Source organism: Alosa alosa, chromosome 22, assembly GCF_017589495.1.
Source record: "Alosa alosa isolate M-15738 ecotype Scorff River chromosome 22, AALO_Geno_1.1, whole genome shotgun sequence".
NCBI classification, from domain to species: Eukaryota; Metazoa; Chordata; class Actinopteri; order Clupeiformes; family Clupeidae; genus Alosa; species Alosa alosa.
The window spans coordinates 3,614,672-3,732,171 of NC_063210.1; the positions used below are offsets into that span (position 1 = coordinate 3,614,672).

The window sequence follows — 117,500 nt, forward strand, 5'->3', positions numbered from 1 at the left end:
CACACCGTTAGACTATCACGTGCTGTTGATGAAGTGCTCAAATGTGCAGCTATTTTGTGCCCCCAGCAGCCAGTGATAGAGACGTTCTTCGGATATGATGAAGAGGCGTCTCTGGACTCGGACGGCTCATCCATCTCCTACCACACTGACCGCACGCCCTGCACACCAGACGATGACCTGGAGGAGGTGAGGGGCGTCCACGTCAGGGGTGACCTGTCTGAGGGTCAGGGGTTGCCGGGGAACATGCGAGGGGAGGTCCACACAAACAAGCTGACATTTCAGACAGATATGTTCAGTGACATTTTCAGATCAAAACCCTCGATATCTATACCACCCCCTGGGGAGATATGGTCTGATATATTCTTAAAGCGTAGATATGTGTGTGTGTTTGTGTTTTTGTGTTTTGTGTGTGTGTGTGTGTGTGTGTGTGTGTGTGTGTGTGTGTGTGTGTGTGTGTGTGTGTGTGTGTGTGTGTGTATCACAGGGCATGATAAGAGAGGAGACAGAGCTGAGGTTTCGTCAGTTGACTATGGAGTACCAGGCGCTGCAGCGGGCCTATGCCCTTCTCCAGGAGCAGGTCGGGGGCACCTTTGATGCTGAGAAGGAAGTCAAGGTACAAACACACAGTACATCATTGTCCACACTGTCTGGAGCATTGTGCAAAATTAACAACACAACAGGGTAAAATACTGTCTTGTAAACTCTGCTTGCTCAGGCAATTAGCATTTTACCGTTATGAATCATGTCATCTTTATTATATCATAAAATGTGTGACAAGTGAAATCTAATAATCTGACTGTAATAAATGTCTGTAAAATGTATAATAATGAGCCTTCAATCAAAGCATCTGCTGTTGATAAGGATGTCAATCCATGAGTGCATTTATGCATAAGGTGGATCTGGGCCTGTACAATTATCTCATTCTCTCTGTTTATGTAATGAAAGACTGCCTACTTTCCTTTCAGACACGAGAACAAATGCAAACTGAACTCATCCGCTATCAAACCAGAGTCCAAGACCTTGAGTGTGTTTTAAGTCAGCAAGGCCAGGTAGGACATAACGCCAGCAACTTATGCCCCCGTGCCAGTAAGAAGTGCTCACTAACTATTGCAGCAGCAAGCTGATATGAATGTTTTTAAGTTGCATTAATCACTTTGCATGTGATATCCAAGAAAGTTTGATGCCATTGAAGAACTCCATTAAAATTGCAAAGTACTTAGAGTGCATTCCATACAGAGGACACTCACACTTTTTTATGCTAGGAATTAACAATTGTGTGACCAAACACCATCTGCTGCTTGGTATCAAATGGGCCCATGCGCTCATAGCTAGATTGCCTATTACGGGCCCCGATAGTCTCATTAGCTGCTCTGCCGATAATAGCGGAGCGTTAGAACTGCTGTACAGAAGTGCCGCCTTCCTCCCTCATCCTTATGCCGCCCTGCCCTGCCCAGAGTTGTAACCAAGGCGCTGAGAGCCTGGGCTCCACAGAATGAATTAGGCTCCTGCAGGAACTGTATGACATATCACATTTCATTTGAACTGCAGTGGGCAGAGGCCCTGCCTGCTCCAAATTGCTTTGGGAGGCGTCGGGCGCATCTTCGGGGAGACCAGAGAGTTCCCTTTGACTCAACGGGGGCAATTCTCGAAGAGACAATTGGCCTGCACAATGCTTAGCAGGGCATGAGCGGGAGAACACTGTCATTAACTCCGCAGGACCAACACTTACACTGCCATTGCTGACCCGACCCGCCATCCCGACCCGAGCGCTGAGTTGTAACTGGACCAATCCAGGCGTCCTGCCCGTGTATTTTCACACGGCTCCCACGCCCACCGCACACCCCTTGGCCCACGTCTGGGCCACCCCTGGGAGTTCCACTTCAAAGCCGTAGTGACCTATTTTGGGGCTCTGGAGTAGAGCTCTGCTCAGTCTTCTACTCTGTCTTTCCAGCTGCAGTCACTTGGCTGAGCCTGACGAACAGATGCCTGTGTGTTTTATATTCTTTGTTTTTGTTCTTTTGAAGGATATGAAATGGATTGAGGAGAAGCAGGCGCTGTATCAAAGAAATCAAGTCCTTGTCGAAAAGGTAAATTCTACAAGCGTGAGCACTGACACCTGCTTTCATTCAGTGAATACCATTTTGAAGTTTTGAGTGCTCTATTATTATTTCACAGATAAAGCAAATGGAATCAGAGGAGCATCGTTTGAAAAATGAGATTCAGGACATTAAAGACCAAAATGAACTTTTAGAGTTCCGTATTCTTGAACTTGAGGTAAGTGCTAGCTCTCAGTCATTTCTCTGTCTTCTTTCTTCAGAATTATTTGTAATAAATTGCCACTTTAAAAGCTTTCATGCCATACCCAGTTCAGTTTAACATTTAGTTAGAATTCTAAATGGACATCTCTTTATCATATGCTATCTGCCTCTGATGTCTCTGAAGAACGTGGCCGTGAGCATGGGAGCTATTCATTATGGATTAGATCTCTGGGCACTGCAGCAGAGTTGGTGACACAGCTTTGTTCACTCCACAGGAGAGAGAGAGGAGGTCTCCTGCCATAAACTTCCATAACATCTACTTCAGTGAGGGAGTGAGTCCACTGCAGGTCTACTGTGAGGCAGAGGGAGTCTCGGTAAGGACAGAGTCCCACATGACCATTAGCTGAGGGGAAATGAGCTGTACCAGTAACGCGTGTCTCTCTGAGAATTGTCTTCATGTACTTTGAGAGAAGTGGTAGTACTGTTGAGAGAAGTAGTGCTGTGCATAGTCCTTTTAGAATCATGAGCATGAACATACACGTTAAACCTCTGTTTTCACTCATGACCATCAAACTATTCTCCAGCTTTATTCAGTCAGAGTTGGTGTGGTATTCTGTGGTAACTGAAGTTGTGGTAACAAAGGTATCAAATTACGTGTGGTAACTTTAACGCTGAAAGTTGAGATAGAATTGTATTTGAAACATGTACTGTAGCCTCAGGCACTGGCAACAAATTGGGTCCTTTTCTGTACTGCAGGACATAGTCATTTCAGAGCTGATGAAAAAGCTGGATATTCTGGGGGATAACGCCGTAAGTGTATGTTGCTTTTCTTCTGTAAATGTGTGTGTTTGTCCAAGTCTGTGTCAGGTGACTACGTGTTGTGTTGTCTGCGTGTACAGAACTCTTGTGTACAGTATACATATATTGTGTTGTAGTCTTTTTCTTCACCTTTCACTAATATCTGTGTCCCTGTACACAGACCCTTTCCAATGAAGAGCAAGTGGTAGTCATTCATGCCAGGACTGTGCTCACTCTGGCAGAGAAGGTACATGCTTTTGACTAACATGCTTTTATGTCTAAGGTTCAGTACTCAATATCTGGTGTTTCATTGTTATTAAATGTATAACATTTCTTCATTCTGTTCTACTCAGTGGCTAGAGCAAATTGAGGTGACCAAATCAGCTTTAACACAGAAAATGCTGGACATTGAGAGTGAGAAGGTATTTTGCTGCAGTTTTGCACTGAGATTTCTAATGTTGTCTCCACCCCTTACACTGGGTGGGGAAATGCTCCAACAGCTCCATCTAGTGTTCATTAGAAGAATATTGGTAAAAGTTCATATGTCAGTACATGTCTCCTAATACTGTAATGTAGAGAGAAGGTTACTAATTACTAATTTAGAGAAGGTTACTAATTTAAGTGAAATGTTTTACCTTCATTAGTATCACCTTTCCTAAGATGCTTCATATCTGTTTCATATATGCATTATGCACAGTTTTAGGCAGTTTGGTTACATGTTATTTATACTTTAAAGTTTAACCATTTACAAAGTTCAAAAGCTAAATGTAACCATTTCTTTCCTGTTTCCCTCACAGGACCTCTTCAGCAAACAGAAAGGATATTTGGATGACGAGCTGGACTACAGAAAGCAGTCAGTGGACCAGGCCCATAAGGTGGGATTTGTTGGGATCCTGCCAGTACACCACGTCACACACACACCCACACACACACACACACACACACACACACACACACACACACACACAAACATACACACACACACATACACACACATACACACACACACATACACACACATACACACGCACACACACACACACACACACACACACACACATACACACACACACAAACACATACACACACACGCACACAGACACGCACACACACATACGCACACACATACACACACACACACAAACACACACACAAACACACTCACATACAAATTCATGTTGGGTTTGATATCCATCACTACTTCCACTTGCACCACTAATGTGAGGCGAGGTCCACCTGACTGCCCTCTGGCCCCACAGCGGATCCTGGAGCTGGAGGCCATGCTGTTCGACGCGCTGCAGCAGGAGGCCGGGGCCAAGGTGTCGGAGCTGCTGTCGGAGGAGGAGCGCAACGCGCTGCAGCGGGCAGTGGAGCAGTGGAGGAGACAGGTGCTGAGCGAACTCCGCGAGAGGGATGCACAGATACTCCGAGAGAGGATGGAGCTGGTGCACCACGCACAGCAGGTACACACACACACACACACACACACACACACACACACGGTCATATACGGTCATATCTTCACTTAAGAATATTAAAATGGATGTTTAAAAATAACACACGGTCATTAATTAGCAGGAGAGTGCATGGTGTAGTTACTGAGGTCCATTTATTTGTCTAAATCATGTTTATTACACACAGATACAAGCACATACTGCACACGTAGCCATGCAGGGAACAGAATATCATCAATAAAAGTTTGGTGAAAAATACCGATACTGCTACTTCATAGATTCTTCTTTCAGTGAGGCAGATAAATAAAAAACAGTTTGTAATGGATTAAAATCATGTTGCACTGACAGAATGAATGAGTAAGGATGATAAATGGCCCTTAAGCTAACAATGTTATTAGTGCTTGTTGGAGATGCTATTCTAGAACTATAATGACAGCCTGTTAGCTGGAGGGAATAGAACTATTTAGAGCAGGTTAAGATTGTTTACAGAGAGCAGATTAGATTTATCAGTTGCTTTGATCTAAAGCTTCTCAGGGGATATAGCAATTTTATTTTTGGTCACATGAATGAGTCACCTTAAATAAGGTTCTTTAGATAACATCTAAAACCTTAAAAGTAACCAGACAGTGATCATGGGGAATGTTTTGTGTGTTTAGTGAAGTGTTACAAGGAAGTTATCCAGTAACTTTTAAATTGCATCAGCTTGCATGAAAATGCAGTCCAAGTGAACTTTGCTGACTTCAACTGCCTTTCAAACGTTTCAGAGAATTAAGGAGCTGGAGGAGTGGATAGAAGCACAGAAACGACAGATAAAGGAATTAGAAGAAAAGGTAAATCCCCAGGATTATCGGCCATGGGCTAAATCGTAGTGGTGTGAAAATAATGTGCAAGTCAAGGTCAACCGTCAAGGAGACCTCAAGATGGAAAGTGTGTGTGTGTGTGTGTGTGTGTGTGTGTGTGTGTGTGTGTGTGTGTGTGTGTGTGCGTGTGTGCGTGTGTGTGTGCATGCAAGAGGGTTCTATGTACACAGTTTCACGAGAAAAAAAATTAACTGTGAGAAAATGCATCAGTTTTTGGGAACCATTTGGTATTTTAGAATAACATGATTCTGACAGCTATCCTCAGGCAAATACCCCAACCATCACAGAGCCGGTCTCTGAGGCTGGGTGAAAATCTAGTCGAAATTTACAAAAACCTTGCCAAGACTCTCATGTACCTGTCATGTTAGATCAGAGACCAGCTGAACCATGACAGTCCGTCTCATGCAGTGGTTGTGTTTTAGATGGTTTGTGTGTTTTTGGCTGTAACTCTCTTCAGTGTCAGAGTATGTAAATGCACTCTGCACTCTTAGAGTTTGTCAACTGATTACCCTCTTCACTTCCGTCTGACTTAAACAACTCTCTCTTCTCTTCTCTCTTCCTCCTTACCTCCTCTGTTCTTTTCATTTCCTGGCTCCATCTTCAGTTTTTATTTTTATTTTTGTTCTTCTCTTTAGCCTTCATTCTTTGGTCGTAGTTTCTCCGGCCAACCAGATCAGGTGGGTTTGAAGGCGCCCTCCAGCTCTTTCTTTAGGTTTACTCATATGTCAACAATTGCCCTTTCTCTCCAAAACAATGTGCAAATATTTATGGTAGTGTCCGCCATACAGATGTCAGGCATGTTGATAAAGCCAAACAGATGACCCCTCTCCCTGCAGTGTTCTCCCAGAGCCACTGGCCCACATGCACTCACAGTGCGGCTCTGACGTGATTGACAGGCAGATCATTGTCCTTATTGGCCGGGAGGCTTTAGGAGGTCATTTCATTTGTTTTCCTCCCTTATAATGCCTTATTACAGAGCCGGGGCACTCACAGAGACTAGAGTGTTTTCATTAAACAAGGGACACTCATGTCCATGGGAATGTGGGGTATCTTACTAAATAAACCAAGTCTGGAAATTCATGTAACTCTGCCTTTGATTGTCGTCCAGGTTATGACATATTGTAACGATACTTAAAAGATGTTCTAAAGGAAGAGGTCAGGAACATGGAATGCACTCATGACTGACTGTTCTGATGATGTTGTGTCTGTGGGCTATGACTGAGTTCCTCTCCTGTCATCTGCAGGTCTCCAGACAGCTTTGTCTGTTGGATGTGTCTGATGGAAGGACCACAGCTGAGAGCTTCACCCTGATGTGGAGTATGATGTTGTATGTTGTTGGACTAAGACCCAAACAGACACTGAGGACATGATACTGGTTACACGGAGAACTACAGCTACTGAACTATGGTGCTCATTAAGGGACAAAAGAGAAGGCCCCTTTTTTTAATTGGGAAGAGCTCTGTCTGTCCGGCGTGTCGGATTTGGTGCATGTGGAATTTAAGGACTCTTAAATTGAAGCACTCCCTCTTTCTCTTTCCCTGCTAAGCAGGTGGTGCTGGTGGCTGCTTCCCAGTGGAAGCCTGAGAAAACGGAGAGGTGTTACCATGGCAACCCTGCCCCCACTGTTTACATGATGTAATGAGGGCCCTATGACAGGCGCAGTGCACCTCAGGCACAGCCAATCTCCGAGGAGCTCGCTGCCACCAGCTCTTCTATTGCAACTACCGAGATGAAAACTCTTAAAAGCCAAACCATGGAACTGAACCTGTCCTTTGTTTTCTAATTTGAAGGGATGGAAAAAAAACATCTCTCAGAGGAGAAGCTGAAATCCTGAAAAGACAGTGTTTTTCTCTTTTTTTGTTTGTTCTGGTTTTCCCTTTCTCTAGTTTTTTAAAAACTCTGTATCTCTCTCTCTCTCTCTCAGTGGCTGGAGGGAATGAAGTAAAAGCTCCTTTGACCTTTCCTACAGTGTGTGTGTGTGTGCACAGGTGTGTTTACCTCAGATGCATGGTGCTGGCCAGACCGTGGCGAGAGATGTGCTGAAAGGTGTGCATAGGTGGAGCAGGGGTTGGGCTTCAGGTGGGGGGGTTCAACAGGTGAGCTGCTGTCTAGGTGCAGCTCCGACCTCAGGCTGTTAGGCTGTTCCGTCCTCCAGGCTGCAGGGAAGGCCATTCCTCTGCACAGGTGTTTATCACACAGCCTTTCTGGACACATCAACAGGACTATTCCACTGAACTCACAGCATGCTTTAACAGGGGACAAGGGAGAGCTCTGATGCCTGCCACATTAACAGGTAAGGGAATGTGCACATTCATATGTATACTGTAGCCTACCATCCACATGTTATTCATGCTGTGTATATCTCTGTCTTTATTTCTAAATGTTATTATATTATGATAAATTATATTATACTGTATATTATATATTATATTACATTATTAAATATTTAGTATGGAAAGTGCACCCATGTGCACCTATTTGTTAATTAATTGACAGTTATGATAATCAACAAGATATACCTTGTTCATTTACTGTCCTACAAGCCAGGTACGGTCATCTTGAAATTAATCTGTATTAGTCTGTAATGAGGCTGACATCATCAGCACATAAAGTGTGCACACAGTAGGGGGTGCTAAATCTCTAGGCACAGAGAAGGATATTCCACCACGGATATACTGTAATTCATCTATTGCAGATTGTCCTATATTCAACCCTTTACTGTCCTATATAACCTCTAATGACATTAGGGAGAGCAATACTGTTTTCATACGACATAACTTCTTACCAATCATATGCCATACTGACATGTTTCAGGAGGAAGGGAACATCTGCATCATCTCCCCGAGGCCTGACGCAACAGCAGGACTCTCCCTCTCCCTGTCAGCAGGTTAGTACTCTCCTCTCCTCAACATCTGAAGGGGAGATGTGAGCCACACTGTGTCTGATGTAGAACACAGACTTGGAGTGCAATCCTAAAGAGAGAGTGAAGAAATAGATTGAGTGTCTATATTTAAGCAGCCATTGAGAGGTACTCTCATCCCAGCTGGAGGCTGACCCATGTGATTTTAGAACAATAATGGCCAATTGATTAGTCCCATCTGTTAAGGACCCTCTTTGTCTTTAGTCCCCTTGTTGGCATATTTATGTGTCTCTTTCAGTTGTTTGTTTTTTCCTTGAACCTAATACTCTAATTAATATTCTAATTAATGCTTCGGGGCTTTTGCTCATTTATCTCATTTTTATTTATCAGATGTATTTTCTTTATGCTGGTTGCCAAATGAAATCCCTAATTCTTCCCTGGCTGTGCTGAAGTGTATGTCTGTCAGTGGCAGCCTCCGCTCGGTGAAATATAGGTCTGCACCAAAGGGCATTCTTGAGCACTTCCCAGCGTCTCTGACAGTGGGCCCCTGCAGCGAGGCAGAGTCCTCTGCTAATCGGAGACAAAAAACAACACAGAGCTCAGATCTGGGGCTTTGGAGAGAGCTCATCTAGCCCAAGAAAACCTTGTTTCCCTCAGTGGCTCAGTGCTGCTGTGGAGCTATGCATCTCCAGTCTTAAAGAGAGTTTAAGCACTAGCAAGTGTGATGATGCCAAAACAGTTTAATTAATTAAAAATCAAATTGTGAAATTTAAATCGGTGAATATCTCTCAATCATATATTATCAGCATTTTTCTACTTTGATTTAACTGATCAAAATACTAATTATAGTAATTTACTAAATATGTCTCAGTGGCATATGGCATTGTGATGATGATTTTAAACTGCTTCAAGCTGGCTTTTCCTTCAAAGATTTTGACGATTTATATACCAGTATCCCATTGCACTTAATTACATTGGAATGATATATTGGAATGCTGATGAATGGCATTATAACATGCTGTCATACCAAAGAAGGTTGTGTCCCCAGAGGAAATGGCCAAATTGCATTAATCCCTTAGTTACTATAAAACTACAAAAACTATAAAGTATGATTTTAAAAGTCCAAACAGGACATCTGGCCTTGACTAGACCCCTGATTGGACACAGATCTCACTATCAGCTTGAATTGGATGATTATGATTCCCAGTGGTGATGTTTTAGTGTTCTTGGATTTTGGATGCTAGGTCATTCAGAGCAACATGACCTTGCCACACACACACACACACACAAATAGTTTTAGCCTGTAATGTAGACACTCACACACTGAGTTATGGGCATTTATTTTGCATCCAGAGAAGGAAACTTCAATCAATGCAGCTCATTACAGCGTCTCACCAGGCCACTCTGTCTGTCAAACCATGTTTAGACACACACTACAAACAGCCCCTTAAGGAGCATTTGAGCAGAATTACAGCACCAATAGCTCTGTCATCGTGTCAATGAGTTGGGACAGATTCATAGCACATCTAAATATGTTTTATGTTTCGTAACTCCCTTCTGAGCTAGAGTACACATGCAACATGCGTACACTTTATGCCCTGGTATTATGTTTCACTCCGGATTGCACACTTTGCCAAACATGACACCTTAACAATCTTTCTGTGCAAAAACCATAAATGTGACATGTTGATTGAAAGCAGACAGTATACTTTCTTTATGTCTCACATTTAAAATCACGTATGTATTTTGAGAGCCAAAAGGCATTTTTCTGGCATGTACATTATTCATGCTGAGTTATGTGTTACCCTTGTGGGTGTGTAAATCCTTATGTGCGGGCTGTTAATCCGAGCTGATCACAGTCTGCCGGGGCTCCTGGGCAGGGATGGGTGTGATTTGTTTGGAGTGATCTGCCCTCCTGGGATCATCTCTCCCCTGGGGGTCGTGGCCATATGGTGCCCAAGCACCCTGCTCCCTGGATTCCTGCGTCCCAGTCCAGATGGGCTCTCAAACAGAGAGCTGCCCATGATTGTCTTGCTCTGCACCTGCAAACAATGCTGTGCGTGGAACGTCCTCCTATGGTCTGCTTTGGCAGTTCGAGCGGTTTATCTTGCTGACTTGTGACTTCAGCACAGTGACTGGTAGTACAGTGGCATGCATGAAATAATGAAAAAAAACCTTAAATAACATTTTTATCTTAGACTTTATCTGTTAGAATGGTCTTAAATAAATGAAGGGCTCAACTTCCCTAAATAGTTTTAGCCTGTAATGTAGATACTGTAGTGTTTGGAGACTCTGTACTGCTGCTACATACTGGTCACTTTGGAGTGGACACATGTATCTGTGTAGTAGGTACCTGTACATGTGTGGTCTTGGAGTAGACACATGTATGTGTAGTAGGTACTGTACCTGTACATGTGTGGTCTTGGAGTAGACACATGAATGTGTGTGGGTACCTGTAGATGTGTGGTCTTGGAGTGGACACATGTATGTGTGTGGGTACCTGTAGATGCGTGGTCTTGGAGTGGACACATGTGTGTGTGGGTACCTGTACATGTGTGGTCTTTCCCGTGTCTTCTCAGACGTGTAACTCTCTGTCTCTCCTGTGCTGCTCCAGGGCTGAGGTCCTCTGCTGTGGTGTCCTTCTGACTGCCAGGTGTTCTGACCCTCTCAGTACCACACTTCGTCTCTGCAGCCTCTCCACCACCTCTCCTCACGACACTCACTGATGACTGGACGCGTCCACCCTCCTCCTTAGGCATCGTTACCTGTCCGTGCAGTGTCCACCTCGTCTCAAACACACAGCTGGCACACTCTGTAAGAGGATTGCTTCTGACATGCCATCCCCAAATATGTCTCAGTCCATTTAGATGTGGTAATCAGTTGAGATGTGACCATTTTTGATCAGTGTGCTGGTGATGTTTTGGCCTGAGCTGCAACGATGTCTTTGTGTTTGTTCTATGCAGACACATATCTGTAAATGCCTTAATTTCAATGATGATTTTCTTTTTATGGAGCCTTATGTTGATTAGGAATATGTTTTAACTGTCCACCACATTTATTTTGCATTGACTGAAATAAAGCAACTGGGTTTTCTCTATAAAGATTTTCTTGTGGAAGGAATAAACCTGACACTTTATGTCAAAGTGCTATGTGTGTGTAACTGCCTTTGTTTGTGTGTGTGTGTGAGTGTGTGTGTGTGTCTGTTTGTGTGTGTGTGTGTGTGTGTGTGTGTGTGTGTGTGTGCGACCATGTGTGTATCTGTGTGTGTGTTTTGCAATAGTGGCAACTCCAACAGGATGCCACATTCAAGATGTCACATGCAAGTCCAGCAAAGCTCACCCATATTGTCATTTGTAGATTGTAATCTGAATGTCATTTGTATTTAGATTACAGATTACTATTTATTTTGTGTCCATAAGCATAAAGATAGCCTTAGCACAAGCTATACAGAGCATCAAAGTTTACAAACATTGTTGGCTGTCGGTTTACCCGGTCCCCACAACATCTGCCAGCCTGTGTGTGTGTGTGTGTGTGTGTGTGTGTGTGTCTGCAATTAACATGTGACAACTTGAGACATACTGAGCCATAACACATATAAAAACTAAACAACAAAGGTTTATCAGACAAAGTATTTTTCATTCCAAAATGATTATCTGACTTAGGTAGTCTACAATTAAGGGAAACTTTTCTCTTGTTCAATTTGACTCTTTCTTCATATGCATTTTATACAAGATCCCCTGCTGTTTATGAGTATCAGTGTGTGGAAAATTGCTCTTATGTCTTTGGCACTATAAAGCAAGATACAGTTTTGATGTGTAAAACTGATATTAATAAACAATGATTTCACAGTTTAATAAAGTAATATATTTCACAGTTTAGCTTTCTACAGTATAGTGTGTAAATACTGTTGGTGCACTCAGACTTACTGAAACTGATATGATGTGTTCATTCATGGAAGCATGAACATCATCCTGCTTCAGGCAAATGGCAATTCTTCTAGTGACGTTTCATGTGTGACCTGAATTTCTCACAACTTAACACACACGTTCCTGCCAGGCTTTCTGGGCTATTCCATTTGTTTTCGTTCCCATTAGGTATTTGGGATTCCGGAGAGTAATAAAGGACTGCATAAGTAGTGGGGACTTTTAAAATCCCCTTTTCTAGACCCACAATCACTTTCATTAGTAGGGAATGTATATGTGAATACTCATAACTCAGCCTCTTTAGATATTCTGTTCCTGACTGGCGGTCACTGAACGAATGTCTTTCAGCACCCCTCCCCTTTGGACAGCTCCTATCCTGTCTTCACTTTCTGCGGAGCCCACCCATTGTACTTTTGAGGCAACACGGTGCAAGGATTTATCAACCTAGGCTTGGCTGTGGATAAGAAGCTGACATTATATGCTAATTTAGATTCGTTTTTATATTTTCTTCACAATGGCAGAAAGGAGACTTCTTCCAAAGGATGATGATGAGGGTTCTCTATTTTCCAAACTTGGGACGGACAGTCCAAAACCACGAGTGAAATTCGGGGGCATGTTTTGTAATGTCGAGGGAGCATACGAGAATAAAACATTGAACTTTGAATCGTTCAGTCCAAATACTGCGCGAAAGCTTGCGAGAGGTCGGGGGGACTGCTTCTCTGATACCTTCAGTGACACAGGGAGCGTCAGGAGCGACTTCTCCAGCGTCAGTCACACTCAAAATCGACCTCAACCTGCGGCCAGCTCTCAAAGTCAATCTATAGTGTATTCCACCGGATCCAAACGTCTTAACGTACGACGTGAGGTAGACCATACTTTTGTTATATTATATAGAAAAATATGTATACAAATGTGTTAACATTATGTTCTCGTTACACATACAAGTATGGCTAAATTCTACGATATGGCTTGGGAAATGTGGTTCTGTAAGAGCTTTATAATTTGTTTTCCTGTGATAACACTAAAGAAATTAATTAGGCCTACATATTAATTTCTAAGATCATTAGCTTGGAAAACTGTAGGCTAAATGTAAATTAAATGTGATCAACAAAATGTAAGTGATCAACTGGCTACTTTATCTTCTAAAGTTAGTCAGTGCTGCCTTTAGGTACACAAATCAAGAAATCATGAATCACCTTGTTTAGAATAAATTCAGGCGCTTTGTGACACTTTCTGTTGATTTCACGACCCCCATACATGCCCAGTGACAGAACTCCAAAAATGTAATCAGGGTTGTAGCCTAGCCTACTGTTAAATGCATATGAGTTGTTTAGAATCTGCCAAGGGCCCTGGTAGTGTGTTTGGTGTGGCCCTGACGTGGCCGAAAGGGTCCCCTTAAGAGGCCTGTCGCTCCCCTAGTAGCCTGTAGGATGCGTCTGGAATATTAAACAGACAGATGGTTTGCGAGGAACTATATTGTTTAGGGAGACGGCTCCGTAGCGCTACGGTGGCCTCCTTGATTGTAACGCAATAATATCAAACATCTTCTTTCCGATATCCAACGATCCCTTAATCACACTCATATTCCGCATTGCTTATAGCATACACTGCAGTACTCTGGTGAGTGAGCCGCCCTGATTTTACATTTGATTCTCGCGTGTCTTCCTAACTCGGCAATCAAAGCTCCTCCCGAACCGGCCGGCATGTCCTTCCAAGGCAAGAAGAACATCCCTCGTCTAACGGTAAGCAGCCATTGTCGCCGCAAAAAGTGTTGTAGTTAATAAATTCAATGCAACATCGGCGATAAACCGTAACGCACTCGCGGAAATACGTGTTTTTATCCTAATTTTACTGATTTTTGAGACATCCTACATCGCGCAACAGCCTGCTGTGACTCGAGGAATAGACATAACCTATGTTATGGTACAGAAACACAGAATGTATCTCAACGATGATGAGCTTGGTCCAGTACACTAACATTAGACTGACATTTAGTTTGCATAGCATAGACTATTCATTTTTATTCGTGTTTGACAGCAGGCTGTAGCTTTACAAAGCACCCACGGTTGCAATCTTAACAGTGGCCATTGTTTAATCACAAATATTTCATGGGTACTTCATTTTCATGGATAGGCTAACCTACTTCATGTTATGTCATTGTGGTCTCTGTTATGGCGAAATCTTCAGACCGCTCCCTGTTTTCTGGCAGTGCCATCATGGCTTTAACGCCAGTGGTGAATAGCCTGTGACAAAGGAGAAATCTCAAGCGAAGCACGGCTGCAGAGACTAGCCCCCGATAGCCTAGGGTACTATAGGTAACCATTCAACCGTTAAGATATTTCAAGCCAGACGTTTCGTCTGGCATCCCTACCCTACTCAAGCAGTGTAGTGAGGTTTCCCCGTCGTTACTCCGTAGTCATCCGTGCCGACCACTGTAGTGCGCTAATTCAGGGAAGGCAGCGTATTAACACGGACAAGAGGAATCCGATTCCTTTCCACACAATTTAGCACAGTGGCCTGCCTGCTACTGTACCGAGATGACCCACATTTCTGTTCTGAAAAGGGGATTCAAATGTCTTTGTCCTCTTGACATGAGTACAGTCTAAGCAAAACATTTTAAAGGTAGCCTATTTGAAGTAGGCATTATAGCCTACTATAAAAATTCATTGGCTGAGATTATTTTAAACCCCTTGAATGTGTTCTATAATGATGTCCCATCATGCCTCCATCGCCTGTTCGCTCTATCTGAGTTTCTGACGGGGCGTGTTTACAACACCCGTGGTGTCTCAGCTTGCTGTGAATATGTCACTTTAGATTACACTACATGACATGTTATGCTGTATGTAGCGTTTAATCTAAATGCCTGACTGGAACTATAGTCTCAAGATTATTTTGAACATAGTAGAATCCTAGCCTCCATTCGCTAAACCTCGCCACCCACATTTTTGATGGTTTAAGTGTTTTATGTTTGTTAACTTTATTTAGACCGTCGTACACGCAGCATTTCACAAGTGCAGTATCATTTCTTCATGGCTGACCGATTAAACGACCCCCTCGGCAGCCAGCATGGCTCTGTGCCAGAGGATAGAAAGTGGAAACGGGTGGCGCTTAGGGTGGATATGTGGGTGTTGCTGCTGATGCGGGGAAATCATCAGCCACGGCTGAGCTACTACCCGCGAGTCATCTATTGTCATCAAATAGCGAAACAGACAGCATGGGGGACATGACCTATAGTAGACTGTGTGCCGACGTTACCTACTCGAAGTCAAAACTAAAACGAGCGTACAGCAAAAATATAAATTAAACTGGAAAAATATTCACCCTCTAAAGGAGCTGCTATCTATACTGGTTATGAAAAGCCAGCATCAGGCCTATTCTGCTTAGACCTACTGGTGGTAAAGGTTTGTTCTTTGTTGGCTATTGCTTAGCAAACCACTTCTGCTCAGTCCATCAGCATATTCATGAGGATTTGCATACCTTAGTAGTTCCTATTGTGTACGATTTCTCTAGTTGATTCTTATTAAAAACCCTTTAAACAAGATAGTCCTTGTTGGGCTCTCCAAAGTTTTAGATGCACTATAGGTCTTTTTTTACAATTTGTTGTTTGCTCACTTGTCTTTCAGAGTGATCGCCTCATAATCAAAGGAGGCAAAATAGTCAATGATGACCAGTCCTTCTACGCAGACGTTTACATTGAGGATGGGGTCATCAAGTAAGTTAAATCTATTTCTTGTGACCACAGGCTCATGTCTAGTGTGAAAATAAAGCAGGTTGCAGTTTTAACATATCCTAAGGGTATACATCTACTACTGCTTGGCCTTGGCCTCAGCAGCATCCAATAGCAGAGGCATATTTAATTCAAGTTTATTTATATAGTGCATTTGCATACACAAGGCAACTCAATTTTACCTACATTTAAAGTGAGATTTAGAGTGAGACTGAATATGATATTTTGGGGAATGGACCCTTGTAGTCAACAATGCAAGCAATGACTGTTCAGTTCACACACAGATTCTGCAAATGGTTGTTTGTGATAGTCTGAGGGTCAAGCCACTGCTGTCACTGGTATGCATCTTCTAATCCGTCTCCACTGCCCCTGCTTCTCCTCTTCACAGGCAGATTGGGGAGAACCTCATTGTGCCCGGTGGGGTGAAGACTGTGGATGCCTACGGTCACATCGTAATCCCAGGTGGCATCGATGTGAACACCAGTCTGCAGGCCGCTCACCTGGGCATGAACCCCGCCGATGACTTCTACCATGGCACTCGTGCTGCGCTGGCCGGGGGCACCACCATGATCAGTACGTCCACTTTACCAGTCCAGCCCCCGCTGTGCTGACCAGAGGATACGAGGGATGTGGGGGTGATGGGGGTGGGCTTGATGAAAGAGGATGAGAGGCTGAAAGGGAGGAGGATGTGGGTGGAATGGAGGACAGAAAAGAGGATGAGAGGGAAGAGGAGAGCAAGCGAGGGATGTGGATGGCGGCTAGGGGGGATGTCATTTGTCGTCCCCGTGCCAGGCAGAGAGTTGGTGAAGCGGCAGCATGGGGCTTCAGTAGTGGCTGTCTGCTGCAGTCACGTCAGTTGAAACAAGGTCACGCCGCCGTGCTGTCACACACACTCTCTCCTCTCAGACATACGGCCCTGCACACACGCGCGCGCTCACTCGCTCTCTTCCAGCAAGCAGCCCCGGCACTCGCGCTGTCAGCAGGGGGGTCAGACTCCGGCTCAATTTGGGGGGGAAGTGTGGGGGCTTTTGCTGTTTTCTCTGAAAATAACCTTTTCAGCTGCAGTAGCACAGATGCTTTTAATGAGTTGGTTCATGGGTTCACTCACTCCATTTGATCCATGAGGGTGTTTTCAGATTTACACACAACTGAAAGCCAGAGAGCTTCAGGGGAAAAGGGAAACGCAGAAGGACAAACTCATTAGTGGAAGCCTGGCTTCCCAGTACCATTAATACTACTGTAGTTGTAAGAGATTTCAAGGGCAAAGAAATATATCAGGTGGAGGAGAGAGTAGCTCCATAGTGTCTATGCTGACTTTGCTTAACTGAATGATAGATAAATGATTCATCTTGATGTTATAAAACATTATTTGATGCATTGAACGTCTTAATATAGCAACATCCACTGGTTAAGTGGGTCACACTGTAGTGTGTAGAGACACTTTTTCCAAGGAAGTACCACAATCTTTCTGTGTGTTTTTTCAAAGGGTTGGTACAATAGCGCGCTTGTGCTCCATTTATAACCGTATGCCCAGGGAGGAAGTAAAAGCACCAGTTAGAAAATGAGATGTCATGCTAATTTAGCGACTGCTGTCTAAGGGCTAGTTTTGCTTTACCAAACTCCAGGAGCTGTCCTCTCCACAGTGTTTAAAGGCATTTGAGGTGACACCAAAATTCAAAGCTTGCTGTGTTGTGTGTCCCCCTCTTCAACCCTCCACCCCCCACCTCCTCCTCCCCTCCCCTCCCCTCCTCTCCCCTCGTCTCCTCCTGCAGTCGACCATGTTCTGCCAGAGCCAGGCTCCAGCCTGTTGGCGGCGTATGACCAGTGGAGGGACATCGCTGACAGGAGGAGCTGCTGCGACTACTCGCTGCACATGGACATCACCCGCTGGCACGAGGGCCTGGCGGAGGAAGTGGAGGCTCTGGTCAAGGACAAAGGTGCCCCAAAACATCCACCCACACATCCGTCTCTCAGGGCATGCTGTCCTAGGAAGTGTCACAGTGATGAGTTCATGGTAGAAAAGATAGGCAGAGAGAAAGTTATATAATGAAGTCCCCCGCTGAAATGCACGGCATGGAGCCAATGCTGCTGTTATGCTGCTGTTATTAATGTGATGTGGTTATGTTTAGTTGTGCATATGCACCTCTGTGTCTCAGTATTTCTCAACATTACAGCACTAACACGATGACAGTGTGTTGACAAAATGAGATTTTAGATCAGTTTTCCAAAGCAGCGTTGATTTGTTAATGATTATTTAAAGCTGTCTCGCCTGGACAAATGACAAACACTAAACACAACAATGTTTCTTTCCTGAGGAACACTGACTTGAGCTGCCAAAGTAGTTTGTGTGCTTTGTGTGTTTGTAGTCCTGGGTGGTGGAATGGTAATCATCATTTTGGTGTGCTTTGTTTACAACTACTCATCTAGATAGTTCTAGTTCACACACACACACACACACACACACACATACGCTTACAGGAAAATTACATGCCATGTGTGAATCACTTAAGTGGCATTCAAATCTGACCCCAACAAAGTGGCAACACCATATTTTATTCTAACATGCTACACATTGGCTGTCTTATGCAGGAGTCAACTCATTCCTCGTGTTCATGGCATATAAGGACAAGTACCAGAGCTCAGATAGCCAGGTAAGCTGCGCTGACATTGTGCATTATGTCATACCATTACACTGCATTAAGCGACTAACATATTAAAGGATTTAGCTTTAGCTTAATACTAGGATGTGTGTGGCTGAGTTTCAACTGTATGTTTAGCACCTGTGATGCATACAAATTGCTTGTTGTCGATTGTGTAATGTCTTCACCAAAGCTGACTTGTGGCCTGTAATTTGGAGAAGTGCTGCTTAGCTTTGTAAGGACCCTGTAATTGAGGAGGAATGGTTGCCTTGCATCCAGAGATCAACACTGTGAGCTGTAATTAGCAGTATTCTGTTCTCTGTCTCTGCAGATCTATGAAGTGTTTGGGGTTCTGAGAGACATGGGGGCCATTGCCCAAGTGCATGCAGAAAATGGTGACATCGTAGAGGAGGTGAGCTGCTCTATAAACTGTGGTGATGTTTTCAGCATGCAAGATTACAGCTTTTGGTTAATCCTACAATCATGAACCTAAAATCATGCCATTTCAATTTGCTCCCTTTCTCTCTGTGTGTGTGTGTGTGTGTGTGTGTGTGTGTGTGTGTGTGTGTGTGTGTGTGTGTGTGTGTGTGTGTGTGTGTGTTTTTTGTTTTCTATGTTTAGGAGCAAAAGAGGATTCTAGAGCTGGGTATTACTGGTCCTGAAGGACATGTGCTGAGTCATCCTGAGGAGGTAGACACCATTTTCTTTTAGTAGCTTTCATCTTCACACAAACCTTTTTCTCTATGCACTGCCTTAACTCATTTTTCTTTTCTCAGATTTATTCTGTACTGTGTAGTTATTGTCTAACAAATATGTATTATTTGACACATGCATGCTTTGACCATTTGAAGTCATACAACACAAAGACATCTTATGAGTCATCTAACAAGAGTCTATATCCACCAGGTGGAGACAGAGGCTGTGTATCGTGCCATCACTATTGCGAAACAGGCCAACTGCCCTCTTTATATCACCAAAGTAATGAGCAGGCAAGCTGCCGATGTCATCGCCAAGGCCAGGAAGAAGGGTAAGGCCCACTTACTGTATGCTACACTGTACTTTTCCACTCACACCATGACATCATGAAGGACCAGAAAGGAGTCTTTCTTTTAGAGCTCTAAACACCAAGTCATTTTGACAGCTGTAAGGAGCTTTTAAAAAGGCACATTTTGCTTGTTAGCGTCATGTTGTGTTGATTCCAAAGCCTTACTTCCATCCATGTAGTACTTCTCACATTTATGTTATTATTTCATTAGCACATATTCATATTGCCCAGGGGAGTCATTAGTGGTCACATACATGTACCATATAATGAAGCTTAATGTAATTCCCTTTACTGGGTTCACAAAGTGCATTATACGTGTACGTATATGACTTATGTTGTATAACATTTTCAGAGATGACAGTTTTATAGCTCTCCCCACCCAGTTGACGTCTCCTTACTCTCTCCACCCATTTGACATTTTCTTTCCTTCTCCATCCACTTGGACCTCAGGCATGGTTGTGTATGGAGAGCCAATCACTGCCAGCCTGGGCATGGATGGTTCCCATTACTGGAGTAAGAACTGGGCCAAAGCGGCTGCCTTCGTCATGTCCCCACCCCTCAGCCAAGACCCCAGCACCCCCGACTACCTCAACTCCCTGCTGGCCTGGTGAGAGACTGGAGAGAGCCTTTTGCTAAACCACTCTTCATACATCAATCAGCCTCTTGCTCTTGCTCCTCGAGCTCTTGTACAGTTGCACTTACGCAGATGAGTCATGGAATGAGAGACGAGATGCCGAACTGATGTCCAGGGGTGTTGTTGATTCAGCATAGCAAACTGTTGAGAAAAACAGATAGATGAACAGATAGCCTCTGGTTTCCCTAACTCAGCCTTGATGTTTGTGTCCGGTAGTGGAGACCTTCAAGTGACTGGCAGTGCCCACAGCACCTTCTCCACAGCGCAGAAGGCTGTCGGAAAGGACAACTTCACCCTCATCCCAGAGGGGACAAATGGCATCGAGGAGCGCATGTCAATCATTTGGGACAAGGCAGTAGTAAGCACACATTATAGAGAGTCTCAGATGTGTGACGTGCTTGATGGTTTCTAACTGCTTATTGTTTTCATCTGACTTCTAGAGATGTATCATAATTTACATAACTGACCTCTTCAGTATCAAATTCTTCAAGTATTCAGTGTATTGTGCAGTATTCAGTGTAAATGCTGTTTAGTGATAGCTGCTAAGCTATTGGTCTGAAATCCTCTTTAAAACATAATATGATCTCTTGGTGCTCAGCCTGTTACTAGACCTTCAGAGGGTGCTTATGTTCTTTAAAGGCCACCGGTAAAATGGACGAGAATGAGTTTGTGGCTGTGACCAGCACCAATGCTGCAAAGCTCTTCAACATCTACCCTCGCAAAGGCCGAATAGCTGTGGGCTCCGATGCTGACCTGGTCATCTGGAACACCAAGGAGACCAAGACATTTTCTGCAACCACACATAACCTGGTGAGTTGAAATTGCACAGCTATTGACGCACACAGACACACACACACACACACACACACACACACACACACACACACACGCACACACACACATACACACATGCACACACACACACACACACATACTGTACACACATACACACATGCATATGCCCGCTATTCTCTCTTTGGGAACCTTTGGACTGCTCACCTTCATCCTTAACTAGAGCTCCGGTTTGCAAAGGCCTTTGGGTAAAGTCTACATTTGTGTGTGTATGTGTGTGTGTGTGTGTGTGTGTGTATGACTGCTGCAGACGGTCGAGCTGAACATCTTTGAGGGCATGGAGTGTCGCGGCTACCCCGTTGTGGTCATCAGCCAGGGCAGGATTGTCCTGGAGGGCGGCCAGCTCAATGTGATAGAGGGCTCCGGCCGCTTCGTCCCCAGGAAGGCCTTCCCAGACTTCGTCTACAAGCGGATCAAGGCCCGCAGCAGGGTAAGATAGCCAGACGGTCTGAGTCACTCTTCCGACACAGTAAACACTAGCAGACACGGCTGCCAGGCATGACACTGACTCTATTGCTCAACCACAGCTCAAAGTAGGGGAGAAAACTGAATGTTTTCACATGGCTATTTTTAGCTCAGGAAGTCTGAGAACTGAGTGTTGCTCATGACTTGGACAATGTTGGACTGTTGAACAAAACAGTATTAAAGATTTACTTGGGACATCAACTCAATAACACTTTTATTCAGGAAAGATAACCAACGAAAGGATACAACTAAAACTGAGCATTTTATTGTATCTTGTTTGATAATACTTGTTGTTTTTATTTAAGCATTTGTTGAGAAAGTCTTAATGTACGGAGCTAACATGGGAGAGAGAAACAAGAGAGTGGGATGAGTGTGAGAACTGAAGTGTCTTTCAGATGGCCGACGCACGTGGAGTTCCACGAGGAAATTATGACGGACCGGTCCATGATGTCATCAGTGTCACAAAGTCTGTACCGTCCACTCCCACCACCAGAGGGCCTCAGTGTCCAGGGAAGACAGTGATGGCAGCAGGCAGAAACCTCCACCAATCAGGATTCACCTTATCTGGTGAGTGACCTCTTTTGCCCTCTCTCTCTGCGCAGATCTTTGACTTTCTCTGGAGATTATAAGTGAGAGAAATAAAGGGCTAAACTCCTGTAATTAGATGCCTGGAAATGTTTTCTCTATTTGGACTTCATATCATTTGTTGTGTAGCCTTTGCCCACTTGTCCTCTCTTCCCTCTACCACTGCCTCCCCACCCCCTTTACCACATAATTGGACACGCTTGCCATGTCAGGCATTCCGTTTATATTACAGACTGTACTGTACGGCCTTCAGTTACAATGGCTGAGCATCAAAGCAAACTCACTAGATCTCTGAGATGCCTCTTAGTTTCAGTCACAGTCATGTATTTATCACAAAAGACATTTTAGTCGTATGGCAATGGCAAAAGCTAAGTTCTTTTAGCTAGCTAGTCTACAGCCTGTTAAGAAGTGGATCGATACCGCAGCATCCAAACTATGCACTCAACAGTCTGCACTGTCTGGGTTTTTTGTCTCCATTTATGTTGAAATGTTGAGTGTTCCTCGAGTTTTCCTGTACTTGGAGAAATTACTTTATCATTGATTAAGTCCCTTGTCTCTTGTCTCTCTCTCTCTCTCTCTCTCTGTCAAAAGGAAATCAGATGGATGATCACATTCCAAGGCGCACAGCACAGAGGATCGTAGCGCCACCTGGTGGCCGATCCAACATCACTTCCCTGTCGTGAGTCCTACGACCACAGTGACCACATGCAAAGTGTAGCAACTCCATCAACCTCAATATCCCAGAAGCAACACTTTCATGCAATTTTACAATAATTCATAACCATATCAACCATAGTGGTATCTCATGTAAGACAGTGCACACCAACTGGCAGAGTTAACTGTAGCTTACCCATGCGAATCCCCATTCATGTAGCCCATAGTTAGTCTGTGAATAGCCTCTGCTTTCTCCCACCACTGAGTCCCAGTTCTTTGGTTCCTCAGTGTAAACAATAATAGAATAGCATGCACCTTATTCTGGTGACCAGTCAGCTGTAGCATAGATCTTTGGTTTCATTCTCTCCATCAGTAGTCAGATATCATAGTCTGCCATTTTCCTCTGGACTCATTCTAGTGCAGTGTGAGTGCGTCTGTCCCCCTAGTCATTCTCCACCAGGCCGGTCCATAAACGAGTGTCTGCATCGTGGACACATTTGGAAAAGGAAACCATACAAGCTGCCAGAATTAATCTCAATAACAGTTATAGTCAGATTTGTCTACGTATTTAACAAAATGGTAGAAATTTAGCAAAGGTCGGAAAAAATGGATGTAGATCAATGGCTGTAGTCTTGTAGTTTTGCTTCGATGATTTCAGTCGTTTGAAATGTTGCAAACATAGGGATGCCTGTAAGATTCTGTTGTGATTGGATAAACATCATCATTTCTCATGCGTAAGATGACCACCTCACCTTTTTTAAAAGATAATCATATGGTGCTCTAAGAAAATTTCTAGTAATACGGGACTGAAAAACAAAACAAAACAAAACAACAAAGAATCACTTTTTAATCCTGACTCTAATTTGTAGTTATTTCATGCAGTGTTTTGTCTTTGTAAACCTCCTGTTTGTATTTTTACAAGGCCTGATTTAAAACAACGGACATTTTGTAACCCAAGTACTTGAACAATGTTACCTTGACCTGTTCTGCCTCAACTATGCCATTTGAAAGGTTGTATGTGATTGTCAACAACTTTGATTTTAATGAGAACCTCTCAAAAGATCCTTTTTTGTACCTTTTTTGTGTCGCCAGTGTGTAAATATATCGTATGTTCTTTATTGTGCATGGTAGGCATGTCTTCAATAAAATATGTCGAGAAACTGCTGTCTGTCATGTGATATCAGCTGATGCCAAATCATGTAGGCCTCCATATCACCGCAATGAGCTCACATGAGGGAGTCGGGAGACACAAGGAAGAAAGTTCCTTTTGTAATATACAGTATGGCCTGTAGAAAGACAGAAGTATACTTCAGGGACTCTTCTGTCACAATGTTTCTCTTAGGTCAGAGTTGGACTACGGCTTGTGGTCCATGTTTGTAGTAGAATCACCATGTTGACCTGTGGTCAGTGTGCAGTCCTTGTTGTGCGCCGCTCCCTTCAGTGTGACAGGGTCAGAATGGTTCTCAGCAGCCTTGACTCCCAGCCTTGACCAGCATCTGAGGCTTGACAGCAGCTGGTTGGCAAACCACTGACCTTCATTAAAATTGACTTGGGACATCAACTCATACTTCCAATAAGAATGTCTAGCCCTCATGTCATTGTGAAGTCAGAATAAGGAGTTAGAATCCAAGAGATGACATGCAGCTAGACAAAAAGCAGGCATGTTTGGGAGAAGAGACATTACATTCATATGCCTTTATCTTTACACTGGCAAAGAGAAAGGATAAGTGCCTACTCCGTTGTACTAAAGACAGCGAATGACGACGTGACACAGGATAGTGCAAGTTTCCTGCAGGGAGTCTTGGTTCTCATGGCCAAGGGGAATGGCAGAAGTTGAAAGGTTAAAAACATGTTTGGGTGCCAGAGCTCCACAGCCCTGCGGGCCAGAGAGTCAGTTCAACACAACATTCCAGGGCAGACCATGTGACCCAGCGCGGCGTCCCACGGATGACTGGTGGCAACAGGTGGCGTGTCATCGCAGGATTACAGCCGGCCCAGGCACCAGGTTTCATTTCTCCTCTTCTCTTAGCATGGAAAAACACTAAAAGACTTTCCAACATTTTGTCTAAAAAGTCTTTATTTCTATTACATCCAAAAATGTTAAACATCTATACAACACTCTCAAGGCTATATACCCATGAAAGAGACTTAAGAAATGGACAGCAGCATGTTTTGTTTATGCAAAAGTGCAAAATGCAACAACATATGTAATTCTAGTCTCATGCAAAGCCATGAATGTTAAATTATTTCCACTGCAGAAAAGTAATGGGCCTAGACAGTTCCAGACTGTGTTTATACTACATTTTCCTCTGTACATCTCATATGTACATAGTATACCATGCATGTGGCATGCTCAATGATTATATATGATATACAATATCATCAGCAATGCTATTATACATCAACACAACACACATCCCCGCCTTTCAAAAAGGATGGTGGCATCTCTTACCTCAGGTTATGAAGGGGAATAATATCAAACCAAACACGAAACCACTGGTGATATTCAGATCTGCTTTTGTGGTGAACTCTCACTAAGCCCAATATCATGTGGGTGAGGACACTATTCAGCTATCTGGAATATGGCACATACCAAACTGCTACATTCCAGTTGTCTTAGCTCTATTTTCTCAGAACATTCTTTGAGGCAGTGTGATGATAGAACAACTACATCTTTCTAATGTCCCTCTGTACAAATGTAATTTCTCTTAAGGGACACCACCCCCTTTTGAATGTCTGAAGTTCTACTCATCCTCTCATTTTAAAGGAAAAGCCACAATTAAATGTCTACTAAAGGACATGTCTAAAGTTCACACTAATGGTTAGTTTGACTTACTGTACAACATAGTACAGAAGCACTAGTGCATCTTAGTACAGAGACTTCAGAAAGACTGCCACTTAGAACAGTCTACGGAGGTACTAGTGCAGCTTAGTACAGACTGCAAAAACACTAGTGCAGCTTAGAACAGTCTACTGAGGTACTAGTGCAGCTTAGTACAGACTGCAAAAACACTAGTGCAGCTTAGAACAGACTACAAAAGCACTAGTGCAGCTTAGTCAGTGATGACTGTGACTTTTCCAGTGGAGAGGCGCAGTGGGTGGCGCTTGCAGGTGTTGGAGAAGTATGGGAACACCATCTCAGTGAACTTGTGCTTGAACCTGTACAGAAGCGCGTTGTCACTGGGGTCAGAGAAGGTGACCCGCCCCCTCTCGTAGTCCACCTGCACACGCACCCGCTGCGGCTTCTTCTTGGGCGCCAGGGGTGTGTTGGACGCGGTGCGGGCGCGGTACTCACCGCCCAACAAGCAGATGGTCCACATGCCGCGCTCGGGGCTGGGCGGGAACCACTCCTTGCGCTGGACGGTGTCCAAGACGACACCGAGGGCCCACTCAGAGCAGTCGCCCACCTCCACATCCCACCAGTGGCAGCCGGAGATGATGCCCTCAGAGCCCAGCACGCACTCGTAGAAGCTGAAGCGCTCCGGGTTGTCGGGCAGCTGCTGATCCTCCTCTGTGTAGCGGACAGTGAGGAGGTCGTCGGATACTGACAGACAAATGTCTGCTGTGTTGGGGTCAAGGGTCACAGGATCTTCAAGGGGAGAAGGAGAAAGCATGAGTAAACATCCAGGCTAGCATACATATTCAGCCATATTACTTAGATGGACTTGGCCAATTTCTAGGAGATTTACACGTACAGAAGTAAACTGGCTATGCATCATGAATTACATTCTGTACCCAAATTATGTTGAGAAAAGGAACAAAATATTCATGATATATCAACTCACTGTACTGAGCGATACTTTGCATCTTATCCCAGACTCTGTACTTAAGGCACCCCACGTGACTGGCAACATCAATCAGCGATTCTGATAGTTCTGGTGGATCAGGCACGGTGCACTGAGTTCTAAGAGAATAGAACCTCAAATGAGTGGAACCCAGAAGTAAAAATCACCCCATATTCATATGTAGAGGGAACTCACTAACCTTTCAGTTATCTTCTTATAGTTCTGAAACACAGCAAAAAAGAAGTTTGTTTGTTGTTTGTTTCAGATGGGAGTGAGTATGCAACGGTTTAGGTACCTGAACACGTCAGCCTTACCTTTAGAAACAGTATGTCGTCAGTTTCCATGGCCTCCTCTGCTGTGCTGATGGCGTCCATCAGAGAGGCGATCTCTCCGGACAGTCTGTCCAGTCGGTGTTTCATCTTGCGGGTCTTCTGTTCCTCCTCGTCTTTGAGTGCGGCTATCGCAGCGGCCTCTTCATCACGCAGGAAGTGGTGGAGCTTCTCAAACTCCACCCTCATCAGCCTCTCTGTGTGCTCGGACTGTTTCTGCCAGAAAGTAGACATTGTCCTCGGTGACTTGTATGTCACATGGTTTTATGTGGCTGGGCTGCAATGTTCAAAGTAATCTGGCACTAAATTGCCGGAATCTTGTTTGCTTTATTTTGCAGAAGACGTAATTATTTGCACAGAATTGCAGAGGCCTTACTAATTAGTTAGGGTTTCAGTGTAAGCACACAGAATGTAATTAGCCCTACTTTGATGTGGTCTGTTGTGTCGTCACAGGTCTGCTTGGCAGTGTTCAGAGTCTGCAGCTTCTCTTGCAAGGGCCTCAGTGTAGATCTCAGTTCTCTCTGGGGATAAAGAGTCAGGCACAGATAGAAGGCCAAAGACACTCTTACAATATTTGCTGCCTAACATGTCCAGCACAAAGATTACTCATTATTTTGTTGTCAATGTTTTCTCTCTCACACACACACACACACACACATGCATACACACACACACCTTACAGTCTTCCACGGCCTCCTCTGTGGAGCAGGTGAGATGATCCTCGTGCTCCTCTCTCACACACTCCTCACACACCAGCTCCTCGTCCTCGGTGCAGTAGAGCCCTGTCCTCTGGCCGTGCTCCGCGCACACCTCCCAGGGCTTGTCCCCCGCCGCGTCCTCCTCTCCCCCAGGCCCCCCCCCCAGGGGCCGCGGCCGCCTCAGCTGGCCCTGGAACAGCGTGTCCTGCAGGAGCTTGAGCACGCTGCTGAGCAGCTCCTTGCCAAAGCACTCGGTGCAGCCCAACTGCTCCTGCCCCAGCTCGCCCTGGCACAGCGACAGGCAGGCCTGGCACAGGCTGTGCCCGCAGGGGAGCAGCAGCGGCTCGGGACCCTGGCAGACCGGGCAGATGGGCGCGGGTTCTGCTTCGGCTTCTGCTGAGGGCTGAGGGGGCCCCTCTGGCGGTGGCGATGCCATGTGTGCGGGGGGCTTCTGGTCAATTTCCCCAACTTAGCTCGCTGCTGGGTGTCCGCTGCCCTTAACTGATCGTTTGGTCTGTCTGTTTCGGTATGTCTTCCTGTTCAATGTGTTGTGTGTGTGTGTGTGTGCACCCTGCAGAAGCTTACACAATCACCAGCACCTCAGGACCACCCCGCCCCTGCTGCATGGGTGATGGGCTATTTATATGCGTTATTTTTAGCCTTCTGACAGACTGTTTGTGTTTAAGTGTGCATGGCTTAGGTGGGGGTGGTAACTGAGCAGATGCATGCTTACCACAGGGTTTGTTTTTGGGCAGATATTGCTGGGTCATGTTGAAGATTGTGGGCAACAGATACGTAGATGCTGAGTCACAAAGCACAAGAAATGTGTAGCAATACCTTCCCCATTCTGGGATGTAAAATGAACCTCATGTTTTAAGAGATGAGAGCACTGTGGTGTTTAACAATCATCGGGTCATAGAATAAATGATGGTAGTGAAGAAAAATAGACATGACCACGGTTTCTAAAATGCCTAAAATGTTTTATAAGATTCAGGATGTCATTGGTTTATTGGTGAAACATTTTTAAACTCACAGTACAAAAGTTATAAAATAATAAAAAAAAACATTGCACTGTCTTCACAGTCTAAGTATTTCCCTGATGAATGAGATAGAGAAGAGGAATGTGCATGTAATGTGCATAAATATACATTAAAGTAGAATGTACAAGTGCAAGTACTATGAGCAAATGTTTAGAGTCCGACACTAGTCGGAGACACTAATTCAGCAGGAAGACAGAAAAAACAGAGCAGAAAGTCAATGTGTTTGCCAGGTTCAGCAAAAATACTGTGCCACACACTGGGGTCAGGGTGATGGCGGGGGACTCTGGCATAAAGTGGACTGAGGGTCCAGTGGCTCCAGCAGCAGGTGCAGCCCCCCCTCCGCCCTCATGATGAGTTTGTAGACACGCCGCACTGGTGGCCCCCCCAGGCTCACTCGGAACCTGCGCAGGGTCAACGCCACCACAACGCGCATCTCTGCCATGGCAAAATTCTGCCCTATGCAGTTCCTGTGATAACAGTGAAGACAGCAGATTTACAGGTACATACATCACCATTTTGATAAAGGCTTGTGAATGTCCTGTAAAATGCATTCACAGCATAATCTTTGCCAACCAAACCTCCAAACCTAACCACCTAACCTACACTGTAAAACCAACCAGTCAAACTAACTCGACATAATGATTTAATACAACTTATTGCAGTTGCACTAAAATACCAATATAAGCTCAATGTACTGCTATCTGCTACTGTCCATTGTTCAGTTGTGAGAAATATAAGATATGTTTACAAAATGTTCCATAGTTTTATGTATAGTGAACTTTACTGAATTGATACTTTTGACTTAATTGTCAAATATTTTGAGACACAGAACTGTTGCTAGCTTGAGACTCCACACTGTTGGTAAAGGATACCTTGGACCAGCCGAGAAAGGGATGAATGCGTAAGGTGAACGGCCTTTAGAATTGTCTGGATCAAAGCGCATCGGGTTGTACACCTGCAGGGCAGAGAAACAAGACTCACGGTTTTAATGCATTGGACTGGACGCTGGGGAAAATAGAAACATGTGAGTGGATGGGTGTGTGTTTTTGCAGTGCCACTCCCTCACCTCTGGATCTGGCCACACCACTGGGTTGTGATGGGTCCCATAAATGCTCACCAGACATATGTTGCCTGAAATGTCTCACACACACACACACACACACACACACACACACACACACACACACACACACACACACACACACACACACACACACACGCCCATCAGCCCACAATCCAAAACTCTAACTCATCACACAAACAGCAGTTTAGTGTTTTGACCCCCGTTGGTCCTCCCTGTCTTACCCGTGGGGATGGTGCACTCCCCTGGCACAGTCTTGTCCACTGAGTACTTGCGGGACAGGGCTGGCACCGGGGGGTGGAGGCGCAGGCTCTCCTTGATGCACATGGTGGTGAAAGGCATGTTGGTCAGGTCATCCCTGCAGAAACACCCAGCCAGACATTCACACCAGCATTACAGCACTGCCATAGCCATTTATTATTTTCAGTATTGTCTTATAATTTAAAGGTTGTATCAGCAATTTCAGGCCCAAAAAAGGCCCAAACATAAATGAACACATTCATCTGATCGTTCCTAACGATCCGCTAGCTGCCTGCCCCATGTAGGCAACCTACTGTAGGCTCCGAGATCTGTACACAATAACAATTGCTAGCAACAAGGGTTGGCAAAATAAAGTGTTTCAACCAATAACCAACGAGATGCGCATATAGGAGAGTTTTAATTGCACGGGAGGGAGGGGTTTGAACATCAACAGAAGTGACGTATCCCCGCTATCGCTGATACAACCTTTAAGTAAACATATTGAAACTAAGTATACAGTATACTAGTAAAAATAAAGTACAAAGAGAGACCACTTGTTTCCTGATCATGCACAACTAAATAACATGGAACCAGAATGAAGTCTGACCACAGGATGTCGTCTTCATCCCGGTCCTTCAATAAGGTGTTGATCTCCTCACGGCAGCGTTCCTGGTACTCAGGGTGAGAGGCCAGATTGTACAAAACCCAGGAGATCCCACTGGCTGTGGTGTCATGGCCTGCACAAGGTGGCAGAGGGAGACATTGTGGAGAAGGAGAGACAATGATGGAGTTAGAAAAGGAGTATGAATATTGAAACAAAAGAGAAATAAAGTAAAGTCATCTTGGAACTGACAAAGACTCTCACCTTCAAACATGAAGGTGTCGGCCTCCGCTTTTATCTCATCATCTGACAGACCATTGCCATCATCATCCTAAACAAGCATTTCAATTGTAATGTTATTCACTGTAGTTTCCCATTTTTATCTATTTTTATGAAAATATGCAACAGCTACAAAGGCATGCAAAGATAGGAGTCAAATTCAATGCTGATTTTATGCAAACTCAAACTGCATCAAGCATTAATGCACACAAGTGCCACGCAGTGCCACCCAGTGTAGAAGTCCTGACACAGACCCTGGAAAGAAGCAGCACATCGATGAAGTCAGTGACTTTCTTCCTGCCTGCGTTTTCATTGGCCTGGATCTCTGGCGCCCCCTGCTGTTCCAGCTCCGAGCGGCGCAGCTGGACGACGCTGGCGGTGTAGCTGTGCACCACATCGCAGGCTTTCCTGAAGCGCTTACCCTCAGAGGAGCGCCAGTAGAGCCAGTCCCAGTGGTGCGGCGGGTAGCGCTGCCTCTTCACCACCAGCTCGCTCAGCTCGTAGATGGCTGAGATATACTCACTGGGCTCTCTGGGATGAACAACAAAAACAACTTACTGGGGCTTATCTGATCAGTGCCCACTTATCTCATGACAGCTTCTTCAAGAATGTTGGTCACACTGTGTTTTTAAAATGCTTGGTTGCAAAGCCTTTTCTTATGGATAGTTTTTAAATAGTTGTAATAGTAGTAATAGTATAAATAGTATAATTAGTAGTAATAGTATAATAATAATATTGTAATAGTTGTAATAGTAGTAATAGTATAAGTATAAGTAATAATATAATAGTATAAGTAATAGTTATAAATACAGTATAAGTAAAAAATAAGTATAATAATAACATAGCAAACTAAGGGGCAGATACATTTCCAGAGTGTCAAGAATACTGAAATACTGTACGTGGGAAGATTATGGATCGGCCTGCAAACATGTTTGGCCTCAGACTGAAAACTGTCAAATATGCATTCTTTTACCTGCATGAGGGAAAATGTGTAAATGTACGGGCATGTGTGAAACCTTACTCCTGACAGTGGCTGTCATAACTGAAGGTACATTTCAGCAAGCTGTCCAGAGTCATGAGACTGATCTGCTCGAACATCTCCAGGCAGTTCTCTCCTTTAGTCACAAGGCGGCGCCATTTTGCCTATATTTTCACACAGAAAAAGCCAACCACACATGCAAAAGAACAGGCAGGGAGGCCAAAAGAAGAGAAAGTAAAACAAAACAAGAAAGGGAATGTCAGTGAGACAAAAATACCTCCTAGTACATTTTAAAGGGTCTTTGAAAAACCTATATACATACATGTATGGATTCTGTTAGGATGAGGGATAACTATAAACTAAGAAGGGCACAACGATTATCTGGCTGTCAAAGTGTATTCACTTTGTGAAAAAAAACATACGCTTTGTTAAACATAACAATCATTATAATTTACACCTATCTGAAATGTAATGTCAGCAAAGCCCACAAGTGTTTGTTTCTTTACTGGCTTCTATGGCAATAACATAGTAGAACATCATGTAGAAACATGATGATGTTGAAAAGCAGAACTGTTTTTTTTTACAGGAGATGACCATCCTAACAGGAAGTGGTTTGTTGACAGCATACATTTAGCTGCACTCTGACCATGGGTGCTCTTATCAGGTTGTCTTGTGTGAGAAATCTACACGCACTTACAGCCATGCCCTTTGTGTTTCCTGTTGCTCTGTTGATCTGTGCCAGTTCCTCCCACCCTCTTATCAGGCTATCATCTGCTGACTAATAATCAGCTAACATTGAGCTAACAAGCTAACGTTGAATCCCTAAGACACAATCAGATTTCCCCCTCAATATGGCAAGAAAAGGAACATGAAATGTGCATGCATGGGTGTGTGCATGCACAAAACAGACTTCTGAATAAACGCAAATTGTTGCACATCATATCTAAATGCAGGGTCCCACAGACCAAACAGCAAAACTGCCAACAACACCCTGTGGGTTCGGCATAGCATAAACTGCAATGAAATACTTTGTTCAATGTACTGCATCATTTCCAAATTGCTTGGTGGCTTGATGACAAACGCTGAACACAGGTGCTGTTTACACCCAGTATTTTGAAAGCTTCATCAAATACCACTTTGTGGGCAGGTCATACAAGGCTGTGTGTGTGTGTGTGTGTGTGTGTGTGTGTGTGTGTGTGTGTGTGTGTTTGCATGCGTGCGTGCGTGCGTGTGTGTGTGTGCGAGTGTGCGGGTGCAGATGTCTACAGCAGTTCAGATGGCGTGCGTGATAGGCTTGTTACGACGTGCCACTGACTCACGTGCATAATGTTAGTAGACTGGTTGAAGATGATAACATAGTTCTTCAGGATGTCAAAGTGAAACGCTGGAGTTAGAAGCCGTCTGTGGCGTGACCAACGCTCACCGTTACTCAGGAGTAGGCCTTGTCCTGATATGGCAAACACAAAATGAATGTGAGGTTTGTCTGTGTGTGTGTGTGTGTGTGTGTGTGTGTGTGTGTGTGTGTGTGTGTGTGTGTACATTCATACGAAGTGACACAATGTTTTATAGTTACCAAGCCATGGTCTCATAAGCCCATAGAATAATTCATCCTTGATAGTTATGGAAGCTGCATATGGGCATGTGTGCACCCACCCATACAAAGATACACAAAGGGAGATAGAGAAAGAGAGAGAGGGAGAGAGAGAGAGATCTTGTTTTATTTATGCATAGTCACTAGTTAACCATAGGCTTCACCTTAGATGAGGTCTCTAGGAGATTCTGAGGACATGAGAACTATTGTAGTCTCACCAGAGGCCAGTAGCAGGGGTTTGATGTAGTCAGGGTGGAAGACGCGCACCAGGTTGTAGAAAGGGCCCAGGAACCAGGCGCAGGAGTGCTGGTAGGTCCTCACTAGCTCATCCACTTCCCGCAAACCCTCTTCTGAACTCTTCATCTGAGCACCAGTACAAATGCAAGATGGAGAGATAAAGAGAGACAGAGAAAGAGAGAGAAAGAATGTGATGATGAGATTTACTGAAAGGGTGCAGGGTAAACCACCTCAGATCACTTGCATTGCACATAGAAACTCAACTATCATAGAAACGTGCCACACTTGGACATTTAGTTTAAAATCCTTTCAACTTCCTAATCACAACACATTTAGGTCTATGGGACACAGTTAGGTCTATGGGACACAGTTAGGTCTATTGGACTCTGGTGTTTCTTGCAGACATTCCCTTCTACATTTACATAAATTAATTTAGCAGACACTTGTATCCAAAGCAACTTACATAATCAATTACATTACAAGGGCCATTGTCCCCGGAGCAACTCGGGGTTAAGTGCTTTGCTCAAGGGTATAACAGTGGACGCCGGGAATGCTAGCCAAACTCCTTAGCCACTACACTACCACCGCCAAACCCTTCTAGGCTTGTCCACACGCTGGTATCCAAATGGCTGAGGTTTGATGAGCTGACATATTCTTTTTCGGTATGGCAAGAACTCCGGATTTGTTGTCACACATACTTACTGCCTAGAAACATGTCCTTGATCCATGGAATTACCTCCTACAGTATAATCTCCTCCATAATATAAACTGTATAGGCTACTAATAATAATTCTGAGATATTGTTATGGGTGAGCTACTGGACAGCACATTTCAATTTCACAAGAGTTTCGGGTACAGGCTTGCGTCACATCCTCTGGAATTAAACCTAACCCTTTATCAACCAGAAACAGTTCCTCAACCGTGAGGACGATGACACAAGCAGTCATTGTAATTTAATTGCCTTTGGCTTGATGTAGACTAATGTGCTCATCCAAACTAGAAATTAGTCAAACCATTACTGAATGTTTTACTTCAGAGAATGTCAATATATTTTCCATTTAATCAATTCCATTCCACAATATGGAAAAAGAATATCTCATCAATGTACAACATGGTTGCTACACACTGTAGGTCCATAATGTAGAAAGACACTACAGTGGTCAAGCGGGTGTGAAGTCCAAAACATTGCAGTACAATTCTATCTCCATACTTCCTGACTTGGCCACATAATTTGCATATATAAAGCATGAGCAAATATAAAGTAATCTTGGTGAATGTTCTGTGGAACCTAAACAACTAAAATTGTCATTTAATAATTTACTAACATTTGTCATTTAATCATTTACTAACATTTAATAAGAAGTTGTGACATTGGGTGGGTGAACCCGTGAGTCAAAAAGTACACTTAGTCCAGACCCAATTTCCTGTTACAACATAGATGTAGATTACCGTTGAGCTATTTTACTGTCACAATTTCCTCCAGGGACACAATCTATTCTGCTGTAACACCATATGGTCTGAGTGGCACAAATCCTGCCAACATTTCCCCAGATTCATCAGATTTCACATCAGACTGTGTCAGTTACTGATAGAGAGAAATTGTATTTGATTCTGCTTTGGAGAGCTTAAAGCATTTTGCAATCTAACTAGAATACTCTACAATTCCATCAACTTCTCTGCTTGAGGTGTAGAGGTGACTTACAATGCCCAGGTGACCGAGAAGCCAGTTGCGCATTGGGGGCAGAGCAAAACAGCGCAGTCCGCTGCGTCTCCTTGACACCAGGACAATTTTAACGAAGATGATGAGTACTAGAGCCAGGCCGATCAGCTGTAACACACCCCACACGAAGCTGCCTGAAGCAAGGAGAGAGAACAGGTGCGCAAACACGCCGCCCGTCACCACTGCCATCCTGTAACAGACTAGAATCACAACACAACAAGCAAGGTTAGAAAAGATGAATGCACATGGTGCTCTTTGAGTAGGCCACAGAGAAATTACCATAAAAGGAATGTTAAATGCAGATAGTGATGCATGAGTATTTCATCTGATCATATGGGTTTTAATTGAAAAGAGAATACAGAAATATGTACCATGGAAAGAGAACAAGCCACGCACTTTCTCTAACTGTTGTAATGAAAGAAATATAGAAGTATATATAGAAGTCCAAAATCGATTGACATGTTACAAGCAAATTCCCTGTATCTTATTAACACTGTACTATCTGATGACAACAATTTTTGCTCACTGATTTTTACCTCTCATTTGCAATGCTTGTAAAGTGCACCAACGTCTTGTATGGACTGAGTAGGCCTATGCCAACTTAGTGCCAATTTGCATTGGAACTATAGGCCCTTTCGTAGCCTACTGTAGGAACTTTTTGCAGTTCCTAGAACACACAATTCCTAGAACTCCTTTTTGGAGCTGGGGATTAAAGAGTTCCTTTGACCATAGATCTGATCATAGTAACCATGACTGATCTGCATGCCAAGGAAGAAGGGCCATTTTTAAAAATCTCTGTAAAACTAATTCAGTTTCTGTTTAAATTTCCTTTTATGAAACCTGCATGAGAAGGCTGCAGAGACTGATTATTTGTCACGCAACAAACGCCTTCTAGACAGATTAGAAGAACTGTTGCTGAGTCTGCTGATTCTTTTTTTTGTTATGCTTCCTGATACCATGAGCTTGTAGTTTGTCAATAAACGTTAGCAATGCTGTCTATTTCATTACTTTATGTTCATGTAATAATTGGGCTACTAAATGTGTTAAGCGTCTCAGAGTTCATTGTGTGCGAACGCAAACACAAAAACGCCTTAAGAACTGTATAGTTCTAGCCTCTCCAATTATAGCAGAACTGGTACAACCAGCTGCAGTATGTCAGTAACTTTAAGTAAGTAACTTTACATTTACATTCTAACGTTGTCATAACAATTATATGCCACAGCCAGCAATGAATGATACATTATGCAAAGCCCAGAAGTAAATGGGTTTCATCACCTGGTGTCAACGATGCGCTGTCTGGTCACAATCCTAACTCGACGGAGTCCAGCCGCATTTTCACAGGTTATAAACAACTAAGTCTACTTCCTCTTTAGAAAAGACACGCCGCTTAACAGACTCACCAAGGACAAGATGTATATGGCATCAGCGGGGAAGGAAATTTAGAAATAGGCCTATGAATTGCCTGACCATTGTCATTAATCAGACAAGATCCCCAACATATTCCCGATTAAGTTAACCAAACTAGAAAATGTGTTAGAATAGTAAAAGTGCTTGCCCGGTTTTCAGGAGCGCGTATACTACTCACAAGTCAAGATCTTACTCGCAAAGCAAAGACGACATACACTCGGGTTTCATATTGTAGTCGTGATCTTGTGAAAATCGTGTTCGTATGCATGCAAAGTCTGGAAAGAGTACATTAAAAAAATAGATATAGGGTAGACTGAGTACAGTTGGGACATGTGTAGACTACAGTTGAGACGCCATGCTATCTTGCGTTCGGAGCAAGCCCAAGTTGTTATTTTTGCTATGCACATGCGTATTAGTGTTCTGATCATGGAAACAAGTATCCCCATAGACATAATAGACTATTGTCTATGGGTATCCCCAATCCAAAGATATCGGCAAACGTTTTTTTACGACGTTCAAACTTACAAACGTTAGTCTGTGCACTTAAAATTGGCATATTGTATAGCATTGTCATGTAAGGTCCTTGCAAAATCTATAGAAATGTGCGAGGTGGTCAGCGGGGTACAGTTGAGACACACTTTGTACAGTTTTATTACTTGAACATTCCATTTGTACTGTTTTCCATATCTGTTCCTGTGTCACATATTTAGTTCATGTGTTATTCATTTTAACCAATGCTAATTGAAATTAAATGAATGAATTTGAATGAAAAACACTTTGCAAGTGCTAAAAATGGGTCTCTCAACTGTACCAGGTACTGTCTCACTGTACTCAATATGGGTACAGTTGAGACACAGTCGAGACACTGCACCTTACGTTTATGAGCTAATTGTGGAAAATAAACTACTTATGGGTATTATTGATTGATAATATTTTACTCTACAAGCTAAGGAAACGGCATGTGAAATGTCATGTGGAAAATTACTTCTTGTCAATATCTATTTTTTGTTTGATTTTGTGTGAGCAAAAAGTGACTCAAATGTATCACAAAGAAAATCAGAGCTTTTAAAGCAACACCAAAGAGTTTTTTCTACCTTAAAATAATGTTTCCAAAATCGTTTCAGTGGTTCATCAACTCGTAACAGGGTGAACGGCACTTCTGCATTCGCTTCGCGGCCCTCTATCGGCTATAACCGCACTATGTAAGTTTGCCAGATCGGGTAGCGGATCTGTAGTTCGATGGAATGACACATAAGAAACTACAAATGTGACTTGCATCTGATGTCGCAATACATCGTACTTTCATAAAATCATGCCACATATTCTACCTTGTCTGTGGACATTGTTATTTCCAAAGCCAGTGCTGGATAAACAAATAGTGCGTGCGACAGAGGAAAAGTTCTTTGGTGTTGCTTTAAAGGTTGGCCTTGCTGTGCAATCCTATGCCTGTCAGTCTTATGGGGATATTCCTTGCATAAGTAGGCTAGAGTACTGGCTACCAAATGACCCTGTCAAAAGTTCTTCTTTGAGTTGCATTTCCTGTTAACAAACATGGCCTAAAGAGACAAGCATGTGTGCAAAAAACGACAAACACACGTGCGCGGCGCGTAGGCTACGCGTTAATTACAAAAACGTAGCATGAGCAATTATTACTTACACCGTCATCTTTTAGAAAATACGGTTAACGTTTTTGTAATGTAAACTCAAACATTTTAATAAGCCCTTCAAAACTGAATTTATAGCTTTGTAGTTAATAAATCACTCTGGATTGAGTCAGCGAACTACATCTCCCATCAGCGCCCCCCTGTAACCAACGCAAGGGTTAAAATGTTTGGGAAAGAATCTGTGGAATTTCTTTCCTGTGAAATTTGGCCAGACAGTCGTAGAGCGAGCGAACGAGAGCGAAAGAGCTCACAAGCAGTAGTGTTGTGATGGAGGCGTTTAGAAATGTCCTGCTATGATGGAGTTTGGAGTGTTCAGTGGAATTAAAACGTTGAGGAGAACGTTGGTAACTAAGTTGTAAACTAAGGATCTCTTTTTGCCACTCCCCAGAGAAAACACACACATATTCGGGGGGATTCAGTTATGGCTGAACCCCTTCTAAAGCGGACTTTCTCGAGGTTGCGGGGCAAAGAGAAATTCCGTCGGAAAACAGACCCAAAGCTCGCTGGTAAGTGTTACGTTTCTCCTCTATAGAATTTGTAGTTTAGTATTCACCAGTTTTGTGGTTTAGTATTTTGCGATTGCCGTAGAGATCCTTGCGGAAAGATGTGCGCGTAATCCTTGTGTTTATTCGTGAGTGCAATAGAAACTTTTCAAATGACATTTTTTTGTTTTCAATGAGTGCAACATGTAGTCTACGTGAAATGCAAGAATCGTATTTTAAGGCGAAGACTAGCCTATAGGTATTCTATAGATAATTAATCATAGTCGTGTTGGCTGATTTATGTTAACCTACATGTGACCCTAACCTCTTTGCCATGTCGGTATGTTGTGTAGATTAGCCTATTCCCTCATGGGGCATGCCATAATATTGATGTAATTTGGAATTTTATAATTGAGTAAACTCAGTGCGTGCGACCCTCAATTTCGTAGGAGAGTCCCTGGTGCTTAAACATTTCCTTTTGTTCCATTTGGTCGAGAAGGCATGCTGTTTACATTCTTCCTACACAAGTTAATGTTATTGAAATGTGGGCAATAACACTTAGCTAAAGAAGACGGTGTGGAAAAAAAACCTGAACAAACTCAACAGTGGAACGACCATTGCCAATAGCCCACCACTTCAGTAACACGTTCGCAAAATTGTGAGTTACATAATTCCATTCAGCAGCCATATCACGGGCCCCGGTACGTTCCTCCGGAGCTTGCCAGATACCACCATAACAAAGTGAATCCGTATTGAGGAATTGTGTCCACGCTCATTCCTTCCCACATTAGGCCACCGTGGCCTTGTCTGTAAAGTGTGTGTGTGTGTGTGTGTGTAACAGTCTTTTCCTAGTGAAATTCCTGTCTGTCAGTCCTCATGAATAAGCGACCGTGTGCCATGTACCCTACCCATGTGCCATGTCTTGGACGTGTAGTGAATAACGGCTTTATAAGTTGTTGGATTTGATTACACCAGAGGAGGGTGGGTTGTGTTTGGGACAGACTGTCAGAGAAAGGATTGCTTGTTGAGTTAGTGAGGCAATGACAAACGTTTGCAGGGTAGACCTACTGCTGACTTTTGTACTCAAATGGATAATTCAGCAGTTTGAAGATGACAAATGCCATGTCTCAATAAATCTCAAGTTCTCCAATGTAGACCTATACAGATCCTACAACAGAAACAGATCCTACAACAGAAACTCCGTTTCAATTTTCAGTTTTCAGGCCCTCAACTGGGGTTTGTGACCTATGCCTCCAGAGGGAGTTGGAAACAATAGATCTTCAGATTTGTGACTGCTATGCCAATAACAGATCTCTAACATAAGCTTCTCCTCGTCATTTCAATAACACCACTTTTCACATCACATTCACACCATAGTGTCAGTGAATGGTAAATACATGAGTTGTAGTGTAGACTCTCACTCCTTCTCAAGTCTTTCTTGCTTAATGTTTTCACCATGCCTTGTCCATAGACTTCAGCATACTCTTGCCTGGTCTCTCTCATTCCACTCGTTTTCTCTTGCGCCCTGTTTCTCTCACCCCTTCTCTCACTCTCCCGCCCCCTCCTTGACTGCTTGTTATGTCTAAAATAGGGAAAGCAGCAGCACACACACTGGATTGTGTGGACATTTGGAGTGTAGTTGGAACTTATATACACACTTTGCGCCACTTAGACTTGGAACTGTGTGTGTGTGTGTGTGTGTTCTTGTCTATTGGGCTGTTGGGTTCATGATGCCCCTTATAGAATATGAGAATGCATAGAGAGAGAGGGAAAGAGACTACAGCTGTGGCAATACAGTCCAGCTGCAGGTCATGGCTGTTAAGGAAGCTCTCTCTCTCTCTCTCTCTCTCTCTCTCTCTCTCTCTCTCTCTCTCTCTGCTCTCTGTCTGTCTGTCTGTCTCTCTCTCTCTCTCTCTCTCTCTCTGTCTGTCTGTCTGTCTCTCTCTCTCTCTCTCTCTCTCTCTCTCTTTCTTTCTCTTTTCTTTCTCTCTTTCTCTCTCTCTCTCTTTCTCTCTCTCTCTCTCTCTCTCTCATTTCCCTCTCTCTACTGTGTGTGTGTGTCTTTTTAAGTGCTTGATGTAACGTTTGCTTAGCTTTGTAGCCCATGTGTTTGTGTGGCTGTGTGCCCTTGTGTGATCCTTTGCTCACCAGTGACTGTCAAAAGAGTTCTTTATCTGTGCTCTCTGTCCATCTGCAGACCACATGAGGATCGGAAAACAGATCTCTCTCTCTCTCTCTCTCTCTCTCTCTCTCTCTCTCTCTCTCTCTCTCTCTCTCCTTTTCCCTCTCTCTCTCTCTCTCCTTTCCCTCTCTCTCTCTCCTTTCCCTCTCTTTATTGACTACCATTTCTTATCTGTCATAGAAAATCTTGCCAAAAATGGAGGATGTCGTTCCAAAGTCCAAATGCACTGGAAGAGGTGAAATACAGCAAATATGTGCAGTCTGGCCTCTGTGCGGTCACTTCATTATGTTGCTGGCCAGAATAAAATGCTTATGTAATGTAGGAACTGTAATGGTGCAACACAACATGTTGCATCTCTTCCTGTCACTGTTGGGTTATTTATATGTTTTGAATCCCATATGTGTTTTTTTACAACTTCCACTTCCTCAGCTTCCTTGTGCCGCTGCTTCCGTAGTGCATGTCATTTGCTTTTTTAATCAAGGAAGTCAAGGACGTTAAAAAGACAACACAAAAGAAAATAACAGCAGCAGTGTAAAAATGTCCATCATAGTTGAAGTAAAGGCTAACATATGACACATATAACCGACAGATCTCAGAATCTTTGGGGGGGGCGCATGTTGAGATGATGGCACGTGGTTAGGGTATCATATAATGTTTAAAAATGTGGCAAAAAGCAGTTGTGATCATGTCGGTTACTGAAGAGCTTATTAGCCAGGACTTGGCATTCTAGAATAGGCCAAAGGGGAAGAGAACAGGGGCGAAAGAGTTGTTTAGAGGGGAGTTTCCTCTCCAACACTGACAGTAACGAGGGCCGCTTTCCTCAATCGGCACTCTGATCATACGCAAGAGGGTTACTGTAATTTAGGAGAGGGGGGGGATCCCAAGAAATTGCTTGTGTATTTGTGTGTGTATGAGAGAGTGAGAGGGAGAAAAAGAAAGAAAGGAAGAAAGAGAAGAGAGACAGAGAGAAGGAGACAGAGAGAGAAAAAGAGAGAGAGAGAGCAAAAGAGAGGGAGAGAGATGGCTCGGTCCCCTGAGGACAGGCCCTGCTGCGTTTCCTGTGTGTGTTCATCTCCTCTCTTGTGTTTAGATACCACTGCCAAAGCCCAGCGCCTCCATTTTGTAGCCTGACTGGATGGGAACAGGAGGCAGAGCTCTCTGCCCTGAGAGATGACTTAGAACGCCACTTGAATATATTCACAAGGACACGCATTGTGGTCAGAATGGTGCATTCTGGGAAAGCCAAGTATCTCAAGAGAGTGGCATTTAGAAAAGTTTACTTGGACCACAAATCTGCCCCGAGCTCTTAAAGCAGGCTTATTTATTTTCTCCTTTTATTGTCATTTCATTAGATATCTGAGAGCAATTTTTCTTTTCGGGGCAGGAATGGAAAAAACCTTCAGGGGGAGAGGGATGGGTTGGGGGTTGGGGGCTACTTAAATTTGGAAAACGGTTGAGTTTCCTGGAACGGTTGTGGTGATCATTTTCTTATTGAGCACAGAAAAGAGTTGGGGTAGATGGCAGCGTGAACTGCGAGTGCAACTGAAGATGTTGGTATGTGCTTTGGCAGGATGTCCCAAATTATGAAGGAGGTGGGGGTAGGAGGGAACGTTTTTGGGGGAGAGAGCTAATGGTTTCTCACAGCATACATTGTGAGAGAACTTTTCCACTCGTTTCTTTCTCTCACTCGCTCACTCTCTCTCTCACACACGCACACTCTCTCCCCCTCTCTTTCTCTATTAATGCCAGGCAACTGGGATTCATTTATATAGCCACGTCGAGGTTCTAGAAAAGGCAAATTTTCAGTGACACCAACCCTACTCCTTAAAAGAAACCGAAAATGACGAGACCATTCTCCACAGTGTCAAGGAACTAAAGAATTTTGATTTAAACTTTGCATTTTACTCAAGCCACACTAGCCAACTCTTTCAGATCCCAAAATCATTATTCACTTTCATGTGTGTGTGAAAAAGGAGCTCTTCCTGAAAGACACACACCTTTTCATGTAATGAGTAAAGTCAAGATGAATGTTTTAAGATTAAGAAGGACCCAGCAACTTTAGGGAGACTAGTGTTCTATAGCAATTAGATAAGCTCACAGTCATGTTGGTTTTGGATTAGGTTATCTCTTTGGAGCCTACTCAGAAATAGTAAACCCTCTGCTCCAATGTACAGCCCATATTGCTCTGTCTGTGTAAAAGAGGGTGATGTGTTGGCTATAATTGAAGAGATCATATTATGTGAAGATAAAAAAAAAATCTGAAGGATGTGGTTTAGCCTCCCTGGAGGGATGGCTGTAAATCTTGTCCAGGGGCAGGCAGTCCCATGCAGCAGCAGAACACATTGTGTCATTGTCTCTCAAGCCAAGAGAGACGAGGAGCCACACAGCGTGAGCAGCTTCTGGAACATGCTGCTTTCCCTTCAAAGAAAAACAGAGGCGAGCATGCTGTAAAACGTGCCTCCGTGCTCCTAAGGGTTCGCTCTCAGTATCTGATTACTTCATCGCTGTTTTGGTGAACAGTTTGTGAAGTTCTTGTGTTCTCCCCTGACATAGTGCCGTATCTGTCAGCACTCATCCGCTATCTGCTCACAGCATTACTCACTCTTAGCCTTTTCAAATCCATTGCTTGGCTGTATGTGAAGATCAAAGACAGAAGGGTTTTAGACATAAACAGCGTGGTGGTCACCGTTTCACTGGTTTTCACAGTCTGTGTACGGTACATTCACTGCTAGTTAGTCTTTTTATTTTCTTTTTTGTGATCTGTTAGTCTTTGTTGACCATTAATGTAGGTCTGGAATAAGAGCTTTCGAGGGGGCATTACACAGCAGTCCTTACACATTGGCTATGAAGTAGTGCCGTCAAGTCATGATGTGGACAGGCTAGACAATCGTGTGTGTGTGTGTGTGTGTGTGTGGAGTGGCCTACGTGAATGAGTCTAAGAGGTGGAGGGTGAGGCCATGGCACTGCAGATGAGAGCGAGCTTTGTGTTCAAGTGTGTGTATTTTTGGGCACAGTGATGAATGGTGAAAGGGCTGAAGTGTGTGTGTGTGTTCCACGATGTGGACAGGTTTGCAAACAGTTGTGTGTGTGTGTGTTTGTGTGTGTGTGTCTGTGTGTGTGTCCAGCTGTGAGTAGGCTAAAAGTACAAACTGGCTATTGACAGTAGCCCTACAAGTGTCAGACAGCTGGATGTTGTTCTCTCTCTCTCTCTCTCTCTCTCTCTCTCTCTCTCTCTCTCTCTCTCTCTTTTTTCCCTTCTTTCTTTCCCTTCTCTCTCTATCCCCCTCTCCCCCTCCTGCTCACATTTAGGTATCCCTCCCAGCTGAGCCAAGACATGTAAGCTGTGAGCTGTGTATGAATAGGCTGGATATAGGGACAGTCCTCCCCCTGGTTCGTATAAATATACCTGTCTCTCTTTCCCTGTGTCTTTTCTAGTCTCCTCCACCCATGGCTCATTATCTCTCTTCCTTCAATACCCATCTAGCAGTCTTGTCTTCCACCTTTTTCTTTTTCTGTCCTCCATTCCGTGCTGTTTTTACTCTCTCCTCCTCTGTCTTTCTCTGCCCTCTCTTTTTCTGTCTTCTACTGTCCTTCATTTCTGTTCTTCCTTCTCTCTTTCTCTCCTCTGCCCCCCTTGGCCTTGCTCTCTCTCTCCTCTCTGTCTCTCTCTGTCTCTCTCTCTCTCTCTCTCTCTCTCCCCTCCTCTCTCTATCTCTCTCTCTCTCTCCCCTCCTCTCTCTCCCTCTCTCTCTCGTCTCCTGTCTTGGCTGTGGTGGAAGTACAGGAAGTCATCCGCAGTCCCCCTGTACAGTCTGTTACGCTCTGCTTTCCGCTGTGGCAGTGTGCCCTTGTGGGCGGGAGTCAGGGGCTTTGTGTGTGTGTGTGTGTGTGTGTGTGTAGCCTTGTGTGCTCTGGGTTATTCTGTTCCAGGTCGCTAACAACCCCCAACCCGCCTTTGCTCTCGACAACTTCCGGCATGAGCTCTTCGGCACTTTCTGCTGTCATACTGGGGTTGTCGCTGTTCATCATTTAGCAGCGCAAGATGGTGTCATGATTGTGTGTGTGCGATAAACAGTTTCACATATTCATGCTCTCAACCGCATCTATCTCATTTGGCAGAAGAATGCGCCTCACAGTGAATATTCGTGCTTACTCTTGTAAATGCATGAGGTCAACAAACATGCAGGAATGCTTGTGCGTAATGCACGCACATACACAAGCGCTGAGACAGACAGACAGACAGACAGACAGACAGACAGACAGACAGACAGACAGACAGACAGACAGACAGACAGACAGACAGACAGACAGACAGACAGACAGACAGACAGACAGACAGACAGACAGACAGACAGACAGGCAGACAGACAGACAGAAACAGACAGACAGATGCACTCAAGCACACTGAGAGCAGGACAGACAGAGGGCCTATTCATGACTGTGGTGGTCGGGACAGAGCCTCATGCATTCTATGCGTCACGAGTCACTCACAGAGGGGAGAGGGGGAGAGACCACCAGATGTGCAGGATGTCGAGAGAGAGAGAGAGAGAGAGAGAGAGAGAAGGGGGTGAGCAGGACGTTTTGAAAGTAGACGGCTAAATAGTTTAGCCCCCCACCCTCTCTTCCTTTCTGTGCTCCTGCATCTTTTTTTCCTCTGTTTGTTTGTTTACATGTTCTTGTGGAGGGTTTAGCTTTAGAACGCTGTGTTTGGAGAACAAGTCTGTGTTTCCAGATCGGTGGAGGGCGACAGCCTTTAACAGAAACACATGGCTTTATCATCAGACTAATGGCTCTTTTATTAGAAATTCAGCGTGATGGATTGAGTTCATTTCTCTGCCCCGACTTGAACCGCACATTCTGTCAGGCCCGGGATGGCGCTCATTCCTTCCTAAACCAAATATTTTCACACCAAATAAGGGCTGTAGTCAGCCCTAGCGGCGGCAGTAATTGATGTCCCCTTTCTCCCCTCCAATTTCAGATGTCCAAGGGAAGACTCATCTGGACCAGAGTTCTTCATCATCGTCAGTGCTGACCTTTGTCGGTGCCGAAGTAGACAGCACGCTCGCCGAAGACTTTACCAGACGGACTCAGATCACTGTGGCAAAGAAGCAGAACTGGGCGAAGCAGGCGTCCACGTCCAGGGACCAGCCCCGAGTGGAGGCCACTCAAGCCCTGGTGCACAGAGCTCAGGAATGGGAGAGCTCCTCAGGAAAGACCCAGGCTTCGAAGCCGGCCTGGAGCCAAAGGACTTTGAGCGAAGATGGCGCTGAGGGCAGGTGTTTGGACTTCGAGTGGGAGGCCGTGCCCTCAAGCCCCCTGTGGGACTCGATCGACGCCGCTCTGCCTGACCTGGCTCCCCCTCCTGCGGCAGCAGGATACGCAGAGGTCAGCGCCTCGTCCTCCTCCTCCTCTTCTTCTTCCAGCACAGTTCGGCTGGCCGGCCAAGGGGCCTACCTCCAGAACCTGGAGAGGAGCAGCCGGGCCTGGGTGCTGTCCACAGGAAAGACCCAGGCTTCGGAGGAGGCCTCGCGTCTGCTCTCCGGCGGCCTGACGGATAGGAAGCAGACGGCTGACGGGGAGCACAACATTTGGTACAACCCCATCCCCGAGGAGGAGGACGCGCGGGTGGAGGACAGCGGTGGCGAGTACGGCGACCCCTGGAGGAGGAGAGGGGAGAGGGGGGCGGATGACCACAGCAAACCAGGGGCCACGGGGAACAGTGCTGGCAGCAGCAGAGGGGCCCAGGGGGCAGCGTCCAGCACAAACCCCAGAGACATGGCTGCTGAGGTGGCCTGCAGCAGCAGTAGCAGCAGCAGCAGAAAGGACAGTCCAGGTATAGTCAGGCACCACACCACACGCCCCAGTCCTGAGGCAGTCACCCCACACCACCCCACATGCCCCAGCCCTGAGGCAATCACACCGCCCCACATGCCCCAGTCCTGAGGCAGTCACCCCACCCCACATGCCCCAGTCCCAATTCATTCCTGCAACACTAGCATTAGCAGTATATTAATATTTGAGCACTGCTCAGGTGATCACATAAGAGTATAAAGGGTTGGGATATGTGCAGGGATGGGCAAAAATAATCAAAATGCACTTTAAAATAAAATATCAAATACCTAATTTTAAGTGTCAAATTAAACTACAAAATACAGTAGCTATGCTATATATCAAAATAAAATACTGTATTTTTGTTTTACTAAAAATACTCTTTAAGGAAGCATGAACTCACTTTGCAAACCTTCCATATCTGTCTATTTAATCTATTCCTTCATCATTACACTGGCTCTGATTACGTGGACAATGTTTGAGAGCAACAGCTTTTCTCTGTGCACGAGACATGCCATAAATCTGCCAACCGATCAGCAATGCTGTCCAGTCTGTTACATCTCATAGCCTAAATACTGTATCAGAGATGTACTCAAAGTTACAACCGAACTTATCAAGTGGTACAAACTATCCACCGGACCAATTGAGAGCCACTGTGTTTCTTTAGGCGATACATGGGGCAACTTTTTGAGCAATTTATGTTGCAAGGCAACCACAGAACCGGTTTTTACTGATGAGTAAAGTTCTTCAGAAAAATAAGTTGCTCAATATCAAAGGGAATGTGCCAGAACAACAATACTGAAAAAAAGTGTGGGTGAGCATGTAATCATGTGGTTGAATGAGTGGGTTGGTTTGAGAGGGAGTGTATTTTGTGTGTGTGTAAGCAACCTACAGTACACGTTATTCGTCTTGCACTGGATCATCTTCACAAATCTCAATGGGCCTCATTCACCAACCGTTCTTACGAAGAAATTTGTTCTTAAAACCCACTTACACAGTTTTTTCGAAGATTATGGTATTCAGCAATGTTTTCTTGTTCTCAGGTTAGAACAGAATCTATGAACACTCAAGAGCACTCTTACACACATTTGAGAACTGACTTGTTAGTGCAAAATCAATGGTTATTGCATTTTCATCATGTCTGCAGGTGCAAAATATAATACAATTACAACTATATATTTTATCGTTTATGATATTTTTGAATAAAAATATTATAATTTTTCTTTTAATAAAATTAATTCCACTATTTTACAAAGCGTTAAGGTATTTTGAAATAAATAAACACAACAAATAACACTTTTTCACTTTTTATACTATCTACTAAATATAATGACTATTTACTTTTCAATTCCTAAAGCAGTGCTTTCTCTTCAAAACATGTCATGTACGGTAATCAAATTGTCTTGCTCATGTAGTGTATAATATAAGGTAGAAATGAAAGCTGGTGCCTCAGCCTCAATTTGTGTGCACACGGCCCTGCCGTATCATGCCCTTTTATGGGGATTGACAGGGCGTTTACCTATGCTAATTAAGAACAATTGGCACACCCCGTCAACTTAAGCAGAAAATGGTATTCATCATGATAAGAACCAAACTGCGAAAAATTCTGAGGTTTAAGAACACCTTTGTGAATCTGCTTTTTTCGTAGTTTTCTTAGGAAGATATTGGTGAATGAGGCCCTTTATTCTGAACACAACTCTGGAAAAATTACTAAGTCAGCCCCAGTCAGAAGCTACATTTATTGTTTTGCACTTTCATGGTGTAATCAGTATTGGTTTTACCAAAAAATATTTACAAAAATACACACCTATAAAGCATTTTGATACAAAATGTTCTTCCACCCAATAAAATACAACACGGGAAGTGTCCTGTCTTTGCTGACTCTCTGTCTCTGTGTCCAGATATGTCGCAGCAGAGGGTGCAGCAGTCTGATTTCCAGGCCGTGGCTGGAGCCTCAGGCAGCGGCAGTGCTGGTGGAGGTGCGACCTCCTCGGACAATCCAGCTCCGGCCTCCAAGAAGTCCAGTGCCTCGGGCGGGACGGGCAGCAGCATGATGGAGCGGATCAAGTCCCCGGGCACGGTCCGGCGCCTGTCCATGAAGATGCGCAAGCTGCCCGAGCTGCGCCGCAAGCTCAGCCTGCGCTCCTCGCGCTCTCAGCGCCATGCCAACGGGCAGGGCGGCAGCAGCGCCAACGACGACGCCTCGCCGCCCAACGCCCGCAAGGAGTCGTCCAACAACGTGATCAGCCGCTACCACCTGGACAGCAGCGCCCCACCGGCCCGACCGCGCCGACGGGCCTCGAGGGCGCGCTCCGCCGACAAGGGTGGCTACCTCAGCGATGGGGACTCCCCCGAGCTCCTGCCCAAGCAGGGCGGCGCCGCCTCGTCCACTACCGCCGGGTCTCAGGGCGCCGGCTCGGTGGCCCCTCCTCCCCCTTTGCACCAGACCGGCCAGGAGGCCCCGGGCTCGGCCTCTGCGGTGCCCTTGGCGGACACCGGCTCCTTCCGCATGTACAGCCTGGCGGACCAGCCGCGCTGTGGCCAGCGCATGTCGGGCCTCCTCACCGTCCACCTGCTGGGCGTGGAGGAGCTGACGCGGGCCCCGGCGCGGGCCGACGCGGGCAAGGAGGTGTTCTGCGCCATCCAGGTGGACGGCGTGACGCGCGCGCGCACCTCACTGCTCACGTGCCGTGGCGCCACGCTGCCCCTCAACCACACCTTCAACCTGGAGCTGGAGCGGGCGCGCCTGCTCAAACTGGTGGTCCTCACACCCGTCACGGCCACCACAGGACAGCCCGCTAACGGCTCGGTGGCGCCCACGCGTAACCGCGTCTGCTGCCTTGGGGCCGTGGCCATCCCACCACTGTTCAGAGGTGAGTCAACATGGGGAGGATGAGGGAGAGCACACGTACACTGGTCTACAGTGGTTTACACTGGTATACACTGGTTTAAATCAGATCTGTTTCCAAATAATATTTTAATTGATATCATTTACTTTAAAGAGAACAAAGCTTTTTTTTTTTCCCAAAGCCACCCACAAATGAGTCGATGAAAAACAAAAGTACGTTTGCTGCGTTTACAGGAATAAACATTAAGTGCTGCAAGTCTGCGACTCAAGAGATCAAAGGGCCACTTCTGGAGAGGATTTACTGTTCTCTCTTCCTCACTTCTCCCTCCTGAATCATCTGCTTCCTCTGCTCTCTCTATCTCCACATCTCAACCTCAATCTGTCTCCCCACTTCCCTCTGTGTACTCCTTTCTTTCAATTCTCCTCTCTCTCTCTCTCTCTCTCTCTCTCTCTCTCTCTCTGTCTCCCCCAACTCTCTTTGCTGCTGTCATCCCTGCCCATCCATCTTTCTACCTTTACTTTACATTTCACACACTCTTCTTTTTTTCTCCCTCTCTCCACTCATCCCCCCCCTTCACCCCTTCTTTCTCCGGCCGTAGGCTCGCGCAGTCAGCAGCTGTGTGTGCGTCTGGAGCCGCGGGGGCTGCTCTACGCGAAGCTGACCCTGCTGGAGCAGTGGGAGGCCCCGCCGCCGCGCCTCAGTGAGCTGCCCCCTCCCAGCGTCTTCGGCGTGGAGCTGCGCCACCTGGTGGACAAGGAGGGCTCGGCGCTCCAGGTGCCCCTGCTCATCCAGAAGAGCGTGGCAGAGATCGAGAAGCGCGGCCTGAAGGTAAGAGGGAGGGAGGGCGCTTTCGCTCTCTCTCTCTCTCTCTCTCTCGGCACAGCTGCCTGCGCACGTTTTTTGATCAGGCACGACGTGGAACTATTTATGGAGTGGAAAACTCAATGGAAGGGAGTCCGGCGAGTTTCAGTGGAAAAATACAGCTTGAGGGATCGGGGGGTTTGGCGTTCTGGTGGCAAAATTCTTCTCAGCCGAAGGCATTTGTTATTATGGTTGGAAGTTGTCAACATCACACAATTCTTTCTTGGTGTCTGCTGTGTATTAACAAGTGCAAATCTGTGTGTGCGTCTGTGTGTGTGTGTCTGTCTGTGTGTGTGTGCAGGTAGTGGGCCTGTACCGACTCTGTGGTTCGGCCGCAGTGAAGAAGGAGCTGAGGGATGCGTTTGAGAGGGACAGTACAGCGGTCACCCTCAACGAGGACCTGTACCCAGACATCAATGTCATTACCGGTTCGTACCACAATACCCCTGGCAGCACTTTCCAGAGCTCTTATCTCCCTTTCTGTGGTATATCTTACTGTTGCGAAAGGAAGTCACATCGTGTGAACTTGCCAGATAGGCAGCTATGTCTGTTATGGATCTGACCTTAGACTGTAGAACAGACCTTGCCCTAAACAAACCTGGCCCTGGTCAATGACAAATCAGTACCACAGAGTTTAACTGCTGTCAGGCCCAGAGCAATGCCAAAATCAGTACCACAGAGTTTAACTGCTGTCAGGCCCAAAGCAATGCCAAATCAGTACCACAGAGTTTAACTGCTGTCAGGCCCAGAGCAATGCCAAATTGTACCACAGAGTGAAGCTGCTGAGTCTGGTTTTGATGGTGGAGGTTTGCCAGTGAGGGTCTAACTGACTCATATAGAGGAGCCTTCCACCCCAAGGCAATGCTGCCAAGCAGGATGACGAAGACAACCAGCTATATTGAACGCTTGTGACAGCATTTACCACAGCCCAAGTGATTTAGGGAAAATGAGGAGGAAAACAAGATTAGCTGGATTGGTCAGGGGCTCTGGTGGAGAATGCACGCTATGTTCAATAGGTCAGTCTGCCTCAGTCCATCTCAATCAGCCTAGCTGCTTCTGCTGTGTGATTTGGCGCAGGCATCCTGAAGGACTACCTGCGGGAGCTGCCATCGCCGCTCATCACGAGGACCCTGTACGAGGTGGTTCTGGAGGCCATGTCCTTGAGGCCAGCCTGCCGGACCGACGCGGACACCCAGCGCAGCCAGAGCACCGTGTCCCTCCTCCAGTGCCTCCCCGAGCCCGAGAAGGTACCTCTCCTCTCTCCTTTCTTCTCTTCTCCCTCTCTTCTTCTTGTTTTCCACCGCCATCCTTTGTACTTGTCGTTCGCCGATAGTTGATGTAGGCTGGCAGTGCTGGCGTTGACTGCTCTGAGGTAAAGGGAACAGGCCCGGCTCCAGAGCAGCCTGGGTTGGGAGCTCTCTCTCTCTCTCTCTCTCTCTCTCTCTCTCTCTCCTCTCTCTGTTCATTCTCTCCTCATCTCTTTTGCCTGAGTCAACAGGCATGACAGAAAAACGAGCCTCCGCTGTCTGCTCGCCTGAGTGCGTAAACACGGATCGTGTCAACACACGTGAGGCCGAGTGCGTTTCATTGTGTTTTGACAGCATTATGCAAGAATGCTTGAGAAAGTGGGGACAGAGAGAGAGCGAGAGAGAGAGCGAGAGAGAGAAAGGGGCCGGAGGAGTGGTGGACGGACGGACAGAGAGATGGAGGAGGAGGAGGTGGGGGAGGGGGGTCCAGAGCCCAGCCGCAACGAAGCCCAGAACATTCTCCCTTTCACTGGCACTGAGCCACGGAACGGAATGTTACAGACCTCTCTCTCTCTCTCTCTTTCTCTCTTTCCCTCTCCATCGTTCACTCTCTCGTTTGGTAATCATATGTTTGTTTATCCCCCCTTTTTGAATCCAGAGGGCTTAGCCTTGTGTTTCCCGGCCTATTCCAAAACAAACAGACTTTAATAATGTGAACCTCTCCTCTTAATGCCGTGTGTTTTCAATGTTCCTTTTTTTCAATGCCAACATCAACCCCCCGGCCCAATTCCCCAACTTTAAAAAGAAAAGTGTGGGCAGTTTGTTGAAACAATGACTCTCTCTCTCTCTCTCTCTCTCTCTCTCTCTCTCTCTTTGTATTTCTCTTTCCCTCCATTGGCCAAGGGATTTTCCCCATCCCTCTCCGAGCATGGATAGCGGAAAAGAGACACTCAGTGGTGTTTACGTTTGAGAGGACATTTCTCACCAACTGTTTGATTCCCGACTGCTGAGTGTTGAGAGGCCCTCTTTCTCCCTGTGTTTGGTGCGTCTCTCTGACCACCCGCTCTCCCCTGCAGGCCACACTAACCCTGCTGCTGGACCACCTGAGCCTGGTGGCCTCCTTCTGCGACAGCAACCGCATGACGTGCCAGAACCTGGCCGTGTGCTTCGGCCCCGTGCTCCTCACGCCCACGCAGGAGTCCTGGATCCCCAGCGTGCCGGGAGCACTCGCTCCTGCAGCCAGTCGCTACCAAGACAGCACAGCCTGGACCGCTGGGCGGAGCTTCCACAGCGAGGACATCGCCAGTGCCGTGGACTTCAAGCGCCATATCGAAGTCCTGCATTACCTGCTGCAGCTGTGGCCCAGTGAGTGTGTGTGTGTGGGTGTGTGTGTGTGTGTGTGGGGGGGGCGTATGTGTGGCTATGGGTGGGTGTGTTTGTGTTAGACGGGTGGGGTGCATACTTGTGTATGTGTGTGCATTCACCCACGTCATTGGTCAGCGTGTGGGTTAAGTCACTGTTTCAGTTCTGTGTTTGTGTGTGTGTGTGGGTGGGAGAGCAGTGAGTTAGTGTTGTCTGTGTGAAGGGTCTGTGTGTGAATTAAAGGGGTGGGGTGGACGTAGCTCTGGCCAACTGTGGACACACTATACATCTCCACTCTGCTCTTTGATGCGTCTACAATGTGTGTGTACTTTGGCAGACACACATACAGCCATTCACTTCCCCTGGTCATTATTGTGGCCAAGGGAGGACAAATATGATAATTTGTGTGTATGTCTGCATATGTGAGTGAAGGTCCATTCATCTGAGAGATCAAGAGTACACACACACAGACACACACACACACACACACACATCTATCAGCTGATGGTAATTAATCATAATTAGGAAGACCTGACTTAGTAAATGAAGCGCTGGGGCCACCGAGCCCAAGAGTCAGAGTTTGCTTTCTTCAGCTGTGGCTTTTCACAAAGCGTGTGTGTGTGTCTGTGTGTCTGTGTCTGTGTCTGTGTGTGTGTCTGTGTGTGTGTGTGTGTGTGTGTGTGTGTGTGTGTACATGTAAGTGTGATTCAGTGTCTAAAAGACTTTCTTCATGTCTGTTCCTCCCCAGTTCCCACAGGCAGAGTCCCAGAATCCCCCTCTCCTACTCCCGTCACCACAGAGCCCCCCCCCCTCCCCCCCCCCTGCCCCCCACACCGTATCCCACAATGCCTTGCAGCGGCGAGGCCAGCGGCTGCCCCTGCGCCTGGACATGCCCCAGGAGGTGGTGGTCTCACGCCGCGGGCGTGGCCGCCTTGAGAGCCCGCCCTGCAACCGGTACGCCGGCGACTGGAGCCTCTGTGGCCGGGACTTCCTGTCAGGCGGCGAAGCGGACTACGACGAGGTGGCGGGCAGCGACAGTGACGAGGAGGACGAGGAGGACGACGACCTCGGACAGACGCAGCAGCAGCAGCAGCCATCGACGAAGGAGAGCTGGCAGCCGTCACCCGCCGGCCTCTATGTGGACGACTTTGCGCTGGACTTTGACGCGCCGTTTACCTGCAGGCTGAGCCTGAAGGACTTTGACACGCTCATCTCAGACCTAGAGAGAGAGCTGGCCAAACAGATCAACATCTGTCTCTAGGACCAAGACCGAGCTGGGACCGGATGGAGGGATAGAGAGAGAAGAGTGGAGGAGAGGAGAGGTGAAGAGATTGGAAAAAAGCTGTCAGGTTCAGAGGAAGGTGACACAAATGACTAAAGAATGACGACGAGCAGCCTCCGCTGCTTCAGAGATGATGACGACATGTATTTAATAATTCCTGGAGCTCTGTTGAGGCTCTCTGCTGTGTAGCAGCTCCGTGTGCCAAAAGCTGGTCGTCGTCTGCGAGCGATGACAAGACCCAGACAAAAAAATAAAATCGTGTTCATTTATTGTAAACGTTCAACATATCACTTGACAGACTGCTAATCTTAAACTAAGCTATTGACAATCAGTGTTTTTGAGAATTTATACTCTAATATTTTAGAATAATCTAATTCTGTCATTGTGGTGTCTGTGTGGTGTGTCGTTAAGTGGAAAAGAAAATGAATGTTTAATGATATTGCCCAATATTTGTGCCAAAGTTCCTTATTTATTATTTGTATTAAATTATGGCGTTCAGGCTGATTTAGTATGACATTGCCCAAAATGTGTTGACAGTGTCGGTCAGATTTTTTGATGACCGTCATAATTTTGCACAATGAGAGAAGCATGTCAGTAACCACAATTTCCCATGTTCATCCAAAGATCTTTCGATGAAAAAGCACAAGTTAGAAAAATGGACACGTACTCAAGTATCCCAAGCCTACAGTCACAAGTTCTCACATACTTTTGAACACGTGGTGGTTTTGACTTTGAGGAAAAATGCTCTTACATGGACCTCACTGACCAAAGACTTGTGTGTTGCACTTCCTTTTTGGTAGTTGAAGAGACTTAGTATTAGTGCAGCATGTGTTGCTGTTGTCATGTTTGCTGTCATCAGCAGTATTTGTTTTGATATTTTTCCCACGGTACAATACTCAGCTAACTGTGATTTATTGAAGCCACAGAAGGAATGACAAGGCCATATTTTAGAGCATTGCTCCTTATGCAATAATGACACCATATTTTTTGACATTTTGTATTCTATTTTGTTTAGTTATATAAACAATATTATTTTGTATTGCACATTTACAGCAAGCACTTATATTTTATGCCATATAACCAAGTGTTCAAGTACACCATTCTTGTTATGAATTTGTACTGTAACATACCATTCAGTGTTATAAACCAAAAGAAGAAGACAATAAAGCACAGTATTATATTTCCAATCGATTGTTTGTTAATGTTTTTACTGCTGCTGTTTTCGTAGAGCAAGAAGCGTAAATATACTTGGTCTCTGATGACCTCTGCTGGCCATGCTGTGGAATGTGGTGAGTCTGGGAAGTGTGTACACTATACATTCCCATAACCTTCCTCCATGTCCATGCCACCATGGGGGTCATCCCACACATAGCACTGTCCCTAACAGAAACCGCAGTTTGGATGCCGTGTCAAGCCTTACCCCTAGTCTAGATTTGCATTATCTAGATGATTTGCATTATCTAGATGATTGCATTATCAATGAGCTAGAATTCTGATTATATATACACATGAAGTACTACAAATGTTTCAATTTATTTTCAATCTCAATGTGTTCTAGTACCAGCAGGTGGCATGATACACCCATGTGAGATTGAGTCATCTCACACAAAGATGTCTGTGTAATTTAGCTTTTACTGATTCACTTACTTCTTAATATGATGAGTGTAATGTACCTATTCATTAGATGAATTAAGTCAGTAGCTCTTATAGAGTACTTAATTGAGTTAAATTGATCATGACATAGTTCATATAAATCTTCCATTACACATACTGAACATCAGATGCTAGCATATAAGATGGGCTGAACGATTTGGAGCAAAGTCAAGCTTCAGTTCAATATTCCAAATTTAGTTTTGAGTCGGGCCATCTCTGGTAGGCATGCCTGGTGCAGAAGAAACACTGCACTCCTGTTAGGTGAGCTGCACTGTCTTTCACACAAGGAGATTGACATGATGAATATGAAAATCATAGATGTGACCAGATTAACCATTAGCTAATTGCGTTCGTTAAAATTGTGATTTCCATTAAAATACTATGAATTGTGCAGCCTTAGTACTCCGCATCATACAGTATATTGCGGTAAATCTGCACCATTTTCATGAAGTGATGTGTTCAGATGAAATCCCCTGTGGGGAGATGCGAGTCTGCAGTCTTGTGGTGCTGGAGACTAGTACATGCAGTGCAATGATGGAGCTGTCATACTGCCATGTCACCTGTCTTCTCCCATCAGTGCCGTTTCCATGGAAACGCTATATTTATCAAGAGAAACAGGATCACACTAGAGGGACTCCAAGAGGAGGAGGAGGCTCAGTACACAGGGCCAGCCAACAGGCTCTATCAGAGCAGGTACAGGCAAGGTGTGATGGACCAGGTTATATTAGGCTGGAGTGTGTGTGAGGGGGGCGCTTTTTTGGAAGCTGAAACTGATAAGCGAATGCAAGGCATGGCTATTCTTAATCTGGCAAAGGATTTCTCAATTTCTTTCTCTTTCTCAGTTCAGCCTGTTTAACTGCAGTTAGAAGTCCATTAACCAGGGTGATTATGCTCAATGAAATAAACGTGGTGACGTAGTACAGTAGATCTTTTGACACACTTCTGGGAGCCAGTTTGGGTTTTGAGATTTCGGTAAAGTCTATGTAGCCTTCTGGTAGAGACTGGGAAAGGGTGGAATTGTGTTGATTTCTGGCAAAATACCAGAAAGAGATTAAATCGGTGTGGAGAAAATTATTCAGAAGTGTATGTGACCGACAGACATTTCCCAACAGACATTTTGTTTGAAAAGCTTTTATCATACACACTTCATTGCGCTAAGATGTTAGTGATCAATACTGACCAGAAGATGCACAGATGGACTGTCCTGACCGTGTGTGTGTGATATGATCTGATCTGATTTATCACTGTGGTCCAAAATGTAAAATCTTATTTTTGCAGCCGATTTATTGTTGATTGTTATTTCTTTCTTGTATTCACATGGTGGTGTTGGAGCGGGTTAGGTTGCCTCACTTGACTGTTCCAGACTAGTCTGTCATTCCTGGGTTGTGGTCTGTGTAGTCCCAGCAGATGGCAGTGCTGATTCTACTGCAGCTGAACTCGGCTGGAGATGGAAGTCATGTAATATCTGTCCAGTTTCATTCCACAGATATGGCCTCACGCATTTAGTTTCACTGTTGTCGCTAATTGCATTACATAATGACTGTAACCTGAATCTGAACTTCAAAGCATTGCAGAGAACTGGGGAAAGGCGTTGTGGTAGATGAGGGAAACATTGAGTGGATAACTCTTCAAAAGGATCGGCCGTCGACAATGTCGGTTCTGTTTTGGGACGGACGGGCCGAGCGAGGAGTGGGCTCCCTCCCTATCCCCTTCCTGTCTCCTCTGGCCCAGGCTCTGTCTCTCTAATGGCTCCTGTCACCACGCGCCTCTGCTTTCCTGCACTTTTGTCTGCAGCATCTCTGCAGTTCACTCTTCTGTCACTCCCTTCCCTTTTACACACTCACACACACACGCACACACACGCACACACACACACACACACACACACACACACACACACACACACACACACACACACACTACATTTATTGTGTGTGCATCAGTTTGTGCCAATGTGTCAATGAGTTTAGTATCAGCACTGTGTGAGGTATGTGAACACTCTGATACAATATATATGACAATAAAAATGACAACTGTTGCATTATACTTTGAATGGAACAAGAGTTTCATTGAGGCCAAACATTGCCTTACAGTCTACAGTCTATCTTTCTCTTTCTCAGTGTGTGTGTGTGTGTGTGTGTGTGCGTGCATCTTTAAAATGATGAATAGCTTGTAGACTCAGATTATCTTTCTGTGGAGCCACAAATGGTGACCAGTGCTGATAGGTCATACAAACCGACATTCACCCTCACCCACACACAGACACACCCACACCCTCCATACCCCAGACCCCTTGGCACATCCTGATACTAATTAATTAATTAACATCTATTCATCCGTTAGTTTTCTCGTCTGAGACTGAATCCTCTTTGGATGTCAACACAGTGTGCACATCAGTAGAATGCACATCAGGTGATAAAGTAAATAAAGACATCCTCCTGATCATATCAGACCAAAGATGGTACCCAGAACACACTGTTGATTTCTTCATTGTCTTCTGTAGAAATCACATTTTTGTGTTTTACCCAGTGAATTCTCCAGAGCATCAGAGCATTGTATAGACTTCAGAGTACAACCTATCTGCTGACTTGAGTGATGCTAAGTAAATCTGTGGATATACACAAAAACCAACAAACAAACAAACAAGCACACACAAACATACAGTACACACACACACAGACACACACACGTACACACACGTACACACACACATCACACACACATCACACAGACACACACACACGCCTTGTGAAAAGCCACAGCTAAAGAAAGCAAACTCTGACGCAGTTCTTGGGCTCGGTGGCCCCAGCGCTTCATTTACTAAGTCAGGTCTTCATAATTATGATTAATTACCATCAGCTGATGTAGTGTGTGTGTGTGTGTGTGTGTGCATGTGGTGGGATGGTGGTGGGTGGGGGTATGCATTGCGTGTCCCAGTTCTGTCAGCAGAAGACTTGTGGTGTGTTGGGCTCCGCGCTGCTGGGGGACGGAGAGTCATGAGTGAGTCTGCAGATGCTTTCACCTGACCTCGTGGGTGGACAGAGGGAGGGGGGGGGGGGTGGCCAGCCCGGGCCTGGGCTCAGAGTGTCCCTCAGGGGGTCCTCTTCGCGGTGCACAGCTCCATGGTGGAACCTGTGTCCACTGAAGGGTCTCCTATGGGGAAAACCTTCATCTCAGAGGTCATCTTCTCCATGGGGCTCAGCTGTGTCACAGGACACATGTCCACCTGGCGTAATCCTCATACACACACCTTCAAATGAAACTATCATGTCACCTTGGGAAGTGATGACATCAGACACTCTATTTAAGGAAAGCATATAGACAACAGGGTGTCTGTTTCTACTCATGCTGTTTGTATTTGTAATCCTTACTCAGTATTTGGGTTTACAAAGACAGTTTTTTGTCATTCCGATTAAACTATTCCAACTGAACATTTCGTGCCATCTGTTTACATGGGGTACGCTCTATTCCGATCAGGTGCTTACAGGTGCTTTAGAACCTTTGATCTGAATAGCCGTCGCTGCTTTGCTTTTGCTTGAGAAGCTGCAGCGGGTAATCCGATTGGCCGTATACATGGCTGTTCAATTGGAATAAGAAGGAAATACACCACCTCTTTCATTGGGGGCCAAGCAGCGAAGCTGCGAGGCAACCCATAGTGATTCTATGTGTTCTTATTATTATTATAACGAAACGCTCATTTGCCATTGAACCATACAGTAAAAAGTTGGGAAATTTGGCACATTGATTCGGTATAGTCATATGATTAATTTAACTAAGTTTCATGTCAAGTGCTCTAGCGCCCCCAATGTGTCAGATTTTGCATTACATCTATGCGCTTAAAGTTTCAACCATACAAATTGAGGTATACTTGGAATCCTTGGATGAGGCCGAACTCAACGCACCCCATGACGTCAATTTCCGCCACGTTGGATCTTCCGCCATATTGGATTTAATCAAAAACACTTAAAAGGAATCAAAGGTCATAAAGTTTGTCCAATTTTGACGAAACTTGTCGCAGATGATCGTCAGACCATGACTCACAAACGCATTGCTTTTTGGAGCCATATTCAAAACCTGTCGCCTGTCATGACCAATCAAGTCAACAGGAAGTGAAGAAATATTTCAGTAAAGCTTTAACGTATCAAAACCAAACTCAGTACATGGGCTCAGGACCCAATAAGGAGGAGGCTCAATAAATTTGATGACTTTTGACCTATAGGTGGTGCTATAATTAGCAAAATTACATTTTGGCCTGTAACAGGTAATGTGTTTGAAATTAAAACTTGCTATTGGTGTCTGTTAATGTTAATGTTAATGTACTAGTGGTGTCTGTCGGAGGCCCTAAGGATGACAGATGTGATTTTGTGACATCAACATAATTGATCTGGCCGCCATATTTGATTTAATCAATGTAACATAAAAGTTTTCACAGGTCACAAAGTTCATCCGATTTTCATGAAACTTGGCACAGATGATCTTCAGACCATGACTCACAAAAGCATTGCTTTTTGGAGCCATATTGATAACCCGTCGCCCCTGGTAACCAATCAAATTTGGTGGCGAAGCCGCAAAACAGGAAGTGAAGTGATATCTCAGCAAAGCTTTCGCGTATCAACACCAAACTCAGTACATGGTCTCAGGACCCAATTAGGAAGAAGCTCAATAAATTTGATGACCTTTGACCACTATGTGGCACTATTATCACAGAAAGGGGGCTCATATTTCAGCAATGCTTTCACGTATTGAAACCAAACTTAGTATTCGGACTTGGGACCTAACACAAGATTAGGTCATATCTCAGCAATGCTTTGACGTATCAAAACCAAACTTGGTTCATGGACTTGTGACCACATCCTGAGGATGCACAATCAATTTTGCGACCTTTGACCACTAGGGGTGCTATAATTTGCAACACTTTCTCGTATCGACACCAAACTTGGTACATGAACTCGGGACACATCCCGAAGACGCTCAATATATTTAGTGACCTTTGAACACTAGGGGCGCTATAATTATCAACACTTTCTCGTATCGACACCAAACTTGGTATGTGGACTCGTGACTACAACCTGAGGACGCACACTACATTTGGTGATGTTTGAGGTATGCGTATGTGTGGGGGGCTATTGGGGTGTGTAGGAGAGGAGGTTTATCTGTGTATATGTGTGTGTGTGGGATGGGGGGTTAATTGGGTGTGTGTATAATGTAACAACATTGGGTTGCCATGACAACTCCTGCTCAACTGCTTGGCCCCCACATTGCTGCTTGCAGCTATATTTCTGATTAAAATTCTAATCGGATCAGTATTTTTATTCCGATCAAGGTGTTTAAATGTGTCCTTTTTATTCCGATTGAGCTATTATTCCATTTTAATCGGAATGAAAGTGTCATTGTAAACCCACCTAGTGTCACCTTGGATAAGAGGTATAAAATGTAGGTATTATGAAGTATAATTATTGTAATTCATAAATAAAATATGCTTATATTGTCAAACTTTAAAAATTCTAAAATAAGTCTAAAATAAGCCTGTCTCTAATGCATGTTTGGTACCATATCATCTTTCTTTCCTGCTTTCTCTCTCTTCCTGTGTGTGTGTGTGTGTGTGTGTGTGTGTGTGTGTGTGTGTGTGTGTGTGTGTGTGTGTGTGTGTGTGTGTGTGTGTCCGTGTCCAAGTTTAATCATATAGCAGTGAAGTGAATGTTCACTCGACTGCTCACTCAGAGGGGAAACGTTTCCATAGGAACCCCTCGAGCTTTCTCACCAATATACATCACAGCAGGAGAGAACGAGACTGTGAAAATGACTCTCAGGTCAGTGAAGGCACCTACAGTGTGTGTGTGTGTGTGTGTGTGTGTGTGTGTGTGTGTCAGGGTTGTGCAAAAGTCGAATTGCAATTCTGCTTCCTGTTTGATACCTCAATTAAAATGCAAGTGAAATTCAAGAATTGAATTGGAATTTAAGAGCCAGTTTCAATTCAATTTTGGAATTTTGCACAAGCCTGGTGTGTGTCTGTGTGTGTGTGTGTGTGTGTGTGTGTGTGTGTGTGTGTGTGTGTGTGTGTGTGTCTGTGTTTGTGTCTGTGTTTGTGTGTGTATACAGTATATGTGTGTGTGCTCATGTGTTAGCCAGCTGATTTCAGTGGCTGGAACCTTCCTGAAGGCAGTCTGATGTGGAAATGTTCTCGTCCCCATAAAGGACCTATAATCATGTTAAGTGCAGCTGAACGTGCTGTGAGAACAAGTGTCGCTGTCAGCCCTCTCTAGTACCCACGCAGGGGCGCAGAAAGGAACTGGAGAGATATGCCGGAGAACAGCAAATGGCTCATAAAATTACAAAATAATACTGTGGCATTTGGAAGTGGTATGGGATGTATGGGATGTGTACTGTGGTTAGCAAGGCTAACTAGAGGTAAATGTAGCATGACACATTGTACTACCACATAGGAAAATTGCAGATATGTATCTTGGTTAAGAATTTAGATAGACATCACCTGTGTGTGTGTGTGTGTGTGTGTGTGTGTGTGTGTGTGTGTGTGTGTTTTGTTGTTTTGTTTTTGATTTCGACATGCTGAAGCATGGATATTTTTTGTTGAAACGAGCTCACTCCATGAGAGAATGGATGTGGGAAATAAAACCACGCACAGGTCATTTCATAATCAGGCTTTAATGGAATAATTTAACAAATTACATAAAAAGCCCAGTACATTTTCTCCTTCTCTTTTCTACTGAGTTCATTTTTTTCTTTCTCCAGTGTCATTACATCTGGGTAGGAAGACTTCTACAGAGGTCAGAGTTTAACCAATCATCCCTTTAAGAGAAATACCTGTTGGAACACAAGTGTCTGTGCTGAGGCAAAAATCACTCCCCCTTAACCGGGACACATTTTTCCTTTTGGTCTAATCCAATGGTTTTATGTTCAATTTTACAAAACATTTGTAAGTACTGATCCTACGTCTCTGTGATTTCAGTGGATAATAAAAATCACTAGTTACAAAAATATATGTGCTGATTTAGTGTAAATATTTGTTCTCATCTAGGTTTGTAGGTATGTGAGATGAACTATTTTGGGGGGGTCATGCCTAAACCTTTCCCTCCTCCTAGCAGAATGAGACAGGACGTGCAGCAACACAAGCAGCAGAGTCGCTGATGAGGCCAGAGTTACTCTATAGAGCTCAGGGCACCACACACATATATGGGCTCATTCCAATACACATATGCGTACCGCCACACACACACACTCACACAGACACATACACACACACACACAAACACACACAGACACACACAGAGACACACACATAAACACACACACACACACACACACACATATACTGTACTCACTCACAGTATCACAGCCTTCCTAGAAGGCAGTATGCCCCAGCTGATTCTGATTCTTTCATTTTCTGCCACATCAGTTGTTGTTTGAACCAATTCACCCTTTCAGCATCACTATCATACTAGTGATGCCTTAACCTCAGCATCACTGTCATACTGGTGATGCCTTAACCTCAGCATCACTATCACACTGGTGATGCCTTAAAGGGGTGGTTCAGGATTTTGGACATAGGACCTCATTTCCAAGTAAGCAAGTGTGATATTTATCAGTGGAGACCGTTTTCAACACGTTTCATCCAGTCCTTCTAATTGCAGAGTTAAGCAGGTGCTAGGCTAGCGCCAAGTCAACGGTATGTGCTAGCCTGCCACTAAAGACAGTCTTACCCACTCCAAAGTACACCCGAGGCAAATAAATTATAGCGCCAGACTATCGATGTAAATGTCTGTATTGACAGTGTTATTTCTAACGTTATTCTATCCTTGCATTTCAACGATCGCATTACATTTTGAGGGACTAGTTTCTTAGCAGCGGCGGAATTATACTTGCTCCGGTTAGTAGTACTGCGCCGAAAAGTAAACAATAAAGCGCACTCCAATGGGGATACCTAGTAGTAGCCTTGGTAATATCAGTCCGCCGCTGAGTTGCAAAATGACTACTAACTTTAGGGACCAAAGTATAACTATTGCAACGCGATGCAAGGGTAGTTGTATTTCTTACACTATTCTATCAACACAGACATTTACATCGATTGTCTGGAATTTGCCTCAGGTGTACTTTGGAGTGGGTAAGACTGTCTTTAGTGGCAGGCTAGCACATACCATTGACTTGCGCTAGCCTAGCACCTGCGAACTCTGCAATTAGAAGGACTGGATGAAACGTGCTGAAAACGGTCTCCACTGATAATTATCACACTTGCTTACTTGGAAATAAGGTCTTATGTCCAAAATCCTGAACCACCCCTTTAACCTCAGCCTCTCTCATGCACTCTCATGAAGCATCCTGGCCATCTACTACAGTACACTATGGTGAAAGCCACGTCACTTTTCTAACAACAGACACACAGCGGGTGAGCATGCAGAATGAACAAATAGCTCCGTTCAGAGAGATGATTAACCAATTCAACACTTCACTGACTTGGGATCACTGAGTGGTTGTAGATGGGTTTGAAGGGAACTTTGGCTTCACATAGTGCACCCGACTGCATCTCTGAAATGCTTATCCCAGTCCAACTTTACAGTAAGACTCCCATAATTAGCCTGGGATCAAAACATTGTGAATATCTGTGTGTGTGTGTGTTTTGTGTGTGTGTGTGTGTGTGTGTGTGTGTGTGTGTGTGTGTGTGTGTGTGTGTGTGTGTGTGTGTGTGTGTGTGTGCATTTCTTTAATTGTGTGTAGTGTGCAGATGGGGATTAGGGATTGGGGGGAGGGGTTGTTATGTTATTTATTGCTTTCTTTATTTATTATTATTGCTTGTTATTTTGTCTGTGCAAAGGGGCTCAAGTTAAGACATGATAAGACATGGTATGACACAACACTGACATTTAGTTGCGCGCGCACACACACACACACACACACACACACACACACACACACACACACACACAAGCACACTGTAGGCTCTGTATACATAAGCACACTGTAGGCTCTGTGCTGAATGAATTAAAGATCTGTTGTAAAGTTGTATTACTAAATAAGTGCCGTTCATACAGAGGTGCTGGAACTGGGCTGAATTCATTATTTTGCTTTTCTAAACAAAAAATGTGTCATTGTGTAATGGCAGAAAGCTGTTGCATGAATATTGATTAAGTAATTGTCAAAATGAGATGGCTTTATCTCTGGCTTAAAGGAAAATTCCGGTTTTTAGCACTTTAAGGAACTTTTCTGGTTTTGTTTTGGATGAACTAGAGTGGTGGACACCGACATTTTGACGATAGGTCCTGTCTCGACTTTTCTGACTAGTTTTTTAATCGCCTTTGACTTCTCAGGGTGGCTGGCAATGGGCATACTGTAGTAGGCTACTCAAACATGTCCTAAAACAATCCTTAACGTTCGTTTTCAAAACTGTGCAACTCACCGAGTGGTTAGTGGTGTTCCTTGATGTTCCAAAACAAGTAGCGTGCGAAAATACAGTTTCTTTAAAATGTTTTATTTGGCATTTTGTAAAATCCCATTGATTTCTGTTGGAAGACTCATTGCACGTTGATAGCTGCGCCACCGTCTATGCTTCAGGTTCAAATATTCAGCGCGGTTGTGAATAGTTCCACAATAGCAAATAAGACGGCTGGAAATCATACATTGCGCCGATATTTGCTTTTAATAATCAACGAACATGTTTGAGTAGCCTACTACAGTATGCCCATTGCCAGCCACCCAGAAGTCAAAGGCGATTCAAAACGAGTCGGAAAAGTCGAGACAGGACCAATCGTCAAAATTTCGGTGTCCACCACTCTAGTTCATCCAAAACAAACCAGAAAAGGGCCTTAAAGTGCTAAAAACCGGAATTTTCCTTTAATTAAAGGCCACTTGGTTTGCTCTGAACACTTCGGGGATACCACAGACGAAGCTGCACTGATATCATTCAAATAAAGACTATCTGTCCCCTGTTATGGAAACTAGACATTGGGCCTTGATCATCAGTTAAACATAGACCTCTTTAAACATTAAAGATAGCATCAGGCTCTTATGGTTGTAGTTATATTGGTCTTCTCCATTCCACATTTCCTTTATGATAATGCAACATTAATGTTTTTTTTAGTTAAAGAATCTGTACTATGCATTTGCGCCACAGAATTATTGAGACCTATGGTCTCGCAGTATTTCATCCTGTTTCAACTCCCTGATTACTCTGTGCATAGATTCAATGGACGACTCAAACTACAAAAAGACCAGACCAGAGTCTAGAACACAAACGAAGCATTCGAAAGGGCGAAAATAACAATCTGGTAAAAAAAAAAAAGGCAAGCCTGAAAAACACTTTTGTCTGTAGTGTTGATCAGGACTGAGTCAGCCTCTAAATTCAGATGCAAATATGGATTGGAGGAGGGCCACTGTGCATGGGGCTACAGATGGCCGCCTATTTTCTTTAGAGTCCTCACTGCGCCTAAAACCAGTGGCCGATATCAATGATATAACCTATCCACGGTGCAAAGAAAGCAGGCTCCCCATGTGATCATGTAAATAGTATTGAGAGTATTGATCTTGAAATGAATGATGCCATGCGAGAGCACTTATGTCACAGGAGAAGACGGAACGCTTTAGGCTTGTCTGGTTAAGCTCTAATAATTATCACGACCCACTGAGATGATACCATGCTGTAAGAATCTAAATGTACATGAGCTACTGTGGTTTATAAATAAATGTGTATACTTCACCACAACAATCAAGAAAGGTGTTGAGGTTGAGCGAGGTTTGAAAAGGTCAGTTAATCCTCATCTGAGAGCGTCAAATGTAATCCTGCAGAGCCAGATTCATTCTGTATCTCTCTGCCTCTGGTGAAATAGCACAGCTGCCCCAGAACTTTCACTTAAATGTCGGCGGGAAGGATTTGACATTTCAGTTTTTCAATCAAAATCTGAAAACAGAAATTAAGTGTGGTGATTCAGTAAGATTAAATTGTTCTCTCATGGAGTTGGGGGTAGGATTTAAACCTTGTCTTATTAGCTAAGGATTCCACCACTCTGTACTCCCACTGTTTCACATTTTCAGCCAACTCCAGACATGTTCTTCCCATCTATAATACACCTCATCAAATGTATCCTCCACATCCTCATGCTGTAGTTTACTGGCACTTTTTTAAAAAAAGTTTTAAAACAAGTGCCATTTGTTTTAAGTTCATAAAATCAATACTATGCAATGCATATGCAAGTGTGATGATAATACCTAGGTTATCTGAAAAACTGATAGGGTGTTGTTAAAGTCTAGTGGCTATTAGCAAAGTTATTTAAAAAGATGCTTGTGCAATATTTCCTTGTGCAAATGTTATGAAATGTTGTAGGATATGACTCAATGAAATTAGAATTCAGCATTAATGGTCCCTCTGCTGTCTCTGTCTTGTTTTTTAGGGTTTTTCGTTTTAGTGAACGTTCTGCACCTTTTCCTGCGTAATGAGATCCCGCGCTCGGGCGCTCATGCTCACACGCTCACACACGCCTCATCTCACACACCTCTGCTGGAGGGCAGGCTTTTTAGTAAAGGGGATTTTTCATGTGTCACTGATCTCAGGAGTTTATGTGTGTGAGAGTGTGTGACGCGCATTATCAGAGTATGTGACTATTTGCATGTGTGTGTGTGTCGGTGTGTCTGTGTGTCGCAATGTGGTGTGTGTGTGTGATGCAATGTGTTTTGTGTCTGAGTCTGTGTATGTGTCTATGCGTCCAGCATTTCCCAACTCTAGAACACCTTAAGCTCACTAAATATGCTAGTCATTTGTGCTAGTTATTTGAACTGATCTTTTTTTTTACAAAAAAAAAAACATTTTTAAATGTTTTTTTAAAAATACTAATGCACACGAAACATAACTTATCTATGTGATATATTTACATAACCTAGAGACGTTCTTGTATGTGTCGAAACTACCTTCATGGAAAAAAACAGAGGAAATATTCAAGTTTTCCTTGCAGGATTATTAGTGTCCTTCAGGCCCCCTCGTCCCCTGGTGCATCATAGTGTCGGCTATTCTCTCCTGTCCTCTCCCGTTAGTCCCCACAGTCCACTGTGTCCTGTGTGTGTTCTCCTACTCACCATGACAACCTGCCCTTCTCTTTTTCCAGTGTATCTGTCACACACTCTGTGCTTGTCCAACTCCCCTCTATGGCACTTTGCATTGTTCTGCATGTTTTGTTTTGTTTTGTTTTGTTTTGTTTTGTTTTGTTTTTGGACTCGCGAGACAAACGCCACACAGACGGACTCTAGGAGCGGGGCCATCGTCAGGGTGTCCTAGCGTCGTCAGGGTGTCATATCTCCGACTCGCGGCGGTACGACCTCTGTTCGTGGGGCCGCGGCGTCTGCAGGCGGCTGGTCCGGTCAGGGCTGATGCCGGGCAGCGCGTTCCCCGCCGCCCACCGCCCGGCTCCTCTCCTGCTCCTCCTCATCCTCCTCCTCTCGGCTGAGGAAGGCCAGCTCATTCTCGTAGCAGAAGGCGTTGGCGGCCGGCACCAGGTACTTGCTCTCCACCATGTCCTTGGCGCTGCAGCGCGGCGTGCTGGGCACCTCGTAGGTCTTGTGGAAGTGCGAATAGTCCACCTTGTACTGGTTCTTCTCCTCGAAGAGCACCGGCTCGAAGCGGTGGCCCCACAGGATCTCGCTGGCCAGGTAGGAGCTGCGAGCTTGTGCCGTCATGGCCGTGGCCTCCACCATGCCCTCCAGGATGACCACGATCTCGAAGTCGGCGGTCTCCAGGTCCTGCTTGCCGACGCCGTACAGCGGGCTCTCCTCGTCGATCTCGTGCAGGATGGTGAGCGGCGACACCAGGAAGATGCGGTCCAGGCCCTTGTCAAAGCCCACGTTGATGTCCAGCTGGTCCAGCGGGATGTACTCGCCCTCCTCGGTGACGCGTGGCTTGATGAGCTGGGCGCGCACGTGCGCCTCCACGATGTGGCTCTTGCGCAGGTTGCCCACGCGCCACATGAGGCAGAGCTTGCCGTCGCGCATGGCCACCACGGCATTGTGGGAGAAGAGCAGCGTCTGGGCGCGCTTCTTGGGCCGCGCCATCTTGGCCATGATGGCGCCGATCATGAAGCAGTCGATGATGCTGCCCACGATGCTCTGGAAGACCACCAGGAAGACGGCGACCGGACACTCCTCGGTCACGCAGCGGAAGCCATAGCCGATGGTGGTCTGCGTCTCGATGGAGAAAAGGAACGCCGCCACGAAGCCGTTGACCTGCAGCACGCACGGCGTGAAGTTGTCGTCCCCGGCCGGGTTGTCCAGGTCCCCGTGGAAGAGGGCGATGGCCCAGAAGGCCAGTCCGAAGGCCAGCCAGCTCACCACGAACACCAGCGTGAAGACCACCAGCATGTAGCGCCACCGGATGTCCACGCAGGTGGTGAAGATGTCGGCCAGGTAGCGCTGCGACTTCTCGTCCATGTTGGTGAACTGCACGTTGCACTGGCCGTTCTTCTTGACGAAGCGGTTGCGGCTTTTCCGCCGGGCGGTGGATCTTGCCGCTGCGGCTGCTCATGCCGCCACCGCCACTGCGGCATTGTGGTCAGATTTGAGGCCATCCTCCTCAGAGGAGACGATGCTATAACGGCTGATCCTCCCCACACTCATCCTCCCTCTCTCTCTCTCTCTCTCTCTCTCTCTTTCTCTCTTTCTCTTGCTCCTCTCTCGCAGTCAGTCACAGTGATGTTCTCTTCCAACCTCTCAGCGGGCTCTTCAACTTTTTTTTTGCCGTCACTTCAATTGACAGTCTCTCTCTCCCACACATTCAAAAACAGTCTCTTACTCTGTTTTTCTCTCTGTCTCACTGCTCCCTTTCTCTCTCTCTCTGTCAGTGTCTCTCCTCTGTACGTCAGTCAGGCTGCAGGTCACCCTGTTCTTGGCGTGCGGTGTGGCGCGGTGCGGTGCGGTGCCGACCCCCCACACTACCGTCCTCAGGGCTCCATGCCAGTCCCAGTGTGAGGGGCTCTCCGGAGAGGGGAAGGGGGAGCTGGTCTGTCCAGGAGCCTGCGGGAGATGAGAGAACAGACACCAACACCAGCATCAGACTCTTAAGACTGACAATTAGCCTTCAATTGGCCAGTCATCCTTCTCATTAGCATGCTGACACATTTTAAAAGGAGAGCATTTTCAACAGCAACAGCAACAGAAACAGAAGAGATATAATTCTGTGGAAATAAATTCAAATAAAGTTTTAGTCTTAGTGTGTGCATACATGTGTGTGTGCACACATGTGTGTGTGTGTGTGTGTGTGTGTGTGTGTGTGTGTGTGTGTGTGTGTGTGTGTGTGTGTGTGTGTGTTGGATCCCTTGGTCTTGTTTGGGAAACTGCATAATTGATGATGGACTCACTGGCTTCTACAAGGCACAGTACAAAACAAGAGTGTAAGCGGTATCAGATGACATGCATACACACCCATACACACCCACACACATACTCATACAAGGAGTCTCAAAGCTACACAGTTCGAGGCGCTCAGAGCTTGTTTATTACAGAAAATGTATATCTCCATGGTACTTAAACAGAATGATACTGCTTAGATATTAAGTGAGAGGAAAGTTGAATACAAACATGCACAAATACATTTCTTTTAGGGAGTTTAGGGAGCCATTGCTGGAATAAGATTTTTTCCAGCATGTTGACCTATCTGTGCATCTGTGCGTGTGTGTGTGTGTGTGTGTGTGTGTGTGTGTGTGTGTGTGTGTGTGTGTGTGTATGTGTGTGGGTGTGTGTCTGTCTGTCTGTATGTTTGTGTGTGTGTGTGTGTGTGTGCGTGTGTGTGTGTGCGTGTGTGTGTGTGTTTGCCTGTGGGGTCCTAAGAGAATACCTCTATAGTGCAACATCAGCCCTGGGAGCAGATGGCCCAGGGGGAGCCGAGGGGAGTTAGAGGGGAGCTATGGGCACAGAGAGAGAGAACTAACAGAGACTCAAAGAGATGGATGAAAAGCTACAAAGGCCTCGAACCACCAGAATGTGCTGGGGTGTGTGTGTGTGTGTGTGTGTGTGTGTGTGTGTGTGTGTGTGTGTGTGTGTGTGTGTGTGTGTGTGTGTGTGTGTGTGTGTGTGTGTGTGTGTGTGTGTGTGTGTGTGTGTGTGTGTGTGTGTGTGTGTTTGTGAATGTGTGTGTAGGTGTTGTTGGCAGGTCTGCCCTAAAAACCATGACATGTAGCCAGCCTTTTTCATCTTAATTTGTCTGACCTCCTTCTCATGAAACTGCCATCTTATTAATCACACAACAACCTGCAGTATGGCTGCACCCCCTGAGAACACGCAGAGACATTTACCAAGCGGCATGCTAACTTCATCATGCCTGTCAGCATTATTTAGAGAAGCTATAACACACCTTTGGGTCATGATGCTGCAGAGATAAAGGGATTATCAGCCAGCTCTACAACAGTGGTTTCAACAGTCAGGTCCCACACCAGTCAAGTTTTTCTAGAATATTCTCTGCTACCTTCAAAATGATTCATTTGGATCTACCATATCTAGGTTAATTAGATGGTGCAATCAAATATAAACTATTTAATGGAGAATTCTGTTTCCTTGGTAAGTAATATACCTGACTCAGAGGGTTCAACAGGGTTGTCTACTCAAGGTTTGCCACGGTGGAAACCTGGTGATGGTGAGCAGCAGCTTGCGTTCAATTTTTAATCATCTTGTCGGTGGTTGTTTCGGTCGTTTAATCTGATGCACTGTTTGTCATTTAAATGATGTATAACAGTGTTGATGTCCCTGGTTTAAAAATTAACCAATGCAAAATCAGTGGCCGTCCTCATTCTGACTGTGTGTATAAAACACAAACACATACACACAAACACACACATGCATACATACATACATACATACATACATACATACACTCTCTCTGTCTCTCTCTATAGTTTCTGGCTATTTACTATAAATCATGTAAACACAAGCAGGCTATTTAGAAAAAGAAAGGATGCTTTGATCATGGTCATGGTCACGTGTGTGTGTGTGTGTGTGTGTGTGTGTGTGTGTGTGTGTGTGTGTGTGTGTGTGTGTGTGTGTGTGTGTGTGTGCGCGTGTGCGTGTGCATGTGCGTCCTGTCCATATCACCTAGTGTTGCGTCTCTCCATATCATACTATCATGTGCGGCATCAAGTGTCACATGAATACTTGAAGTGAAAGTGACCGCTCCCACCCCACCTCCACCCTCAGCCTTCTCCTGAGACTCCAGACTGATGACCTCAGCCTGCGGAGACAACAGAGAGGGTCGGTGTGTCCCTGACCTGAGGCCGGGTCAATTATCTCTCACCAGGAGCCTAGGCAACCTGATCTGCTCAACAAAAACGGGGATTTTCTCAACAACTCATTTCTCTGTTGCCTGTTTTTCTTTTCTTTCTCATGTAGTCTGTTTATGATGTATTCTTCTCCATACCCTCTGCTACTCAACCAGGTCTGCGTGATCCGTACACGAGGAGCCAATTACCTAACGATCTGCAGACAGCCTGCAGAACACTCGTATTCATGTATTTATAAAGACGCCCCCCAGACAGAGACAGACACAGACACAGACGTGGACACAGGTTGCTGACAATCACATGGCTCACAGCTGCTGGGGTGTGCTCAGTAATGCGATGCAGTGTCCACGAGAGAATACCATGCAAATGTGTGTGTGTATGTGCGTGTGTGTGTGTGTGTGTGTGTGTGTGTGTGTGTGTGTGTGTGTGTGTGTGTGTGTGTATGAGAGAGAGAGAGAGAGAGTGTGTGTAAGAGAGAGAGAGAGAGAGAGAGACAGAAAGAAAGAAAGTGAGTGTATGTATCTATGTCAGTGATTAGATCTAACAGTCAGCTAGCAGTTTCCATCAGTAAGATATTTCAAACAATGTTTTTGGGATAATTTCCCTTACACATACATTCCATGTATCCACCAATTAATATATCTGCTGCACATTTGTGTTTACATTGTATTTGTTTCTATCAAGGATTGGCTGAGATGTTTCCTATTCATCCACTAGGGGGCCACACTGAGCTAGAGATGTCTAAAACAGGTAAAGTGAACAAAACAACCTGTTCTCACATGAATACCCACAAACGCACATAATCAGAGACATTAAGGTTGACAAACAGAACTCTGAGCGCTGGCATGCGACGTGATCGTGATCCAGCGCTCCTGTTCTCACTCTCACTCATCTTCATCTTTCATCTCTCCAGATGCTGACGTTCTCTCCCGTCTCTCTCCAACAGCTGAATCACCAAGCAGATGGAGCGTTTAACACCTTCACTCAACTTAAAGACCACTGCCATTTTTGTCTTTTGTAACAGAAAGTGAAGGAAGAGAGGGGGCGGGCAAGAGAAGGTCTGTGTTTCTGTGTATGTACTTGAGTGTGTGTTTGTGTGTGTGCCTGTGTCTGTGTCTGTTTGTGTGTATATGTGTGTCTGTGCCTGGGTAACTGTGTATGTACTTGAGTGTGTGTTTGTGTGTGTGCCTGTGTCTGTGTCTGTTTGTGTGTATATGTGTGTCTGTGCCTGGGTAACTGTGTATGTGCTTGAGTGTGTGTTTGTGTATGTGCCTGTGTCTGTGACTGTTTGTGTGTATATGTGTGTCTGTGCCTGGGTAACTGTGTATGTACTTGAGTGTGTGTTTGTGTGTGTGCCTGTGTCTGTGACTGTTTGTGTGTATATGTGTGTCTGTGCCTGGGTAACTGTGTATGTGCTTGTGCTTGCACATGCATGTTGTTGTGTGTGTGGTTGTAGTCAATGACATTAGAGACATTGGTCAAGGTTATATGAGTGGCATTAGTCCAGGGGTATGACACATCCCTGCATTGCCATTTTCTGAACATTCTTACATGAATGTGCACCACACACACCACACTGGGGTGGGCAATACTGGACACTCTCTACCTCTACCTCTATGTAAAGTTAACCAAGTTAACTATGTTAGTTAACTTTGTGGTGGTGTTTAAAATCTTCACACAAATCATCACCTGCTCTCTGCATCATGTAATATAGTCAGTCATCTCTGATAATACCTTTTGGTCTGTTGAAATAGATAATATAGTCAGTCATCTCTGATAATACCTTTTGGTCTGTTGAAATAGATAATCAATGGTATTGCTCTGTAGACATGTAGTGTTAATTGCTGGCATAAGCAAAATCTCCAGTTAGTCACCTACAAGCCACAGTGGGAGAGTAATATTCTCCGAGCTGTGGAATAATCGAGTTTTAATCAACGAGCTTCACGTTAATTAGATTCCGTCCGGTTCTGTTGCAGGTGCAGGGGTCGGTTTTCACCCTGAGAGAGTGTGTCTGTGGTTACGGAGCGCAGCTGAGACCTCCAGGCAGTTTTATTCCAGGCGACATTTCTAGCTATGCTGCTGCTCACCTGCTCTCTCCAATTACCCGTTGTGAAATTAGCAAAGGACCTATGGGGAACGATTAAATCCATTCTCTCATAGCCACTGAGCAACTTGTTGCATAGCTTTGTGGTGTGAGCAGACTGCTGAGTTTATATGGAAGCAATGATTAAAAAAGGGGTTGAAAGTTTGAGGGTTGTGCTTACCTTGCTTTTTCTCCCTCGTCTCTCTGTCCCTCCGTGGTGGTGAATGAGTGTGTGTGTGTGTGTGTGTGTGTGTGTGTGTGTGTGTGTGTGTGTGTGTGTGTGAGTGTGTGTGTGCGTGCACACACACTCTCTGCTCAGCCAAACTGAAGCATTCCCTCAGTTTTAGATTCCTAAAGACAGAGGAGCTGGATCCAGACGCTCCGAACAAACACACATTTGTCCTCTGACCCTCTTCATCCTGTAGTTTGTCTCCTCTTCCTCCTCTTCCACACGCTCGTGCTGTGGCGTTCTTCTGGAAAATGACGAAAAACCCCCCGATGTGTCCTCGGCACCCAGAAAATGTAAAAATATTTTCCAGATATATCCCTCAGGAAAAGCAAATCTCAAAAGACACAAAAAAGTTAGGTTCCACCAGGACTGTGTGAAAGTGTGTATCTAAGTGTGTGCGTGTGCATGTGTGTGTGTTCACAGGCGTTTGTCCATAGAGAGTGTGCCGTGGTGGTATGGATGGATCTTCATCGTAAGCATCCTCTTCCTCACTGGTGGAATTCCATGGCGTGGGATGGCTGTGCGGGTGAAGTCTGATCCACACTCATCCTAAAGCACTGGCTCATCCCTCGCTTCTGCCCTCCTCCTCTCTCACACTGTTCATCTTTGCAATCTGATCCAACACTGCTGCAGTTTTCTCTCTGTCTGCCTCTCTCTCACTCACTCCCTTCCTCCCTCCCCCCCTCTCTCTCCCTCTCTCTCTCTCCCTCTGTTTCTCTCTCCTCTGATTGTGTCATAGAAACTGCCATTTGTGGTCAGTGTATGTTCGATGCTCAGTCCACCCTCTCTCTCTCTTCCCTCCCACAAGACATGTTTGCTTCAGCCACTTGATGCTTTCAAGCCAAGTCCCAGTGACTGCACACACAGAGAATGAACAAATGAATAACCGTCATCAAATAAATAAGCACTTGCCATTCCATCACAAGTTCCCCTTACTGTAATACCACCTGTTTGGACAGTCAGTGGTCGGTGAGGTAATACTATACTTCCTCCTAACAGGATCAACTGAAGTCTCCTGGCAATCCATTGATTTCTCTACCATCTCTATTTTCCCTCTACAAGCTTTGACTCATTCAGTAATAAAACTTTTCCACAAAGGGTGTGTGTGTGTGTGTGTGTGTGTGTGTGTGTGTGTGTGTGTGTGTGTGTGTGTGTGTGTGTGTGTGTGTGTGCAAAAAGATGAGTCAAGTCAAAGAGAGAGGACAGAACAAGTAAATGGGAATAAAAAAATGAGAGATGAAAGAAGAATGAAAAGGGTGATGAGCGATTAAGAGAGAAAGAGAGGGAGAGAGAGAGAGAGAGAGAAAGAGAGGGAGGGAGAGATGAGGGCGGCACAGCGAGAGAAACAGGGGGAGCGTGAGCTGAGCTGTAGGGGCTGTCTGGCTGAAGCCCAGTCTGCAGCATGCAGTCTCCTGTGAGTCACCCCACCAAACCAGATCAGTTCCTTGAAAGAGCCTAAACCATTTTTACACAGGAGAGCAGTGCCCGAGCGTGGGCACGTCTGTTTGAATCGACCCTGAACTGAGCGACTGAGTGACCCCCTCTTCCCCAGCCTGGACACACTGACCCTCCGTTATCTAAAGCCCAGGAGAGGACACTGTCTCTATCTGGGAATAGGGACAACCTGAGTTCAGGTCTGAGGATGCAACGTTGGTGTGGGGACCCACTCATTGTAACCATGGTGATTGGCGAGCGTCTCATCACAGACAGAGGGTCTCCATGGTGATGCCGAGCTGAAGATGGTTCAGCACTTTCCTTGAGAGAGGGAGAGAGAGAGAGAGAGAGGAAGAGAAAGAGAGAGGGAGGGGACAGGAAGAGAGAGACAGCCAGAGAGGAAAAGAAAGAACAAATGGGAGAGAGAGAGAGAGAGAGAGAGAGGAGGGAGAGATTCCAGATTTAAATTCCTCATTTATTCTCAGGGATGCCATGATTAACAGTAATTACAGAGCCTGAGCTGGCAAGCAGACGTCTCTCTCCTCATCTTCATCTCTCTCTTCCACCACATCTCTCATTCTCTCTGCTGGGATCATCACTGTTGAGAAGATCTGTTTGACTTGACGTGTGTGTGTGTGTGTGTGTGTGTGTGTGTGTGTGTGTGTGTGTGTGTGTGTGTGTGTGTGTGTGTGAATGTGGAATGTTCACAGACCAATTTGTCCCTATTTAACAATGTCATCTACAAAAACTGTATTAATTAATGGAAATACCAGAAAATAGTCATTTTGTACAGCATTAGAATAATATCTTCATAAATACTGTGATATTGCTTATACTTACTGTAAGTATCACACTACATGTGGTCAGTGTACAGTCAGTGTGCTCTTGCCTTTCTGTCTATAACCAACAGGGGGAGCATTTCAGATGTCAAGCAATTATCAATATTGAATGAATATAATTATTTTTATTTTAGAACGTGTTCAGAAATTCAGCTGGTATATAGAATGTTCACTACATCCTCATGACTCCCTGACTTTAGAGATAACTATGACCCACTGCACATTCCTTCTGAGAAGAGAGGAGCTGGTCAATGGCCACTACACAACACATGTACACTCCTCTTTACAGGGCTAACCTGTGAGAGCTCTGTTGAGCAGATGAGTGTGTCTGAGTCTTGTTTACTTGCCCTTTCTCAACCCATCTCACATTCCTTCCCCAGCCATGATGGAGAAGAGAAGAGGAGAGGAGAGGAGAGGAGGAGAGAGAGGAGGAGAGAGGAGGAGAGGAAGACCATGTGAGGGAAACTTCTACTGTGTCTATTGTGTGAGAGTTGAGCTGAGCTCTGAACCCATTTCAACCCTCTCTCTCTCTCTCTCCCTCGCTCTCTTTTTCTCTCTCGTTCTCTAGCTGTCAGCCCGCCCTCCATAGCGCCCCCACCCCCATGCACCCCCCATCCCCCACACACACACACACACTTTTTTTTTGCCGATGCTATTTTAAGACCGGCACCGTCTCAGAAGTCAGCCTGTTTCAGCGTTTCAAACTAATTTCATTTCATAACAATGATGATATATGGCATACGATAGTCCTCTAGTGTCCACCTATATGTCTGCACGACACATTTTAATAAATCAGTGTCCCAGCGTGTGGATGTGCTCAAATGAGTCTGTCCGAAGTGCCCTTCAGTGCTAATGTTGGATTTATAGCACCATAATGAAATGATGTAACTGTAACATTCCCTACTAAGCTCGCCCTCGTCCTTCTGAATTGTATCCCGTCTTTTTGCACTGCACTGGAAACAGACGAGTGTGATTTGGTAATGACTGATCTCACATAATGATCATCCGATTAATAGTCGAAGTCACTAACTTCAGCATGCACACGCACACGCATGCACGCACACACACTCACACACACACACACACACACACATACACAGAGTGCTGCTGGAGTGTTTGCTCAGAAAGCATTACGGTCCAGACTCCCTCGGTCATTAGCTCTGAGCCGCCTGCTCTCCTCTCCTCTCCTCTGCTCTTCTCTTCTCTCCTCTCCTCTGCTCTTCTCTCCTCTCCTCTCCTCTCCTCTCGGCCCCGCTCTGCTCTCTCATCTCCTTCACCTGACAGCCGTGTGGAGCCGGAGCTCTGAGCTGCCCAGCAGGGGCCCCAGACAAGGACAGTCAGTAATCACCGCACTTCACAGACTTCATCACAGTCAGTAATCACCGCACTTCACAGACTTCAGCACCAGGGGCGCCTGCAGGAATTAATGCTATGGTACGCACACCCATCAACCCCGCGCGCAAAAAATAATAATAATCACGCGTGGATAATATTTGTCCGTTTCCCCGGGTTTAGCCCCGTACATCCACATGCAATAATACAACAACAACATCTACAATGACCTATTCATTTGGACAACTTGATACAGCCCTATACAGGTTACCTTGTTTTGTTCTAGCGTACTGTGAAGTCTGGCTTTGAACAGCTGTAATGCAGTCTAACGTTCTGACAAGCACACCAATTCCCTACCTTGTTCTTGCCCATCTGGAATAACTCCTTTAGCTTTTGAGTTAGTGAATTAGCTCAACATTGTGTGCTGATAATAACCATATATAGATAGCCGAGTAAAATAAAATAACAAGTAGCTTAGTTGCATGCCTGCGTGTGTATTCTGTCTCCTGCTCAAACAAAATGTGTGCGCGTTAATTTTGATTACGTGTTCACTAAGTTATGTAATAGAAAATTGTAAATAGCCTGATGGCATGCAGCTAATGGGATACTGTGCATAGTTGGGAAGGTATGGTGGGCCAATTTGGTGTGAATACACATTACACACACACAAGGGAAATTTTCTCTCGTTTTTGAGTAGCCTGATGGTACGCACAGTGCGTACGGACGTACACCTGCGCGCCTGTTCAGCACAGTCAGTAATCATCGCACTTCACAGACTTCAGCACAGTCAGTAATCACCGCACATCACAGACTTCAGCACAGTCAGTAATCACCGCGCATCACAGACTTCAGCACAGTCAGTAATCCCCGCGCATCACAGACTTCAGCACACTTAGCAGAGGATGGAAACTACTACAGAGTACTGACCCCTCCAAGCTTAATGAAACTCATCCCAGTGTCTACTGGAATATGTCAGTAATATCTGTCTCTGTTCTTCATATACACAAGGATACACACTAAGCAATGATAATTTGTGAGGTTACATACAATATATACAGTGCAAACAGACACAGGAATATGTGCTGTATGTCTGCGTAGTAATAATATATACAGTGCAAACAGACACAGGAATATGTGCTGTATATCTGCGTAATAATAATATATACAGTGCAAACAGACACAGGAATATGTACTGTACAATATGTCTGTGTCTGTGCAATAATAATATATACAGTGCAAACAGACACAGGAATATGTACTGTACAGTATGTCTGCGTAATAATAATATATACAGTGCAAACAGACACAGGAATATGTACTGTACAGTATGTCTGCGTAATAATAATATATACAGTGCAAACAGACACAGGAATATGTGCTGTATATCTGCGTGACTTGGTGGAAAAGTCATGGAGGAAATTGTATAGTTGTCATATGGGAACCAGCAGGACAGGCCATTTCTTTGAGGAGGATATATTTGTGTCGGTGCTCTATGCCTCCCCCTCACCCTTTACTCTGGGGTTCACTTGTGTCCCCCTGTGACTTGGGTTGGCCCGCAGGGCCCCTGCCTTGTAATGAGAATGTGATGTGTGTAGTTGTGTTGCGCTGGTTGAGATGGTGCAGTGTTGCATTGTATCATTTTGTATTGTGTTGAGCTTCTACCTCTCACTGGGTGTCTCTTTTCTGTTCTGTCAGGGTGCCATCAGATCTGCCAAGCGTCTGTCACTCCCTGTATATGTGTGTGCATGCGTGTGTGTGTGTGTGTGTGTGTGTGTGTGTGTGTGTGTGTGTGTCTATCATTTCAACATCGTGGGTGTGAAACTATAGGCCTCAGCTCTTGTGTCCAATCTCTTTACCCCCAACAGCTTTCCACCTCTCTTCTCTCTCTTGCCCCTCTCACACTTCCTCTTTCCGTCTCTACTAAATCAAACGTTGGACTTATTTATTTCAGTGTCTTTATAATACCCATAGTGTCAGAAAGTGTTTTTTTCACCTGTAACTTCAAGAATAATAGGCCATAGAATCAGAGCACAAACAAACACATGTTGATATATTTTGGGCCTGGATTTGTGTGGAAAAACAGTGTTTTTTCAAATAATCAACTGTTATTTTAAACCCAAAATAAACATTAACACCAAGCTTGCCTGAATATGCCTATGTTTGCCTTATGTACCCACACAACCACCTCCACTCTATAGATTTAAGAAAATTGCTGTATACACCAGACCTGTATAATAAGATATGCCATGGTATTCAGTCAACATGGTCCTGACTGCTTTTGAATGAATGTGCTTTGGGTTGGGTTGTTGGGTTGCTTGTATTTTTAGCCGATGAGGGTGGTGGTTTAACATGGCACGCTCCCTGCTCACCTCCAAGGTTTATGCCTGATTTGATTGGACGGCTCCCATGGTTATAACTGGTATACGATTGGACGGTTCATGCAGAGTTCCCAGCAGGCCTTTCGGAGGGGCACTGTCATTTAGCCAGTCCCAAAGTACCCTGGGAGATTTGGAGAGAAAAACGCTACTCTCTGTTCTTTCTCCTCACCTGTGTGTATATGTGGTTGCTATACCTATAATGCCAGCTTATTTTTAGACCTTGGAAATAGATCTTTACCTGATATGCATTCTTTCTCAGATGATACAATGACATATTTGTGCTTGCACATGGATGAAAAATGGCATGTCTTGCGAGGGATGTGTGAGTGTGTGTGATACAGGAACAGAGAGAGTGTGTGTGTGAGGAGAGGGGGTAGAGAGACAGTGTGTGTGTGTGAGTGTGTGTGGAGAGGGGGTAGAGAGACATTGTGTGCGTGCCGCGCACGCGTTTAGAGTTATTTGTAGCAGGTCTGGTCTCTCTGGGAACTCTCTCCATCTGTCAGCTAAGCCCAGTCCTTCAGTTGACCCAATTCTAATGAGAGAGAGAAATAGAGATTAGAAATAGAACTATTGCTCTTGTGCTACTGGAGATCCAGTGAGCCACCTGTGGCTTTGTTTTGGGTGCACTCTCAATGTGAGTGTGTTGTCAGCCAAGGTGCAGCAGAAAACAAAGGCAACGAGGGAGCATGACAGAACTGGTCTCCTCACGGTCCTGGCCTTGTGATGGAAGGTCACCACTGGTCTCAGCAACTCACATGTTCCCTAGCATATGGCTCCCACACCAGCATATGGTTGTCTGACAAAAGCTCATAGTCCTCCAGGCCTTTCTGGAACATATGAGAGAGAGAGAGAGAGAGAGAGAGAGAGAATGAGAATGAGGACTTGAAGGTGTGATGAATGGGGTGGGAAACTAAAAAGGGAAAGATCCTGGAGGCTTGACCTCTTTTGGGTCATGTGCTCTATATCTGTATGGTGGCTCTGTATGTGACATGTGTCAGCTATACGTGTGTGTGTGTGTGTGTGTGTGTGTGTGTGTGTGTGTGTGTGTGTGTGTGTGTGTGTGTGTGTGTGTGTGTGTGTGTGTGTGTGTGTGTGTGTGTGTGTGTGTCTGTGCGTGCGTAGGTCAGGAGGCCATAGCTGTGCTGTTGCGTCAGCTGTATTACTGTGAAAGCGGACCTCTAATGCTGCTTCCGTTCGCCTCTCCAAACCCAAATCCAAATATTCCCCCCTTTGTGATGGGATTTACCCCCTTCCACAAGTACTCAGCACATTTATACACACACACACATACACACTCTCTTTTCACTCACTTTCACACACACACACACACACACACAATTGCGTGCATGCACACGCATACACACGCAATACCACCCATTCTGACTTCTGTGCTCAACCCAATACCTCTGTGCCAACACCGAGCTCTTATCTAACACTGCCTCTAGCACTTAGCCATGGTGACCATTTCCAGTCACCCATAGTAACCTTCAAAGCCTGAGAGGACATTTAATTTAAGACCTAAAAAGTTACATTAAAAGTTACAATAAGGAGATATTTTAATGACTTATCTTCTTTTAGCTACACATTATTCCTATCAAAGGGACATCAAACCCCACAGGTACCCACACACAACCTCCACCATACACGCGCACGAACGCACGCACGCATGCACACACACACACACACACACTTCAGTGTCTGAGCCAGCTTGTTAATACACACTTTGTAGGTAGACTGTGTAAATGAAGAGCACATGAGGAGTGTTTGGACGAGGACACAGGTTGATGCTAGATAATTAATGGACACTCAGTGTCTGTGGGAGTACAGGTGTGTATGTGTGTGTGTGTGTGTGTGTGTGTGTGTGTGTGTGTGTGTTACTGAGTGTGTGTGGGTGTGTGTTGGTGGCTAAAAGAGCCGGGAGAGAGGCCTACTTTAACATGTAAAAACGGATGACAACGACCTGAAACAGTCAAGACTTGTGTTAGTGTATGTGTTAGTCTGTGTGTGACTGAGAGCATTGCACCTGCTTTTTCTCGAGGGACTACTGAGGTGGTGTACAGGTGTATGGAGAACAGGATAAACACACACCTGAGAAACAAGAATAACATCTGCACATTTATTCCACTAACTTTACCTGAGGAGCAAAACCATGTGTGTGTGCTGGACACCGGGGCCTACAAGGTAGAGGTCTGCACTCCTGCGGGACCTGCAGGGCACGACGCAGAAGAGTGTGTCGCCAGACAGGTCTTGAAAGCTACAGATGTGGGTGCAGGAGAAACAGATGATTCACTTCATTCCCGCAAATTAAATAACAAATAGAAATGATCAAAGTAGTGTATTTAATTATAGTTGAGCAGGATATTGTGTTAGGCAGCATTAAAAAAACATGGTTTAAGCAGCCTAACTTGTGGACATTGTCGTTTAGGCCTACATGGGTTTAATTCTTTCCTGCTCTTTTGTTATCAAAAGCATAACAGAGGAAGAGAACACCACTAGGCTACTTCAGATGTTAATGCCTTTCTAAAGAATGGATGCCAAATAGTATAGCTGTGTCACAGTAGCCTACATTCAGAATCAAGAAACTCAAAACATACATCTAGTAGTCTTTTCCAGTGGTGTGTGTCCTTTTGTGCTCCTTTTGTGAGACAGAAGGCAAAACTGAATATCCCTCCTGCATGTCCTGTAGGCTTTTGCGGGCGGGAGCGGGACTTAATGTTACAGATGCGGACGGGAGCGGGACTTACATCTTTTCTCAGTCGCTTTGGTGCTTTTTTCAGATTTTCAGGACATGTATCAGTTGCTTTCATACAATTCTCTGCTCTTTAACATTATCATTTGCTTATGTCATGTCAGTCAAAATTAACTATACTTATGAATGCTGAATAGTCGTTCCCAATAAAACTAATAGTCTTCATTTCATTGCTTGAGTCATTACATACAAAATTGTTGAACTAGTTATCAAATTCAGTCACAATGCTGTAGAATTGCAAAGAGCATACAGTAAAAAGTACGTATTCAGTGTCTTGTACTCACTTACTCACCTAACTACAGCAATGTGTAACTTTACTGTAGTTTTCAAATGGCTGTACAAGTACTGTATAGTGCTGTCTTGAGCATGTTCAGGTAGTGTCACCGAGTTCTGACCTTTTTTTGCATTGGAAAACACTGAGAGAACTGTCATAATGAAAACATGACAAAGCCATTTGACTATCTTGTTCATAAACGATGGTGTCAAGACTTCTCATTTTGATGACACTGACAGTTTCATTGACATGAATACCTGCTTTTGAGGAATGGACTATCCATTTTGAGCAAGTGACGTGCTTTTGCAGGTCATCCACTAGGTTTTGCAGTTTGCACTAATTGTTTTGAGAATTGCACTAACTGCTGTGCAAATGTTAATAGTGATGTGAGAAAAGCACCAAAGCGACTGAGAAAAACTGTAATGTTACAGCTTTAAAAGAGCTGTCCTATCAAACCATATACCAGATTTGTTTGTGTCCATACACATGCTGCCTCCTGTGATAAGTATTTCATGTAAAAGTAAGTATTTCATGCATAAGTATTGCACTTTTATTCACTCTCACTCTAATATTTAAACAGTCAAATTATAACTAAACATTTTGCCTCCAACAACTGCTTTTTTTTGGCAAGATATTGTAAAGATCAGGATCTTGATCAAATGTTAATTCTGTGACAAATCTACAAATTAGCCATTTTACTGTATAACATGTAGTTTTAAATATGGGGCGTGTCACCATGAAATTTATAGTCAAGAACTAGGAGTAGTCAACCGACCAAGTTCAGTACAGCTAGAAAGCTATTCACAGATTTAAAGTTCAGACTCAGAAAAGAAACCTTGTTAAAATACAAATTATGCATCTCTCCAAACACAGAATGATAGACAACAAGCTATAAACAAGCAAGCCCTCCTAAGAACTGGGCAATGCTAACAGAATAAACATCTAAAATCAGCCAGTGTGGCATCAATACAGCCAGTGTGCACTGAAGTACTTCTATTCAAATGCCGTTTTGTAAGGCATGTGATGTGAAGATAGATAGATAGATAGATAGATAGATAGATAGATAGATAGATAGATAGATAGATAGATAGATAGATAGATCGATAGAAGAAACAAGACTAATATGAAGATATCAAGGGTATAACAGTTTTTACAACTGTCAGACACATTTCTGAAATTTGGCCCTCTTTGCCAAAACTCTATACACAAAAAAACAAAACATCTTACAGCTCTTGCAGAAGCACACACATCATTCAAATCTATGTAAACTGTAATAAAATGGTATTTTTGCATCTTAACACACAAACAATAAATAAATAAATAGCTCTTTCCACCCTAACTGTAAACAGATGTGCTACACATAACACACTAGAGTCTTTGGGATTTTCATTCATAGCATGTTATAAGACAAGATATACATACTGTGTTGTAACAAGAATACAAATGTAATAGGCTATAGTGGGATTTTTTTACTACCAAAGTGCAAGTTTAGCATGAGCATTCTGGTCACAGGTAATTGATAAATGTGTGTATGTATTTCAGTGCTGTGTTTAGCAAATAACACAAAAGGCTTTTAGTTTTGAATAATGAGTCTAAAGTAGATAATTATGTTTACAGTTGTAGTAGTTGTACACAAATGTGAGTTTTAAACATTGGGCCCTAATTTAAATGGCTGGCAAAGTGCAAAGTCTATCAACAGGCAGAGTTCTCTTGTCGCACCAGAACTAGAGCTGTCGTGTGGAATGTGGAAGCATTTGGCTGACTCATCAATGTAAGTTCTTGCCCATGGTGTTTATTTAGTCATCAAATCAGCATTAGTTAGACTTAACACTTTGCACTTTGCCCATCTTTCAAATTAGGGCCCATAGTGTAAAGCAGACAGGTGCAAACCCAGTCAATAGATATACAGTAGGCTAAATGGGTTAGTGGTTTCAGCAATTACCAGTTCAAGTTTTTGTCATGCCTTGTCATGCCAGTTGTAAGAACATTTGTAAAAGAGGTTCTTACAGCTTATTACATTTTGAATACTAAATGATCTGCTGTATGTGTGTGTACAAAAACCCATCTAAAGTAACCACAGTCCAAAGGGCTTTAAGATCAGTCTAAACCTCCATTAGGTAAGCAAGCAATCTGCTGAGAGGGGTCACAAACTATGTGAGTGTGTGTGTCTGAGAGAGAGAGAGAAACAGAGAGAGGGAGAGAGAGAGAGCACTGTGAGGAGGTATTGGGTGTAGGAGTTTAATCCTGTAACTCAGTCCTGATCACCAGTCTATTGTGTCTTAATTGGAGTCTCCTCCTGTGTGTGTGTGTGTGTGCGTGTGTGTGCCTGTATGCGACTGCATTGTTCCCCACACCCTTCACTGGGATGGTGACAGTTTCAGGTCCTCCCCAAAGGGTCACGACAGTAACACACACCATGTCTAGTCCCCAAGAGGTAGAGTGAGCCTTCTCTGAGCACAGCAACATTCCATCCTAAAATCACACACACTACCATTATGGTAACCTTTTACCCCTTTTACTGCATTTAAGGGCATTCAAAAGATTACCTCATTAGCCTATACTTTATATAAGATTTCAAAACTTAGGAAATGGTTTCATTTAAAGTACTAAAATGCTAAAACTGAAATATAGCACTGAATGGTTGAGTGATAACACATAATACACTATCTTGGTATTTACTAACAAACACTCACTAAATTGTAGGCCTAGTTGTCAAAAACCAAAGGCGGCTGCATGGTGCATGCAACTGTAAATAAAGAAATGGTCAGACCTTTAGCACATGGCAACACAAACTAGTCTTACTGGACCAATTCTGTGTTTCACTCATACTGTGTACATGGATCACTGTCCTTTAATGAACACAAGAACGTCAAGAGCACACATAATGGTTATCAGTTAATGCTGCAATCAACTACTGACACAGAGGAAGCTAGGTAGACATTTCAATCTAGCCAAGTTTAGACTACTACTATGCTCTGGTATTTTGGCCATTTGCTGTACAAATTAAAGATACAGTCTGATCCTGGCAAATTCTGTTGATACTTCAGCTCAACAGACAATCAAATTGCCTTCCATGCTCTTGAAGCAATGGGTTGCTAAGCCGCTGGGGAGGGTGGTTTGGACTGAGCAACTTTGTTTGTCACTTACCCAGCCCAGACTGAGTGTGAACACCAGCACACACATAGAATGGAGCTTGCTAGAGGGCCATGAGGAGCAATTTCAGCAGCAGCTCCAGCACACAGTAAGCTTAATGCTCACTGATTTTGCATCAACAGTGCTAAACAGGGGCATCTGCTTAAAACTCAGTCAATGAGGAATACATATCACCAAGAAAAGTGATAAATAGCCCAGAATATCCAACCGTACTCACACCACCACAACCTCCACAGGCTAAAACCTCCTCTAAATACCATGCTATTGCTGTCCTGAGCGATTCTCAATTCCCTGCTGTAATCCTCCAACTCTGCTGAAGAACTTTAACGAGGAACACAGTGTAGCTGTTTTACTTCCCAGAGGATGGGGTCAGATTTGAACTCTGCAATGCAGGACCACGGGCAAATGATGTCCTATCTGTGCTGGCCTCTTTTCCTCTTCAACAAGTTCTCTGCTTGTATCAGCAGAGATGCTAATGACCTTTGCCCTCTCTCTTCTAGACTTAATAGAACCTTACTCGGTCATCCATATAGCAAATCAAAGTTATGTATTAGTTATTGATATCTAAATGTTAACTCCTTTTTGCCTACTTTGCTAGCTGAAACACAGAAAGTAGAAACGGTGAATTGTTGGAGGTGAATTGTATGTGGAAAGCCTTGCTAGTATCAGCTCTCACCATTCGGAACTCTCTACAAGCTATCCTTAGATGTGTGCATGTCATGAATCATTAAAGTCACAGCACCTGCTGGACTAAGTAATATGCAAAACATTGTTCAGGAACTGGAAAACTGCTTTACTTAGATAGAAGGTTTTGAGTCATGTTTTCTTGTCAAAAATAAAACTATGGTAATAACCCTTGCCTTAATATTATGTTACAGCATCCATTTGCTTAACCTTTCCTCTCATTTGAACACCGGTCAGACATTATTAAACCTGTTTCTCTTGGAATGGTTCACTGTGAGCCTGATGGTCTCTGAAGACGAGACCAGCTTCTAGGTGGAGAAGAGTATCAGCTCAGTGGATGTTTGTTCCCTCCAGTGAAGTTGCTTGAAAAACTAAGCAGGTCCTTTTGAAAGTAAAACTTGTAAAATATGTAAGGACAATAAAACTTCATGGTTTAAAAATGGGAAAATATAAGCTATTTTCCACAGTGAAAACAGTTGACAGACTTCACATGAATGTCCTTACGGTACTCTTGAGAATTGAGTTTGGGATAGTATGTTATTTATTTATTCTTCAGAGGCGCTAAATGTAATTAAGGCTACATGGCATTTTTTAAGTCTGTGTTAGTGTTTTTAACTGGATTTTAGCTGAGGTCTGAAATAAAATATAGTCATGATTATATTAGCGTTGGCACTAGATTTTAGGCCTATGGGTTAACAGTTACCTTAGCTGTGCAGGAATTCTGGGTTGAGGACAGGCATATCCCGTGTGGAGTTCAGTATTCAGGTCCAGTTCTTTATTTTAGGCTTATCTTGCAGGCACAGATACACACAGCGCTGCATTTAGACCCCATTATAGTTGGGAACACACACACACTCACACTCTCTCCCTCTCTCACACACACACACACACACACACATATATATATATATATATATATATACACTGGTTTGTCTCCAGACACCATTCCTCTTTGGGCTTGTTGAGGGGTGCATTGTACCATGAAGGAGGGTATGATGGGGAAATATATTTATGTTCGGAACATTATTGCACTGTTCCATAACAGTTTTTCCACTGTAGTTTAAGGTTGTGTGTGTGTGTGAGAGAGTGTGTTAAGAGATTGACAGGCTGTGGTCACTGATCCCCCGTGCGCTCAGCAGGTGAAGTGGTTTCTAATTAGACTAATTGGAGATGGAAGAAAACGATCGTCAGCGGAGGGAGGAGGTCGCGGTCACTCTGTCCATCTCTCTGTGTGATATTTGTTCTCCTCGGCGCTCCCCTTTGGCCTCGCTTTCTCTCCCTTGTCATTCCGCTCATCACACGTATTGTGATCACGTCCCTCGCCTCCATCACGAGCATCATCCTCAGCTACAGCAGCCGCCATCACCATAATCATCATCATCGGCCTCTTCCTCTCCTTACCCCAGGCAACCTGCTCACGCCTCCACTTGATCCGGCCGATTCGCTTTCATTGTGTCTATCTGTCAGTGTCGGTCTCATCCCTGCTCCTGTCACTGACCCCCTTGTGCTCTCTCCTCTCCGCTTTTCCCTCCCTCTCTCCCTTTCGCTTCCTCTCGCTGTCTTTTTTTTCTCTCTCTCCATCCACTCGTTCTTTGTCTCTTCCTCTCTCTGCCTCTCACTGAGCTCATGGTCGCTCTCCCCTGAGATGCACTTGATAGGCTAATAGACGGTGTGGCTGATGGATAGCGAGTGCAGATGGGGGGAGATGAGAGGGTGGAGTGGGCCATTATTGTTTCCCATTTGTCTCGAATTGTGGCTGGGTGTATACAAAGACACACACACATATACATAAAAGCACAGGCAAACACCAAAAATGTGTGTATGTAATTGTATTCATGAAGCAATGTATGCATGCGTGCAGACAAAAACTGTCCACACAGAAAAACTGAAAGTACTTACACACACACACGTGCACACACACACACAAACAAGTGTCCAAAATGTCACAACACACTCGTTACCTCAGTGTCATGATGTATCTGTCTGGGATAAAGTGAGAGCCTGTCAGTAACATTGGCCCATCAGACGGACACCAAGGAGAGATTGTCCTTTCCATGGGTGGCTTTCTTCAGAGTTCTCTAAAAGTCAAGTATGTCTTCCCAAACCTAAACTTTACATATGGCATAGTAACCCAAATCAATTAACAGTTGATATCAACAGTACTACTGTACTGACTGGGTGGCTTTATAGTCAGAAAGCGCTTTTATATATACGTGTAAGACCGGAGGTTCTGCAGATGTTAAACGGTGGGGCCGTATATCTGAACGACATAACTGGTCATATGGAAGTCCGAATTTAGCTGGCTGTTTTACTACTCCCCCCCTAGTAACTAATAACTAAGCGTAAAACATGCAGTTAAAATTCACACCTAGTGAGAGGGCGTGTCGGTGACGTTTCTTTCGCGTCCATGGAAATCTGACTTAAATGCCAGTGTTATGATGGAATGGCATAGTGCTGTCCAGAAAATCTCCGACCTGGAAAGATGCAGACATCACGGAACTACTGTTTGTTCCAAGCTCCTTACGTAAATGCAATAGACACATGGGATGCTTTTGGAAAAATAAACCATGAAAAAACGAACCACTTCACTGTTATGTTAGTATTTTGTTTGTTGCTTAAAAACGTTGTATATGATGGCCTTGAAGTCTTGAGTTAACCTACTGAATTGGCTGGTAGGCTACCATACCTAGGTAGCATTCTGACGTTGGCCCAACGTTAAATTTGGTTGGCTAGGTTGGGCTGACCTATGCAACGTATGCCCAACGTTGGGCCAACGTTGGTGGAGTTGGCTGTTTGGCTGACCTATGCAACGTATGCCCAACGTTGGGCCAACGCTATGGAGTTGGCTGTGTTTGGCTGACCTATACAACGCGGTGCCCAACGTTGGGCCAATGTTGATACAGTTTTGGCTATTTTTACAACGACCCATACCAACGTTGATACAGTTAGCTATTTTTGGCCAATACAACGATGCCCAACATATAATAATAATAATAATGATTAGTTTTATTTGTATAGCACCTTCCATACACAGAATGCAGCTCAAAGTGCTTTACATTTGGAACATTTAACACAATAATATAAATAATTAAATAAGAATAATAATAAAAATACAATTTCCTTCGTCCTTCAGCCATTCCTCTTCATTGCTGTGGCTGTTTATAATCCAATCAGCAACATATCAGAAAACATGTATGACTTGTGATAGAGTAGCAACGGCTTTGCTAACAAATGCTTAGGCCTTGATGTGGACTCTAAGCATCAGCCTTAGTATGTTCTTAGTATTTGTTGTGATTACATGAATTTATATACAGACGCTTAAGGAACACAACGACCGAAGATTCAATTTGTCTGTTGTGTTGTATCTAAATGCAATTTAACAATAGACCATATCAAAATCTTAAAATTTGGGGTAAGGTTGGTAAAGCCTATTCAAGTTTAAGTTTGCATATGTAATGTTGGTCTATGGTCATGCTTAATGAACAACGTCAACACAAATACAATTGTTATACTATGTAAAGCAGGGGTCTCAAATGAGCTGGGGGCCACTTCTGCCATCGCCATCTGATTGGAGGGCCATGTCAGTGTTAAAGAATAATACAAAAAAGAATGGCTATTTCTAATAGTACACAAAACTTTTTTTAAAATCTTTTAGACACCTGTGCTAGCAACCTTAGCTTATAGATAAAATAATGATAAAATAAATATTCATACAAATGATAAAACAAACAAAAAGCATAAAAACAGGTATGTGTGTGTTTCACACCAGATAAAAAATATTTTCCTCTCATAACTTATTTAAAACAAACTTTAGGTGGCAGGGTTAAGAAAACAACACCATTGATTTTGACATCAAAATTTCAAAAGGCTTGAAAGTGGTCAGAGATAAAGTCCTACTGTAAATGTAAAAATCTTTGAGTATAAACAAAAGTTTATGAAGGAGGAAAATTTACCCATTTAATTTGCCACTGGATGGCAAGCACCTCTATCCTATACACCTTTCAGTATACTGGATGTTGCACATATTTGAGCAGGTTTACTTTCTTGTTTGTCATATTAGGAAACAGTAGGCCTAAGATGTAAACCAACAATAGTAAACTATTAGTATAACCACAAACCGCTATTATAGGCCTACAATAAAGTAGCCTGGTCAAATCAGTTCCTATCGTGGGTGACTTTGTAGTTCTTCAGAGCCTATTTTTACTACCCCTGCTCTCTGTATCACGTCCATTACGGACACTATCATCATGATTACCACTGCCAACTCCAGGTATATTGGGCAGAGGGTCGAAATAAGCAAGGTAGCCTATGCCTGGACACCGTCGGATACACGCAAAGACGCACCTCCATCACTTACGCACCTTGACTACCACTGTCAATAGACGATCGATCATAAATCTCCAAAATGCAGATATTCTCCTTCAGAATCAGAATGAATAGGTGAATAACATAGCCTACCCAAGACTTTATCAAACGTGAACGTTTTTTCAACATTTGGTGTAGGCCTATTTCTGCTTCAACTTATGCAAAACTATGACCTGCATCGCCAAGGCGTCATTACAAACAAATGCACGTCTTGTCTTTCTCGCGTGTAATAAGTATTTCCTGAAAACTTTGTACAGCGAATTTGGGCTTGAATCGAGCTCTGGATGTCTAGCAGTGGATGAGAATGGGATTTGTCACTGTAATTACATTATTATCTATCGCGGGCCGGTAGTTTGAGACCCTGTCTATTTTAATAGCAATGTTGCAAGAGCAGGCTGTTTGAGAACCGGTAGATAACATTTAGCCCATGGCTAAAATGCAATTAAAAAATTTTGGAACTTTGTTCATGGACCTGTTTTAAAGAAGAGCATTCCAGATTTAATTAAAATGGTTATAATAAAACCTTATAATTAAAAACACACCGGTTGGGCCAACGTTGGGCCACCGAACATCAGCATGGACCAACGTTTAATTAAAATGGTTATAATAACCAAATGGTTAATAACGTTGGGCCACCGTCAGGCCAACGCACAACCCACTGACCTCCAACGGCCAGAATGCTACCTGGGTAAAGTTTGTGTATGCTCTCTCCAACGCAAACCAGATTTGAGGTTCCATAGCCAAGTAATTCTGCTACATAACGTTGAAAACAGATAAATGTGTTTATTCGAAGCACACATACAAATACTGTAGGTCAATTTCAAGTGCGCACTTACGTGACTAATTTAAGTATTAGCCTACGCCAGTAGCGTGCGGTGACCATACATTTTGGTAGGGCAGAAAGTCCCATTTTGGGCTACATTAAAATGACATATTTTACAGGACTTTGCGGTATGCTTAAATCATGTCACAGTCAGAATTGTAGATCAGTAACCCATCAGTTAAGTTTGCACCGTTCTCATCACGTTAAACCACACTGTAAAAAATAATAAGTAATGGTTACTTGAAAAAAGGGTGGAAACTCGTTGCCTTAAATAAGTTAAGTAAACAAAACTTTTCTCTTTCAAGTTATGTTTACTTGATGTCTACAAGTAATGCTTACTTAGAAGAAGTTATCCTTACTTAAGACTTTAAAGTTCTGGTTACTTACTTCCAACTAGTAAAGTTTACTTCATGCCCTCAAGTAAAGCTTACTTGAAACAAAGTTGTATTTACTACTGTTAAATGAGTTACCCTTACTTTGAGTTGTAAAGGGTACTTTATGTTGGTTAGTAAAGTTTACTTGCAGAATATACACAAATAGTTGGCACTATTAGATTAGATAACTTTATTGTCATTTTGCAGAGTACAAGTACAAAGACAACAAAATGCAGTTTGCATCTAACTAGAAGTGCAAAAAAAAGCAGAAAAAATGCAATGTGATATACAAAGACAGGTGGTGCATAGACAGGATAGGAAATATGTAAACAGTAGTATACAGTTGGTTTACAGAAGGTGGTTTAGAGTAATATAAATTAGGTATAAATATGTGCAGTGTATTAGCAGAATAAATATGGATATATTTGGTATGAACCATATAGACATATATGTACAGTATACAGCTATGTGCAGTGTGGTAACAGTACTGTAGTGCAGAAACAGTAACATTATAACAGTAGTAAGAATACGTGTATGTGCAGGATGAATAGTATGAAGAGCAGTAGAAAATGGAATGGCTATATGTGTAATTACAGTATGTACATTTGTAACTAAATAGAACACTATGGGTGGGATAGGGTAGTGCAATTGTCCACGGGTGGGTGTCCCCCGTCAAGGTTTCGTGGTCATGGTGGACACCTCAACAGGCACAGGCAAGGAGGCATCGGGCGGGGCTTAGTTGGTTGGTTGTCACCGGGATGCACAGCTAGAGTTCAGTAGGGTGACAGCCGCAGGGAAGGAGCTTCCTCTGAACCTGCTGGTTTGGGGTGCAGAGAGATCTGTAACGCCCCCAGAGGGGAGTGGGGTGAACAGTCTGTGGTTGAGGTGAGAACAGTCTTTGATGATGATGCGCCACTTACGCAAGCATCACTTGCCCTGGATGGCCTTGATGGTGGGGAGTGAGGAACCAGTGATGCGTTGGCCAGTTTTCACCACCCTCTGCAGTTTTTTTCGGTCGTATTCTGGTGTAACCTCCATGTTTCAATCAGTAGTGTTTGAGCAACTGACCTCTGACTTCACATCCAAACAAGCACAACTTACATGTCCAGTTCATTGCTCTGCATTTTCAGTTTTCCAACTGCAAAAAGAAAAAGAGGGCAAAATTATTATCAATATGCATCTATTGGCCATGTTTAACTAAAACAGCTGATTAAGTTTATCACATTAAATGTTAATTTAAATTATTTCTCCAGAGACCTAATTAATACTGTTAAGCTAAAAATATTATGATTTGGCAACTTCATTTTCTATTGCTTCAGGCCTAGTACATTTATCACAATAGAATTTAAAATGTCAATCATACGTTGGAATTATATGATGCCATTTTGCACCTCAATAACGCACATTCGCTCAAATTCCACACACTGCAACCTAAGTCCTCTTGCTAAATCACAACGAAAGATTTTAGATAAAAGACCATGGCTTTCTCAGTCAGTAAGGTTATGAGTCCAATTATCCTAATTGTTTTATCAATACAGTAGGAATATCGACGTAAACCATACACAGTTTAATCTTTACACGCTTTTGAATCAACTTAGCATGCTAGCAAGCATTTCTCATGAGAAATGGCTAACATTAGAACTAAACTTCATTAAGAGAGCTCATGAAGACAACTGCTATTGGCAAATTTATACAGCCTAGTTTTAGACCCCAGGCTTCACCACTTCCTCATAACTTCGATAACAAAAATATCAAAGGGCTTGAATACCTAGAATATTTGTTTTCTGCTCAGCATGGTCTGAGGCAGTGTTAACAAAGATCTTTGGTGTTAACTCGCATAGCTGCTATCAGTTAGCTGCAAACTGTTAGCAGCTAGCGATATATCGCCACTTAGCAAGTTGAACTTAACATTACCCCAGTTGTTAATGAAACCGAATGTACAGTTTTGCACAAATGCTGTTAGTTCAACCTATACTGTAAACATTTGACACATTAATACATACTGTAAACTTACCGACAGAGCAAGTCACTGGTGAAGCTGTTACACTCCCATCCCAAAAAGTCAGCCACACCGTTACACTGCCGACCGCTGGCTGTGGAATCCAGAATGCTCCCTCTGCAACTGTGCGGCGCAGTGCACTGCGTGAGTCCAGTTTACTCAGGTCTGAGTTGTGAAGCTTACTCGTGTCTCTCAAGTTTTAGACATCATTGTTGCAAGTTCGGCACATTACTAATGTTACTCTAGTAAGAACACTAGGTCAGCCTATAGTAAGTAAAGTATACTTGTGTTACTGCAGTAAGATGTAGTGTTATTTTTTACAGTGCAGCGAAGCATAGCAACGTTGTTGCTATGGGTAAACAAAACTATTTTTTTGTGTGTTCTGTCTGGCCTGCTAACTATCTAATATTTTTAAGTAGTTGGGTTTTATAACTGCAACTCAAGACAGTTGGGTGTAATGGATAATTGTCTGACCACTCGCTGTAGAAACTAGGCTATATTGATAGCTCATTCTGAATGCAGCAGCCTATGCCATGCCTTTGAACACCGTTGCCTTCTCGTTTTTGCGCTGTCAAAAGATGCTATTAAATCCACTAGAAGCTAGCTACTAAACCAAGGAAGACACCACACTCTAAAAAATGTTGGGTTAAAAATAACCCAAATATAACCCAGCCGCTGGTTAACTATTGGACCAACACCACATTGAGTTATCCTAACCCAATGGTCTGGGTACATTATTAAACCCAGCAGATTGGGTATGATTCTAACCCAAAACACTGGGTTATATCAACACAACGTTAGTTAAATTGGCACAATAGACTGGGTAAAGGTAACCAATGTGCTGGGTTATAACTATATAAATGTTGAGTAAAATTCACACAGTATATTGGGTATAGATTCAACCCAAACCACTGGGTTATATCAACAGAACTGCTAGTTAAAATAACCAGTTGTCGGGTTTTCTAAACCAAGTATTTGGGTTGCATTGAGAGAAAATGGGCAACAAATAGCCATGCAATGAAATAAAACAGTTCGACATAATTATTTATTTGACAGTTTACTTTATTTTTGAATGGATAGCCTACTCTAAAAGCAGCATCAGCATGTGATAAGTTACTTCCATGAAGACAGCTAGATTCCACGGTCCATTTGGGGGTCAGCCCTGTCAATCAAAGAAAGAAAAAGAGTAAATTAATCACTGCAGAACTTTAGATCAAGACTTTCACGAACCATGATCAGTGAATGATGTTGACAAACATTAAAAATTCGGAGACAAAATATTAGCGCAACACACTCGGAAACCATGACCACCTCATGGAGTTGTTTAACAGCAGACTGACAAACATACGTTCAGTAATATTAACGTTAGTGGCAGTGATAGTTCTCATGTTAACACATTCAGTTAGTTAAATTCAAGTTGTCTGTAACGTTAATGTTACCACCAAAAACCACCCAGTAAGTTACATGGCTATAATATGAAGCTACCCTGAATGAATTAATATGTTGTTTGGCATGATGATTACCGCATCGAGAGACTACTTCGACTGTATACATTAGCTGACACACATGCTGCACTAACACGAAGCATTTGTTAGAGTTAGAAGCTAGCATACCAACCGCCTGCTAACGCTAACCTAGCCAGCTGTTGGTATGCTAATTTTAGTTCTTTGTAAAAGTTTGTTTTGTTTCTGTTCAGCAGTTCATACCCAGTCAACACAGAACTATGTTTTTAAGAGTCTGTCTTTGTGTAGATTTAACATTAACATGAGCAGTAATTGTAAGACTGTAAATTAATGTTAGTTAACGTTAGCTGGCTTCAATGTCACAATTCTTAACCTGCTTAGGCTGAACGAAATTGGCAGGCAGAATATCCATTCATATCAATGAAGGTATCTCTGGGTGTAGGCTACTTTTTAAAATCCGCCTGAATAATAATAATAAAAAAGTTAAAAGCAGATACATACCTTCCAAAATCGCCTGATTTCCACTGCATGTTGAAAGCTGCTGGACTGCATGGACAGTTGAAAGAATAACGATTTCCCCCGAACTCTCAAATAACTATGCAGCTGTGTTAAAGTTACCCTGGTGCTGAGTAGTGTGCTCACGCCAGGTGGGGAGAGGAGGGGCTTGTCCTAAACTATCAACCCAACAAGCTGGGTTACAGAAAATAACCCAACATGAGTAAAAACAACCCCACACAATGACCCAACAGTTTCAACTCAGCGTTTGGGTTGAGAAAATAACCCAGCATTTTTTAGAGTGCAGGGTTAGCTAACGTATCTTCTAATTTCAACCTCTCAAATAGTTTTTTTAAACAGAAACTCAACACGGTTAACAGGTGCAACACTACTCGCCATTTCTGCATCTTGAAATGAAACGATAGGCCTAATTTATAACTGGCGGAATAATTTGAGTAGGCTAGTTCTAGAATATGACCATGGGGCAGACTACTTTACGACCATACAGGCGCCTTTTAGCCGATTGCAATCCTTATTGAAGCCGCCAGGGTTATGCGATAATTTATTGAGGAATGCGATTGTCGAGGTGCCCTGCCCCAACATTGCATGACAGATTAAACTCAACGAGAATCGCCACCATCATCCAAAAGTTGATGTCAATAGACCAAAAATAGTTGGAAAGCCTACAGAAACTATAGATAATTAATGTGACAATCACATTATTAAAAGTAGACTTGGAGCAATGATTTACTGAGGAACTATTTTTTGTGGAGGATGCTTCAGGTAGTTCGCTGCCCCACCTGCCCATATGGACCGCACGCTCCTGGCCTACGCACAATAGATTTTTTGGTAACACTCCATAATAAGGTGCCATAATAAATAGCAAACTAGTAATTACCTAACTCTTTGTTAATATTTGTTCATTGTTACTAACATATCTATTTGGCACAAGTTAATAGTTTTTTCATCATTAATTAAATATTAGTTGTTTGCATAAAATCTGTATGTTAATGTTTTAGCAAATCTATTAACTAATATTGTATTAAAGGAATTATCCGGAGTAAAATGCACTTTAGATCAATTTACGGATGATTGGGAGTACATACGTTGAGTTGACATCAAAATCATGTCATTCGGATGTGTTTTGAGAAAGTTTGATTTTACTGTTTTTTTTGTAAGTGACCCGGGCATGTCATTTCGCCACTACAAAACGCTATTTTTATACCTCTTCTACAGTTCCAAACAACATTACACTTACATGGTAGTGAGTCCCTAAAGCCAAACCGAAAGTCCGCGCTCTGGAAATTCACAATTTCGTCGCGGTTTTTTTTTTTTTTTTTTAAACATAGTCCAGTCCATACAACTTCATTTCAATTTCAAAAGAAATACTGGACTATGTTTTTTTTTTTTTAAAAATTGTGATATTCCAGAGTGTGTTACTCCACACTTGGCAGTCGACTCCTACTGAATTTCCCCTAAAGATGGCAGCAAAGATGGTAACATTTCCAGAAAGGTACTGGCTTGATGAAATTCATTCTGGACTCTCTATCCGACCACATAAAGACCTCGGGATACTTCGGTTTGGCTTTAGGGACCCTCTACTCACTACCACGTAAGTGTAATGTTGTTTGGAACTGTAGAAGAGGTATAAAAATAGCGTTTTGTAGCGGCGAAATGACATGCCCGGGTCACTTCCAGGATAACGAGTTTTGACTAAAAACGGTAAAATCGCAAAACACATCCGAATTACATGATTTTGATGTCAACTCAACATATGTACTCCCAATCATCCGTAAATTGATCTAAAGTGCATTTTACTCTGGATAATTCCTTTAAGAACCCAATTGGAAACTGAGAGGGGAAAATAAAGTTATTAAAAGGAGGCACTTCCAAATAAAAACAGATGAATGCATTTTAACTGGTCTTCTCTCCCACATTGCCATCCATAAATATCATTTCCAAGACCCCTCCCAGGGAAACCCCAGGACCCTCATACCACATATCCACATCCGACGCTTCCTCACACAAACATATGGGCCGCCTTTAAAAAATCATGAACGACAACGTGATGGAGTCCAAGTAGGGTGCCAGCCTTGGCTCGCTATTCATGAGAGAAAATGAAGTGCAAGTTTCCTCTCTCCTTTCCTTTAAAAGAAGTGCAGAGTGAACCTTTCACCCCGCTAGATTTAATTTGAATTTACTAAGAACACCTGGCAAAGCCTCTGCTGAGTACTCTTCAGAACAGGACTGTTGGAAGCCCCTCTGTGGTAATGACTACGACTGGCATCTGCTATGGCTGATGTTATTTTATAAAGATTCTTACTGGACAACGTATTGTTGGTATTTCCTGTGACGTCGGTATAAGTTCTAAAAGGAGTCTAGGTGTTCCCAGTACAGCAGGATACACTAGGAGATATATGGTCAGAATGACTAAGCCATGGACTACACCCACCTCATGTCTTATGTGCTCAATATCTAATTACTACCTGTGATGCTGAGGGTGAAATCACAGTGGGTTTTGTGTGAGGATGTGTGCTGTCAATTCTGCTTATGGTCAGTGTGTGTGTGTGTGTGTGTGTGTGTGTGTGTGTGTGTTAGTGTGTCCTGCTGAGAGTAGCCAAGTAACAGGGTAGAGTTGAAGGTCTGATTTTTTTAAGAGCCTGTGTGTGTGTGTGTGTGTGAGAGAGAGAGAGAGAGAAAGAGAGAGAGAGGGAGAGAGAGAGCCCCTGTGTGTATGCCCTCATTGTCCTTGTCTGTGCAGATTAAGATGGCTGACCTTTCATAGGAGTGCTGATAGTGCTGTGTCATCCATCCATACTTCTAACCACTTTGTCTCGCTTAATCAGGACCTATACCAACTATTTCACAATCTTTGATTTTTCTTTTCCCATAATCGCCCTTCTACTGTCGGGGGTAATTGTGCGCTTAATCCTATCACCACTCCACCTGGCGCGCCGCTCAGTGAGACTGAACGGAAGATGAGTTGAAAGACATGCCCCAAACTTGCCTGCTCGCTCCCCATTCACTCTGACACTTTCACTAAGATACTCATCAGTTGTCTACAGCATAGTCAGACACAGACCCCACTTCAACATCTCTGATCTCCTTTTAAGATTCCTTTCTGCACAATCAAACACCTCATTACCATGCTAAATTTCCTTGAACACTTAATGGAACTCATTGGACACACATTAGCACATCTCAGCACACTCAAACCCAAATTTCAGCATGTATCATACAAACATGTGCTTGTTTTAATATAAGATTAATAACATTTGATTAGATTTAAGATAAAAAAAAACTATTTGGTATTGTTTTTAGAATAAAGAGACTTACCTAGCGCTCTCTTGTAAGATCATTTTAACTTAATTTAATAAAAGTTTGACTCTTTTTAAGGAGTCTTATCAAGACAAATTTTCTAAATGCACTGGCAGCCAAATTTGCTTGTTTTCATGACACTCTTATTAACTTTAAATTAAGTCAATGGATTTTATGAGCACTCGGTAAGTATCTTTATACTACAATCAATACCAACTAGATTTTTTTTATCTTGATATAAGATTACTTGGTTAGATTTTATTAGACAAACTGTTTTTGCAGTGATATATCTATAGTCTCTGCATTGGGGAACAGTTTTCATATGAAAAATAATTAAATAAATGAAATAATACATTGAAATAAAATCATACGGTCATTTTAATTTCAGGTTCATTCTAACCTCAGTACTAACCTTCTAAGTGTCAAGTTGCATAACAATATGACCTGATATGACATTATTCACCATATGGACTACATGTGTGCCATTGTTTAAAGTATGTGTGTCTCTGTGTGTGTGTGTGTGTGTGTGTGTGTGTGTGTGAGTGTGCGAACCTGCTCCACCTCCAACTGCTCCACCATCTCTGTGAGGACAAGACTCAGCTACAACTCATAGATTTGGACACATCTGATGCTCACACCACACAGAAACAGAGAGAGAGAGAGAGAGAATGACCACACACAAATACATATAGCCTACATAGAAGAAAACACATACATAGAAGAATTGCATACATACAAGGAGACATGAAAAGACAAGGCCCTGAATAGAACCCATGTTAGGCATAGTAATGTGGTAATGTCATGGAGAGGGGGTTTTGCCTATAGAGTGGATGAGTTATGATGACCGGTAGACCTTGCTCTCATTTTGTATTTTCCTCTTTTGCTGTCTTTTTTTTTTAAATGGGCAAAAGAGGTTGTTACTTTGCATTTGTCCCTGTGTCCCCAAGAGGAGAGTTGGAGGGCTCCACGCTTTTCTTGTCCTCTGTGTGTGTGTGCATGTGTGCACGTGTGTGCACATTATCAGGCACTGAGAATTTCTGTGTCATTTCTCATCCCTTTACTGTAATTAGAAAGGACTTTACATTGATTGACTAATGAGCTTGTAATTAGACTACCAATCATCTCACTAACATGAACCTCTGGTCTGTAACAGCTCTCTAGAACAAATCAGAGAGGGACATCCCGTTCTCCAGCGGTTCTGCAGCAACTCCAGCCCCCCTAACTGACCTAGGCACCCTCACCAGTGACCTACCACTGGACAATTAGCACACTAGGCTTGCCCCTTCCCCTGTCTTTAAATCTCTTGTTTGGGGGTGTATGGGTGTGTCTCAGTTCAATTCTCTGTATTCTGTGTAGTTGTGTTGAGAGCATATGGGTGCTGACTTCTTGAGTGTGTCTGTTGCAAGGTTGTAGTGTGTGTGTGTTCTATGCTTGAGTTTGGGATACGAGCTAACGTTAACATAACGTGTGCGTGCATGTGTGTTGTCTCAGTGGGTAACATTGTTACCTCACTAATTATGCACGCAGGATTATTTATAGAATCCAGGTCGCATGCCGTCCTCGTGACCGGTGTGTAGAGTCCGACTATTCCTGAAGAGAGTCTCTCTCTCTCTCCTTCTCTTTCTCTCTCTCTCTCTCTGTGTGTGTGTGAGTGTGTATGTGTGCGCACACGTGTGTGGGTGTTTATGCACGTGCACCCACATCTTGGGACACATATCATTCCAGATGACAAACAGCTGAAATTCTGTAATTTTATCAGGAGTGTGTATGTGCTTGTGTGTGTGGACGTCCGCTTGTATGTGTGCATGTGTGTGTGTGTGTGTGTGTGTGTGTGTGTGTGTGTTAACCTGTGTGAATGAAGAGGTTTGAGGAACACGCATACTTTCACGTTGACAATAACTGCATCTTCAAACGCAGAGCAACACATCACTCATATGTCATTCATATTCCCTCATTTCAGAGAAAACACACACACAAACACACACACATACACACACACACACACACACCACAACCCACACAGGAATGATCTATTCCACGGAACCAGCTCTGACGTCTGTCACCTACCCACTTCATGGTGGGATATTTATAGTGAATGATCCTCATCTACCCACATTCTTCTACACTTTCTCTCCCTCACTCTCTCTCTCTCTCTCTCTCACACACACACACACAGAGAGAGAGAGAGAGAGAGAGAACTTAACACACAATAGTCACATATACTACAAATGTGTGAGTCATGCTGCCAGTGAGTAGCTGATAATCATGATAGTTGGTCTGTGTGTGCGTGCATGTGTGTGTGTGTGTGTGTGTTTGTGTGGCCGCCGGGGTACCTGCTCACTTGATAATGCTGGAGTGAAAGCCTCTCCTCTCGTATCCCACAGAGTGACATTTAAAAAGGGAGATGGAGGGAGGGAGGGAGGGAGGGAGGAAGAGGGGTGTTGCGGAGGGGAAAGTGTCTCTCTGTCCTTATGCTGTCCTTCATAGTTTACTTCATTATTTAGTCATTTAGTTATCTCCTCATCTCCGGCTCAGGCCACTTCTCTGCTGCCATAACCAAGGTGGTGACAAGCACAAATGTGCGTGAATTTATTTTGTGTGGGCCTCCTCAAAAGGTGTACTGCATTACTGAACTATGCTTTCTCTCTCTCTCTCTCTCTCTGTCTGTGTGTGTGTGTGTGTGTGTGTGTGTGTGTGTTGTGGCTAAGGTTTACCAATCCAACTGCTGTCATGGCTCGCTGAATACCTGGATGTCGACACAAGGGAGATGATCTGAGGGGGTGCTATGGCTCGGGCAACAGCATCCTGACCACATGCAGGTCTTTGGAGACCCGAGTTGGAGTCCAACTTGAGGTCACTTCCCCATAACACCCCCATGTCTCTCCCACCTCACTTCCTGTCTATCTCCACTGTTTTGTCAATTAAAGGCAAAAGCCCAAAATATACGTAACAAAGACAGAGAATCTCACAATGTGAGTTAGAGAGCTTTTTGTGGGATATGACCCCAGGTGAGTGGATTTTGGAAGAGAGAATTAAAACATTACCAGTGAAACCTTCAGAACTTTCACCACAAAGGTAATTGGCCTTTTAAGTGAACAATGCTTATAGCAATGGCTCGTAACCTTCTCCTAAGAGTCTCTTAACTTATGCAAACTCTTAAGTTAAGACTCTTAACAGTTGGAAACATATAGGCACACACACACACACACACACGTAGATTAAGAGACAAAGGGAAAGAGAGGGGTGAGAGGTAAAGAAAGAGAGCATCTGGCTGTGGGAGACTTTTTCCATTTTTCACTTAATGAAATTGGTCCTCCTTTCAGCCCCCCCCTCCTCTCTTTCATCCCTCGTTCCCTTTCAGCGCACTCCTCTCCTTACTTTCACTCTACACATCTCCGTCACTCCTCCTCCCTCTCTCTCTCCCCCCCTCTCTCTCTCTCTCTCCTCTCCCCTCTCTCTCCCTTTCCCCCTCTCTCTCTCTCTTTCACTCATACACTCACACATACGGGGCAAATCGCCATACCCACTCTGTAAACCTAACCACAACACCCTGCAAGCTACCCGCCATCAATTATTTACTTGTCCATTAATGAGTTTTCCATCGGCTTCCCCACTGTCTACACACACACACACACACACACATAGATGCGCAACACACACACACACAACACACACACACACACACACACACACACATTCGAACAAACACACACAGGTGGTGCAAACTGCATATATGATTAAAATGTCTTAGTTAAAACAAGTATTGTCAGTTTAGGGGTGCAGTATGTTTATGTGCATGCGTGCGTGCGTGCGTGTGTGATGTTTGATCTATGATTTATTTTCTTTTATCAAACTTGTCTTGTGGCGTGTTTATTAAACAGAGCTGTGTTTCTCTTCTCTTCTCCTCCTCCTCTCTCTGTTCACTCCTCCGCTCCTGCTGTTCTCCTCCACATCCTTGTGAGGAGAGTTGTGTTTCAGCACTGGATCACATGTCAATCACAAGCACAATTTGTGTGTTTACTCACCATGCTTACCAAAAGCAGGCCAACTGATATTTAATACACATGTGTATGCGTGTTCATGTGTGTGTGTGTGTGTGTGTGTGTGTGTGTGTAATGTGTGTGTGTGTGTGTGTGTGTGTGTGTGTGTGTGTGTGTGTGTGTGTGTGTGTGTGTGTGTGTGTGTGTGTGTGTGTGTGTGTCTGTGGGTGTGTGTGTGTGAATTTTTCATGTAGTCGTCGTCAGGTTTCCTATAAACACTCGCTGACTGACCCACGTTTCGGACCTGGTCTCACAGTCAACCTTAATCACTCTACACACACACACACACACACACACACACACAGGCCCAGCAGACCTAGTTGAAACTTGGGAGTTCAAAGCAAAGCCACCCTGTAAGGGCATAGCTGCTCATCAGGGCAAGTAGGTCTCGTTGCTGCTTTTTCTTTCCCAGTACGGTGTTACATCATGTCAGGCTACCAGCTCAGGCAAATGAACAGAGCCCACTGAGCAAGCCCACGGCCTGGTAAAATAGAAGGCTTTCCATGCATCAATAAATCTCCAGACAGATTCCTTTACACTATACCAAACTCACATTGCTCTGTCTATGTGCGGTTACTGTTATATGGCCAGGTGTATTTCTTAAGATTTGCTGAATCTGGAAGATATGTGAAAGCACACTGGCCCTCTGCCCCCACACACATTTAAGGAAACCAGAGGTGGAAAGTAACGAAATACATTTACTCACGTTACTGTATTGAGTAGTTTTTCTGTGTATTTTGTATTTTTTAAGTAGTTTATAAAATCGGTATTTAAAATTTTACTTGATTACATTTTGAGTGAAGTATTGTACTTCGCTACATCAAAAATCCCATCCGTTACTTGAGTAAAAAAAAAAGTTAAGACTAACGAAAACAGAAAGAGAGAGAAAAAAAATCTAAATCACTAGCCTAGTGATAATGATCAGCATGTAGCCTACAACAGGACATGAATTAAGCTGCCGCCATGCAGTCTTTCTGAAAGTGATGGAGATGGAGCTGGATCACGAGATGCATCAGATTACATGTGTATGTATTTTCCGCTATTTCAATGGGTTGTCTCAGTTCCTTTTAGCACTAATGATTGCGGAGATATTCAAGCAAATACCATGGGATTTTGTGTTTTGACGTTTGTGCTCACCTTTCTTTGGAAAGAAGTTTATTAGCAGTTGTTTCCCCTCATTTTAATGTCTCTCTTTTTCCTGTTTTGGCCTTTGTTTTTGGTAACCTGACTTGGCTTTCTTTGGAGAAAGACATTGCACCAGCAGCACAACAATTAGCGGTCCACTACTAGCTTATGCTCAACTAAATAAACAAAAGATAGACTATCGTAGGCGGTCTAAACCATTTAGCTCTTTAGCAAGGGAGAGTGAGAGGACCTTAGACAGTTTTCACTATGTTGTATACAAAAAATCCAGTCAGTCAAACTTTACATTTCGTCTGACATTCATTTTGACATTTAATTTGGAAGTTAAAATATTCAGGTAAAATAAATAGATGGTGGAAATAAGTATTGAACGGCTTAAATGTTTTTTTTTTTTTTTTTTTTTTTTCAGTAATTAGCCTAAACTTCCAGTGAGTGTATTCAAATTTTCACCACACATTATATTAACACACATATAAAAAATCCAAACATAAGAGTTATGTGTAATAAAGTGGAATGACACAGGAAAAAAGTATTGAACGTGCCTACTGAAATTTCTTCAATACTTTGTGGAAAAGCCTTTGTTTGTAATGACAGCTTCAAGACATTTCCTGTATGACAAAACTTATTAGTCACAGTATCAGGTGTGATTTTGGCCTATTGTTCTTAACAGATTCCAGGGGTCCCTCTTGTGAATCCTGATTTTTAGTTACTTCCAGAACTGTCTAATTGAATTTAATTGAATTGGCTGCCTTCAAGTCTTTCTGAAGCTTTTTCCGAGTGGTCCTTGGCTCTTGGAATTGACTATCCTTCTGACTCCCTGGTCAGAAATATTGCGAGGAGATCCTGAGCATGGCCAATTGATGATGCAGTGATGTTCCTCCCATGCTGGAAGATTCTGAAGTTTTGAAATGCATCTGTAACCAGTTTCATTGATATGTTTTGCAACAATAAGGTTGCAAAGGTCTTGGGAGAGCTTTTTGCTTTTATCCATCATGAAATGTTTCTTGTGTGACACCTTGGTAATGAAAAACCTTTTTTATAGTCCATCAATATGTAGGCTACTAACCAAGCTTATATTAATTTGCACATAGAAAGGATAACTACTCTCTAACTACTTACAGATTCCAGCTCGTTCCTTCCCTTTCCTTAGTGCTTTTTCTTAGTGTGTTCAATACTTTTACCCTGTGTTATTCCACTTCATTAGGCTACACATGACTCTACTTATGGAGTTGTTTGGATTTTTTATGTGTGGATTACCGGAGTTATTACTAATGCCTGGTGAAAATGTTGTGCCCCCCAGATTCCACTTTTCAAGGGCCCTCTCCTCCATTGGGGCCCTATACTTCCCACCCCCAGTTCGACCCTTTAATCTGCTGAACCTTCTGCTCGTTTCCAAATATAAAAAAAACTCTCTGCAACTCAACATTGGCCTGCCTGCCTCAGCTGCCAGTGAGGGGCTTTTCAGTTGTGCTGGATTACTGTTCACTGCAAATTGACCAAGGATGAGTGCAAGTAACTTTGAAAATCAACTCGAACTTAAAGGAGAACTCATTTTTTTCACATTTTGACATTTCTCAACGCCACCGAGTACTGTCGGTATGAACAAAACTGAAACAATCGGTTTTACCTAGCTCGAAGTTGCTGCAGCTACAGCGCTACACACTGGAAGCATGAACATGGTGCCTTAGCTGCTTAGGCAAGTACCTCCACTCGACGGCCATATTGCAACGCTTTTTGGGCACTTATCGGGCATCTATTTCGGCAGAAATGTGTGTGCGTAAGGCTTCACGACACCAATCTTGCTCCAGCGGCGAGATCACAACAGATGATTGGCCCGATGTCTTCACAGCACACCACATGATTGGATCAATGTATTCACAACACACCACATGATTGGCTCAATGTATTCACATGTCGACATTTTGCCGCGGAAGGGTTGTGATATGTGTAGACAACTGCGTTACAAATTAACCCCATGCATTACTATGGAGGATTTTTTGAGTGCTGTCTCTCCTCATTAGAAAGTCTCTGGTAAAACTGGTTGTTCTGCTACCCCCAAAAAAAAAAAAAAAAAAGTAACTAAGTAACTTTTACTTAAAGTACATTTTAAATGAACTACTTTTTACTTTTACTTGAGTACATTTTCAGATTGGTATTTTAACTTGTACTTGAGTAATATTTCATCAAAGTATTGGTACTTTTACTTGAGTACAATATTTTCATACTTTTTCCACCTCTGAAGGAAACACACACACACACACACATACATACACACACACACTGAGGCCACATGGCTTCTCTTTCATTATGTTTAGTCATCTCCCTTAATCTATGCTGTGACAACCCCCAATACCCACACACTCATACAGTACAATCACCCTCAAGAACTCTGCAGACTAGAACAAGAACACAATAACAATGAATGTGTCAACATCTAGCCATTGTACACTCTCTACAGTTGAATACTCAGCGTCCACTGGGAGCTTGTTTCAACCTGTTATGCATAAGCATGTGTGTGCTGTGTGTTTACTAATGAAGGAAATGAAAAAACACTTCCACCACGAAGATGTCTGGCCTCTTATTGTCAATGGGACAGCATATGACACGCAAAACACTGTCAGTGATCATCTGAACAATGTGTTACCAAAAAAGAATAGAGCTGTGGGTATGCGCCATGTTCAGCCCGTCAAATTCTGCGAGCAGAAATAAAAGGAGAGGGCGAGGAAGGGGGAGACAGCAGAATCCCTCGCGAATTGCGTCTGTGGCGAGTAATTAAGTGCTTAGTCACCTAATGACAGTGCCACAGCCGCACTCAGCCTGATATTATAGCTCACATCTCTCTATCTCTCTTTCTCATCCCTAATCCCTCCCTCCCTCTCTCTCTCTCTCTCTCTCTCTCTCCCTCGCTCCCAAGATGGCTCACGGTGAACTCAATTTCTGCACTCGCCCGAGGAGCAGACACAGACCTCTAGAGGAATGGGGTTACCTGTCGGCTGGTGTTTTAGTCTCTCTTACTTCATCTTCCTCTTTATGTGTTATTATCCTTCCATGTTTCACCTGCATGTCTGTTGTCCTCAAATACAAATTGCAAAATCAGACTAAAGAGCATTGAAGGGGCATTGAGTCTAGATTGTAATATGTCATCATTAACCACCAATATATAATTTACTGTAAATTACGATATAAGAATATTGTTCAATTCCACTTTTTGCATTCTATTTACACTGCTGTGTCCACATGTACATCAGTGCTAATTCAGAACTGTGCTTTTCTATGGACCCTTTCAAGAGAGTTCCATTATCAGCATCATAGTTGGCCCCACAAGACTTCCGTTTTAACATTCCATATGTTATCTTAATGCAGAGGAAGTAGATTGGGGCCCAAATAGAACGTTCAAGCATTGTTTTTGTTTTTATTGTTGAAAGGGTCTATACATACCGTACATATGACATTTGCATGAAAAGATTGACCTCACAAGGGAAATGGATAGGACATACATGTATATTGCCCAAAACACTTTTCTATGTTTTTATAAACAAAAAAATCATTTCGTGTGGACATCATAATGACATCATCCGACCAGCTTTTCAGTTTAGTACATTTGCCAACAGTGCTTGGAGACAATCAGGGTCTGCTACTGTCATGATCACACACAGGGGTGTGCTTGAATGAGAGCCAGGTGTGTTTGGTCTTAGTATTATTTATGATTTACACAACGGTCATATTTTGTCAAGGTCTGCCAGGGAAATGTTTGCTTTCATAAATGGCGTGCTTTCTCACAAATGCATAGAATCACTCATCTAGCTGGCTACGATTCTTGATCAATAGTAAAGTGATAATCGTAAGAGTCGAGAGAATTCACGAATTCCCATGGGCTGGTGGTGTTTTGGGCCCGGGCTTATTACTCTGAGCTAAAAAACGCATGATATTGCTGTTTGAATATTTTTCTTTGCTGTACCTTCCGAGTAGCCTGCATGTGTGATAATGTTTATTATATCCATAAGTTAACATTAAGTATTTATTCAGTGATTAGAAGGCTGCCACCAGAAACCAACAATCATGTAAGACCTGTACATACTCTTTCTCGTGCGCGTGAAGATTGTGCGCATGTTGTAGATTTGTATAGTACCTTCTATCTGCTTTCCTTTTGCGATCTCGTTTTTGTTTAGGCGATCTTGCTCGCGTAATCATTGTTTTTTCGGGGCAGTGTTTATACCGGATTTGTGTTTGCATATTTAATACGTTTCATACACGTGTTTCAATACTGCATTTCGGTCATTGCTTTTACCTTACCATTACCTTATGCATGCCAGTTATGTATCCACCAGCTGCCTGCCTGCAGCCTACTTCTGAAACTCCAAAGCTGCTTGCTGTCAGATTTGGTTCCGAGGGAACAAGTTCAGTGTATCAACAACACTCAGTTTATGTGATGTGTTAATCAATTAAATTCCCAACAATTTCACAACAGCTAGTTCTGAAGTAGGCCATTCAACTAGTCCGCTTGCTTACGACGAGACTCAGGCTGCGCAGAAGGCACCCGCTTCCTTATTTGGGTTTTGGGTTGCCAGGTTTTAGCCTATGACAAAACAGTTGAAATTGAAACTAAGTGATCGTGTATGTGTAGGGTGTATTTCATACACAACCTGGCAACCTGAATGGATCAATGGTTTTAAAATGAAGTTTGATGGCCATGCAAATTACGGGAGTTTTCCGGGAGAAATAACAAAACGGGAGGGTGCTAGGAGATGACCTTGAAATACAGGAGAAACCCGGGAAAAACGGGAGTGTTGACAGGTATGTTGGTCAGTAGTTAGAACTGATTTGTCTATGTCGCTGGGATTTGTCCATCTTTTAGATGACAATGTTGGGGGGGACAAAGCGTTCATGGGCTTCGGAAAAACCTTTCTCCGAGTGAAAACATCATCATTCCGCGTCAATCACGTCACGTAATATGTGAGTCAGAGGTCGGAAACTGGGGCTAGATTTTGCTAACAGAGTTGCCCAGTTCGTCATCACTTTTGTCGTCACGTTGTAGTTCGTTTGTAGTCCATGTGGCCTTTCATGTCCAACAGTTTTAATGTGAACTTGGGAATTGGGCGTTTCTGTCACTTGAAAGCTGCATATCTTTCTTTCACAAGTGTCTTACGCTATATTTTAAGCAAATAGTACAGTTGTTTGTTTAGGATTAATGAGTGTATGTTTTAACCTTTGTTGTGACATCTGTGTTTGTCACACATTCCGACGACAAAGCACATGAACACTTGCTGTCGGAAAAACAAAGTAGCCATGGGGGCGGTCCTTGTCATTCCGAAGTGCCCTGAATGCATCAAAACACCACGGTTTTGAACGTTGAGTGACACGTCCCCCCTGTCCACCTCCTAATAACCCTCCTGCCCAGTGGTGATGAAGTCCAAGTGTTCATGGTGATTTGGTTGCTGTGTCTGCTCCACCTTTCAGTCCCCTTTATATGGATATATAGATAGATACTTTAGTCATCCCGAGGGAAATTTTTATAATTTAAACAGTTTAGTTAGCTGGCTACCTAGCTAGCAGCTGGCTGAGTTTGTGTAATTTCCTAAGTGGAAAGAGATTTTGTTCTGGCCTTAATATATATATTCTTTGTTTGAAAATAAATCGTTTCTATTCTTTACTCTTAATTCCATGTGTTGCAACTCTCGCTGGTAACTTTGTTAACTTATCCAGCTTAACTTATCCAACTTATCCACTCTGGAACTATTAAAAATTCACGACTGTAACAAACACTGCAACTCTCGCTTGCCCTCGAACTAGTCCATCTTCCTGTTTCCGCTTTGTCGCGCTCGTCTGAAAAAAAAAGAGTGGTGCGCTACCTCGCACTACCTGGCTAAAATCCTGGCGCTCCAGCAAAATCTACATCATTTTGACGTCACGTTGTCGCGCTACCGGTCGGGTGCGTCGAGTATGTAGAACGCTTTACTTTCCCTGTCAATCTGTGGCTTTCAAGGACAGGATCTGAGCCGAGAGATGAGAGTGGGGAAAGTGCAATGAGGGAAAAAGAGAAAAGCACAGCTAAAAAAAATATTGCTAAATTTCCATTTAAATCACTAGCCTATCTGTAATCTTCACTTTCAATGTTAAAAGTTTGTTTATCTTGATTTTATTTATCTGTTTGGACAGGGTTGCACTGTAAACAGGCTTAATGTTTATTTAATACCTGAGAATTTGAGCCTCCTCATTAAAGCTGAGTAATCAGTCAAACGAAAAAGATTAAGGGCTTGATAATCAGGCTTCATTTACTGTGTGTGTGTGTGTGTGTGTGTGTTGTGTTCTTCTCTTTCTTTGTGTTTGTCTGTGTCTATATCTGTGTGTGTCTCTATCTGTTTGTGTGTGTGTGTGTGTGGTGTGTGTCCCATGACACTCACCACTTTCCCCACTTTGGGTTTCCCTTTTTAAAGTCCCTTCCCAGCCTCTCTCCGTCTCCCTCATCCGCCCTCTCCACCCTCTCACATCTTTCCACTCCCTCCTCTCCGAGGTCCATTTTCCTCCCTCTGCCCTGTGGGTCTGTCTTTGCTTTAATAATGCACACACACTCTGGAGGGACTGCGATGATGAATGACTTTCTCCTCCTCCTCACTCCCTCTCCCTCCCTCTCTCTCTTTTTCCCTCTCTCATCTTGGAAGTTATTTATGATGGCACAGGAGTCAGGAGTCTCCTAAACACATATAGACACCCACATTCAGCTCACAGGTCTCAAAGCAGCATTGTTTCTGTTATTATCTGATATCACAGCAACTTTGGAAATGAGGCCAGGGTGCTTGTTGCAGTTGGGGGGGGCTCTTATTCCAGAAGGTTTTTCCTCTGGGCTTTGGTTAATTGGAGGAGGTGGACTCCAAAAAGGGACTTTTCTTTTGAAGCCCAGGCTGCCCCGGGGCGAGCATTGATCAGTCATGTGTATAAATGATCACATTCATCCCCCACAGAGCCATGCTGGACCAGAGGTGGATGGGTGCTCTGTTGTACAGGGGTTGGGCTTGCGGTTGAGTAATGACTTTGCAAGGCTGCTTATTAACCCACACATCAAATTTGAAATCCTGTAATGACAACGCATCTCCAAAATACATCAATGCATGAAGTATCTTTCAGAGAAAACCAAAATAATGTATTAGTAATTCAATCACTTTCATTGTGATTAGATGTCCTCTGATCTCACTTATTTAAAATTCATCCATCTACCTCTTTGCCCCTGTACAGGTTTAGTAGATATTTCATTTATGTTTCCAATAATGCTGTTTAACATTGTGATATGTAATGATGTAATGTTGCATGTGATCATCATTCAGTTTAATGAATGTAGGGCAGAATGTCATTGCTTTACGTAAACTTCATCCTGTGTGTGTGTGTGTGTGTGTGTGTCATTAGTTAGTGACCTGATCTGCACCCTTCAGTCATTAGTAATGACACCCTTAGGGAATGGAGGGAGAGAGAGAGAGAGAGAGGGAGAAAGAAAGAGAAGTGATGTGACACCGAGTCTTCAGACATCACATTGATTTGATCAAGCCTTCAAGCCTTACCTCCCGTACTCTAGACAGCAGCTCACACAGACCGCGGGATCAATGAAGCGTAAGATTTCTGGCTCTTTATGTAAAGCGCTCAGGTCAAGGAAGTGCTTGTCTGTCCAATTCAAATTTGAACATGCCTCAACTTTATTACCATGACAACTCTGTACAACTGCTGCATGAAAAGAAACTAGCCAAAACTGAAGGATGCATTAAGGGAGACTGTGAGTCATGGTGCCACTGTGTGCTCCCAGTCAGTCTGTATGTCATTTGTGTAAAGGCACAATCATGTTGAACATGACCAGCCTTGATACTATTCAGCTGAAATTGCTGGTAAACACCCTGAGAGTAACATGAACACGTTCAATCTCCAGATAAAATTATATTTGACTTCTTTTTTCTTTTTGTAAAAGTAATTCTGTTTTTTTTTTTTATTCGATTTTTTCATAGGAGAAAATGAAATTGGTTGTTCTCAATAAAAGAATCAAATCACACAGGTGTTCTCTGATATAAGGTCACATGGAGCCTCATGGTTTCCCTCAGTGGGCGTGTTTGAGTTGTAAGTAACCCATTGGTTGACCAGAGGTGCGTTCAAATTCACAAACAAGCGAATGTTGACAAACAGGTAGTTCTCCGCAAACATGTTGGGAGATGGACCTACCGTTGACCGTGTTTACACAAAATTGTTTATATGTATCTGTTTAGATAAACCTGTTCACCACGAACATTTAAGGAATTTGGACGCACCCCAGCTGACCCCAGGGGGCTGTATCATCACCCATTAACACAGCTGTGAGAATTATTTTTGGAAATCTTTAACTGCATGGCTTTACATGTCTGCATCTAGGACAAATTACAAAAAACAAAAAAAATATACTTTCTGATATTCTCTTGCCAACCACCAACTACACTTTTACATTTTTCACAGAGTGAGATGAGATCCTGCTATGGCAAAGATCTGGTGGACAATAACATGGCAACCATCTACATAGAGTGCACAAATATTTCTGGCATGTCCGTGCAGCTATAGGTATACAATGGTAGTTTGGCCATGCATTTAAACAATTCATTTTACAAACACTTTTAGGAGTCCATGTCATAGATAAACCCAAAGCCATGGTAGCCTTGCTACACATTATCTTCACCTATAGTGGAATCTGACTTATTTATTTAGAGGCAGGTCATATGTCAGCGACACATCATGTCATGCAGAGGTTAACGTCAAAACATTATACTGTAGTGGGGATGTGATGTCACAGCTGAACTCTCCAGAGGTACACGATCCTAGCAGGTGCTCTTATAAAACTGTGGTTAGAGCGCGGACAAGTGGCCATTTCCATGCATTACACTTTCTGAATTCTGAATTTGTTGTGTCTTTTTTATTATTATTTTAACAGTAGCCTATTCCACAAACTTTATACAGCAAATCTCACAATGTTATATTATGTTAAAATTCAGATTCGTCCTATCCTTGAATAATGGCAACAAAAGATGCATCCATGTGAGAAGATAGGCCTATTTCCTCTTTTGGGACAACATGCGGGGTTGTATTCAAGTCATGGAAACTTTACCAAATCATCAGTTATAACATGGAGGAAAAGCTTTTGAATATTCACTGAATTTAAAGAATATGTTCGTTTGAGAGCATAGCCTATCCATCACATTAGTGTGTAGGCCTAGGCTACATTGAACTTTGCATGCTGAGGCTGGATTTTCTTGAACGCACCCTTCGTTGCTAGGCGATAAGACAACTGTCTCTATTAGCAACACAGTACCCGGATAATGACAACACTGTAGTCTTTATGGCTCTCTGAGCTTCGATGGCATACAGTAACATCAACTGAATGAGGTAACCTACTTCTGTGGCTAGTCGAACAAACATCTGAAAGTGACTTTGCAGCAGCTCTTAAATAATAAACAACATTCGCGACATCCATCCCCTTTGTGCTGCTGACTTGTTGACGAGGGTTTTCTTTTTGTTCTTAGGCAGACAGGAAGTTTTTAGAAAGTTATAGACTTGCTCGAAACATTGTCACCGCAAGCTGCTCAAACATAGTCAACATTTTCAAAAACATATTATCTTCAGCAGTATTCTTCTAATTAATGCATTGTCAGTGTCATACAATCGACGTCCAATGCATGACAGCTTCAGAGATGCCATAAATCAGAGGAGTCCATTGAAGAAGAAGAATTCGAACCTGGGTCACAATGGGGAGAGTGTGACGAGACTAAGGTAACCATGATGACATTCTAAACTCTACAGAACGCATTTGTTTATCAGACAAACACAACAAAACATCATGAATAGAAGGGTAAAGTAGTTTCCTACAACCAAACTAACTCAGTGTCAGTTCTGTAGCCTCTTTACAGCCTCCATCTGCGACCTTCAATGATGGATCGCATTCAACAGGTAAAACTAAATACTAAGGCTAGTTGTTAGAATTATGAAACTGGTCTCCTGATAGATTGTCAGGTAACCTACCTATTGTATGTTTCGTGCGGAGTTCGCTGTGGATACTGCATTGCGTTGCTACTTTAGAAACAACCATCGCTATCAGAGTCAAGAAATGTTTGCGCTGTCTTTAGATGGAGGATGACGCTATCCACAACATGAGTTTTGCACGAGGACTTCCACCGCTTCCCCAGTCGTCCACCGAGCAACCTTCGGAGCTTTATCAGGTGTGTATGTGTGTGTGTGTGTGTGAGTAAGAGAGAGAGGCAGAAGGGAGGGGGGGACAGAAAGAGATTTTCTGTGTTTTTAGTATGATGGCAAATGGACAGTTTCAGAGTCCATTATGTAGACAAAAGTCTCTCACTAGTCTTGAGTAGATCCATCTGTGTCTCCTACAGATTGTGATGCGGCACAGCCAGCATCCACCACTGCTCCAGGCAAGCTCGTGGACCCAGGCTGCCCCGTTCAAGGAGCTGCGGCACCACCGCTCACCCTCAGACTCCATCGCCAATAACTACAGCCCAAGCGCACGGCACCTGCGCACCTCCAACCTCCTGCGGAGAGCACCAGGAGACTCGGCTGCCTCCTCCAGTATCCTTCTACAGCTTCATGGTCAAAGCAAGAGAACATGTACATAACCATGTCTATAACTACGTCAGATTTGAGGTCCGGTTGTTCCCCTTAGCATTTCCCTCAGACAGTGCCCGATCTTCCCAGACTGAAAGCAGATTCAGTGCCCACAGCTCAAGGTATGTAGTGCAACATGTGCGCACAGATGCCAAATAGATTCAAACACTAACCAAAGTAATAGCCTGTTAGTATGTAAGTAGTGGCATAGGCCTCCCCTTACCAATCTGACACGTTTGCAGGGGCCTCGCCACACACAGCCAGGCCCCCACTGCCCCTGGCAGCCGACCCATGACCCCTCGAGAGCAGCTGGACATCATGCACAACCAGGAGCAGAGGGAGTGGAACAGCCAGACCGAACCCTCTGAGAAAGACCTGGAGGTCTGATCTGTCTGCATTCATCTACTCTTTTACTTTCTGGAGGATCTGATTTACTTGCCACAGAGCAGCCGTGCACTTGTGTGACTAATTGTTTGTTTGTTTGTGTGTGTGTGTGTGTGTGTGTGTAGAGATATGTTTACTACATCACCAGTGGCGTCCACAGCTCCATGCTGGCTCCCCCGCCAGCCCAGCAGATGCAGAACATCCTGGCGCTGGTGCCCGGGCATCTGCGTGGGACGAGACGGGAGGTGGAGCAGCTGGAGGAGCAGCTGCAGAGGGAGGTGCACGCGGACTACGACTACAGCCTCCGCAAGAGCATCGGTGAGGACCACGTCCAGAAATGTTTAAATGGCAATTAGAGCGTTTGAATCAAAATAAGAGAATGTCTAGAGTTTATACAGAAACATTCTGAATTCTGAATTCTCGGAACAAATAGCTGTATGACCGGCTGTATGATTTTTTTTACATGGTTAAACTTATACTTATGTTGTGCCATGTTGTGCCAGGCCCTGTACCAGCTGTTGATATCAATATAGAAATCAGATGATGTTTTAAAAAACCTTTATATTTTTAGCTGGTAGTGGAACCTCAGACCAAAATTCAGCTTGTGTGTGTGTGTGTGTGTGTGTGTGTGTGTGTGTGTGTGTTGGTTTGCAGTGGACTATATCCTACAGGACTCCTCTGAGCGGGAGCGGGTGTTCATTTTTAATGTGCCGCGACCGTTCCCCCATCGCGTGATCCGTGGCCCGGTGCCATGGTCTAGAAGTTTCCGTCAGGTTCACAACTGGCACACACAACACCTGTTCACAGTCAACCCCATGATGTTCCACCTACAGGACCTCTGGGTCCAAAGGTAGGTGCACACAGGCACACACCTGCACACATCTGCAAACACCGGCACACATAGTAGACTCACTCACAC

At 43.9% G+C, this 117,500-nt stretch overlaps 7 protein-coding genes and 1 long non-coding RNA gene across 31 annotated transcripts in view; 5 read left to right on the top strand and 3 right to left on the bottom strand.

The window, feature by feature from the left end:
- The window catches only part of jakmip3 (Janus kinase and microtubule interacting protein 3), a 33,745-nt gene extending 26,413 nt beyond the window's left edge, over positions 1 to 7,332 (top strand). For 9 of the 22 annotated variants that reach the window (XM_048232884.1, XM_048232882.1, XM_048232880.1 and 6 more), the window contains 14 exons: positions 67 to 186; positions 485 to 613; positions 966 to 1,049; positions 2,025 to 2,087; positions 2,176 to 2,274; positions 2,534 to 2,632; positions 3,015 to 3,074; positions 3,238 to 3,303; positions 3,410 to 3,478; positions 3,854 to 3,931; positions 4,316 to 4,519; positions 5,275 to 5,340; positions 6,006 to 6,047; positions 6,615 to 7,332. In XM_048232884.1, the coding sequence (XP_048088841.1) occupies positions 67 to 186; positions 485 to 613; positions 966 to 1,049; positions 2,025 to 2,087; positions 2,176 to 2,274; positions 2,534 to 2,632; positions 3,015 to 3,074; positions 3,238 to 3,303; positions 3,410 to 3,478; positions 3,854 to 3,931; positions 4,316 to 4,519; positions 5,275 to 5,340; positions 6,006 to 6,047; positions 6,615 to 6,740 (1,305 nt within the window). In that variant the 3' untranslated portion in view covers positions 6,741 to 7,332. Of the gene's footprint in view, positions 1 to 66; positions 187 to 484; positions 614 to 965; positions 1,050 to 2,024; positions 2,088 to 2,175; positions 2,275 to 2,533; positions 2,633 to 3,014; positions 3,075 to 3,237; positions 3,304 to 3,409; positions 3,479 to 3,853; positions 3,932 to 4,315; positions 4,520 to 5,274; positions 5,341 to 5,974; positions 6,048 to 6,614 lie in introns of all 22 variants that reach the window. The other 13 variants (XM_048232893.1, XM_048232901.1, XM_048232899.1 and 10 more) reach the window with 6 other exon arrangements.
- A 5,268-nt stretch (positions 7,333 to 12,600) lies between these two features.
- dpysl4 (dihydropyrimidinase like 4) lies at positions 12,601 to 23,914 on the top strand. Of its 2 annotated transcripts, none has more exons than XM_048232797.1 (14): positions 12,601 to 13,018; positions 15,777 to 15,865; positions 16,269 to 16,453; positions 17,653 to 17,817; positions 18,470 to 18,531; positions 18,851 to 18,931; positions 19,141 to 19,209; positions 19,426 to 19,546; positions 20,015 to 20,171; positions 20,415 to 20,556; positions 20,838 to 21,008; positions 21,301 to 21,480; positions 21,911 to 22,082; positions 22,692 to 23,914. In XM_048232797.1, the coding sequence occupies exons 1-14, from the start codon at positions 12,668 to 12,670 to the stop codon at positions 22,781 to 22,783; spliced, it is 2,037 nt and encodes a 678-aa protein (XP_048088754.1). In that variant the 5' UTR covers positions 12,601 to 12,667; the 3' UTR covers positions 22,784 to 23,914. The 2 variants fall into 2 exon arrangements, with proteins under 2 accessions (XP_048088754.1, XP_048088755.1); XM_048232798.1 differs by lacking the exon at positions 12,601 to 13,018 and adding an exon at positions 13,592 to 13,895.
- An 899-nt stretch (positions 23,915 to 24,813) lies between these two features.
- On the bottom strand, positions 24,814 to 28,245 carry LOC125287238 (zinc-binding protein A33). Its single transcript, XM_048232801.1, has 6 exons — positions 27,544 to 28,245; positions 27,294 to 27,389; positions 26,854 to 27,084; positions 26,739 to 26,761; positions 26,540 to 26,658; positions 24,814 to 26,343 (listed from the first exon to the last, which is right to left on the bottom strand). The coding sequence occupies exons 1-6, from the start codon at positions 28,000 to 28,002 to the stop codon at positions 25,808 to 25,810; spliced, it is 1,464 nt and encodes a 487-aa protein (XP_048088758.1). The 5' UTR covers positions 28,003 to 28,245; the 3' UTR covers positions 24,814 to 25,807.
- Positions 28,246 to 28,543: 298 nt separating this feature from the next.
- LOC125287237 (cytochrome P450 4F3) lies at positions 28,544 to 37,106 on the bottom strand. Its single transcript, XM_048232799.1, has 13 exons — positions 36,610 to 37,106; positions 35,317 to 35,534; positions 33,596 to 33,740; positions 33,360 to 33,413; positions 33,106 to 33,233; positions 31,829 to 31,950; positions 31,062 to 31,338; positions 30,793 to 30,859; positions 30,535 to 30,664; positions 29,912 to 30,045; positions 29,673 to 29,737; positions 29,479 to 29,561; positions 28,544 to 29,073 (listed from the first exon to the last, which is right to left on the bottom strand). Exons 2-13 carry the CDS (start codon positions 35,521 to 35,523, stop codon positions 28,869 to 28,871), a joined length of 1,617 nt encoding a protein of 538 aa, XP_048088756.1. The 5' UTR covers positions 35,524 to 35,534; positions 36,610 to 37,106; the 3' UTR covers positions 28,544 to 28,868.
- Positions 37,107 to 38,614: 1,508 nt separating this feature from the next.
- Positions 38,615 to 55,686, top strand: LOC125287567 (rho GTPase-activating protein SYDE1). Its single transcript, XM_048233477.1, is given in 9 exon segments — positions 38,615 to 38,911; positions 46,048 to 46,902; positions 48,800 to 49,771; positions 50,346 to 50,575; positions 50,910 to 51,036; positions 51,686 to 51,855; positions 52,932 to 53,220; positions 53,966 to 54,081; positions 54,083 to 55,686. Coding segments are annotated over 9 exon segments (3,240 nt in total). The 5' UTR covers positions 38,615 to 38,826; the 3' UTR covers positions 54,479 to 55,686.
- A 10,285-nt stretch (positions 55,687 to 65,971) lies between these two features.
- Positions 65,972 to 74,757, bottom strand: kcnj12a (potassium inwardly rectifying channel subfamily J member 12a). Its single transcript, XM_048234124.1, is given in 3 exon segments — positions 65,972 to 68,536; positions 68,538 to 70,153; positions 74,673 to 74,757. Coding segments are annotated over 2 exon segments (1,317 nt in total). The 5' UTR covers positions 69,758 to 70,153; positions 74,673 to 74,757; the 3' UTR covers positions 65,972 to 68,439.
- Positions 72,717 to 73,389, top strand: LOC125288020. The gene is made up of 3 exons (XR_007192428.1): positions 72,717 to 72,776; positions 73,093 to 73,158; positions 73,322 to 73,389. It is a non-coding gene; the product is annotated as an uncharacterized LOC125288020 (long non-coding RNA).
- Positions 74,758 to 115,398: 40,641 nt separating the features above from the next.
- The window catches only part of dnah3 (dynein axonemal heavy chain 3), a 28,132-nt gene continuing 26,030 nt past the window's right edge, over positions 115,399 to 117,500 (top strand). For both annotated transcript variants that reach the window (XM_048232604.1, XM_048232605.1), the window contains exons 1-7: positions 115,399 to 115,528; positions 115,705 to 115,797; positions 115,969 to 116,161; positions 116,268 to 116,319; positions 116,440 to 116,578; positions 116,707 to 116,899; positions 117,236 to 117,431. In XM_048232604.1, the coding sequence (XP_048088561.1) occupies positions 115,508 to 115,528; positions 115,705 to 115,797; positions 115,969 to 116,161; positions 116,268 to 116,319; positions 116,440 to 116,578; positions 116,707 to 116,899; positions 117,236 to 117,431 (887 nt within the window). In that variant the 5' untranslated portion in view covers positions 115,399 to 115,507. The remainder of the gene's footprint in view (positions 115,529 to 115,704; positions 115,798 to 115,968; positions 116,162 to 116,267; positions 116,320 to 116,439; positions 116,579 to 116,706; positions 116,900 to 117,235; positions 117,432 to 117,500) is intronic.

What these genes read in the sequence shown, in the direction of transcription:
- dpysl4 (XM_048232797.1), top strand. Translation starts at nt 12,668, where the DNA reads ATGGCAGAAAGGAGACTTCTTCCAAAGGATGATGATGAGGGTTCTCTA. An exon ending in GTCTTAACGTACGACGTGAG is followed by an intron (nt 13,019 to 15,776) that starts GTAGACCATACT and finishes CTTGTCTTTCAG; the next exon opens with AGTGATCGCCTCATAATCAA. An exon ending in CGGGGGCACCACCATGATCA is followed by an intron (nt 16,454 to 17,652) that starts GTACGTCCACTT and finishes CTCCTCCTGCAG; the next exon opens with TCGACCATGTTCTGCCAGAG.
- LOC125287238 (XM_048232801.1), bottom strand. Translation starts at nt 28,002, where the DNA reads ATGGCATCGCCACCGCCAGAGGGGCCCCCTCAGCCCTCAGCAGAAGCC. An exon ending in AGGCCGTGGAAGACTGTAAG is followed by an intron (nt 27,390 to 27,543) that starts GTGTGTGTGTGT and finishes CTTTATCCCCAG; the next exon opens with AGAGAACTGAGATCTACACT. An exon ending in GCAAAGTATCGCTCAGTACA is followed by an intron (nt 26,344 to 26,539) that starts GTGAGTTGATAT and finishes CTCCCCTTGAAG; the next exon opens with ATCCTGTGACCCTTGACCCC.
- LOC125287237 (XM_048232799.1), bottom strand. Translation starts at nt 35,523, where the DNA reads ATGGCAGTGGTGACGGGCGGCGTGTTTGCGCACCTGTTCTCTCTCCTT. An exon ending in AGTCTACTAACATTATGCAC is followed by an intron (nt 31,951 to 33,105) that starts GTGAGTCAGTGG and finishes GTGAAAATATAG; the next exon opens with GCAAAATGGCGCCGCCTTGT. An exon ending in GATGAAGACGACATCCTGTG is followed by an intron (nt 30,046 to 30,534) that starts GTCAGACTTCAT and finishes GTGTTTCTGCAG; the next exon opens with GGATGACCTGACCAACATGC.